General features: G+C 42.0%; 1 protein-coding gene across 13 annotated transcripts; it reads right to left on the bottom strand.

Moving 5' to 3' along the window:
* Nucleotides 1–49,375: 49,375 nt before the first annotated feature.
* Nucleotides 49,376–141,022, bottom strand: EMSY (EMSY transcriptional repressor, BRCA2 interacting). 13 transcript variants are annotated; one of them, XM_004589868.4, is made up of 22 exons: nucleotides 140,374–141,022; nucleotides 138,270–138,378; nucleotides 129,865–129,964; nucleotides 128,333–128,407; nucleotides 126,996–127,037; nucleotides 123,548–123,723; nucleotides 121,611–121,763; nucleotides 118,807–119,066; nucleotides 109,614–109,890; nucleotides 100,155–100,406; nucleotides 91,561–91,710; nucleotides 87,244–87,414; nucleotides 78,698–78,834; nucleotides 75,837–76,010; nucleotides 72,817–73,015; nucleotides 63,290–63,454; nucleotides 61,461–61,616; nucleotides 60,410–60,451; nucleotides 58,901–59,052; nucleotides 56,471–57,034; nucleotides 55,013–55,513; nucleotides 49,376–51,369 (listed from the first exon to the last, which is right to left on the bottom strand). In XM_004589868.4, the coding sequence occupies exons 2-22, from the start codon at nucleotides 138,337–138,339 to the stop codon at nucleotides 51,175–51,177; spliced, it is 4,011 nt and encodes a 1,336-aa protein (XP_004589925.2). In that variant the 5' UTR covers nucleotides 138,340–138,378; nucleotides 140,374–141,022; the 3' UTR covers nucleotides 49,376–51,174. The 13 variants fall into 13 exon arrangements, with proteins under 13 accessions (XP_004589925.2, XP_058519595.1, XP_058519599.1 ...); XM_058663612.1 differs by having other exon boundaries at nucleotides 121,611–121,760; XM_058663616.1 differs by lacking the exon at nucleotides 55,013–55,513.
* Nucleotides 141,023–144,179: the final 3,157 nt, after the last annotated feature.

Here is a 144,179-nt window from a genome sequence, read left to right as displayed (position 1 = left end):
GAATGGCCCAAAGCCTTAGAACCCTGCGCCCTCATGGGAGACCTAGAAGAAGCTCCTGGCTTTGGATTGGCTCAGCTCTGGTTATTGCAGCCACTGTGAGTGAACCAGCAGATGGGAGATTCTGTGTCTGTCCTTCTCTCTAACTCTGCCTTTTCAATAAAAACAAATAAATCTTTTTTTTTAAAAGATTTATTCAGTTTATTACAAAGTCAGATATACAGAGAGGAGGAGAGACAGAGAGGAGGAGAGACAGAGAGGAAGATCTTCCATCCGTTGTTTCACTCCCCAAGTGAGCCGCAACGGGCCGGTGCACGCCAATCCGAAGCCAGGAACCTGGAACCTCCTCCAGGTCTCCCACACGGGTGCAGGGTCCCAAGGCATTGGGCCGTCCTCGACTGCTTTCACAGGCCACAAGCGGGAGCTGGATGGGAAGTGGAGCTGCTGGGATTAGAACCAGTGCCCATATGGGATCCTGGGGCGTTCAAGGCGAGGACCTTAGCCGCCAGGCCACGCCACCAGGCCCAAAAACAAATAAATCTTAAAAAAAAAAAAAAAAAAAGATAAAAAAAAGATTGCCATGGGCTCTCCCAGCTGTGTGCACCCTTGAGTGGGGCAGGCAGGAGCCAGAACACCTATGGGAGCTAGTGTTTGCCCTGACCTGGCACCTTGCCTGGACCTTTCCCACACTGCTGGCCTCTGAGGCAGGTGGGGCTCCTTGGGGGTTCTCTGGCTGCCACCATGAGATGGGCACTGGGCAAGGCCAGCCTGCACAGCTGAGATGCCTCCCCATCTAGTGGCTAAGTTTCTGCTTGTTCTCTGTGGAGTTGCAACCCATGACCCTCTTCTGTCCTACCACCGTAACATCAGTTAAGCCCAGCACAGACTGTGCAGAGACCACCAACATGGCGGTGAGACTGGGGAAGACCCCCACAGAGTGGGGTCTCCTGGGGGTCTCTGGGACTCCTGAAGAATCTCAGGGGTGCCCGTCTCCACCTTTCAGGAGACACCTGAGGCCACATCCAGGGACTTCAGTGTCTAAAGAGAATGGAGAGAGGCTGGCTTTCCTGCGTTGTGTGTTTTGTTAGGGCTGGGGAATCTTTTTGTTTGCCAGTGACCAGCCACCTGGGTATTTATTCCGTCATTTATACCATTGCAGGCTGTACATAACTAGCAACTTAAAAGCTAGCTGCCAGGGAGTGGCATGATGGTTCAACTGACTAATCCTCTACCTGCCAGTGCCAGCATTCATTATGGGTACTGATTTGTGTTTCAGCTGCTCCACTTCCAACCCAGTTTCCTGCTGATATACCTGGGAAAGCAGCAGTAGATGTCCTAAGTGCTTGGACCCCTGCACTCACATGGGAAACCCAAGAAGAAGCTGCTAGCTTTGACCTGGTCTTTTGCGGCCACTTGGGAAGTAAACCAACATATGGAAGATCTCTCTCTCTCTTTTACAACTTCAACTGGCAACAAATAAATTGACCTTTAAAAAAATTTTTTGAGCTTTTGTGGAGTTACTGAGTTTTTTTTTTTTTTAAAGATTTATTTTATTGGAAAGGCAGATGTACAGAGAGGAGGAGAGACAGAGAGGAAGATCATCCGTCCGATGATTCACTCCCCAAGTGGCCACAATGGTTGGTGCTGCGCTGATCCGAAGCCAGGAGCCAGAAACTTCTTTCTGGGTCTCCCACGCGGTTGCGGGGTCCCAAAGCTTTGGGCCATCCTCTACTGCTTTCACAGGCCACAAGCAGGGAGCTGGATGGGAAGTGGAGCTGCTGGGATTAGTACCAGTGCCCATATGGGATCCTGGTGTGTTCAAGCCGAGGACCTTATCCATTACGCTATCGCACCGGGCTCCAAGTTACTGAGTTTCAATCCCACCTGCGGTTGCCTAGGCAGGGCCGGGTGTTGCCCACGCCTGGTCAGCAGACATCTATCTACCTCATGTGGAGCATGGCACTAGGCTCTGGGACATAGCACGGAGCCTGCAAGGGAAGCCACCCAGTCCCTGCTGCCACACAGCTGATGTTCCAGGGGGGTGGGGTAGGGGACAAGCGGGTAAATCAACAAACTCTGACTGTCCCAAGAAGTCACAGTACTGCAAAAGCAAATAGTGAAGTGGGGTCAGGAAGGAAGGGTGGGAGGGGCGAGTTGGGGGCTGTCTTAAACCCAGGGTCTGGAGAGGCTGACGCCTGCTCAGCAGGGCTCCTGGCCTCTGGGAGAGCTCACTTACCTGCAGCCAGGAATCCTCGCAACCACCTGGAGGGAGGTACAATGCTCTCTCTGACTGGCAGGTTAAGACACTGAGCCACCACTTAAGCCACTTTCCCCAGGCCACACAGTCAGAGGCCAGCAGAGCAGGGCAGGGAATGCGACTTGCTTTCACTACCACATTCAGACTTTGGGGCTACTCCCCAACCCCGGGGGCTCCAGAGAAGTTGCTGCTGCTTCCCGAGTAGTCTGGCCATGAGAGCAGGGCGGCTGCCTGTCCAAGGCCTTCCTTTGCTGTCCTGCCAAGGGACTCCGGACCCAGCCCCCGGGCTGCTCAGCTCTGGGGCAGGAACAGCCCACAGCTGCAGCTCCAGACACTCCTGCGTGGGCCCCAGATCAGCCGCAGGATTGTGGGTCTGTGTTCTGGGGCTGTCTCGGCCTTCCCCAGGAACCCTCATTCCCCCTTGCCCAAAGTGGTTAGTTTCTTGAGGAATCTGTCGCCATCTGGGCCCCATGTGTGGCCTGTGGGTCTGTCTGGGCCAGGAGGATTCCAACCCAACCCAGGGTAATTGTTAGCAGAGGTGGGCATGACAGGGCTTGGGGGAGGAGAGGGGCAGACCCAAGGGACTGGGGAATCTGGAAAGGAAGAGATGAGGTGAGAGAGAAGCAGGGACACTGAGACACAGCAGGTGTCCAGGTGGACAGGGACCAAGGCCAAGGTTATGGGTGGAGGAGGAGGAGTCAGGTGGGTGACAGCCACAGAGAGCAAGATAGGAACAGGGTCGACAGCCGGGGGGGCATGAAAAGACTCAGCAGAACAGCGAGAGGGGGCGCCCAGGAGAAGCAGAGATGGTGGGCAGCAGAGGAGATAAGAGAAGGCAGGGCAGCCGGAGCTGACGAGACCGGACAGTTGGAGCACCAGGGCCCAGCAGAGAAGAAGCAGGCCTGATGCAGACCCCATCCTGTGCACCCAGGCCTGGGACGCCCTCCCTGCTGGACCCCCCTCCAAACCCTGGGCCCCTCCCCTCCATGCAGCTCTAGGAAAGCACTTCCGAGCCTGTGTCCGTATCCTTGGCATTAGCCCAGCCTCATTCTCCCTACAACCTTGACCTCCTGAACGCTCCTTTCTCTGCTGGAGCCCCAGCCTAATCCTACATGTCTCCCTGCCAGGCCTGCTGTGGGCAGTTGTGCAGATCTGTAACTCACAGAGGTTAAGTGGGGCTATGACGCCCCTCACATTTCTGGTGTTGGAATCCTAGTCCCTAAGACAATGGCATGGGATGGGAGGAGGACGGGGCGGAGGCGGGGGAGGAGACTTAGGAGGTGATTCCACAGGGCAGTCATGGGCAATAGGCAGCCCATACCACCACAAGAGGACACTGTCCTGGAGAAAGTGACCTACTCTAGCTTGCACCACCACGTGGGACTTGGCAGGCACTATAGATGCAAGAAACCTGCTCTTTTGGGATCCTTCCGGAAAGCAGTCAGAATGGACTGAGACGACCCGGCAGCATCAATCATTTCCTGTCTGAAAGCCGGAGAACCCACAGCCAGGCAGGGACACAAGCAGAGTCACACAGCCAGTCACAGCCTGGCTCTCCCTCTGCTCTGCCTCCACCCACCTGGGGAGGCCGGGAAAACCCCACATCCGTGGACATGACAGCCTTGGCCAAGACCAGGGGGTCAGTCAGAGTGAGGTCACTGATGCAATCCATGTGTGTTCCCCTACCCCACCCACCCACCCACCCAGCCCTAGGGCAACCCGGTTGCCTGTGTCAGCCCAGCCTAGGCACCATGCCGGGAGGCTGTGGGAGAGCGCGGCCCCCACTCTTAGGCTGCTTACATCTACCAGCAAGGAGAGGGGCTCGAGAAGGAGGCGGCTGCGGTATGATATAGTGTGGCTGAGCAGATGCAGGTCATGTCTGCCTTTAGCAGCTAGGGGGAGGGGACAGAGTCAGCCCAGCTAATCCAGGTGCACCTGATCCAATCAGAGCCAGGGCTGAGGCTCCTACAAGGTAACAGAGATTCCACCTGCAGGCAGCATCTTCTTCCTGAATGGCTGAGGGCTCCTGGTCACCCTTCCCAATGCTCTGCATTAGATGCTGGCCTTGCCTGGACTACCCCCATTGCTGGGCAAACCCATGCCCAGTAATGCCAGCATGCCTTCCTGATGGAGCTCTGGCCAACACACCTTCCATAGGGGAGGCCCCATGTACCTGGCCGTTCTGTTCGGCTCTGCTTCCCAAGCACTTCTCCCAAGTGCTTCTCCTTGTGGCAACCGAGCCTTCGGTTTCGGCTGGTCTGTCTTGCAGAAGTGCCATATTTACTAACCCGGTCACCTCTGGCTGCACATGGAGTTAACTTCCAAATTGTTGCTCTTACAGTTGTGCCTTGACAGCCTGGGAAGGACACAGGGGTGCAGCTTGTGGAATCTCAGAGACAGGGGCTGAGACCTCCTGAGTGAGCCGCTGCCCTCACCTGCTTGGTTGGGCTCTGCCTTGGTGTTCTAGACCTGTGGTTATTTTTTCTCGTAGGTTCAGAGCCGCCCACGGGAAGGGCCGTTTGGAGGAGTTCTGGTTGCGTCTCAGGCTGCCCTGAGCCCCAGGATACTACTCCTGACGCTCTTCTGATACTGCAAGGCGGAGCAACGACTGGCCTCAAAAATGAACCCCAAGTGACAGCCCTGGCCGAGTCTATCTCTTAAGAGCCTCACTTTCCTCATCTGAAAATGGGTCTTCTGGGTTCCCCAGTGGGCCACACAGGGCCCTGAACCATACACACACAAACACACACACCCCGCCCTTCCCTGTACCTGCCTGCGTTCCCAGCTGGCTGGCAAGTGAGGCTGGTCCTTGCCAGTGCCAATGATAAGCCACAGCGGTGCAGAAGACATGGTCTTGGTGGCATCAGTCACCTCCAAACCCCAAGACTTCTGCCCGATTCACCCCTGACCACCATGTGGTAGGCTGGCGGGGATGCCCATCCCAGCCCCAGAGCAGTGTTGCGCAGATCCTGCACCCACCTACAGGCCTCTCCCAAAGCCATGACCTTGAGTGACTTGCCAAGCAGCCCAGGACCAGAAGACAGCATGAAAGAGGCCCAAGGGACCCCTGACACTACTTCTAGCTCTTTCATGTGGATCCATCCAGCCCTGCAATCCACTCCACTAGCCACTGCCCCCACCGCCCAGTTCAGCCCTCAGCCAGCCACTCTGAGCACACGGCTCATGGTACCACTCACATCCACGCACACAGCCAGAGCTCTCAGGCACAAGTGAGGAGATCAAGGCTTGGAAAAGGGTGAGGTTTCAGCCCATGGCCTCCTGCTAGTTGTCCCTGAGCCAGGCAGAGGAGGCCAGTGGGAAGGGTTTGGCATTTGCCTGGCATGGGAGAGGAGGCAGATTCGCAATGCTTAGGACCTGCTTACAGGCTCTGTAGTGAGAGCCACTGATGGTGGGGCACAGAATCCCTGTAAGTAGTCAGAAGTGATGCTGGTGGCACTTGCACTGAGGCCCTGTGACGCCCACTGGCACCCATCTGAACGTCAGTTCCAGTCCTGGCAGCTCCAATTCTAATCCAGCTCCCTGCTAATGAGCCTGAAGAGCAATCTTTGTTTTAATAGACAGATGCCGGAGGATGCATGGTTATCAGTAGTTGCTCCTCCCCCAGCTATGGCACTCTGTTCCCTAGAAAGAGACGATCCTCCCCCCACCCTCAGCCATTGCAGAGCAAGTGTGTCAGGCTCCCGGGGACACAGGGGACAAGAGCAAGACTCAGCTTGCTTAGGGTTTCCAGTGTAAGCAGCTGAGCGGCTCTAAAGTGACTCTCACTGAGATGTGTGTGGGTAGGTGGAACACACAGGGGTGAGGCTGAGTGAGGTTGGGCAGGCTCAACTCTGCAGGGAGCACAGCCTGGGAAGGACTGGTGCCTCCCTGGAGGTGGCTATAGGGTGGGAGCAGGCAGGGCCCCAAGAGGACCACCTGCCCAAACTCTGAACGCCACTCCTCTTGCCTCCCTTCCCATTCTCCTTGCTGGCCTTTCTTATGCCTGATGGAAACACACTGCAAACCTCTGTTCACTCACTTGGCCTACTGTCTCTGCTCTGTGTGGAAGGATCATATCATTTGTTTTTCTGTGGCAACGTGAGGCAGCAGCAAGGCGGGACACAGGGAATCAAGGTACATTCCTATCCTGGTGAACAAAGCCATCCTGCTGAGACAGCTACTGGGGCTGCATTTTGTCCAGTGGGGCAGACTGGCTCCAATGCTCAGGCCTCAGCCTCAGGGGTCCTGGCTGGGACTCTGGCACTGGCATTTCGCATAAGCTCAGCCCCCGCCCGGGGAGGCTGTGATGCAGGCTGTACTCAGAGCCGGTGTGCAAATTCTGCAGGTGCCCATGCTCCACTGCCTCCCCACCAGCAAACCTGGGCAAGGCTGGCGAATCTGCCCTGAGTCGGCCCCAAATCCCACGGTTCAGGGTGGGGCTGGACCTGGCAGACAACAAAACAAAGAGGCTTTGTCCCCAGTCACACACCCTGGGCGGCATCCTCCAGACTTACCTGAGCCAAGCTCAGGTGAGGAGGGACGGTCCCAGGCATGGCTATGGGTGTGTGGGGATAATCCAAGTCACCTGGGAAGTCCTGGCCTGCCAGTTTGTACAACGGTGGAGACTTCTCACCCCATGGCTTGCAGGTAAACTGTGGAAGAGGGCAGAGAATGGTCAGGTAAGGGACAGACAGGGATGCTTAGAAAGGTCAGAGGAGCAGGGGAGTAACAGGATAGGTAGGCTCTGAGGGGTTAAATCTCCACCCTGCCACCTCTCAGTTCTGAGCTCTGTGCTCCTGGGCAAGAAGTATCAGGTTTCTAAAACTCCTGCCTGTACATCTGTAAAATGAGTAGTGCAAATGGAAGACCTAGGGCCCAGAGTGATAACCTAGTGGCTAAATCCTCACCTTGAATCTGCCGGCATCCCACATGGGCACCAATTCACATCCCAGCTGCTCTACTTCCCATCCAGTTCCCTGCCTGTGGCCTTTGCCAGGGGTAAAGGATGGTACAAAGCCTTGGTACACTTCACCCATGCAGGAGACCTGGAGGAAGTTCCTGCTTTTGGTTCAGCTCAGCTCTGGCTGTTGTGGCCACTTGGGGAGTGAACCAATGAATAAAAGATCTTTCTCTCTGTCTCTCCTTCTCTCTGTAAATCTGCCTTTCCAATTAAAAAAAAAGAAGAAGACCTAAATTATGAGGGGTGGCAGGACAGTGGACCAGTCAGATGGTCTCTACTTTAGCTTCTCTCCTACTACCCATTCCCTCCACCCCCTTCCCCTGTCGAGGTCATTGTTTGGGGATACATGCCCCACCTCACACCTCACACCCCACGCAGAACCAGCAGCTTGCAGCTTCACCTCCTCCCCACAGGACAGGGGGACCTGGCCTTCTCTTCAGGGTCTCAGGTCCAGGTTTCTGCTCCCCCAGAAGCAGCTCCCTTCTGAGAACACAGCTGGTGAGGAGATAAGTATCTGCATGGGTTCTCAAACAACCTGGCGCAGAGCAGGGAGGCCGGGCCCGCACTGCGCCTCAGGACCTGCCCAGCACTCTGCTCCAGCAGGTGCTAGGGCCTGCTCAGCTGACAGAAGCACAGGCACCCAGACGTAGCACTTTCGCTGGTGGAGTCCTCAAACCCCAGCCCCGTGGCTTGCTCACCGTTAAGGTAGACATCCATCAGGCAACTGGACTCAACTCCTGGCTGACACTGTGAGTCTGTGGCTGTTTTGCAAATGGGGCTGGGACCAGAGGACTGCTTGCTACAGCTTCTGCACAAGGCATGGGCCTGGGGCTTTACCTGTCCACTGCAGGCCGGTGCCAGGCCACTGGGACCAAGAGCCCCTGGAAGGTAGCATTCATGAAGTACATGAGGGCATGGAGGGTGCATGAAGGAATAAATGAATGAGAGAAAGACCAGACTCCTGTTCTTTAGCTAGTGGATAGGAATAAGAGACTCCAAGAGCTGCCATGCCTTCCACACTCATAGGAACTGTACCTGTCCCCTCCCCTGCCAGGGGAGGCCAGGAGAAGGGCTGATAAGGGAAAGAAGAAAAGTGGCTCTGGGCACTGCCAGAGGACAACCTGCCTCAGGCTCCCTCTTTTGGAATAAAGTGGATGCCAGGAGCCAGGAGGAGCAGGAACTTGGCCAAGGCCTCATGGCTATGTAGCTACAGGCAGGTATAGGGCTAGATCTTGTGGCTTTCTGGCCTGCTGCTGGGGTTCTCAATGTCTACTCGGGGTTATGATTACACCACAGTTCTCATTATCATGCCACAATCTCGCCCTGGAGGATGTGCCCTGTGGGCCTGACCTATGCCAACATGGGAACAATAGAGCCACTCCTGGCAGTACCCCCCTTGACTTAGACGTGGAGTCCACACCCACCTCCTCTTCCTTTAGTCTTTCAGCACCCTGGAGGCAGAAGGCACCCCTTTCTGGCTTGGAAGTGAGATGCCACAGATGTGGCTTCTGCCACTTGGTGGCACTCTTCAGAGTTACTCAGTCACACACATACCCATACCCCACGGCCAAGGCAAGATCCTTACCTGGCACCACATGCCACATTCTTTGCCCTCCCCTGAAAGCTGGCACCCCAACCCATTCCTCCCTCAGCAAGCCTGTTCACAGTCCAGCTTAGAGCCACGATCTGGCTGCCTGCTGGAGACCCACGGGGGCCACAGGCCTAAACCCTGCCCTGCAGGAGCTGAGCCTAGAGGGTGTTGCAGCTGGCACTGGCTGCAGATCTGGAAGGAGGTGGTAGTCCTGGCTCAAGCCCACCCAGGACAAGAACAGGGACCAGAGCCCAGCAGGTCCTTAAGGCAATGTGGGGGTACCTCATTTCCTCATACGCTCCTTCTCCTGGGATCAGACAGCAGGGGGAGGAGTTCAACCCCACTTCTGACGCATAGCTCCAACTCTGCCTTCCTCTCCTGTCTCCACACTAAGTGCCTTTACCTGGGCTGCATCTTATCTATAAGAGTACTTGAGTGGAGAGAGGCCCCTGGGTTTTCAGTGGAGCCTACATTTGAGGGTTCCCAGTTTCACTGCCCTAGTGTGGGGAAGGGGAGGCCTCATTTCATCCTCTAGTCACAAGGTAGGAGTGGATTACTGACGTCAATTCCATGGAAGCTGAAGCTGAGGCTCAGAGTGCTCTTGGCTCAAGGTCACACGGTCAACAGTGTCAAGGTTAATGGACCCCAGTGCTCATGACCTTCCCGTGCTACCACTTGTTGGATAGTCTACAATGGCATAGGCACCAGGGCCACCTCCTACTGTTACTCTCCATCCCAGGGCCCAGGGCCCCAACCTTTCCCTGCGCAGATATCTCACGGGGCCCTCTTGGCTGTCACCGCATGGCCGTGCCTCACTATGCATGCACATCTGCAGGTGCCCCAGCCCACCTGATAACCCCTAGAGGTTTGGGAGACCACAGACCAAGTGAGCCCTGAGGTATTAGTGGCAGCTGTGGTCCAGTTGTCAATGCAGTCATGTGGTCAGGGCAGTAACCTCGTTGGGGTCTTCAGCCTGGCTCCTTGCAGGCAGGAGAATGTGAGAGCCTGGAGCTGGCTCAGCTTGGAGCAGGAGGTAGAAGGTTCTGGAAAACAGAGGCCATGCTGGGGGTGGCTGGGATGCAGGATGTTACCTTGGAGAAAACTCTTCAGAACCTCAGGTTCATTCATTCATTGATTCACTCAGCAAACTTCCCTGGGCGATCCTCCCAGGCCACACTGAGCTGGCTGTTAGAGCGTGGCAGGGAGATGACAGGTCGCTGTCCTGGAGAAGCTCCCAGTCAGGGGCGGGCAGTGTTGCTGCAGGCTAGGGATCAACTCACAAGGCCAGAAGTGGAAGCTATGGCAATTGTGGGGCCATCTTGAGGGGTGTAGCCAGAGCTCCAGAGCCTGTGTGTATGCAGCGGCTGGATGGAGAATCTGACGCCAGGGACTTGAGGAGGAACATGGGGCATGATGACATAGGATCCATGGAATTTGATCCCTCAGGGATCAGACCAGGAGTCTCTGGCTGGGCACCACGCCATGGAAAGTGCCACGGAGGAGATGGGGCAGGGAGTGGTTCTGAGCTGCCATAACAGCTCTCCTGGGCTAGCCCAGGGTTGGATCACATTGAAGGGAGCAGGTTGACAGCAAGGTCGCACAGGAAGCTCCTCCCCAGGCCACTTCCTCAGAGGCTGGAGCCGCGTGGTGGGGACCAGCCGGCCTGAGGCCTTGAGAGCGTGGGGCTTCCTGCACGGCCACACAGCAGTAGGGAGGAAATCGCTTTATTAGCTCAGGGATGAAAAACAGGAAATGTTCGCTGTGACTCGGGCACCGGCCGGGTTTCACTCATATCTAGTTTCTAGGAAACGGTTAGGCGGCCTCAGACTAGGTTAGCATTTTCTCAGCCCGTTTTTTCTGGAAAAGCCATGCTTTTCTCAGGAAAAAACCAGGTCCTGTAGGCCTGTCAGACTTGGGGAGGTGGGAGGTAGTCGTCACATATAGCCCGCCCGGAGAAGAGGCCTCAGTTTCCTTCCTGCCTACCCCACTACCACCCCAGTGGGGCCCAGGAGGCCGAGACTGACAATGGCTCAGCGCCTGAGCACCTGTTTCGTACCCTGGTAGAAGTAAATGAAAGCCAGCAATAATCCCACTGGCAAGGCTAGGATCATCCAGAAACAATCATGCCGAGGGGCTCAGGGAAGTTACAAAGCAGGAAAGATCACACCAGGCAGGAGCTGGCCTTGCAGCTCAGTGCATTCCACTGCCTCTGGAACGCACGCATCCCATATCGGAGCACTGGTTCAAGTCCTACCTCCGAGTGCTGGTGCACGTGTAAAGGCAGTGGAGGACAGCCCAAGTCCTTGGGTCCCTGCCATCCACGTGGAAGATCAGGAAGGAGTTCCTGGCTTCCAGTTTCAGGCTCGTCCAATCCCAATTGTTGCAGATGGAAGAGCTCCCTCTCCCCTCGTCTCTCTCTGTTGCTCTGCCTTTCAGATAAATAAATATTCTTTTTACAAACCAGGCAAATTTAAACTAACAGAAATATGGTGCAGCCATATTAATATCAGGCAAAACAGACTTGAAGACAGAAACATGACTATAAACGTTTATAAAATGTGGGCCGTTACAGAATGATTAAAGATTCCATCCTGTTAACCAAGAAGAAAACTGTTTAGTTCCTACATACATAATGGCATGACTTCAAAAAACACATACAAAGGGGTTGTTAAAAAGCTTGTGGGAAAGTGGAATTAAAAGATAAGCTCATTTTGGTACAAAACAATTAAAGTCCATGTATAGTTTTTTTCCTAATACTCATTTCCCAGGCTCTTTTTAATGAGCCCTGCCTGCATGGAAATGTGCCTTGTAAACACAACAGATAAATAGTGAGTGGTCTGTCAGGAACGCAGAGGTTGAGTAAACAGAAATCATCGCTAGGGCTGCAGCAGCCCTATTAGAAGCGAGCCAGCGCACGCATACAGAGGCCAGCCCAGGGACTGAGAACACTGCAGGACTGTTTTGTTTTTGTTTTTGTTTTGTCCCCCAAGACATATTTATTTTATTTAAAAGGTAGAGTTACAAAAAGAGAGAAAAAGAGAGAGAGGGAATGAGAGAGAGAGAGATCTTCTATTCACTGGCCCATTCCTTAAATGGCTCAATGGCCAAGACTGGGCCAGGTCAAAGCCAGGAGCCTGGAACTCCACCAGGATCTCTCATGTGAGTGATTGGAACACCAGCATGGAACAGCCACAGGAATCAAACTGTCTCTCTCATGGGATGCTAGTGTCACAGGCAGTGGCTTAACCCACTGTGTACAACATGGGCTGACAGCACTCAGTTTTAAAGGAACTGTGGCAGTCTTTGTATATCATGAAGGTTGAGCCAGAAAGCAAATTTCAACAAATTCCAGGCATCCCATGTGAGTGCCGGTTTGAGTCTAGGCTGCTCTGCTTCCAACAAAACTCCTTGGAATGTACCTGGGACAGTAGTGGGAGATGGTTCAAGTCCTTGTGTCCCTGCAACCCACATGGGAGACCCGGATGGAGCTCCAGGCTCCTGGCTTTGGCCCAGCCTTGGCTGTTGTAACCATTTGAGAAGTGAATCAGCAGATGGAAGAACTCTTTTTCTCTTTCTCTCTTTCCCCGTCTCTCTAGCTGCTTTTCAAATAAGTAATTTAATAAATCTTTTTTTTAAAAAAATGGCAAATGACAAGTATGTTGACATACAGAGGAATAATACACTCCCAATAATGCTGAAAAAAACTTTACTGGTCATTTTGGAGAAGGGATGTGTCATTATCATTTACCTTGAACTTGCTATTTAAATCACACCTCAGGGAAATGAACAAATGTAGCTGATCAAAGGGCATTGCTGTTTTTAATAAAGGGATTCTAGCTAACATATAAAGAATGATAGCGTTTCACCATGCTCAGAGGAACCCGGGCATTGCACAGGACAGATGAGCCTGGTTGGAGGGACTGCTGGGAGCCCAACTAGTGACTCAAAATAAAAAATAAGAGAAAGAGATTATAACTCAATGAATGACAGAAGGCCACAGATCAATGGTCACATAAGAATACTTTGGAAGACTGATAAATAGTGAGATTCACATTGTTTTTTTTTTTTTTAAAAGATTCATTTATTTATTTGAAAGAGTTACAGAAAAAGAGGAAGACACAGAGAAAAAGGGAGCAAGAGAGAGAGATCTTCTGTCTTCTGGTTCACTCTCGAGAAGCCACATTAGCCGAGGCTGGACTAGGCTAAAGCCAGGAGCCAGGAGCCTCCTCTGGGTCTCCCATCTTGGTGGCAGAGGCCCAAACAGAGGGCCATCTTCTGCTGCTTTCCCAAGTGCATTAGCGGGGAGCTGGATCAGAAGTAGAGCAGCTGGAGCTCAAATTGGCCACCCCATATGGGATGCTGGCATTGCAGGTGCCAGCTTTATCCTTCAGGCCACAGCACAGGGCCCACAGAGTTACAATCCACCTTGGTACAAAATCACCAAAGAGGAACAGCTTCCCAGCAGACAGCATCTTAACCAGCAGCAGGAGACCATTTGCCATGGGGTAAGATATGACTAGCACAATAAGTGAATACACTGTGCGTATCTAAACTGGATCCTTCCACGTGGAAGGACATGGCTGTGACAGCTGCCAGGTGTGGAATGAGCCCATGTTGCCCTGTTTCTAATGCTTGTGTTATAGCTGTAGGAAAGACAGCATTGCCGACTTGGGGAGGAGAAGGGAGTCTTGTGCAACAGTTAAGCTTCTGTTTAGGATATCCACATGCCATGTTAGCCTGGGTTTGAGTCCTAGCTCCATCCCTGCTAATGTGTACCCTGGGTGATGGTCAAGTACTTGGCTATCTACTACTCAAAGAGAGACCTGGATTGAGTTCCTAGCTCCTGGCTCTGCCTGTCCCAGCTCTGGCTGTCGCAGGCATTTAGGGAGTAAACTAGCAAATGGAAAATCTCTCTTTCAAATTGCCTTTCAAATAAGGAAAAATAAACAAATAAATCTGAAACTATACACCCAACTCAAACTTTTACTCTGCCTGCTATTCAAATCTTAAAGTAAAACCATTCAAATTAATAACAATAGTGACGCTTTAAAGGGAATTTTATGTAAGTGGACTGTTAAGAATTTTTGAAATGAACATTAAAAGATATGGGAAATACAGCACAGTCCTTCCCGAAAGTAGAAATTCTGCTATACTAGATATCAAAAGTTACTAAGGTCTGTACAAAAAGTAACTAACACTCCAGCAGTGAGCACCGTGAGTGGTAGTGAGGCAAGAACAGGACAGAGATGGTGCTGCTGAGCGCAAAGTGAGCATCAACCCTAGAGCCCTACCTCACACCTTACACAGAAAGCACCACCATAATGAATAGTGAATGTTGGTGAGTTGTAGTATTTTAAGCTTTGAGAAAACTACAGGAACTTCTCTTGTGACCTTGGGATAAAAGAGAATCTCTGAAGGTAGACACTAAAAGTATTAGAGCCTAAAGAAAACTGTGGTTGGGCCCGGCGGTGTGGCCTAGCGGCTAGAGTCCTCGCCTTGAAAGCCCCGGGATCCCATATGGGCACTGGTTCTAATCCCGGCAGCTCCACTTCCCATCCAGCTCCCTGCTTGTGGCCTGGGAAAGCAGTTGAGGACGGCCCAATGCATTGGGACACTGCACCCGCGTGGGAGACCCGGAGGAGGTTCCAGGTTCCCGGCTTCAGATCGGCGCGCATCGGCCCGTTGCGGCTCACTTGGGGAGTGAATCATCGGACGGAAGATCTTCCTCTCTGTCTCTCCTCTGTGTATATCTGGCTGTAATAAAATGAATAAATCTTTAAAAAAAAAAAAAAAGAAAACTGTGGTTGTCTCTGACATTAAAAGGAAGCACCTCTGTTTATCAAAGACCTCATAAAGAACAGGGAAGAACAAGGTAGACTGGCAACCACAGAACCTGGTAGCCACACTTTCTTTGCAAACATGTTTTTGAATTCCCAGAAATCTATAAAGATGGACAATCCACCCAACACTTATATCACATGCCCTCCCCCTGCGCCCTGCCCCACATGCACAGCCCACATGGGCCCTTACGCCCTCAGAAGCATACCCTCCTCTAGGAGAATTCTGCCCCTCCCAGAGTGGGGGATTGAGGGCACAGAGCCCTGCTCCCCCTGCCTCTCCTGGAGCTCCAGGCCTGTGGCCTGGGGGTGTCTGCGTGCTTCTCAGAGCTTCAGGAACAAAGTGCCACGAGCTGGGGGTTCCAACCGGTTTTCTTCCCTCCTTTAAAAAGTGTTTTTAAAATGACTCACTTAAAATTTTATTGGAGGGCTCGGCAGCGTGGCCTAGTGGCTAAAGTCCTCGCCTTGATCCCATATGGCCGCTGGTTCTAATCCCGGCAGCTCCACTTCCTCTCTATCTCTCCTCCTCTCAGTATATCTGACTTTGTAATAAAAATAAAATAAATCTTAAAAAAAAAAAAATTTTATTGGAAAGGATCTTCCATCCATTGGTTCCCTTCACAAAATGTTCACATGAGTCAGTGCAGGGTCAGACCAAACCTGGGAGCCTGGAGCTCGACTTCTGTGAGTGGCAGGGTTCTGAAGGGTTGCAGCGTCACCTGCTACCCCTCCAGATGTGCACTGGCAGGATGATGGACGGGAAAGTGGAGTAGCTGGAATCCCAACCCAGGCAACTCCAGCCCGGGCTTCAGGTGTGCAAACATCCTCACCACAGCCTCGCCACAGTCTCACCACGCCCACCTCCACTCCTACTTCCTCTAAGGACACCAGTCATAGTGGATGAGAGCCCACCCCAATGACTTCATTTTAACTGGTCACATTTACAAAATATCTGATTTCCAAATAAAGGCACATTCCAAAGGATTGGGAGTGAGGATTTGTAAATGTATCTTTTGGGGAAATGCAACGAAGCCCTCAGCATCAGCTTCCCTATTTTGCCTTTCTAACCAGCTCCTCTGTTGTCCAGACCTGGGGCTCCCCCCACCTGGGTTAAATGAATTCATGCATTTTTCTTTTATTTTAAAGGCAGGAAATCAGAGAGAGAGAGTCTTCCATCTGTTGGTTTAGTCCCCTGGTGCCCACACAGCCAGGGCTGCGCCAGAAGTGGGGCTCATGCACAGATGACCCTGGGGGTTGTTCTTGGACCCACCTGCCCCCAAGGCCAACACGAGTCCAAGCACAGCCTGGCAGCCAAGAATGGAAGATCGAGTCCTGGGTCTGCCATTCACAGGCCATGAAAACTTGGACAAGCTGTGCCCATTGTAAGCCTCAGTCTCTCCATCCATAAAATGGAAAATGCTTGCAAATCTCTCCAAGCTTTGTCCTAAAGCGCAGAAGGGGCGATGTGTGTGGTGTGGACCAAGCATGGGCTCGGCATTCAGCGAGTGCGTCTTCTCCCCACCGGCTTCTGTGCACGCCTCCGGGAGCGAGGCCCGCCAGGGCAGAGCTGTGTCATGTACTTCCTAATTCCTGCTTGCATGCGTGGTCTCTGCTGCTGTCCCATCAGCGTCACCGTGTCTGAGGCCAATGACCCGGGCAGGGGAGAGAGGCCTGCCTGAAACCAACAGCAAGTTAGTCACTCCTGGGAAAGCAGTGGGAGTCACCATCCCCATGTCAGGAAACAAAGTCTTGACCCCAAGAAAGGACCTAGAAGGACACAAACCGGGACCTCCCAGTGGGCAGCCGGCCACGTGCTTGATCCCTTTCCCCGTCTCTAGAGTCTGGGCCCACCGAGATTTGGGGATGTTTATTTTCTTTTTTGGTGGGAAAGCAGAGTGGGATCAAATCTTTCCCTGAGTCTGGAAAGCTATTTTGAGCGGGGCCAGCCTCGGGTGGGGTTGGGGGAGGCTCCTGGTGATGGAAGCTGGCTGCCCCAGGCTGGGCGCTGGCCTTCTGGTCCTTCTCCCTCCCAGGACCCAATGTTCTTGCAGCCACCAGGTGCGGGGAAGTCTGGACTTTAATCCCAGCCGTGAGACTCACCCCCCCACCCCCCCGGGGGGCTTAGGGAAGCCATTGGTGCTCCTTGGGCTTCAGGCACGGGTGGGGAGACTGGGGCCTCTGCTGCCCCCTCCTGGCAGGTAGCCTCGCTGCAGGCACCCTGAGGGTGTAGGCCAAGCACTGGCCTACCACACAGCTTGTCCAGCTCAGGACAAGCCCCTGCCAGCCACTCTCCCAGCCCCTTCTCTCCACTCCGTGGCCACCCTGCACTTCTGGTGGGCCAATGATTCGACTCCAAACTCTTTGGCACACCCCTTAGACTCCCATTGCCAATGGAAAGAAGTCAAATTCACTTATGGTCTACAGACTCACCTGTGGTGAATATATCGACCTGAAGTCAGTACACTTACCTGGTGTCTGTGTGCTCATCTGGCCATATGCTCACCTGTGTGCGGTCTATACACTCACCTGCAGTCTATTTGCTCACCTGTGTTCTGTAGGCCCCCCATGAGCTGCCCTCCTACCCCTGCCCCCACCCTAGGCTCCTCTCTCTTCCTTCTGAAGCCAGGCTGGCCTCCGTCCACTCCCCACACGTCGCCTTACTTCCCTTCCACCTGCAGTGATGCTTCAAGGCAAGCGTACGTTTCAGGGTCAAGGGATGACCGGAAGAGATGTTTGTGAATTTGCCTGCCATACAATAGGACTTTAATAAATGTTAGTTTCTTCCTTCCTTGTGGACACGCACCCTCTCCTCACAAAGCCCGGGTGCTATACACATAAATCCCACCCCCGAAGGTGCCAGTGGGAGGCCAGGAAGCGCTTGCTCATGCCAGCCAGCACAGCCAGGCCTCGGACCAGGCTCCTCAGTGGCTCTGCATGGGGCGGGGGAGCCAGGAGCTGGGTGCCAAACTCCCAACAGCCACAGGGATGGGCACTGGCTTCTTTCAAAGGCAAGCCCCAGGGGAGCTCTGAAGGCAGGCAGTAGCAAGTGGAGGGGGGAGACCCAGGAAAGGAGGAGGCAGCCCCTCCCTCTACCATCATGCACCTCAAGGAGTTCCTCAAACCCACAAGCCAATTCAGCAAGGGTCAGGATGGGAGAGGAGACGTGGGTCCCACAGTTCCAAGACCTGGAAGCTCCTGGAGCTCTTAAAATGTGCTTCTGTGGCGGCGGCGGCAGCAGGCCCTGGGTGCTAGCTGGAAATGCAGAGTCACAGGCCCAGCCCAGGCCTGGAACTAATTCAGCAATTGAAAGCCCACGGAAGTCGGAGCAGCATCGTTCTTGGTGATTCTCCCACTTAGAAGGAAGCTGCAACAGTGCCTCACCTGGAGGCCAGCCCTGCCCTTCCTCCCGCAAGCTGCCCAGGCAGGGAGCCACCTGCCCTCCCTAGGTGGCTTCAGCACAAAAACAAGGAAGAGACCCTGGTGTTCAGTCCTGGCCCTGTTACCAACTCAAGGGAGACCCAGTGCCCCTGAGGGAGCCTCAGCAACCCCTGGGGAATCCCTGAGCTGAGCCAGGCTGGGTTTGGCCATGTGGTCAGGTGGTACCATCAGTCACACTGATTATCTCACAGCCACCTGGTGAGGCAAGTAGCCAACAGACAGTACCCTAGCCTAGAGAGGAGGAAGCCAAGGTCCCACAGGTGGTACCTCCCTGGAGGTGGCCAGCTTCCTCTGCTCCGCACAGCGCAGGGGGGCTCTGCCATGGGCCCCCACCATAGCCTTCCTTTCCAATAGCTCCACTGGCTCCTATCAGATACCAGGGGCCCTGGCTTGGCTGACAGGTGAGGGGGCTTCGGTGCCCACCTCCCTGGGCTGGGGGTACCCAGTGGAAGTTCCACCTGGCTACGCAGGGTGAAGGGGACATCAGGATGTTTAGGGGACATCAGGAGGTCATGAACCTTCCCCTCCCCTCCCCTTCTCTCTGTTGGGGACACAGAGGGTATCTTCGAAAGCTGACAGCACAGGGCTGGCTCAGGCATTTACTCTGCCAGAGCCCGAGGCTCAGCTCACATGGCTGTGTTCTTGGGGAAAGGAAGACAGAGCAGGGCACCAGCCAGGGGCTGGCCAAGGGACAGCGTCTGTACCACACAACCCAAGAGCTCAGGTGAGCAGGAAGGATCTGCTGGCTCCCTACCACTGGACACAGCCCATTGTCCAGTGTGCGACCAGAGGCATTTCTGACCACAAAGTCCTGCAGAAAGTTTCAGCACATACAGAGGACACCTGTGTGCATGAAGCCAGGGCCGCTCACTGCAGTCGTAAGGTGTGCTCATGCACATCTTGCATATGAAGCTGCTGGAAGGACCCCCACCCTGCAAAGCAGCAGCACTGGCAGGCTCCTTATCTCAGCTCTCTCCTTCCTCTCCTGCCCTGAGCCTGCTTGGCTCCTGCCTCCTCAAACCCCTGCCCTGACTCACCAAGAAGACGCTGCTTTCTCCTTTCAGCTCTGCCCTTTACCAAGGGGCCTGCTCTGCCAGAGAGGACCTCTCATTGGGAGAGGGAGCAGGAAGGAGCCCAGTCTGAGGACGGAGCCCAGGAGGGAGACCTCACTGCCATCTCAGAGCACGGCCTCTGGCCTGTCAAGGAAAAGACTGGGCAGATGACCAATCACAATGTCCCTCAAGCCCATCAGAGGGCTGAGGTCAGAGCACAACCAAGTGTCCTGGACTCCAATGAGACATGGGCACCTCCAGGACAGATGAGGCCAGGGCTTGGCTCACCAGAGACAGGACATTGGAGGGAAAGAGGCACTGGTCACTGCACATGCAAACAAGGAAACAGCCAAAGGCTGAATGCACTCAGAAAGGCCAAGCGTTACCTGGTTGGCAGCCTGGAGTTCCAGCCTTAAGGAGACACGTACTGCAGAGCTCCTTGCCTTGGCCTCCACCAGGGCCTGGAGAGCACGCCTTAGGGAGTGCATTCCTGCAGGATGGGTTCAGCAACTACCTCAGGAAAGGTACACAGCCCAGACCCTCTCCTCATGGATAACTGAAGCTTTAAGCACCCTTGGACACAGGCAGACTATTACTACTATGGGGGCAGCACAGGGAGAAAGGAACTCACCCAGACCCAGTGTCCTAACACAACTATCACTGGAGATATTTCCTACTGGCTGGGGAGGGGAGGAAAGCTCAGTTGGTACAAGACTTGTCCAGGTGAAAGAGAGAAATTAGCTTCTGGGGAAGAAGGGCAGGAGTGCTGAGGCCCATGACCTGCCTGGGGCCCAAGCTGGAGTGTGTATCAGAGAGGACACCTCCTGCCCCTGACAATGAGCCCAGCAAGCTTAGGGGAACAAGCCTAACCAATGTCCTACAGGAGGAAGACCAAGGATGCAGGGAGAGACACTCTCTGTGCACCAGTGGGCAGGGAGGGGTGGCTGAAGGCTGAGGGGAGAGGCTCCTGAGAAAAACCCTCCAGCATCCCAGTTCCAGTCCTCACCATGAGGCAATTCTGGAGGAATCTGAAGGCCGCAGTGCATTGAAGATAACCATGATAACAAACCCCAAACCCAACTTGATTCCGCATGCTAATGCTCTGACAGGAGACATGCCTGATTTAGGTGTAATACCTACCCTACATTGCTGAATCCTCAGACAAAAATGAGACATACACAGCCCCTTGTCCAGAGACAAGGCCATTGATAAACCCAGACTCAGAAATGACCCAGAGGTAGGACCTAACAGCAGGGTGGCTTAAAGTAATTGAGGATGATGCAGTACAGAATCAATGACTCACACATGCAAAGGCGGAGAGAGGGCTTCAGCAAAGAGCTGTCAACTCTAAGCCCAACTTGAACAGAAACCCTCGAAACAAAGATCACAACACCAGAGATGAGGAATTTACTCCCATGGCTTATCAGAAGACTCAAAACGACTGAGAAATGAACATGGACTTCAAAGGGGGCTTCAGAAATGATCCAGACTGGACAAAAAGGAGGCAGAAATGCAAACCAAACAAACTCCAAAAACAAAACAGAGAATCCAAGAGCTGCAGGGCAACGCCAAGCAGACTTAACGAGTTGCGTTGGGAGCCTCAGAAGAAGGACAGAGAGAGGAGATGATGGCTAAAATTTTTGGCAAAAATAATAAAAAGTACAACTCACATAAAACCACAAAGAATCCCTAAAAGAATATTTTAAAAAGCAAATAAATAAAGCCTAGAGGCTTTCATTTGAAAGCAAAATATAAAAAAAAATCTCCAATGCCACTAGAGAATAAAAATGAAGATACAAATTGTAGCAGATTTCCACTAAGTAACTCTACAAGCCAGAAGACAAGTAAGATCCACAAATTACTGGAAGAAAAAGCAAGGACTATGAGCCAAAAATCAATTCCAAATTAAGAAAAAAAAATATTTCAAAAGTAAGTAAAATACCTTTTCCAGACAAACAAAAGCTGAGAGATATCACTGCCCAAAAAATCTGAGTTACTAGAAATGTTAGAAGTTCAGGCAGAAGGAACAGGACACAAGATGAAAAAAAAAAAATCATGATACACATGAAAGTTGAGCCACTCTGGAAATCATTTTAAAAGTTATTTATTTATTTGAAACTTAGAGTTATAGAGGAAGAGACAAGAGACAGAGATAATAGATAACTATGGCTGACGAGCTGTTACCTCACTCGGGCTTGCTGCCAGTACCTGCTGCTGTTCTCATGTACAGTGAAAATCTCAAGACCCTGAAACTTGGCAACAATAGTATCCAAGATGGCCGCGTCAAAGTCTTGTGCAAAGCCCTGAAACAGCCCAACTGCCACTTGCGGCGCCTTGGCCTGGAGATGTGTCAGCTCACCGGCGCCTGCGTGGAAGACCTGGCCGTGGTACTCGCAACCTGCAGGACCCTGCATAGCTTGAACCTCGTCGGGAACGCTCTGCAACGTGAGGAAGTGAGGGCGCTGTGTATGGCGTTGGCCCACCCCAAGTGTGTGCTGCGCGTGCTCGGGCTGGACAAAGATGCGTATGATGAGGAGTCGCAGGTGATGCTGTCGCAGGTACAGGCCAGAGTTCCCCGCCTGGCCATTGTCCATGAACCCTGGCTCGAAGAGGAACGCCAGATCCAGAGCGTGGTCCCCGCGGGGGCCTCACTGACATAGCGCATGCTCAAAGGCCCATCCAGAGCACGTGCCCTGTGGCAGTGTGTGGGGCTGATTCCAAGGGCTCCCGCGGCGTGGTCCGGGGCCAGGCTGCTGTGCCGGTGTTTGGGCACGCTGGCCTCTCCCCTTCCCTCCTGTGCTGGGAGAAGCTCACCCTACCTTGCAATGTCTGGAATAAATATGCTGAGTGAATGCTGAAAAAAAAAAAAAGACGACCATACTGGCCAGTACTGGGACAGGCTGAAACCAGGAGCCAGGAGCTTCACCCAAGACTCCCACATGGGTGCAGGAGCTCAAGCACGTGAGCCATCTTCCACTGTGTCCCCAGGCACATGAGCAAGGAGCTGGACCAGAAGTAAAGCAGCTGAGATGCTGGCATTGCAGACAATGGCTTCACCGGCTCCACTACAATGCCAGCCCCTTTGGAAATATATCTTTAATATTTTTATTTGCCTTTATTTTCAGATAAAAATAAATCTTTAAAACATTGCCTTTATGTTTAACTATTGTGAAAGATAGCTATTTAAAGCAAAACAGTAATAATGCAGTGTGGGTCTTCTATATGAAGGCAAAATGTGTGACAATAGTAACGTAACGGGCAGTCAGGAGGAACTGAATATAGATTGTAAACTTTTACCGTTTACATGCAGGTCAAATATAATATGATTTTACAGCAGATTATAACAAAGATACACTTAAATTTAAGATACACTTAAATTTCTAAACTAAATTTAAAAAGAAAAGATAAGGAAAGGGAGAAAGAGTAGGAGAGTAGGAGAGAATCTCTCATGCATTGGCTCACTCCTCAAATGATCACAATGGTCAGAGCTGCCAGATGGGCGGCAGGGACCTGACTACTGGAGTTGTCCCTGCTGCCTCCCAGGGTGCACGTCGGCAGGAAGCTGGACTCAGGAGCAGAACCAGGAGTGGTCAAAGGCAGGAGTGACCAAGTGGCTGCATCAGTACTTCAGGTTTAAGCAATAAACAGAAATACAAGCGCAGCAACCAGATCCCAAGCAGTCTAAGCCCTCATGCCAAATGCCTATAAGAAGAACACTTTAAAGCCTAAGGAAAACAATAGAGCAAATTTTTAAGTAGATATAACTAACATGCCAATAGGTAAGCTAAAATAGAAATTAAGACATTCCTGACCCAAAGGAAGGCAGAACAGGAAAAATAGAACAAAGAAACAAGACATTTAAGGGGGAAAATAGTCCATCAAGACAGTAGATGTAAATCCAATAACATCAGTCATTTAATTAACTGTAGATAGACTGAACAAACCAATTGAAAGTCAGAGCTTATCTCATTGGATTAAAAGGTATAACTTAACCATGTGTCGTTTCTAAGAAACACACTTCAGGCACATGTTGGAACACCTGCACATCACGTTGGATGTCTGGGTTTGAGTCCCATCACCATCCCTGACTCTAGGTTTCTGCTGATCACCATGGAAAGCAGCAGGTGACAGCTCAACCCTCATGAGCAACCTATATTGAGTTCCTGTCTCTTGGCTTCCTCCTGGTCCAGCCCCAACTGTTCCAGGCATTTGAGCAGTGAACCATCAGATAAAAGCTCTCTTTCTGTTCTTCATTTTTTGTCCCTGTGCTTTTCAAATAACCAAGTAAATAAAACCAGATTACATGCATATACATACATAGGTTGAAAGCACGGAAATGGAAAAGAATACACTGTGAGAACATTAATCGGAAGGAAACTCAAGTGGCTGCATCAGTACTTCAGGTGAAGGCAATAAGCAGAAACACAAGCACAGCAACCGGATGCACGCATCTCACAGACAATGCTGAGCAGAAGAAACCAGGGGAAGCGAGCACCCAGGGCCAGAGCCTTTTTTCACTGGTGCACAAGGACTGCAAGAGGACGCACAAGCCAGTTTACGCTGTTGGATGTCAGGCTGGCAGTGGTCCTCCAGCAGGTGACGGTCCTGACCGGGCAGGGACATTTCAGAGTGCTGCTGAAGTTCCCTTTCTTGATCTGAGACCTGGTGACAGGGATGTTTTCAGTCTGTGAAAATTCACTAAGTCAACATTTTTTGCTATATGTAGTTTTTCACACGCACATTATACTGCAAGACGAAGTTTCTTTTTTGAAGTATTTAACCGAGCAGTCAAAATGCCCACATCCCATGTCAGGGTGCCTGATTCAGTCCCCTCCTGCAGCTTCCTCCAAATGCAGAACCCGGGAGGCAGCAGTGATGGCACCAGTAACCAGATTAACCAGATTTCTGCCACTCACATTGGAGACCTAGACTGAGTTCCTGGTTCCCAGCTTCAGGCTGGCCCGTTCTTGACTGCAGACATTTGGGGACTGGTAGATGGAAGTTCTCTTTGTGTCTCTTTGCCTCCCAAAAAAATGTCAACCAAGATTTTAAGGTATTAACATTATTTTCCTTAACAAAAACATTTGAAGATGCATTACAACAATGGCATGGAGTTAACAGAGAAAGGTAAGTATGTTCTGAGGTTTGGGAGGAGGTAAAGACAATGACTGCATTGGATTTTGGATAAGTTCAGGAAGATCTAATAATTTATAAAAAAAACCCACTGAGAAGATTAAAATAGCTTATATCTCTTGGGCATGGCACAGTTACTTAGCAGCTAACGTCCCTGCCTTACAAATACCGGGATCCCATATGGGCACTGGTTCGTATCCCTGCTGCTCCACTTCCCATTCAGCTCCCTGCTTGAGGACCCTACACCCGCATGGGAGACCTGGAAGAAGCTCCTGGCTCCTGGCTCCTGGCTTCAGATCAGCTCAGCTCCAAAGAGAGCGAAACTCCAAGGGGAGTAAAACAGCAGAAGGAAGATCTTTGTCTGTCCTCTCTGTATATCTGCCTTTCCAATAAAAATAAATAAATAAATCTTTTTTTTTAAAAAAGCTTATGTCCCTACTAGTATAAGGAAGATCAATGAGACGAATAAGAATAAGCACAAGTGAATGACAGCTGTCAATCCAATGTATTTGTGCTTAAATGCAAATAGAGCAAATGCTTAAAAGACAGATTTTCTGTCCATCAAAAGGTATCAGAATGAAAAGCAAGTCAAGAAGTAAAAAAAGTTGACTCTGTGGCAGAGAGGGTAAAGCTACTGTGTGCAGTGCCAGCATCCCATATGGGAGATCTTTCTCTCGCTGGCTCACACCCCAAATGGCCACAATGGCCAGAGCTACACCAGGCTGTAGCCAGGAGCTTCGTCTGGGGCTGTCATGGGGGTGGCAGAGACTCGGACACTCAGGCCATATTCTGCTCCTTTTCTCAGGAGCATTAGCAGGGAGCTGGAGCGGAAGTGGTGCATCCAGCACATTTACTGGTGCTCCAAAGGGGTGTTGGCATTGCAGGGGGCAACTTTACTCACTACACCACAATGCTGACCTCCAAAATGAGCAAAACCTTATCAGGCACTCTAGTAAAATGAAAAATCAAATGACTGATAAATGCATGAAAATAATTCAACCTTAATCATGACCTCAAAAGTGAAAACTAAGAATACAGTGATATTCAAAAATCATTTGGCACCAATGGAGTGCAAATTCAAACAGCCATGAGGTTCTGCTTCCTGCTTATTAGAATGGCTAAAATCCTCAAGCCTCACAATAGCAAACACTGACTGGGCGAGGACAAACAGCAACTCTTACCTGTGGCTGGTAGGAAAGCAAAAAGCAGAGCAACTTTGGAAGCTAGTGTGGCAGTTTCTCATCAAGGCAAGTACAGCCATGCCATATGACCCAGCAATGATACTCAGCATGTACTTGTTCAAGTGAATCTATAACTCAAATAACACAAAATCTTGGATGGTTATGGTAGCTTCACTCATCAAAGCCCCAAGCAGGAAGCAAGCAAGGCATCCGCCTCCTTCACTAGGTTAAAGTATAGTGTGTGTGAGAATCAGGATTCTCCAGCAAAGGCTAGAGGGAGGGAGGGAGGAAGAAGAGGGAAAGAGAGAGAGAGAAAGAGAGAGAGAAAGAGAGAGAGAAAGAGAGAAAGAGAGAGAGAGAGAGAGAAACAAGAGGAAAGACAGGGAGGTGTAAGGGAACAAGCTCATGTATTTGTGGGGTTGGCAGATGTGCAGTGCACCGGCTCTGTTCTGAGGGGCTGACCCAGGGGCATGTAGGCTAATCCATCACCTGTGGTGCCAACATCCCACATGGGTGTTGGTTAATGTCCTAGCTGCTCCACTTCCCAATCCAGCTCCCTGCTAATGGCCTGGAAAAGCAGAAGAGGGTGGCTCAAGTCCTTGGGTCCCTGTGCCCACATGGAAGACTCGGGAAGAAGCTCCTGGCCTCTGACTTCAGATCATCCCAGCTCCAGTCGTTGCAGTCATTTGGGGAGTGAATCAGCATGGAAGATCTCTCTTTCAAGTTAAATAAATAAATAAACATCTTTAAAAATTGTTCCAGCTGATTGACTGAAGCCCCCCACCTCACCCAAACATTACCTCTTTCACAGATAACTGATAAGAGATGTTAACCACAGTTGCAAAGCACTTTTCCAGCAGCAACTAAATCATGACTGGGCCTCAAGCCTGGCCAACCTGACTCATAGAATTAACCAGTACTCCATAGCACAGTGGAATGCTAGTCTGTGATCAAAAGGAAAAAGCTATCAGTTTGTAGAGAAATTATGAATGGATGTGAAATGTGTTTTACTAAGTACAGGAAGCCAGACCCAAGAAGCTACACCTTATCTGAGCTAATGTATGTGACATTCTGGGAAAAGAAAAACCACCAAGAGGGCCAAAAGGTCAGTGTCTGCTAGGCTTTTGGAGAGGGAGTGTTGCCTGCAGGGGCTGAAACTGCGGGGATGTCGTGGGAGGATGGAATACTCACCCTGTGCAGTTCTGGCACTACACTGCTGTCTAAGCCCATAGAACTTCAGTGCCCAAAAACTGAACTTCAGTACATGCAAGTTTTTTTTTTTTTTTTTTAAATAAAAACCCATCAACCAGGAGATCAGGAGCTCCTTAGCTGGAATGTAGACCATGAAAAAGAATCTTAACTGCACTGCAGATGCATGGCGTGACATTTAAAGCGTTCTGGGAAAAAAACAGCTGACCTAAGTAACTGAAGAAACCAGTGTTTTGACTAGAGGCTAAAGACGAAGGGAATGCTACCCACTTTGTTGTACCTGGTCGAGATTTCTCACAGGCATCCACACGAACAATTTCAAAGCTATTACAAATGTATATGGAAGGCTGAATGCCCGGCTAACTGGTGGGTGGTGGATGGCGGGAGCTGTGAATCTCACTGCTAAGGAGGAAAACTGAGTATCAGCAAGGAGGAAAAGCTACAAAGCACACTGCAATGCTGGCTTAGAGTCAGAGCTTTCAGGATAGCTAACAACACAGATGCAGAGGTCAATCGGCCTGAGAGTATTCACGCACTAACATGTGTGCGCTGTTTCTGACCACTCTCCACTGAAAGGCTGGCAGAGCAAAGACACTCCAGCAGCCAGAAGCACACTCAGCACTTGGTCTTGTTTTTGTTTTTTGTTGTTGTTTTAAGATTTATTTTATCTTTATTGGAAAGTCAGATATACAGAGGAAGAGAGACAGAGATCTTCCATCCACTGATTCACTCCCCATGGGCCTCAACAGCCGGAACTGAGCCGATCCAAAGCCAGGAGCTTCTTTCCGGGTCTCCCACGCGGGTGCAGGGTCCCAAGGACTTGGGTTGTCTTCCACTGCTCTCCCAGGCCACAAGCAGCGAGCTGGATGGGAAGCAGAACTGCCGGAATTAGAATCTGTGCCCATGTGGGATCCCGGTGTGTTCAAGTCGAGGACTTTAGCCACTAGGCTACCATGCCGGGCCCTCAGTCATGGTTTTATGATCATTCTTTACTCAGAGAAACAAGGGCTGCTTGGACAAATGGCTGACTAGACTGAGACAGGGGCGGGAAAAACACCAAAAACCACCACAGGATATTGCAGTGCCAGAACATTAGAAGGTATTCTAAGAATAGATGGGCATGGCTAAGCCCGAGCGCAGAGCCAATGGTTAAAGCTGAAGCCATTTCAACAACAAAATAAATATTGTAATACTATAATAGGATCCAAAGTATCAAATAAATATTCATAAATCCCATTGAGATACATGAATGGGGAGAAAAAACAAGTCCCCCAGACAAAAGAATTCCAAATAATGCATGTCCAGCTTTCCCCTGGTCCTGAGGGGAGGCGCAGTGTTCTAGCACCTGAGGGTGAGCCGTGCTTAGTCATTTCCTTCTGCATGGTCGCGTGTGGGAGGGGTCGTCACCACTGATAACTCATACTGATAGTGTGTGCTCTTGATGTTATGTGATGAGAACTTCGCTTCTGTGGTATTCTTCCCCAAAACCCACAACCCAACTTCAACCAGTAGGAAAATACCAACCTGCAGTGTAACACCTTCTTCAGAAATATTTGATCGATACTCCCTCAAGTTGTTCAAAGTCATGAAAAACCAGGAAAGAGAGAGGAACTGAGACAGACAAGAGAAGAGCCTGGAGAAATCTGCACACATGGAAAAACACTTTTAGCCTCATTTTCATAGTAGCAAAAAGCTAGAAGCCACCCACCTACAGCAGACTGGAAAATAAAATGAGATGTACTCACTCAATAGCAGCCTAATCAATAACAAGCATGAACACAGACCCGTCTTGTGAACATAAGGTGGCACAAAAAGGTTAATCATGACAGGAATCATTCATTGTAACTATACTCGTATGAAGCTCAAAAACTGGGTAATATACTATTTAGGTATTTTTCTGCATCAATTCAAATTAGTCACATTTTTTAAAATTGGGAATGAATTAGTTAATTTCAAATGTTAAACTAACCTTGCATTTTTGGAATAAATTTCACTTGTTCATAATACACTATCCTTTTAAAGTTATATTTAGTGTTTTTAAAGTTATATTTAGTTTGCTGAAATTTGTATAGAATTTGTGTATCTATTTATAATCTTAAATTGCACTTCTCTTGTCTTTTTTGTTGTTGTTGTTGTTAGGTTTTGCAATCAAGGAAGGACTGTCTACACTAAATGTAGTTCCTTTTCTTCCACTTTCTGCAAGAGTTCATATAGAGTCTGCATTATGGGCTTAAAACAATGGCTCAGGATCCTATGTGGGTGCCTGTTCATGTCCCAGCTGCTCCACTTCCCATCCAGCTCCCTGCCTGTGGCCTGGGAAAGCAGTAAAGGACGGCCCAAAGCCTTTGGACTCTGCACCCTCATGAGAGACCCAGAAGAGGTTCCTGGCTCCTGGGTTCAAGTTGGGTCAGCTCTGGCTATTGTGGGCATTTGGAAAGTGAACCAGTGGATGAAAGATCTTTCTGTTTGTCTCTCCTTCTCTCTGTAAACCTGATCTGCTTTTTCAATGAAAATAAATAATTTTTTAAAAAAGAATTTGCATTATTTCTTTCCCAAATGTGTAATGGGGTTCACCAACAAATCCATCTGAACCTATAGTAATCTATGTGGGACAATTTGAAACTATAAATTTGTCTATTTCTCTTTGTAGTTCTATCCATTTATTTCCCCTGTATAATTTGAAATTCTGTTATTAAGTGTGTATGCTTTTATGTTTTCTTGATGATGGTCCTTTTCTCAATATGAAATCTTTCTCTCTCATAAAAATCCTTGCTCTGAAATCTACTTTATCCTACATTTATGAAGTCATTCCAACTTCCTTTGCATGAATGTTGACATGGTATATATTTTTGTATTTTAATATATTTATTTGGAAGCTATTTCCTTTTTTAAAAAGCAATCTGCTTTTTTTTTTAAGATTATTTATTTGAAAGGCACAATTTCAGACAGGAAGAGGCAATGAGAGAGAATTTCCATCCACTGGCTCACTCTTGCATCCTTTGCTTCAATCCCCAAATGGTCACAATGCCAGGGCTGGGCCAGGTTGAAGCCAGAAGCCAGGAGCATCAGCATAGTTTCCCATGTGGGTGCAGTGGCTCAAGCACTTAAGCCCTCTTCAGCTACCTTACCCAGCCATTAGCAGGGAGCTGGAATGAAAGTGGAACAGTTAGGACTTGAACCAGTGCCCATATGGGATGCCACCTCTGATGTTCAATTTTTAAAGTGCTTCTGTAGCTTGTTCTTGCTTTTAAACCTAACCTAATTGGACCTGGTGCAGTAGCCTAGCAGCTAAAGTCCTTACCTTGCATATACCAGAATCCTATGTGGGCTCTGGATCATGTCCCTGGAGACCTGCTTCCCATCCAGCTGCCTGGTTGTGGCCTGGAAAAACAATCAAGGATGACCGGGGCCTTGGGACCCTGCAACCACATGGGAAATCTGGAAGAATCTCCTGGCTCCTGGCTTCGGATCGGTTCAGCTCTGGCCGTTGTGGCCACTTGTAGTGGGAAGGAATCAGCGGATGCAAGATCTTCTTCTCTGTCTCTCCTCCTGCCTGTATACCTGACTTTCCAATCAATCAATCAGTAAGTGCTAAAATATCTAATCTAACCAAAAGTCTGTCTTTTTAGTTGGACCACTTACAGTTAGTGCAATCATTAAGTGTACAACTAATTAGGAAGGGGAGACACAGACATAGATGATGCACCACAGTGAGCAACCACTTCAGGAGCGTGGGCCCTAAGGTCAGCGCTCTGGATGGCCTGCCCAAGGGCCAAGAAGACATTCAGCAATGTGGTGCAGACCCACGGAGGGCAGTAGAAGCAGCAGGTGGGAGGAGCACCTTCATCTGTGCCCCAGCAGACCCTGAGGCAAGAAGCTGAGAGGTCAGTCCTTTGTTCAGAAAGATCCCAAGAAAGCCTTCACTGGAGTGGGAGAGCGAGACAGGGAAGAGAAAGCAGCATCTCATATTCCAGTGCTTCAGTCAATCTGCTAGTGCAGCAGAAATGACTCAGCTTGCTGGGTCCTTGCCACCCACGTGGGAGTCCTAGATTGAGTGCTGGCTCCCAACTGTGCTCGGCCCCGTCCTGATCATCCTGGCCATTTGGGAGCTTTCTTTCTCTTACTCTCTCTGTCTCTCAAATTAAACACGTTTTAAAATGCAGAACTCAGATCTGAGCCCAGAACTGAATTTGGATTTATTGGATTAGAATCTGCATTTCACTTTATTATTTTTTTCAAGATGTATTTATTTGAAAGGCAGAGTTACAGAGAGATTGAGATCTTCCATCCCTAAATGGCTACAATAGCAGGGGCTGGACCAGGCTGACACCAGCAGCTTCTTCCTTGTCTGTCACCTGGGTGTAGGAGCCTTGGGCCATCCTCTGTTGCTTTCTAGGTCATAGACAGGGAGCTGAATGGAAAGTGAACAGTAGGGACTGGACCCGGTACCCATTTGGGATGCTGATGCCAAACAGGTGGATTAGCCTGCTACACCACAGGTGGAGGATTCGCTTGCTACATCATCACAAGTGCAGGATTGAATTGATTGCCTGCCACACTGCAATGTTGGCCTCCAGAATTTGTATTTTAACAAGATCGCCTACTGCGATGCACTGTAAGGCCAGGGACTCACTGGTCCTGTGCTTGTAGTCAGGCCTGCCTCTTTCCCTCCAATTTCTGAAGCAGCTCATCTGCCTCCACTTTAGATCTGGGGCCACAGTCAGGATCTGTTTTGGGCAGAGATGGAGCCTGCCTCCCGGGTGCCAGCCTCTCTGCGTCCTCCTCTAGAGAGACTGTCATCTCGTGGCCGAGCTGGACAATGAATAGAAAACCATTTTCACTGCAACGATTCTGGAGAAATAAGAGATGACAGACTCACATGCTAAAAAGTATTTTACCATCTCGCATAGTTAAAGTGAGCAACAACAATAACAACAACAACGTCCTGTTGTTTATTTGAATTGTCACAATCCGGAAAAGTCGTCAATGCAAAATGACTCACTCACTGAAGGTTCCGAATAAGAGTCTAAAATCACCACCCATGGTTTTCCTGCACTTTGAAGTGACAGAACAAATGACAGCAGAGATGGGCACTGTCCTCTGGGTCCAGAGTGAGCGATACATAAACATCTCACAACAATAACATCCTTGTCTAAAAACAACCCAAAATGAGGATGTTATTTCTGGGCTTGCTTGTACATTTTAGGTAGTAAGCATCTGCACACCTGTGGCAGAGAATGGCTTGTGGGGTTTCTCTTTCTTTTCTTTTTTCTTCTCTCTTTCTTTTTTCATTCAGTTGATCACCATACTTGGTGCTGTCTCCAGGCAGGGCACTGTTCTAAGGGCATGAACCTGCCCCCAAGTCTCAGAGAAAAACCCATATGAAGCTAAAATTAGGAACTTGGTGAACAGAGCCACAAAAGAGACAGAGGGGAAAGTCAAAGCAGAGGGTGATCCAGGAGGTGATTCTGGAGACGAATGCTCAGCAGTCAGAAGGAAGTGCATTCCACATACAAGCTCCAGAGGGAGAGAGGCAGATGCCAGGAAAACAAGACACACAGCACTTTGGCCAAGCAACCAAGCCACTCTGGGTCTTCCACACACTGGGGTAGTGTTTTGCGGGCATCTTGGAGTGTCACAGCCTGCACATGGCTGCGTTAAGGCCAACCCACATTTGGGCCCAGTGTGCCACCATGCCTTTGGGAGATCTGACCGTTTCCTCCTTATACCCCATTTCTCACACAGTAAATGTCCATTAACCTTCTCAGCTTCATCCCAGGGCCAACCATTCCTCTCCACGGCACAAATGGGATGAGGTGGACAGGTACTAACCAAGAGAGAAGGAAAGGCCTTGGCATTGGCTTGGGACAACTTGATGCTGAAGAATGCACAGATATCAAAAATTCTCTTTGACACTAAGACAAACTTTTCATTTAATTTCATTTTCCAGGAACTTTTTGAAGCATCCATGTACATTCAAGGAATCCAGTTAGGTATAACCCGATGCAGTGGGTTTTTGAAAAAATCATTTCAGAGATGGGGAGACAGAGAAGACAGGAGAGAGGAAGAGAGCATTGCCATCCATTGGTTCATTCTCTGAGTGCTCACATCAGCTTGCACTGTAGTGGGGCCAGAGCTAAGAATATAATTCAGGGGTCACACACGGGTGGCAGAGACCCAATGACTTGAGCCATTGCAGTCACCTTCCTGGTTCTGCTTTAGCAGGAAGCCAGAAGTCATCCAACTCAAGCATGCTGATGTCTTTACCACAAGGCTAAATACCTGCTCCAGAAGTGATATTTTTTTCAAAAGATTTTCTATTAGTGTTATTATTATTATTATCATTTACTTGAAAAGCAGAATTACAGAGAGAAAGAGATCTATCTGCTAGTACGCTCCCCAAATACCCACAACAGCCAGAGCTGAACCAATCCAAAGCTAGGAGCCAGAAGCCTCCTCTGGGTCTCCCACCATGGATGCATGATCCCAGGGACTTGGGTCATCCTCCACTGCACTCCAAGGCCATACACAGGGAACTGGATGGATAGCGGAGCAGACAGGACTTGAACTGGTGCTCATGTGAGCAAAGCTTAGTCTACTACTCCACAGAGCCAACCTCCAGGAGTGTTTTGATTCAAGAAGACATGGTGATCATACGCACCCCCTACCTACCTGTTTTTGTTCCTGCACCTCTTCCTTTTGTTAACACGGATGGTCCCAGAGCCTCCACTAGACCCCATCCCCTCCTAATAGTTAAGGACAATGTACCAGCCAATCCTTCTCTTTGTTAAATCATAAACTTTCTCTTTTTCATTGGATCAATCCCATCAGGAACTCCAATTCCATGGACAGATGACAGATATAAGACAGATCTCTAATTGCTCTTCCAGCGATTTTTTCATTTCTCTGCTCTTCGTTAAAGATTCATTAAATCGTTCAGATTTTGTCTTCAGTTCTCCCTTCCCAGTTTCTTATTTTTGTCCCCAGTTCCACCAAAACTCCTTTTTCCAAGGTTGTCAAGGATTTCCACATAGCCAGTCTCATGAGTTCTCATCTCATTTGCCTTAGCAGCAGAAACACCTCACCTGCAGCTTTTCCTCCCAGCCTTGTCACCTCCCCTTGTTAGTCTCTTGGGTTCTTATTTGCTACATTACCCAGGGCTCAGTCCTCGGGCTTCTTTTCGCTCCTAATTGTCTACTTCTCTCCTGGATGGCTCCTGGGTATCCTAAATATACTCCACAGTAGCCCTGAGGTTCCGTTAAGATAGATTGTCTCATCACCTTTCCCATCTCAGCAAACTATGATACTCTTTCAAGTGTGCATATTAATGTTGAGAGTGATGTAAGAAAGTGACAGAGCAAGCAGCCTCAATCCCCCATCCGCAACCAAACAGGAGAAAACAAAGAGAAGCCATTAGAACCAACTGGGTCAGAACCCCCAGAAAATAACTAAACAAGTGACAATACCAAGTGAACATTGTGTTTAAAGAGAGAGAGACAAGCAACTTCAAGACTGCAGGGTAGTTAGCAGTGACTGGGGTGAAGAGGTGGGGACAGGAAAGAGAGTCATTGTTTAATGGGTGAGGAGTTTCAGTCTGGGTTGCTGGAAAAGTTTTGGAAATGAACAGCGGTGATGGTTGCACAACAATATGAATGAACTTAATGTTACTGCACTGCGTGCTTAAAAATAGCTAAGATGGAAAATTCTGTTATGTGTTTTACAATTAAAAAATAAGATTTAAAAAAAAAAACATAGGAAAGCTCTGTAGGATTTTTCCTAACCTGGCCCTACTTCCTGGCTTGGTAGCTATCTTGAAAATGCTAGTCCACTTTGTCCTGGTCTGGGTTCTGGAAGCAGACTTTATTTTGTTTGCAGGTGGTTGCGCAGGTTGATCCTAACCTGTCTCCAGGCTATTGGAAGGAGTGGAACTTGGCACTCATCTCTGTTTTGCCTGTGCTCAGAACTCAGTCTGCACCAGAACAGCAGCAGCCTTTATAAGGCTGACAAAACACCTGCCCATGTCCAAGGCAAAAGATGTGGACTGAGACAAATTGTAGACCACCTAGTGCCAGCAGAAGGCAGGGAGAGCTTCTTGAGCAAGTGAGGGCACATCCTTAGGGAAGGGGGATGTGGAGGAGACTGAAATTTTCCCTCAGGCTGGATGAGACTCAGAAGTCTGGATAAATGCTGAAGTGGGTCAGAGCAAACAGACTTTCTGCAAAGACTCAGAGCAGGACAGCATTCCACTTATTGAACTCCTTCCATTCAAACAAAGCCGTCAAACATCAGTTGAACACAAATTAACAGATAGGGACTGAGATGATTACATGTGAAAAGGAACACAAATGGAGTACAAGAGCCTTCAATAAGCAAACAAAGGGGGGGGTGCAGAAAAATTTAGAGAGTGGGAGATATTAAAAGACAGGATTTAGAGGAAATCAAGATGGTGGAATAGGGTAAGGACACGTTTAAACGGACATAGAAACATTTAATCAGGATGAAGCAGAGAGGACGCATTCCAGGAAACAGGAGAGGACAGAACAACAGCAGAGTGGTACCTGGAGACTGACAGACACAGGGAAGCAGTGGACACAACGGTGTGGTGTTGCAGTGACTGATACTCCAGTGGCATTCAGCTAATGGCGATCTGAACTCTACCAGCAGCCTGAACTCCACCAGCAACCAGGTAGGAAGGGACTTTCGCTGGGAGCTTGGGAGATGAACCCAAAGAACTGTCCGTCCTGCTGGTCCGTTTGCTTTGACCAGGAGCAGAGACAGAGCAGCAGATCACAGACGGGCAGTGCGAGAACAGGGGGATTTCACAGCCCAATCAGCCCCCTAGAGCCGAATTGGGCACCATTTTGCGTGAAGAGGCAAAGGCAAGGGAAAGGACTGAGCATATGCTGAGCTGGAAGTGAACTCATTTCTGACTCAGTGAACTGCATCAATGTGGCATTCTACAGGTTCCACCCAAGACAGGTCTGGGTAGCCCTCAGACCTGACGGCCAGCAGATCAAGAACTCTAGTAGTGGTACATTAGGTGCCATTTTGCACACTGTGGCAAAAAGGTTTAGGACTGCAGGGGACAACAGTGAACTGTGCATGTTCTGAGCTCACAACAACTCACTGAGTTCATTGGGCTGCACTGGTCCCATAGGAAAATAATACCGACTGTGGCATCGTACAGGTCAAAATAGGTCTGTGTGGCACCCAGACCTAACATCCAACAGGTTCTGACAAGATCAGCACCACCACCAAACTAGCTATATAGGACACCTGGTGTCTCCCTAATCCTGGGACCTACTCTGATTGGAAGTGGGAGAAAGGTTGTACAGACAACGGTGCATCCTCAGCATGGTATCACAGAAGGTGGAGATTGGTGAGCCAGAAATTAGGGCTACGGAGTTCTTTGTGGAAATCTAACAAGAACCCAGACCTGGAACTTGCTGGAGGGAGCAGCACAATTGGCTGCAAGCAGACTTGTGTACCAACTGCAATAAATAAAATCAACCTTGGGCCTGGGGGTTGAAACTTCCGGCAGCCTGCTGGCTACTGGTGGGTGCCAGGCCGGGGCGTCTCCATGACTCCAGCCACCACATGCACATGGTCAGCTGTTCCCGCGTAGCCAGCGCACCATTTGGCGCCAGGTCCGCCTGCTGGCAACCTGACCAGGAGCTCTGGGGTTTTGGTTCTTTGAATTGCTGTTTAGGTAGCTCCACATTGAACCCACTGTGCTTCTGGGATGCGAATCAGTTCTAAAGATTCCCAATGACAGAGTAACTTGTCCTTTGAAGAACTTGTAATCACTGAACAATGCTGACCACTGCATACCAGTCCATGCTCTGGGCTTGTCTAGCAGGATCATATCCTATTACCTGACATAATGATGAATCAGGAGACTGGTCACATTAGGCAGGGCCATGACATTAACTAGCACTCGAGAGAACCATATCCGGGGATAGATCCTGTGAGGGATGTGTGGGCCAAACCCTGTGGAAATTCTAGCCCAACTAGCTAGCTCAAGAGATGGGGTGGTGATGGACTAAGTTAGGTGTGACCAAGGAGCCTGCCATCAATCACAGGTAAAGGAACAGACAACCGTCTTGACTGGTCAAGGCAGCAGCACCTGAATGTTCATCCTGAATAGGGTGTGGCATGGGCCAGGCAGCAACATTCACCAGCTCATACAAGGCCAAATGGAAGGCCAGACTACACCGGAACCTGGCCTAAAACCCAACTCCATGTATGAGAACTGGGTCTGGGAGTGGATCAAGTGGAAGAACTTGGGAAACTCCCCTGGCAAGTCATACCTCCTGCTGGTGAAGACCTGGGGGTTGGACAAGCTGGGCAAAGTAGCTCCAACAGCTGGCTAATGTGTGAATTGGTAATGGAACGGAGTACACTGGGCAGGACTGAGCAAACCTTAGCCCACAAGCAAAATTAGAAACCAGATGGAGCACAGGTCATGCAGAGCTAGGCTCTTGCACCTACTGGTCTGTGTGAGCCAGGAACGCTAAGCCACGGTGTCTAAGGCAGGGTTTGGACAGGTGAGGGGCTGTGCCGAGCTGAGTCAGAGCAACCACTGGCATGTGCGTGATCTATGGCTGGGAACAGGCCCGGTTGGGGAGGTAAGGGGACAGCCTAGCTGGGTTGAGGTTCCCACCAAGGGGTGCACAAGCTGGAATGGGGGCTGCATTATGATCAGGATACGGTTGTAGTCTCCCTTGGCACAAGTGTGGACTGCGACTGGACACACCGAGCCGGGCCAGACTCCAACACTGTCTGGTGTTCTGGAGGACCAGAGTAGATGTGGGACGGACTAGGCTAGGTCTCAACCCCTACTGAGCCATGTGTGAGCTATATGTGGGTATGGACGAGCCATGGCTAGGCTGAAACATCCAACAGCAAGGACCAGTTTAGGTTGAAGACCAGTCAGGAAAAGTCACTGTTCCTGCTAGGACAGGAGGTGAACTGAGTAGGACTGGCTCATGGACCCACTGGTATGCGCAAAATCTGGCAGCACGAGAGGTTCTGATGGAGGAGCCTGGGCAACTCCTCCGGCAGGACACAGACGCGGCAGGTAAGCACAAGAAGCATGATAGGAAACAGCCCAGAACAGGCCATGGAAAGTTTCCCACTGGCATACATTTGGCATGGGTCGGTGGCAGACCAGGCTGAATCAGTTCACGTCATTCACTGGCAAATCCGATCACCAGAACAGAGTGTGGATCGAGCCAGGTTTGGTCATGACAAAAACCAGTGCACAATATGGAATGCCAAGGTGAAGTTACCTATACCGGATGTGACTGCAATGCCCAGCCAGCACACATGAGAACCAGGAAGGGAGGGGGCACAGCTGGCAGGGGGAATAAGGGGTGGTTCCCTTGCTGGACAGCTACTCCCACTGGAGAGCGTGGGCTGGGATGAGGGCAGACCAGACTAAGCAGGGCTATAACACCTGTGGGCCTCATGTGGACTAGTTCAGGGATAATTCAGGCTGGGCTGATTGTTCCTACTGGTGCAAACAAAATTGGAGAGGTTGAGGGTTGTTCGGGCTTAGCCACAGCATCAGCTGGCAGAAGCTGGCACTGGGGACTAATTCTGTCAAGTCAAACCACAGAACCACCTGGAGTGTGCATAATCCGGGAGTGGGAGAGGCCTGGGTGGAAAATAGTGGGCTCCTCCCTCTTGGGTTACCACTCCCACAGGAAGGGCACAAAAACTAGGACAGGGGCTGGGGTGGCAAGACAGAGAGGCACCCAACGACATCCATGAAGGCTGGATAGTTGAGCTGGTTAGAGGGAACAAAGCTTTAATACCACTGACATGTATGAGAGCCAAATAGGATGTGGGACAGACTGGACTAGTCTGCTGCACAAACTGGCAAACCAGAGTAGGGGGCGGACCTGGTGGTGATTACTGTGGGTTGCTCTGACTAGGCTGCAGCTCCCACTGGCTTATGTGAGGGCCGAGTATGTGCTGGGCAGAACCAGCCTGGACTGCAACACCCACTGGTTCCAGTGGAAGTCAGGGCTGAAAACAGAAACAACCCAGCAATTGCAACCACCAGCTGATCGTGGTGATGGACTGTGCTGGGCCCTGTACTTGCTAGTACATACAAGAATCTGGTCTGGGAACACCACAAAGTTTCTTTGGGGATCTCCCCTAATTGAACTGCTGGACTCAGAACCCTCACCATGAAAAGACAGAAGACAGAACAAGTCAATCAACCACCTCAGCTATATGTTGGCAGTGAAAAACTGGGCAAACGGAGACTCCATGATGGACTATGTCAATCAGTGGATTCTTCAACAACCTCATTATGCTTGGAGTGGTGAGATTGGCAACAATTCAGAACTGTTGAACTATCAAAACCACTTGAGCAAGACCCTCAGAGCATGCCCCGCATCAGGAACCTGGGGTGTGTGGGAGACTGGGTGGGGCTTCTATCCTAATATCCCCCTTTACCTCAGATACATGAAGGAAACAACAGGGAAATAAGAGTCTTACCCATTTTCCTGTAGCCCTTGAACCTTTTTACCCTAATAAACTATGTAAAAATTGTCAAAAATATAATAAAAAATGGAAAAAGTTTAAAAAAAAAAAAACAAGTAAAATCAAACTGTAGACCTGTGGGTGACACAGCTTAGAAATCTGCCCCAAGGAGAAGACTCTGCTTACCAGAAGTACAATGACCAAGAGCAAAAGAAGAGACAAAGGCACAATGAATATTACTGAAAACTCCCCTGCAAAGGAGCAAAACCCTATGCCAGCCTCAGAGTTAACTGAGGAAGACATCGAGAAAATGGGGGACACAGAATTCAGAAAACTCATTTTAAAGCTTCTAATGAACAATGAGAAGCACATATGAGTTCAAAGAATTTAAGGAATGTTTTGCACAAGCAGCAATAAAGCAAATCAAGGCTGATATATCAGAAATTAAGAACACAGTAGAACAAATTTAAAGTACAGTGGAGAGTCTCCAAAATAGAATGAAGCAAGCAGAAGAAAGAACCTCAGAAGTGGAAGGTATTTCCTGTCATCAGGGGGAAGCAAAGAAAAAGCTGGAAGCAGAACTGATCAGGCCAAAAAAAGTATTCAGGAATTGAAAGACACTATTAAAAAACCATTTTTTAAAAGTTATGGGAGTCCCAGTAGGTGCAGAAAGAGAAACTGGTTTTACAAATGTATTTAATGAAATAATAAAGGAAAATTTCCCTAATCTAGAGAAAGAATCGGGTAACAAGATCCAGGAGGGACACAGACCTCCCAACAGGCTTGATCAAAAGCGATCTTCACCAAAACTCATGATCATCAAGCTCTCTTCAATCGCACATAAGGAAAAGATCCTTAAATGTGCACGTGAAAAAAAATATCAAGTGACATATAAAGGAATGCCAATGAAACTCACAGATCTCTCACAGGAAACTCTACAGGCAAGAAGAGAATGGAGTGACATATTCCAGATTCTAAAAACCAAAAATTGTCGGCCTAAGATAACATATCCAGCAAAGCTTTCCTTTGTCTTTGAAAATGAAATAAAATTCTTCCACAGTAAGGAAAAGTGAAAAGAATTTGCCTCTTCCAAACCTGCCCTACAAATGATACTTCAAGATGTTCTCTTGACAGAGAAGAGGAATAGCACCAAACAAAACCAAAGGCAAATGCAAATAACACCCCAGAAAAATAACAAAAGACTACATCAATGAACAACCCATTCCTAAAATGACAGGAACAAAGTACCACCCATACATATTAACCCTGAAAATAAATGCCGTAAGCTCAATCAAACGTCATAGATTAGTAGACTGGGTTAAAAAAAAACAAAACCCATCTATTTGTTGTCTAGAAGAGACACATTTCACCAACAAAAATAAACGGAAACTGTATCACATGGGTTTTGATGTTTTCTGTTTGTTTCATCTCTTCAAAACACTTTCTTCTGATTAAATCTTTCAATGACTCGTAGATCATACAGCAGCATCATTTTCTGCAAGAAGGTTCTTGATTTTCATTTATTCAGCTTCACGTTAGTCATTCAGTAGCATGTTATTTAACTTCATGGTGTTGTTAATTTCTTTTTTCTTCCTGATATTGTTTTGTGGCTTCTCATTTAAGGCGATGTATAGTAGCTGTGTAATGGAGACTGTCATATCTAGTAACATGTTATTTAACTTCATGGCATTGTAAATTTCTACTTTTCTATTTTTGATTTTGTATTATGACTTTTCATTTGAGGGGATGTACAATAGCTGTGAAATAGAGACTAACATATCCAGATGTGAGGATGTAGTGTGGTATGCATTTCTGCTTTCAGACAAAGATGGACTTACAATGAAACTGTTCACTATATCTTGACAATAGGATGCTGGACTCTCTGCCATTGTCCATGCCCGCCATGATGGACATGTGACTGTGTATGAAGAATTATACTTTAGTAATGATATAGAGGAACTAGGTCGGGGGGATTGGGGCGGGGATAAGGGAAATACTAGAAGCCTATGGAACTGTATCACAAAATTATAACGATAATAATAATAAAAATAAAATATAAAATGTTTAAAAGTCAGGATTTAAATGAAAAGAGGGCAAATGTATAAAAATAATATAAACGTGTTATTTGGTATATAATATAGAAAGGTATAGATAATGACAACATAAAGAGGGAGAGGGACCAAGTTGTACGGGGCAGAGTAGTTGCCACTCAAATTGTTGGTATAAATTCAAATGGATGTATTTTGATTGCTATATTTTAGGATTATATTTTAGGATATAATCTCCATGGTAATCATAAAGGAAGCATATGTCTCAAAGATACACACAATAAACATTAGAAGTGTATTAAACATTTCACTACAAAAAAAATCAACTAAACACAAAAGGCAATAATGGAGGAAATTAAGGATAACACACGTGGGAAGGCAGAAGACATTTGGAAAACAAATAGCAAATTTTCAAAGTTAAGTCTTTCCTTATCAGTAATGTATTAAATATAAATGGGTTAAACTCTCCAAATCAGAAGCAGAGATTGGCAAAATGGATCTAAAAACCATGATTCAGGGTGGGCATTTGCTTCCTGCTAAAGCAGATAACAAGAGGTCACAGATGGTGGCTCAAGGAACTGGTTCTCTGGCCAACCACATGGGTGAGCCAACTCAGTTTCCAGCTCTCGCTTCACCCAGGTGTTGCAGACATCTGGGGGGAGAACCAGCAGAAGGGAGCTCTGTCTCTGTGTCTGCTGTCTCTGTCTCACAAACAAGTAAAGGCCATGATCCAATTTGCTCTATGCAAACGACTCACTTTAGAGTCAAAGATACAAATAAGGATGTAAACAAAAGGATGAAAGAAGATAGTCCACACAAATTATGTAAAAAAGAGAGTTAGCATGATTATACAATAGATAATATAGAATAAAAAACACACTTTCTTCTAAAAAATGGTTTTAAGAGACCAAAGAGAATACAGTAGGGGTTGGCATTGTGGTGTGGCAAGTAAATCAGCCACATGCAGTGCTGGCACCCCTCATGGACACCAGTTCACATCCTGGATGCTCCACTCCTGATGGTCCTTGCTCATATGCTGGGAAAGCAGTGGAGGATGATCCAAGTCCTTGGGTCCCTGCACCTATGTGGGAGACTCAAAAGCAGCTCCTGGCTGCTGGTTTGAATGGATCTAGCTCCACTGGTTGTGGATATTTGGGGAGTGAACCAGTGAATGGAAGACCTCTGTCTCTCCCTCTCTCTCACTGTAACTTTAACTTGCAAATATTTTGTGAAAGTACATCTGTTATAAATCCTACTTCAGACTTTCTAAACCAGCAATAATCTAAACAGAATTGTCTTGTGATACTGAGGAAGGGTGGTGAGCCAAAGCTGCCAGTCAGCTACCCAAGCATGAGGATAAACAACTGACACTCTACAGAGCGCTATGTTGCTGGGCCATGAGGTCTGGAAGCTCAGATATAATGACTGCATGTCCAATTTAAGATATTTCCTACACACGCTTGAGTTTCTCAGGAAGTAATTCCATCATAAGTTGAGGAGCATCTGCACATATATACTGAACAACCAAGTCCCAAAATGTATGGGGCAAGTGGTAATGGCATTAAAGGGAGAAATGGGTCTACGGTACTGGGGGATTGTGAAGATTTTTTTAAAATGCAATTGCTAGAGCTGAGCTGATCCAAAGCCAGGAGCCAGGAGCTTTTTATGGGTCTCCCACGCAGGTGAAGGGTCCCAAGGCTTTGGGCCGTCCTCGTCTGCTTTCCCAGATCACAAGCAGTGAGCTGGATGGGAAGTGGGGTTGCCGGGATATGTTTTGAATGTTATATGTTGTGTATAAACTAAATTGAAGTATAGGTGAGGTGGTCACAGAAGGTGGCTGGGAACTCGCATTTACTTTCAACATGTTGGTCACTCATTACTATGTCAATTAATTCCATAATGATGTAAATTTTTGCTGATGGTATGATGGAGCTTTCAATTGACTGGGATAATACTCTGCTAGCTCTGTCTTCAGACCAGAGAGGGTATACCTAAGAAGACGTTGAACTTGACTGGACAATAAGATGCTGGACTCTATGTTTGGTGTATGCTTGCAATGGGGGAATCTCAACTGAACTTGAGCTGTGGTTATGCAACAAGGTGGAGGAATCCACCATGGTGGGAGGGTTTGGGGAGGGGTGGGAGAACCCAAGTATCTATGTAACTGTGTCACATAATACAATGTAATTAATGAAGTTAAATAAAAAAAAAAAACAAACAAACAAACAAACAAAAAAAAAAAAAAAGAAAGAAAAAGAACTGGCACCCATATGGGATCCTGGCATGTCCAAGGCGAGGACTTTAGCTGCTAGGTTACCATGAAGGGCCCAGTTTGTGGAAACTTTAATACATTACTTTGGATAATGGACAGATCTAGATACATCAATATGGACAAAGAAGACTTGAACAACACCACATGTGAACCAGACTAGCAGACACTACAAAACACTTCACGATGATTAGAGTACATATTCTTCTCAAGTACACATGCAACATTCTCCAGCTAGACCCTATGACTCACCAGTCTCAATAACTTTGTGAAGTCATACAAAATATCTTCCCTGACCACAATGAACAGATGGAAATCAACAGAAGGAAAAGTGAAAAATTCACAGACATGGAAATTAAACACTCTTAAACAATGCATGCGTTAAGAAAAGCACGCATAAAGGAAGCTTCAATAGATCTGTAGATGGATTTTAAAAATACCCAAATTTGTGGGTTCAACAGTGCTCAGAGGGAAATTTATGGCCATAAATGTTGTTTAAAAAAGAAGAAAGACCAATCAGTAACAAAACTTTACAGCTTGAGAAACTGGAAAAAAGAAGAAAGTCTAAACCCCAGAGTCAGTGAGAGGCAGGAAATAGTAAGAGTGGCGTCAAATAAAAGAGAGGACAAACAGTAAAATTACAGGAATCAAAGGTTGATTCTTGTGAAAATGCCAGCAAAATTGAGAATGCTGTAGTTAGACTGACCACACATACTCACAAAGCACAAATAACTTAAATCTGAAATTAAAGTATGGGCATAATTACCAGCCTTACCAAAATAAGCGGGATTTTAAATAATTACACAACAAAAATTAATTTTTTTGGGTGATATGACATCCTTCTCTTTCAAATAAAATAAATCTAAAAAAAAAAAAAAGCCACCATGACAGTTTCATGATGGTTTCATTAGATTCCATCTAATCCAATAATTTCTCAAAGGCCTCAGCTTCAGATCCCATAATTGGATTAAGTTTCTTAGGAACATTAACTTAAGACTTTAGGGAACCAACCAACACAGACTTTTGTGGGACATAACAACATCCAAGCAAATGTCCAGACCACGGCCAAGTGTCTGAGACTCAAGAGATATACAACCAATGTACCACTTAGCAAAGGGATATGAGCTGAGAAATGTGTCATCAGGCAAATGTTACAAGTGTATTCACACAGACCTGGACAGTATAGGTCAATCACGTGGTCTCATCACTTGATAGAATCCAGTACCTGCTGGTCATCTTTGACCAAGAGTCATTATGTTCTATATTCAATGACTCAATTAATCCACATGTAGGTGAAGCTGATGTTTTGGCATTGATGAGGGACCCAGAAGGCTGCAGAGTTAGAAGGGACGTGGGTTGAGAGCAGCACTGTGTAAGGGAATAGAGGACTAAACAGGAATACTAATAGAAGAATGTGAAAGTGAATCTCATCAAGTTTGTTAGTGATCTCATTACACTTTGTGTTAATAATTGTAAATATTAAGCCTGAGATTCAATTCAATAACATAAGAGAACAAGAGCTGTGAAATCTAGGTACCTGGAGAGTGGTTTTTAGAATGATTTACCAGAATCCTAAATCTCAAGGAAGGCTGCAAAGGAACTCTCACACTGCGGCATGAGGCACAGCTGGAATTTCTGTTGGAGATCAGATGATAAAGCATGTGGTAACTTGAAAGCATACATGTAAATCCTTGCTCATTCTGAGGATCCTTGGGCACTGTAAGCAATGTACCAAAGGCGAACATTGTTTCCGCAAATGCAGGAGGAAGCCAGCAGTGGGTGGGATGACTCTTGATTAAAGAGATCTGGACAGTCTTAACGAAGGAGGGGGATTTCAAACCAAATTTTTGAGGACTGATGAGACTCTCAGAAGCAAGAACATGCAGTAGGTAGGGGCAAGGTCAGCAGTAGGTCAAAGTAGTGAGATGAAATACAAACCCAGCAATGTAGGCTGAGGCTCTGGCTAACAGCCTTCAATGCCAGATTCATACGTAAGGAAATGAGACCGATGTCAACAATGCTGTTACAATGAACCAACACAACTCCAAATACTTTAGATAGAATTCATCCATTTTGCCAGTTTCAGTGACTTACAACTTCTCAATGACTATTATCCTTAGAATATTCACACCTGCTTCAACCTGCAAATGTCATAGAGTTGGGTCTCCAATTTCTGCTTTGACCACACTTGCCCTTGCTCCCCAAATCACAGTCCAGGTTCTCTTCCCCCAGAGCTTTTGCACCTACTATTTTATGTTTGGGGTCAATTTCTCCTCTCTTCTTTGCATCCCTGAGGGAGACCCTCCCTCCTCTCCCATGTCACAGTTCTGCGCGTTTCTCTGTATGTTAACTCATAATTTAACGTTTCATTTTCTTTGATTAACGTGACCCCTTTACCAGGCTGGAAGGTCTGCTGAGTGCAGAGGCTTTGTTCCTTGATAACTGTACCTTCACTGAGTATGCACAGGAAGTGCCCAGTAACTACTGCAAGGAAGAGAAAGTAAAAGTTACAGCACCAGGCAGACTCATTTGAGTGGAAGCTTGTTTAGGTAACAGTCTTTTTTAAAGAATCAGATAACGTAGTACTCAAACTTCATCCTCTACTGTTTCAAGCCTTGCAAAGTTTATCCAAGCTCACAATCTTTCCGGTTTGTTTTGATTCTTAAGACAAGCATGTTTTAAGTGAGTGGATGTGGGAACAGGGAAGAAGACAGAGGGCAGCTTCTCACAACTACAAACCTGATCTGTTTCAATTCTTCTTTGTGAATATATAGGTCATTGAGTCTCGCCAACTTAAACTCGTGTAAGCCTGTCACTATCTTTTCTGGGAAAGACCTTGCTTATGCGGTGCCTTTTCACTCCACTTCCTCTTAAATGGCATTTGTGACACATAATTGAACTAAAAAAATTTTTTTAAAGACCTTATTTAAACACTTCTGTGTGACGGCAGCTAATGCTGATGAACACACAGGACAGTGGCCAGACCTGTGTGGTGGTACACACACCTCCTGTAACAGGTGTTGGCATCTAATCTGTGAATTGTGGTACATCATGAACCTTCTCTCAACCTTCAGCACACTGTGGTGACTACTGGACCAAAAAACACGGCACACCTGACTCTGGGTCTGGTATTTTATAGACACTGGATGCCTGCTTGCCACAATAGTTCTGTCAGGTTAGAAATACCATGTTACCATGGAAAAACTAAGTTGGACAGGGACTATTACTCTTAGCTCACATGCTCATAAGCAAAGGAGCCTGCGACTCATCTTACCACTATTTTCTTTGTACTGTCTCCCCAGGACGCTGTTACACTAAAAGGGAAGGACCAGAATCTAAGATGTAAAGGGAGAGGAATGCATTGCTGGAGAGAAGAGCAGGTTGCTTTTCTCTGACAGCAGTGGTATTTTCTGCACTTCAAAATTCTCAATCTAAATAAAAAGAAATCAGCTCAACTGAAAAATGGGTCTAACTAGATACTTCTTCACAACATTCACGGAAAATGGAACTAAAAGAAAAATGTTGAAATCCACACAAGTGTGTGTGTTTTTTGTGAGCTAGTTGAAGACCCCTCACAGGTATGGATTTCAATATTTTTTGCAACAAAATAAACTTAACTTTTAATTCCATTTCCAAAGTATGCTCATACCATTAGCCAAGATGGACATGAAAAGATTCTCATTACTGGTCACCAAGGACATGTAAATTATAACTATCTTAGGTACCACTTTACCTACAAGGGAGCTATAATTTAAAAGAACAAATAGGGTCCAGTGCAATAGCCGCTAAACCAGGATCCCATATGGGCACCAGTGCTAATCCTGGCAACCCCGCTTCCCATCCAGCTCGCTGCTTGTGGCCTGGGAAATCAGATGAGGTCGGCCCAAAGCCTTGGGACCCTGCACCCGGGTGGGAGATCCGAAGGAAGCTCCTGGCTCCTGGCTTTGGATCAGTTCAGCTCTAGCCATTACAACCATTTGGGAAGTGAATCAGCGGACGGAGGATTTTTCTCTCTGTGTATTTCACTTTCCAATAGAAATAAATCTTAAAACACACGCACAAATAATGGCAAATGTTGGCAAGGCTTTGGAGAAACTGTAGACCTCCTATATTTTTGGTAGAAATGTAAACCATTCCCTTGCTGTGGAAAACAGTCTAGCAGTCCCTGAGAAACTTGCCCACCATTACTGTGTGAACCAAGTGATGGCACTCCTAGCTAGGTATATGCCCTTGAGAATTCCAATCACACATAAAGCTTGGGTCCACGTATTCTTAGCACCATTATTCATAATAGCCAAAATGGAAATAATGCAAAAGCTCATTAGCTGATGAACAGATAGACAAAATGCGACCAAACTAAGTGATGGTATGGCCATAAAAAAAGGGGAGGGGAGGACAGGCTTTTGGCCTAGCAGTGAAGACTCAGGTAACTGGGTTCCTGCCTCCCACATAGAAGACCTGGCCTGAGTTCCCCATTCCTGGCTTTGGCCTTTGCCCATTCCCAGACACTGCAGGCACTTGGGAGTGAACCAGTGAATGCGAGTTCCCTCTCTACCTTCCAAAAAAATATTTTGTAAAGGAATGCAAACACTGAGTTTCTTCAGTGTGCTACACTGTGTGTGCAGATGTGTGCTACAACCTGGGTGAAGCTGGAAAACAGTATGCAAAGTAGATGAGGTCAGACACAAGAGACCATCTATTGAAAGATCCCATTAACATGAAATGTAGGAAGAGGCAAATCCACAGACATGGAAGTAAATTAATGGTTGCCTAGGGCTAGGGTGGTGGTGGGGTTTCAGGAGTACACAGTTCCTCTTTGGGTTGATGAAAATGTTCTAAAATTGACTGGTAATGGGTTGCCCTCCTTTGTGAATATACTAAAAACTGGATAACTGCACACTTTAAATAGGTGAGTTCTATAGCATGCATATTTATCAACAAAGTTGTTGAAATTTTTAAGTTCTTGAAGTTCGCCATAAATTGCATCTGCAATATCAGACACTTATTAACATTTACTGTAAAGCAAATGGATTTTTCTTATTACAGCCTAGCAGTGGTCATGACTAACAATAACTATGTATCATTTGCATTGTTACCTCTGAAAATCCCTCACAGTGATTACTCAAAATGACTTTTAATTAGTGGACTTAAACATTAAAAACACTAATACCTATAATGCTAAGACTTTCATTAAAGAGTGTTTGGAGATCCACATCACCATTTGTCCACATAGTTGAGAAACTTAATAACCATTCTTGTTTTCTTCCTTCCTTCATCCTTTAAATCCATCTTATCAGCAGGAAGTCCTGTTTACAAATTCCATAAAAGGAATCTTCCATTTGTTCACTACGGTGTCCCCAGTGCTTAAAATAGCAACTGGGAAATAGAGGATGCTTAACTAATATTTGTTGAATAAAAAAGGAAACTTGTATTTGAAATTAGCCTCTTAAAAAAACTGAGCATTTGGTCAGGTATGAGAGCTGGCTCTGTTCCGGATTCCAGCTCCCTACTAATGCCCCCTGGGAGGCAGCAGGTGATGGCTGACATGGTTGGGTCTCTGCCCCTCACACAGGAGGCACGGAATGAGATCTCAGGTCTTCAAATGACCCAGTCTAGCCCTTGTTGTGGGCATCTAGGGGATAAATCAGCAGATGGGGTACTAGCTTTCTCTCTCTTTCTCTTTCTCTGTCTTCTAAAAAAAGAAAGAAATTTTAAATGACTTATTTGATAACTTACCAATACACCATTTTTTTTTCTTAGAAATCAAGACTACAGCAGTTTCCTATGTCATTCCAGTGGCTGAGGCATGTTAAGACTAAATTTTCAGAGGGACACGGGTATAGGCTATGCTGTCAGTAATGCAGACCACAATTTTATTCAAATTTGCTCTCATTTCCTGATCCATGAATATTTAAAAGATACTTTATTTTTTATAAAAACTTACATATGTAAGTAACGGATTGACCATAAACAGAGGGCTTCACCTGGAATACATGAATAGGCTTAGGGGCTCACGAACCCGTAAAATTGTATGCAAAGTCTAACATGTATACTGGCATGTGTATCTTTTTGGTGAGAGAGTTCATAGTTAAATCAGAGTTTCAAAGAAGTCTATGACCCAAGAGAAGTTAAAAAAAAAAAGTGACCTAACTAGAAACAGTCACAAATTTTCTAAACATGAATTTTGTACAGTAAAATAATATCCAACAGCTCCATCTATGGGCAAGTCATTATCACCCAGCAGAAACATTAACGGCCACCAATGATGGGTGCATTTCATGAATCCTTATTTTTAAATCTTCAGTGTCACTCTAGTGGGAATTTATTAAGTATAGTATCACAGCTTTCTTTTCCAGATGTAGGTGCCAAAATTAGGAGGCTGTTGATGAATTATTTACAGTACTTCAGCACCAAAAAAGTGGGCAGTTACGCTGATACACATATATACAGTTCAACATTTGTCAGTCTTAAAACGCTTATTTATAGTGAAATCTATATAAAACCGTTAAAAACTTTTCTATTTACATTTTTTTTTTTAAAAATGGAAAGTATAGTTTCCTTTGTCACAACTTGCAAAACTGACTCTTACCTTCCCCACTCCTTTACCCTTTACTCTACTGGTGACAGATGGCGTTCACAAGACCAAAACATACTGCGGAAACAAACTGGATCCTAAACAGGTAGAATGCTGAAAAACATTACACTTAGAACTGTAAATGAACTTTTTATACATTTCAAAGGGGCTTAAACCAAAGTATGTAAAAGTTATTAGCAATGTCTCAGTCCAACATGAATGTGCAATATCAAGTTAAGAAAGCATCACATGAATGAATAAATGCTCTCCTTTAACATATCTGAACATTTCCTTTGGGACAGAAAATGCTTCTTTTCCTCTGCTTCATAATGAAACATTTTTCTACTAAGTTTTCTTAAAGGCGGAGAAAGACGGGAGGTGGAAAGGGCAGATGATCCTGGTTTACAAGAACTCTGCCAGAAGGCAATAGCCTGCTTTGAAAGGCTCACACTTAAATAAATAGAGGACCAGTGCGCTGCCTGGAGCACAAAGGCCGACAACACAATAAATTAGCACACAACTGAGGGAGAGTGCACAAGTCACCCACACAGCACTTCCCATTGGGTAGGGATTTCATGGCCGCCACCCAACAGGATCCTTTAATGCCAGTATTTCTCTAGCTATTTATAGGCTGAGCAAATGTAAAATCTGAGCCAATTCAATGCTTCCAGGGACTTGCAAAAAACATACAAGATTCTTAAAAAACTGCTCCTGACACATTATTTCAAAATTCAAACTATTCACATTTGCCTTTTTTTGATGGCATTCTGTTCAGTGGAAACCAGCTGAGGAACATTCACAGGAAAAGTCTCTTTCCACTGCCAAACAAAACGTTTCCATCAGCCGTGGTCCAACAAAGAAAATTGGGTTTTAAGTCACTGTAGATGTGCATCTTCTTTCTTTTTTTTTTCTTTTTCTATTTTATTTTTTTAAAAAAAGTACATTCCCCTCTGAGTTTTGTCTTGTTTTAAAATGCTGCTCCTGCAGCAATACCTTGTCGAAACACTATTGTTTCAGGGTCCACAGCCTAAGTATATGGGCAAAGTGCTTTTTTAGACATCAAAATACGAGAGATTCCCTGGACACTTGGTAACCAAGTAGGTTTTAAAGTGCACACTCCTGTGGCCACAACACTAGGACCGTTCAGCAGAACTCTGAGAGGGGCTGGGCTCAGTTCCATCCTCCGTGCTACTGTCTATGTCCTGCTCCATTGCTGTCTCGTCGTCATCTAGTTGCTGACTGGTGAAGTTGTTCAGCTCAAGAAGTCCGCTGGGCTCCACAACCACATTGGAGCTGGAGTGACAAGGAATAGCATACTGGGGAATGGCCTGGAAGAGAAGACACAGGAGACATCCTTTATGGTAACAAAAGGAAACACAAGGACCTCCCCAATAACACTAAAGAAGGGAAAAAGAAAACTGATACTTATTGGACCACTGTATGTCAGGCACTATTCCAGGTGCTTCCATATATGATATGCCATTTACAACCCATGACAACTATTACAAAATTGCTGCTCCTGATTTACAAATGAGGAACCTTAACCAAGGTTAGGGTTAAACCCAAGTCTATGCAACTAAAAGTGACTTTTCAACTAACCCTTTATGGCTTCTTACAACAGAGGACACTGTCTGCTACTCAACTCAGGAGGCAGATTCGTAATAGTACTTTTATTTGATTGTCCAGCAAGTCAATTTTGCTCAAATTTTCTCTCTTAACTGAGTAATTAATGTGCTGACACACCAATATGTTTCAAACCTCTCTGGTGGCCAAAGGAGAGTTGTTTGTTTGGGCACAGAGTAGTGATCCATAATGGAAAATTACAGTGGTGGAAGCATTCACATACAGCAGAGGCTAAAATGTGCCACTGAAGCCGTAAGAACACCAGCAGATAAGCACCTCCTGTGGGTCTCAGACAAAGTGATATCAGGGAAGATTGTTTCATCAAATTCTTTTCCTCATCCTCAGATCCCTTTGTAAAAGGTGTATTAGTTCATGTCCTGTCCCTACTTAAACACACTACAGCTGTTTCCTATGTACTTGCTATCCAATCAGGCTCTTTATAATGGTTCCACACTCATGCCAACACACTTGTGTTAAGGCATTTGTACTAGCTGATGCCCTCTTCCTGAACTAATTTTCCTACAAATCTTTGCAAGGCTGGCTCTGTCCTGTCATCCACAACTCAGCACAAATGCTTACAGAAGCTTCCTTCCATAACCAAAAGTAGTAGGTGGGCTTACCCCCACATCTATTACACACCCTTTTCTTTTTAAAATTGCATCTATCATCTGCTTGCTAAACTGTTTCTCACCCTTCAAATGTCAACTGCAGGAAGGCACTGTGAGTGTACTTTGACTACATTATTCACTTCCAGATGCCCAGAGTACCCAAGAGGGCTGTGACGCTTAATGAACAGTTGATAGCATGAATAATAGATTGTTAAAAACCCCAGAACAAAGTTGAATGTCGATACTTTATTCTGTATAAATACAACTGACCAAAATAATCTTTTACTAAGGAGATGAAAATTTAATTATACCACTGTCAAGAAAAACATAGGATGTCCAGGAATTAATTTTAGAGTGGTAGAATTTTGTCTGTTTCTCTCCAACTTCGACATAACTGAATATTATGAAAAAGTACTAGATGGGGTCAAAAGACCTGAACTTCCATTCAGCTCTAGCTCTGACTTGCTGTGAGCTTCTTAAATAAAAGTCATTCCACTTCCTTTAGCTTCAGATTAACCTTATATAACATCAAGTAGTAAAAGACATAGGTTCTAAAGATTTTTGCAGTTCCAAGAACATATAAATTCTACATATACAGACCCCCTCAGGATAGAAGAATATAACCATCTTACTTATTCCCCACACTCAGCACTTAGTATGATGCCTGGAACATGGTAGTTGGATGATATACATGGAATGAATGATGAATGAAATGCAGACAGTTTATTTACTAAGAACAATGATTTTCGTGTAAAGTACTTAATAATAAACACACTGAGTATTCTTCAAGGAATCCCAGCACTTCAGTCTTCCTCCACTCATTCCCACAGGTATTTTTACTGAACTAATCAGTACTTCAGATGGAAGTTAAACACAAATAAGATCTAAAATGTTCTAAAAGTAGATTCATGATGAGTGTAATAATGAGAGTCATCTTTATTTAGTACTGTTCTACATCAGACACTTGACCAGGTTCTTAGATAAGTTTCTTATTTCATCTTCAAAACTATCTTGTGAGATAGCTGTTACCATTTCCACTTCATAGGCAAAGAAACAAGTACAGAGGTAAATTCAGTTGTCCAAAGCCATAGTGCTGTTAGAATGTTTGTATGTGGAACTCAAAACCTAGGAATATACATATCCAAAAGCTTAGTTCTTAATCATTCTGCTATCCTTCCTCTGACATAGCAGACCTAGCACATGCAGCAAATTATCTGACAGTTCTGTGGATAATTTATTAGCTATCACCCTCAATGCAAAACAAATTACCTTTTCATTCCTGTTCATAAAATACAGAAAAATCATCTCCAAATAAGGCATCCAGCATTTCTAATTTACTGAATACTCCAATTTAAATCCTAGCAGCCACAGTAAATTTTAGTAAAATTTGTCCTCTATGAGACAATTCCTATGAGTCAGGTACTGTGCCAAGCGCTTAATTTCATATCATTTTATATCACCTCAGTCCTATAAAGTAAGCATTCCTTATTCCCATTACTGATGAGGAAACTAAGGCAGAGTGAGGTTAAACAGCCTTGCCCAAAGTCACATAGTTGATGGTATAGCCAGAAAACCGTTCCTTTTCCATCATACCCTACCTTTGCAGAGGAAAGTTTTAAAAATTGTAACCTATTTATTTGTCCAGAATGATTTAATTCACTAATACTTAATTTTGCAGAAGGAAACAAATCACTGGAGTAATCCAATGGCTACTTCTAATTGCTTTTCCACACTTCTCTATAATTAATTCTATCCTAGTTGGTTTCACGTTGGTTTACTACGAGAATGTTCAAGTCAGAAGATAGTGAATTTATGGTAAATCCTAGACTTTCCACATTTCAATAAATCCAGATTCTCAGCTAACTGAAATATGCTACCCTGATACCTTCCAAAGCAAGCATCAGTTTAGAAAAAAAAAAAAAAAAGACAAAATGTCCAGAAAACAACAAAATACCATGGTGGGAAGCAGGAAGGCAAGGGAGGGAGAGAGAAAGAGAGAGACAAACAGAAACACAATTCCCAAGGCCTGGCCTGACTCAGTAATTCTTCACCTTGTCTGATATGCATGATGACAGATGACGTGGAAAATGAAGGGAATGTACAGCACAGGCAGATCTACTGTCAATGAGTATTTCTATGATGTTAAACTAGCCTATACTTACCAAGTACTTAACAAGACTTTTAAAAACAGCAATTGAAACAAAAAGCAAAGTTTACGATTAATCCCAAATTGCATAATTAATTACTTAGAAATAGCCCCACGGAACATGTTCCTCCAGACATTCCGACTAATTGAGGTTTGAAAGACCTAAGAACCACAAGTTTAGATCAAGAACAGAACTGTTTCTCCAAGGAGAGTCCCTGTGCAATCTAGTTATATTCCAAGTCTTTGAGCAAAGACTGAGAAGCCCAAATTCTGAACCCAGGCAAGGGCTAACCTTCTGAGTCAGCACATTGGTAGCCGTGGCTTGTGTCTTAGAAAATCAAACCGACACATGGGCTTGATTGCCTCAACAGTGTGCTTTGTGACGATACCCACCCATTTTCTGATTCTCCTCCAGAAAATGAGTAAATCTGCTTGTTTGTAGTAAGTATTAAGTCAAATTTGTTATATGTTGTCTCAAAGAAAATCTCTGTCTCCTTGTCATCTTGGCTTAACTCTGCCTACGACATCCCCAAATACACCAAACCCACAACCCCCAAGATGCCCATGATTTCTCATTTTCCTTTCAGTTCTTACCTGGATGATAATTTCTGCTGGACTCTCTTCAGCTTTCTTTTGGCCTACATTCTGAATACGCATGAACTGGCCTGCCGGAGGCACTCCTGGTGCATCGCTTTTCCTTGTCGTTAGGGAAGGGCCAACAGCAGATGGACTTGAACAGGACTCTCTACATTTCTGTTGCTGGGGAGTGGAATTCGCCACCCCTGCCACCACCATGTGGGTGGAGGGTAATGATCCTGCTTCACCAGTGAGCATGCCAGTGGCAAGAACTTTCTTTGGGGGATCCACTACCATATGCTCTACATTTGTATCAATCTGAGCTTCCATCAAAGACATTTTCAAAATGTCTGACACTGCTGTCTTCTCAGAGACCTGAATGGGAGATATGCTTGTAACTGGTGATGTCAGTTTAGGCACAGAATTGCCACCAGCTATCTTTGTAACTGTGGGAGGCTGGCGCCCCTCAAAAGTTATCTTTGTAACAGAGGATCCTTGGGTTATAATTGGCTGCTCCACCTGAAAATAAATTGGGGTTGTGTGTGTTACAGCTACATCTCTTTGGAAAAAAAAAAAAAAAAAAAAAACTAATCAAACACCCCAGACAGCATGGCAAAAGAAACATTCGTGCAGTATACTAGGGCAGCAGACTAGGAAGACTTTGAAGCTCAGTGTTTTAGTAAGAGGGCTGGACGGGAAGGACCTGGTTACTTTTAAGGAACCTAGGGAAAGAGAAGGGGTTGAAAGAACCTTTGTTCAGCCAGCCAAAATTTATTGCAACAAAGGAAAAAAAAGTCACAGCAGCCTAGCTTTCCTTTGGGATCTACATCCCTAAACAGTATATCTTTAACCTGGTTCAAATCACTTCATATTATCTCCAATTTTTAAAACTAAAAATTAGCTTTAAAAAAACTTTTGCTGCAAAATACGTTTATACATTCTCTCTAAATATGCATTTATAGTATACACATATATACATGTCACTTGAGTCACTGATTTTTGCTGATACAATTTTCTTCCAATTATCTACATAATTTCTCAGCAATCTAGAACATAAATTTAGAAGATAAATGTATTAAATAGGTGGCGATGATGTAAACTACATCATTTAAAATTCCTTCACTGCAATTCATTAGCCTCATTACTACAGAAATAAAGAATTTTACAGGCATCAAAATAAATATTTTATATTTAAAAAATAACTCAGGGATATCGCTTCTATGCACTGTCAGTCAATGCTGAGGTGATTTCATTAGAAACTGTCTGGTAAATTGAGTTCTGAGCACTATACTTATGCATACATCTCTTCCCTAATGTCAACCTTCTGACGGAGCAAAGTAACTCCAGCATATTGAGGCTTTTGGGTTTTCTCTTGCCAGGAGAAAGCACTGCCACCATAATAGGGTCATGAAGGTCTCATTTTTTTTTTCTGTGAACAGAGAAGTTTAACTTTGCATGCTATCAATATTCCATTACCTGGCTTGCCGGCTGTTTCTCTGACGAGGCTGGGAGCGACATTTGGCTCTGGGGGGTTTGGGGTTGCACGTAGATTTTTGGTTGGTTCGGAGCCTGCTGCAGTTTAGGAAGCTGCTGCGTGGTTTTCACTGCAAGCACCTGTACTACAGTTTGCGGGGGCTGTGCCATTAAGGTAGGAAGCTGCCTGTCTTTGGCCACCATGGGAAGTTGTGTGTGCTGTACATCTGGCTTGGGCTGTGCTTGTTCTTGCTGGAGAGGGGTGAGTTTTTGATGCCTGATGGAAAGCTGGGGCATTTGCGGGAGTTTGTGCTGGAGCTGGTCTGCCTGCAGATGGATGGTCTGCTTCTGTTTAGTCTGGAAGCACTGCAGAGTTTTCACTTGCAGCTGAGTCTGTTCCAGCTGGGGCTGGCTAAGTTTCTGCTGTTTAGCTGACTGTGACTGAGTCAGGGCAGATCGGTAAAACAGACCTGTCTGAGGGTCTAAAGTGTCCATCTCTTCAACCTCGCCCTCCTCAGTTCCAAGTTCCTCGCTGTGTTTGGTAAAAGCAGTGTGACTGCTTAATGCCTAAGTGAAAAAGGCACAAAGTAAGAATGAAATAAGAAAAACACCTATATTGCTACATTTTCCTCAAATTGGAAAAGACTCATTCAAGACTCATTCAAAAGTTTTCAAAAGAACCTAAAAGATCAAGAAACCTCGAAGGAGCTTTTAAATAGAAACCTGTAATGTCAACTCTTAGACATTAACTACTTCAAACACTGGTCTATTCACTACTGTGGGAAAAGTCCTCAAGGGCCCAGACTGCACATTGGAGGAATGAAGTGGCCCTGCAAAAACAGCCCAGTGCAGAGAAAGAAGAGAAAGGTTCCCTGGTTCAGGAAGTAGCTGACCCAGCTCTGAAGTAGTCACACGAATCTCTCTAAAGCAACAAGGTCACTACCAAGGAGGGAGGTGTGTGGAAAAAACCGAAGGGCAGAGAAGCCCCCTGCGGCCCCATGCCTGTCCTGTGCTGGCTGCAACATCAGTGATGCTGTCACTGAGACACGCCTATCCCAGACCCCACAAAGTGCCTCCCTGGAGGGTGGAGTTTGCTCCTCAGAATTCACCAATGTCTGTGGGAACCACCTCTCTCAACTGCTCCCCTCTACTCTGCCCTGCTGCTGAGATTCCAGCACCTTCCCTACTCCAGCTTTCTAGGGAAGGAGAGTGGGGAGGTGACAAGAGCACTCCTGTACACGGAAAGGGCGACTGCCCGGTGTCAGTTGTAATAGTGGTGGGAGGAGGCTTCAATAGGTGGCTGAAGGCCAGTCTGACCTCTGAGTTGTTATGAAAAAGGTCAAAGTTAGGACTTGCCAGGTGAGGGCCAGACTCTAGCCTGAGACCTCTCACCCAACATAACATCTGACTAGCTGACTTCCCTCAGTGACACAGTAAGATCTGCCCTATCCCCATCCTTCCCACTGCCTCTATTCTAGACTTTCAATTTCTGAGATTTAGTTGGAACCTTCCCCTATATGATTATTTTACACATAAAGGTTTTTAAATCAACTTTTTTTCATAGCAGTTCGTAGTGTGTATACAATTAGGGCCAAACACTCTATTAGTTAAGTAATGGTCATTGATGTGACTAGTAAAGATGAAGTCATCCTTAAATTTTTAATCCAGAATATAGCTATATAACAGAGGCAGTTCACTCTGGGCTTAGCTCCTGCTCTGTCACCTGGGACAAGTTAATTAACTTCATAAGCATGAGTTTCCTCACTTGCAAAATGGGAATAATATACCCACCCTGCAGGATCAGGGTGAGAATCAAATAAATTAATGGACTTAAAGCTCAAAGCACAGTACCTGACACAAAATCAAATTATTAACATATTATTTCTCCTCATTTCCCTTGACATCAGATACTTTCTGTTCAGTATTCATTCATTCTCCCTCCTGCTAAATCTCCTTCCTTCCTAATTGGTTAAATGAAGTTACAGAAGTCAAACGTTTATTTTCCTATTTACTCATAATATTTCATTGAGGTTTCATTACAAAAGCAAAAAAAAAAAAAAAAAAAAAAAAAAGTCTAGTAGCAAATAGCTAAGCAACTCAAATGCTATTTCCTTTGAACATGTATTTACCTTGGTGACAAATCCTTCCAGAACAACAAAATACTTAGAAATGCTGACCAATTCTGATGTCATTATATTCATCTTAACGGTCCCACCTCTTGAAATGTTAGAAATTCACAAAAGATTAAATAATACAGTTTCTTAATTATTTTCTGGTGTTAAGAACCTCATTTCACTTCCTCTACTCAAATACAAAAGATTTAAAGATTCAACAGTTCACTTGTTTCTCCTCTTATAATAAATGAAACTGAACCTTATTTCAGAACTGAGGCTACTGAAGAAAACAGGAAGAAAAAAAAAAGAAGAGACACACCTGCTGCATGATGTGGGTGATGGTGCCAGGAGAAGCTGCTGGGATGGACTTGACCACCACGGATGTCTGGGTTGCCGTCTGGGACTGAGCCACATGCTGGAGCAGTGTCCGCTGGGGCTGAGAGGGCTGTTGGGGCTGGGAGCGATGGCTGACTGAAAACAGAACAGGTGATAATATTTCTCTGGAAGTTGCTACAACAACTATAACCAGCAGTTACTTTCAATAAATGTGAGCTTGCATCATAAAACGTAGTATCATGAGTAAAAGGACAGAGAACAAAGTCTGCTCACTTCTTCTCTAAGGCCGTTATCTCATCGGCAAAAAGGGAATAACAGAACTTTCGTAAAGATGGGATGAGAAGCAGTGCCCAAATACTGTGAAAACTCTTGTTATAATGGAGGAAACAAAGCCCTTCAAGTTACATCCTCCACCACTTGTACACACTTTCTCAGATGACTTTTATCCTGTAACAAAGTAATCCTGAAATTACAGACTAACATCTTTGAATAAAGTAAAACACAAATTCCTTAAGCTCTTGATCCCTATATAGTTGCAATACAGACATTAGAAGCAGTCAGTAGCTCTGCCTCACAGCCTTACAGCTCAGTCAGGTGACACAGCACAAAGAAAATTCACAAGCATCATATTTTTACTGATGTTCTGCAGATGCCTTCATGGGAAACAAGATTACAGGCAGCATCACCAGTACTCTTTTATAATTAGCACCATACTAGACGTCTCAGTATGCTTTATATGTACATTTTAAATTATATCAGCTAATAAAATGTTCAACCAAGCCAGGGAAAAATAAGAGTCAGGGTTTATATTAAAATATCTATAGAAATTATTTATAATATGACTAAGTGGGAGAAAACAAATTATAGTAATATTAAAACAAAGAATGCAAATTATGACATTCTAAAAGTAGACATAATCAGAAATGAAAGACACTTAAATACATTTTGGAAAATTTATCATACTATATGGAACATTTCTGCTACCCAAACTCTAAGCATCATAATTATCATTACATTAAGCAGTTTTATTAAAAAACAGAATAGACTTAATAGAAGATCAATTCAGATTATTCAATAATCATTCTCCCTCAAGACATTATGGATTTTTTTTGTAATAATTCTCCAGAGTTAAAGAAAGTTAGAGAAACTAACACCCACTACAAAATGATACAAAACAGCTGACTTAAAAAAACCTGCAATAAGACTGCAGGCATGATGGGTGGACAGCATGGAGGTCATAGTGAACATATGGAGAAGAGCTGATGTGACCTTAACTTGTCATAGCAATACCATAAACCAGACATTTACTATTTTAAATAGCTCATTTTCCCCCAACATCCGCTAGTTCATTTCTAAGTTTCTCTTTCTTTTACCTAAGTGGAGCTTACCTTTCCTCTACCAGATCAGAGTAGAGCGCATCCATTTAAAGTGGCTCCCCCAAACAATCATCCTTTACCTTCAATGACACTACAAATGGATGCACACCACTTACCTAGAAGGGGAAAAGCAACCTCTGTCCCCTCATCAGTGCGTTCTGAAAAGGATAAGTAAGGGAAGAAATCACAGGTCGTTTCATCTAATTACCATGCTACAGTCTAGCTTCAAAGGATTAAAAAAGAGTTTCCCCAATATATTGACCTCTACTTGAATTAGTTGTTAGCTAAGTATCTCCAGAGAAAGATTCTTCGTTGCTTTCCATAATCTTAAACCATTACCCTCCACTCTGGGTAATTTTAGTTTCTCAAGTCTTTTTTTTTGTTGTTTGTTTGTTTCCAAATGGTCATTTTTTTCAGATTGTTTGAACATTAATTTATCCTTGTTTGAAATCCAAAATCATCACCTGAAGTTTCCTGTTGTGTGTGTTTACTCTTACTAGTTTCTCAAGTCTTAATAGTATCTCATAAAATGATGCCAAATAATTCCTTTTCCTCTATGGTATTTATAGCCTTCAAATATTAACCATTTTATACTCTCTTTTAATCACTGCTTGATAAAACTAAAGGCAGGAGTTCTCTACATGGTGCTTCCTAAGTCATCTCTCCTAACTCCTTAATGATACAATCACTGCTCTTTGAATCATTCTAAACCTCATGGTACTGAAGTTGTCCAAAGCAGCAAGCAGCATCCCAGAAATGGTTTCATCAGAAAAAGAGTGAAATAATCTATTTATCTCATTTTACTTCTCCACCTATGCCATCCAAAAATCTCACCAGCATTTTGCTGTCAGATCACATTTTAAGCAAATACATAATCTACTTTTAACCACAACCCCTTAGTATCTTCTTCAAAACTAAAATTTACAGACACATAAAAACACTTATTTGTAGATAAAAGGCATTTTTACTACCACCTTATATTCACAGACGTTATTTACCTGCCAACTTTATAACATTTTATTGATTTTTTTCTCTATGATATTAAAAAAAGGATAAATTCCAAGAATGATACGAATTTTCTCTGAAAACAAACATAAAAACACAACTATCCCATGAAATCCACAGGGGTATCTTTCCCACCTTAACACCACATTTTAGGATACCTACCGGTAGTGATGTATTCAGCAACTAATTCTGACTCCACCACGGCAATTGATGGACTCTCAGGAGAATGTCTCTTTTCCTGGGTCATCTGAATAGGCACTGCCATTTGACTCAAGTCAATAGTAGGTTGTCTTGGTTTAGATTCCAATTTTTCCTTTACTGAATAAAAAAGTCAAAGAAAACATTAACCTTTACTACAAACAAGTATCTAAACCAGAGCTGTCCATGGGAATAATGAACCAGACCTCTGTGGTGTTACACTGGCCATGACTAAGGAGGCAATGAGTTGTAAAGGAAAAAGCACGCCACCATGCATGGATGTCATACACAACCTGCACAGCCATTCCCAGCCAACTAGCAAGAAGGACTCATAGACAATCACACTAAAATCTTCTCTTCTGCCTGTTATCTCTAGGCCAAACAACTGGGTACTTCCTTTACCCTTCTAAGGTAGTTCCTGATAGTCTTTAGCTCACCAACTTAAAACAAAGGGTGAATAAGCAGTATATACTATGATTTGCAAGGGCTAGCTAGCTACCCAGAATAGCACAACAGAGTGACTGGTTTAATTTCACCTATCAAAAATTGAAGATTATTTCCAAAGAAATATTACAATGTCTTCAAGGCCTTAAAGAATAAAAAAAAATTTTTTTTCTGTGAATAAAATATTGTTCCTTTTTTTTCCACAAAAATGTATGACAGAATGTCTGGAATCAAGAATGGTATTCATGAATAAATTTTCCCTTTCTATTTTATTATCACTTTTCCTATAAAATGTATTTAGTTCATGTTTTCACCTCTGAGGCATTAATGAAAATAACAGTGTTTGTCAACCACATGGACCTCAGGAAATGCCCAAAGAGAAAAATAATACCAATAAAAGAAATTAACCAAAGAATTTTATTAAAATGACATTAATTCTTTGGATAGTATAGATGGATGCCACAACATGTAGTGAACTACTAACTAAGCCCACTGAATGATCTTTCTCACCAAACAGATAATGGGACAAAATTACAGCAATCATTTAGACAAAGAAAGCAAAACAAAACAAGATAAATATAAAAGTCACCCCATCAGTAAAAAGGACATTGAACTAGGAATCAAAAGGTATGGAGTCTCACTCTGGATAAACTTTCTAGATCTCAGTTTGCTTATTCATAAAATGAAAGGGTTGGAAGAGATCATCACCAAGGTTCATTAAATACTCTGACAATCCTTAACCTAAAGTAACAGAACAACCACTATAATTTACATGGGCTTGCTCTAGAGTTTATCGAAGATATTTAATAATTAGAAATAATGATATGTTTGTAGTAAATGAGAAAAGCTTTGTGTAGAAGCTCAAGCGGCTAGTCTATAGAAAGAATTAAAACTGAAAATAAAACAAATGAGAACGCTAGCAAGGGCCCTTACATCTTTATGACCACAAAACTACTTTACTGATATCAAAGAGGATGGCAGGGGCCCTTCAATCTGCCTCCTGTTTAGTCTTGGATGCACATGGGAAATACTGCACTTAGAAGTAACAGACTACAGCCTTTCTGGCTGTAAGAGGCAACAGAACTGTCCATCTTAAGCAGGAGACAGAGAGGACAAACACTACCATTTGTTTCTTTCTTCTACTGACTATACAGTCTGTCAGTGTTTCAGTGTTCAGGGACATAGATTAATGATCTTACAAGTAAACAAACTGCATCAATGACTATAAACAAGTCCAGAGGGGGGAAATGTGCTCAAATAATAGCAAAAATATATAACAGTGGAGTATTTTAGCACAACCCATCTCTAGAGAAAACATGCTTCATTCCATTGAGCATGTGAATTCATACCTGTTGTCTGTTGGAGTTCTAACAGAGCTTTGATTGTTGAAGTAGCTGATTGTGATTCACTGGATACATCCTGATAAATTATGGTGGGGCTAGTCTCCATTGCAATCTCATGTTCTGACCAATCCTGACGCCGGGAAGCAATTACATGAACTACAGGCTGGGAATCTGTTTTATATTAGTTAAGAAAAAACAAACCCTATAAACAAAGTTTCTCTTTAAAGAAAACAATTTGTCTTTTTTTTTCTGTTTTATTTCTGTATTTATTGTAAACTTCATGAATTATCTCCCCAAGAATACTGTAAGCCCCCAGAGGGCTTAATGTCTTTCACTTCTGAATCCAATTAATCTATTCACTATTTCCACAAACGGGACACCTATGTATTAGAATTTACACTTGTCATTAAAAATAAAAAGGTGCTCACAGAAAAACCACAGGATGCTCAAGAAGCACACAGTCCAGTTGGGGAGACAAACATGTTAAAAGACAAATTACAATTCAATGGGACAATTGTTATATAAATAGGTGTGCATTGGTATAGGTGAGTGCTTTGTGCATAATAAGAACAAAATACTATGGGATTTGTATTTTCCCCAATAGAAAATGTGATCTGTAATACAGTCTCAGCATACTGAGAAGAAATCCTGTCCACAGACAGCAAGAAAAGAAGTTCCAGAAGCAGAGTTCTGTAACAGACAAGTGTAACACTTAAAGCTCTAAGTCTTGGGTTATAATCCCAATTTTATGAATTATTAGCAAGCTGACTCTTTGAGTCTTAGCTTCCTGTTTCTAAAATGGAACAATAAAATCACCTCTATTTCATGGGATTTCTGAGGATATAGAGAAATAATAAATGTAACCAAGCTATATAAACTATGAAGGAAAATATGAGCACTACTGTTGTGACTTCAAAGTCCTAGTCTAGGACTCTGTTAGTTTGAAAGCAAATTACAGCTCTAATTCAAGGCACAGAATATTGATGCAAGTCAATACAAACAGGCATGAAATCAAGCAATAAATTATTTAATATATTTTCTAGCTATAAAATAAGTAGTTGGGACTTAAGTACTGCTAAATTCCTAAGATGCTTTAGCCAAGACACCACATGAAAATCTTGGAATAAACAAAGGCATGACTCCTACTCTCAAATTTAAATTATAATGGGGAAACAAAAAGATACATGATTCTGTATCTTAGCGTAAGTATAAAGTGAGTAAGACAAACAAATCAAACAATTAGAAAACAAGAGACGGCTTTGAATTGGGTTGTTCAGTAAAAGCATCACAAAAAAATGAAAGTAATTCAAGTATCTCCAAACCAGATTAAATATTACAAAAGTTCAATCTTTCATGAACTATATGTTTTTGAAAACCACAGAATTATCTCAGGTATTGGAAGTGGAAAGCAACTCTTCTAACAAGATAGTCTTCCTAAAGGAACAACAACAACAATAAAAACCCCAACAATATATTATATTATATACTACACTTAACAATAATTTGATACTTATATTGCTGCCAAAATATTGAGTAAAATACCACATTAGGGATATATAACTCCCATTAAAGACACAAACAACTAGAGATTTAAAGGACCCTATATTGCATTACCAAATGTCCACTAAAGCAAGTAATATTTTTTGTTGATCTTAGGTAGATAGGTAAAACTGAAATTTAACAGAAATTTACTTTTATGTAACCTAAGATCTCAAATTTAAGAAATTCTCATGATAATAAAGATAAAAAAATGACGTCACAACTTAACTCACTGAGATATATTGAGTGTTGAGAAGGCAGAGATTGTGTTTGTAGAGACAAAGTTATAAAGAGATGGAAAAAGGGAAAACAAACTTCCACATGACAGCACCTATCAGAGGCTTGTCCCCCAAATAACATCATCCATTAGGGACTAGGGAGATTTTTCTGTTTCTTTCTATCCATATTCAAGAAAAGAAAACCAAACTACAGCAACCTCAACAGCTGTGACACAAAAATGAGTGTGAATCTAAGTGAAAACCACACCTTGACTAATTCCTCTCACTATTTTTGGGGTATCCTGAGACCTAGATAAATTTACTGCCTATCAAATCTGCCACTGGAGCAAACAGCGCAATGACTGGGACAGCAGGACTCCGAGTTCACTAGAGCCCCCTGCTTAAGGGAGGTAGTTCCATTTAATCAGTACTTATTGAACATACATTGCACGTTAGGTACTAGAGACACACTTTAGCATTTTAGCCAAAGGCAGATTCAGGCATCTCTATAAGAGCATCTCTAAATTTTTTTAAAAACCAAAGATCTATTTCACATGTTCATAGTATCTTAAAACTTCTTTGACTGAAAAAAACAAAAAACTTAAAGTTGGCTTAATGCTGTCATCAGTCCTATACTAAAATCCTCACAATAATATCCAGCCAGTCAGAGAACTCGAGCACTAAAGAACTATTTGCTAGCTCACTAATTTCCTTCCATCTCTATACAACTATGACAGTAAGAAAAATACCCCTAAGAATTCTACACAGTGGCACTAGTGTGCATCTAGATATCCACAAAACCCAACTGTTTCCCTGTTCTACACCTCAGTCTCAAGATAACTAACAGCTAATCCCATGTCCTCCATCAACCCAACTCACTCCATCTTCTCTTCTTTATGAATATCCTGTCTCCTCTAACCATACCTCACACAAAAATGACTCCAAGATACGTTGCTCAAGGAAAACGTCTCTTCTAAACTAAACCTAAAATGGAAAATGTATCTTTCTGTTAAGCACTGTCATAAAGCTCAAGCCCTTCACAGTATTTAATTGCCTAGACAACATCATCCAAAATCTTCCGAGAACATTAGTTCCTCTAGGTGTTCTGCAAAAGAAGGCTCCATGGTCAAAAAACTTGGGGGGCATTGCACATTACATATTTCACTCTTCATCTTCCACAATACATCCAGTTGTGCAAAGTTCAGCAAACAGCATGGTTTGCTTAATCTGGATTTACATCTCACCCTAACTCTGATTTACTGAAATTACGGGTCTTCATGGAAAAAACATCCTAGAAACTGAGTTGGGATCTACTCAAAGCAATGTCTCTACAAAATACACTTTTGCATTTGTCTCATGTCTTGTTCCATTTGAAAATCCCAGCCTTTGGCTTTGTCTCCTTGTTTTCTTTCCTTTTGCTTAATACAACCTTTTATATAATCTACTTTGTTTATTTACTTATTCATTTTTGAAGATTTTTTTTTTTATTGGAAAGTCAGATTTACAGAGAGAAGAAGAGACAGAGAAGAGAGAGATTCCATCCACCAATTCATTCCCCAAATGACTTAACAGCTGGAACTGAGGCAATCCAAAGCCAGGAGCCAGCCAGGAGACTCTTTCAGATCTCCCACACTGGTGCAGGGTCCCAAGGCATTGGGCTGTCTTCAACTGTTTTCCCAGGCCACAGGCAAGGAGCCAGATAGGAAGTGGAGCAGCAGGGATTAGAACTGGTGCCCATCCGGGATCCTGGCACATGCAAGGCAAAGACTTTAGTCACTAGGCTACCATGCCAGGCCTATGTAATCTACTTTAAAACATTTTTAAATGAGGCAGCACATACTGTTTTTAATTGTTCATATATTTTCCACATAAATCTAGAACCCATTAAGGTCTGCCCATTCCCTGTGACAAAGTGCAGGGGGCAGGAGAAACCCATTTAAGAAGAAAAACCCAAGAGCTATAGAAAGCCAATAGTCCAATTTTCAGTAAGTAACCTAGACAAGTACGACCTTGAACCACTAGGCTTGGTTGCCTAGCTTTCTAGTAATATCTATAGCAGTCCATTAGTATACTACTTGAAAGACAATGTTGGGAGAAACCCCAAAGAAGAAACACTTTAGAGCCAGGCAACACAACTGAGATTGTAAGGCTGATGCTTAACCCTATGCCACAGTTATTATGGTTGCTGCTCGGCAGGTTTTTCATTCACTGAACGTTTTAATAAATACCTAGTCAGATACATACAGATGAGTAAGATGCTGACCCTTGAGAAGTCAATACTAGAGAAGAAACAATTGTAACACATGAATAAAAACTGTAAAATGAAGCAATCAATAGTAGTACAATGCAGTATTGGAAGCATGACAGAGAAGGAGGGATGAACCCTCCCAGGCAGATTAAGAAATTCTCTTCACACGCTAATGGTAAAGACTTCTATTATAGCCTGTGAAGAGACAGTTGAGGAGTTAAAAATGAGGCCTACACTTCTCCTTGGAGATGGGAGATAGCAGAGAAAAGTCTAAACATATCAAGTAAAATTAAGGCAGTATCTTGACATTAGACACACTTATTCCAGAACTTGTATAGGGAAAGCTACCAGAAAAATCTGAAGCCAAGAAAAAGCTGATTCTTTCTTAGGAAAATATCAACTATTAAACGTATAAAGAAAAATGGACTTCAGAAACACATCTATGGATGTTAAAACTCAGAGATGAGAGTCTGATGATAAACATAACTTATATAGTCTCCAGCTACATTCTGATAAATTACTATTAATCTCAAAATATGTTTCCATTATGAAAACAACTGGAAGACATCATCTCAACCGAGTGACCAGTGTTAACAATATCCATCTTAGGACAAACTAACACCCTATATTTTTTCATAACACAACATACAACTGACACAACATCATGTGTGGAATTCAAGCTGAATCTAATCATGAGGCAACATCAGGCAAAATCAAATTAAACAATATTCTACAAAGCAACTGACCAATACTATTCAAATACATTAAAGCCAAGAAATTCAAAGAAAGGTTGAGGGACTATTCTAGACTAAAGGAGAATAAACAACCACAACTGTTGGGGTGGCAGAGGTTTAGCAGGCTAATCTGCCTGCAATGCTTGTATTCCATATGGGTGCTGCTTGAAGTTCCAGCTACTGGAAAGTAGTAGAAGATGGCTTTCCACTCGTTGAGTCCCTACACACACGTGGGAAACATGGAAGAAGCTCCAGGCTATAGATCAACTCAGTTCCAACTGTTGCAGCCATTTGGGAGGTGAACCAACAGATGGGAGATGTGTCTCTCTGTCTCTGCTTGTCTCTCTGTGTAAATCTGCTTCTCAAAAATAAAAGAAATAAATATTTAAAAAATAATAATCATAACTGCCACATGTTGCTAAGTGCAACATATTATCTGAACTGGAATGTGGACTGGGAGGTAGTAAAAATAAAGAACACAGACAATTGATGATATTTGAATATGTAAATTATATAATAGTATCATAACTGCATTGAAATTCTTTATTTCAACAATTGCAATACTGAGGAGAAAAATTCTGGGATAGGTGCCATAGTATAATCAGTTAAGCCTCCACCTGTGGTGCCAGCATCCCATATGGCTGCTGGTTCAAATCCTGGCCACTTTACTTCTTTTTCAGCGCTTCGCTAATGCTCCTGGGAAAGCAGAAGATGGCCCAATTCTTGAGCCCATGCACCTACATGAGAAACCCAGAAGAAGCTCCTGCATTCTGGCTTTGGAACACCCCAGCTCTGGCTACTGTGGCCATTTTGGGAAATGAACCAGCAGATGGAAAATCTCCTTCTCTCCTCTCTAAATCTGCCTTTCAAATAAAAATAAAAAGATCTTTTGAAAAAATAACATAAAAAGGCAGTAAAAGAGCAAATGCTCTAAAAAAAAAAGAAAGAAAAATGTTAAGAAATAAAGACATATAAATACTTATGTATTTAGGATAAAGGAACATAATACCTATAACTTATTCAACCGGCTAAGATGTTAAAAAACTATGTACACACAGCAGAGTCAATAACAAACCAAGCAGGACAAAACATAAACAAGTAGTGAATTTAAGTAGAGTAAGCACAGGAGTTTTTTACATGCTTGCAACTTTTCTGTTAGAATTCACATCAAGAGAAAACAGTGACAATAAAAGGGAAAAGTGGCTGAAAGCTATGGAAGCAGCAATGTAATGAAAAAAGATTGCTATATAGCACCCACATTCCTGTTAGGTATGGCCCTCATATACTTTCAAAATCATTATGTCATTCTGACCAAAACTTTTATTCATTTCTCTTCAGAAATACAGCAATATATATATCCATAGCTCTTGTCTTTGTGAGAATATATTAAAAGGACATACAGAAATTGGGGGGTAGGAAAAATGTAAATCATAAAAAAATTTCCTATATTGTCAGTGTTAGGTATGTCTAAACTGAATTGTGAAAAAATTTCTGGTACAGAAATAATACACAATAAATAAAAATATATGAAGTCTAGGTGGCTAAAGTCCTTGCCTTGGCTGCTCCACCTCCCATCTAGTTTCCTGCCTGTGGCCTGGGAAAACAGTCGAGGACAGCCCAAGGCCTTGTGACCCTGCACCTGTGTGGGAGACCCAGAAGAGGATCCTGGCTCCTGGCTTTGGACTGGCTCAGCTCTGGCCACTGTGGCCACTTGTGGAGTGAACCAGCAGACAGAAGATCTTTCTCTCTGAATCTCCTCTTTGTAAATCTGCCTTTCCAATAGATAAATAAATATATATGAAGTCCAGTATCTATTCCATTTTCACAATAAAAACTAAAGATTTAACTGATGAAGTAGCACGTTTAGGAAGTACTAATTGATTTATACCTCCCTTGCAAAAGGAATAACAATTTCAAAAAATGAACTGAGATAATGAATCTATAGATATCTATTGCTCCTGTCCAATCCTGTTTCAACACTAATTCAAAAACTAAACATTTTACCTGTACTCTGATAGTATGTCTTCATTCATGATGACCTATGATGACCTACATATTCTATATCAAAACGTAAGGTTTTGAGTTTTGTTTCCAAGCTTTCAATCTAGCTTACTACAATGCGTACCCTGGAAGAGAGCAACAATGGCTCAAATACTTGGGGCCCTTCCACCAAAGTGGGGGGCCTGGATTGAGTTCTGGGCTTCTGACTAGAGCTTGACCCAGTCCTGGATATTATATGGAAGATAGAAGATCTTCTTTCATCTATTTCTTTCTCTCTTTCAAAAATATATTTAAAAAGTTAAAACAAACATCAGCTGAATTTAGAATACCATTTGTATATAATGAAATGGTAAATTTCTATATAATAAAATGATAATTCCAAAGAAATGACTATGGAATAAATCATTATTCCTTTATACATAGTATATAGACTAACAAATAGTCTATATAGAATTACTTAGTAGATTGATTTATACAATATTACTATCATTCATAATTTTCTAAAGGAAATAATCCACTTTCTGAAACAAGTGTCATAGTGCTTGTCTTTTAAAGTCAACATTTTCCTGTTTCCATCAATGAATCTTCTACAACTATTTTAAATGCTACCATCTATTTCATGAAGCATTTTCACTAGAGGGTGAACATTCATCTTTTGCCATTTTGTTTTGGTGGTTGTTTTTTTTTTTTCCTAAAAGAATTCTAACAGTAGAATTCCATGTATAAGTTAAAATTGCCTATTATAAGATATTAAACTCCTGGGGGGGGGGAGAAGTATATTTTATTCAACCACTACAGGAAACAGTACAATGCTTAGTATAAACTAATAAATAATTGTCAAACTCAATGCAATAATCAGCAATGTAAACCATGCAACACTAATCTGATAAGAACTCTATTGAAGAGTTAAAATAATAAATATAAAAACAAGAAATAAATACTCATGCCACATGACAATCAGCAATAGAAAACTTAAGGATGGAAGAAATCACTCCAATAGCTGATGTTGTGCAATGGGTTAAACCACCATCTGCAATGCCAGTATTCCATGTATGTGCTGGCTGGAGCTTGGGCTGCTTCACTCAGGAGCCAGCTCTCTGATAATACACCTGAGGAATCAGCAAAAGACAGCCCAATTGCTTGAGCTCCTGCCACCCACCTAGAACACCCATATGGAGTTCCAGGCTCCTGGTTTGGTCCTGGCCCAGCCCTGACCATTGCAGTCATTTGGGGAATCAACCAAGCAGATTGAAAATCAATCTCTCTCTCTCTCTCTCCCTTCATTCCTCCCTCCTCATTCTTTGTTTACACTTTTTCTGTAACTCTGTCTTTAAAATAAATAAAATAAATCTTTATAAAAATCATTCCACACAAATGAGAAAAGCATCGAGTGAATGGGGTATGGTATCCCTCCAGGTCTGAAGGCAGGCGCGAGGCAGCTAGATGGAGGCCCAGAAAGGGTATACCTCGAAGCTCTCCAGGGGTGTCTGGCGGGCCTTTTGGGGGGCAGTGCTAATTCTGGGGTTCCCTGCTGCTGCTGTCGCCTCGGGAATTCACTGGGAATTGAATCTCTGGGTTTGTCCCGGGACTTACTGTCTGATGGGAGGAATTTCAATCCTAAAATAAAGCTTACTCTAATGCAAAAAAAAAAAAAAAAAATCATTCCAGTGAGGCTAGAGGGGAGGCAGGGAGAAGAAATGAAGTGAGTGAAGAAAGAAGAGAAGATAGTTTTGCTTACATGCACATGAGCACGTAAGCACAGGCACAAATATACAGGTTGAACATTCCTAATTCAAAAATCTGATATTTGAAATTCTCTAAAATCTGAATCTTTTTGAGCACCAATAAGGTTTCCCAAGTAGAAAATTCCACTCCTGAATCATGTGATGAAAGATCACGGTCAAAATAGAGGCATACTAAAAATATAAGTTATATTTAGCCTTGGTAAATAAGGAGTGTATGATGAAAGTCAATTTTGTGTTCAAAGTTGAGTCCGATTCCCAAAACATATGTGTGTGTGTGTATGTGTATTCCAAGATCTGAAAAAATACCAAGTCTGAAACACTTGTAGTCTTAAATATTTTTTCAAAAGAGATCTACTTAATCCATACTCTGATAAAAGGATTGTTAAGGTAACTGAGACATGAATCCCAGATTTACAGAAGATTTCAAACCTATGATCTTAAGTTTATTTCAAGCACCTTCTTAGAAGAATGCTAAAAAACACCAAGGACAAGCATTTCTCATCTAAGGAACCTTCCTTATAATTAGGATAATCATACAACTATCATCTGGGAACTTCAGAAAATGAAAGGAGGCACATATTAACCTACGGCATGTCAGTGGGCATGACTACATCCTGCCCCACAATGAACAGTCTATCATACTGCCCACTTCTGGCCCCCTGGCTTCTTTCTTGGAGCTCAGCAATAACCATTTCAAAAGGTGTACTTACTTTTGTGCATACTGCTTCCCCTCCCTACCAAAACCAAGCAGGAAGAACAGGAAAATCAGAAATTGGCAGAGTTCTATTCAATTTATTATTACCTACATGATGAAATTATCATCTAAGGCTTACCAGTCATCTGACGAACACATGCGACACAGAAAAGAACGGTAAATTTTACCAAAATTGAAATCTTAGTTCACTGATTAAACATCAGACAAATAAGCTAAAAAGAACTGGCCCATAGGATAAAAGCAATACAAGAATGTTTTGAAATCCTTAGAGCAAATTCTGTTTGAAAATATGTCAGCTATGTTTATATAAATCAGAAGAAAAACGCATCTTACCTTGGGAACTCTGAGAAGACTCTGTAGAAGAGGAACTACTATCTGTATAACTTTGTGGTTCTTCCTTTGCTTCTTGAATAGATGAATTACCAGCCTCTGCTACCCTGGATGCTTGCTGTAATGTTTCTGTTACCAACTGCCTTGTTTGTTCACTAACAACTGTGGCTTGAAATGTTACTGGTTTGGGTTTAATAAGAACCTAAAAAGAAAGGCAGAAATATATCCAGATAAAATTCTAGAGCACATTTAAACTACTCAACTTTCAAGGCCATGTATCAGTATTTTTCTGATATGAAAAATAGGATTCTATACACTTACTGTGCTTTGGGCAAACCATTGCTCATCAAAGACTAACTCAATTTACAAATAAATTGTAGTTACATTGGGGGACTGCACTGTTTTGGAATGAGTTAAGCCACCACCTGTAACACCAGCATCTCAGGCTGGCACTCATTAGTATCCTGTCTGCTCCACTTCTGACCCAGCTGCTGCTAATGTGCCTGGAAAAGCAACGGAAGATGGCTCAAGCATTTGGACTGCTATTACCTATATGGGAGACCTGTATGAAGTTTCAGATTCCTGACTCTGCTATTTGGCGAATGAACAACCACATGGAAGATATCACTCTCTCTAATTCTTTCAAATAAATAAATACATTTTTCTTAAATAACTGCTACTTAAAATGCTTTGAAAACTACATGCAAGTTTATAATGGCCATGATTCTAATATGAGTCTCTGCATGTGTTTTCTTGCCTACACAATATGTATACTCTAGTAGAGTAACAGCCACAAGCAAAGGATGGCCAAACAAAAAAAGACAAGAAACCTAGATTGCCATGGAAATTTGTGGATTTAAAACAGCAACAACCACAACAACGCAATCTTTGCAGCAAAACTAGTAACACAGAAGCATTTGGTTGTTTTTATTTCTTTTCTTTTTTTTTTTTTTTTAATTTTAGGTCCCATATAAAAGAGTGAACATGGGCTATTTGTATTTCCGTGTCCCAATGGAATTTTCAAACCATAGAATCAGTCAAGGTCTCCCTCCTTCTGAACTTTTATCAAACTAATAAAAATAAAACCCTATTTTACTTAACCCACTGTTCTTCAAGTTTGTTTGCATTAATTCACCTCCTCAAGACATGTGCAAAGCTTGCTTGAAATATACACATTCTATAAAGAACTTGTTGGAGAATGAACACCAATTTAGGCACTATCATAAGTAACAATGGAATGTTTTGTGGCAAAAAGCACAACCACAGACACTGGAATAAGTGTAATAAGAAAAGTTCAAACCATACCATTCCACCTTAAAACTTAGAACCTAGAAGTTGATTTCAATTGGATCGATGAAATGAAAATGTCATTTTATCACAATTATTTTTATTTCTACCCTATATAAGATTCTAAACATTTTCAGACACATGAACTCACTTATTTCCAAGTGCAAGAATGAAATCAGTTTTTATTATGGCATAAATGAAATTGTCATGGGAGAACGCAACAGGCAATTTGGACTTAACTATAAAACTTACGTTTTACAGCTAAATACTAAAATGAAAATAGATGCGAGACAGCTGAATAGTACCTCATAGCCGTTTTAAGGGGTATAACAGCCGGCTCTCTATATAAACTAAAATTGAAATATCAACAAGCTAATCACAGGATGTGGCTAAGAACTTGCATTTTTTTTTCTTTTAACATATTGGTTACTCAAAACCATGTCAATTCCATAATGATGTAAATCGTTGTTGATGTTATGTCGGGATTCTTAATTGACTGGGACGATATTCTACCAGCTCTAGCTTCAGACCAGAAATGGTCTCACCAAGAAACTGTTCAACTTATCTAGACAATAAGATGCTGGACTCTATACTTGGCATAAGTTTGCAAGGAAAGAATCTTGATTGAATTTAAACTGTAATATTGCAACAAGGTGGAGGAATCCACCATGGGGGAAGGGTATGGGGAGGGTATGGGGGAAACCCAGAGCCTATGTAACTGTCACATAATGCAATAATAAAAAAAAAAAAAACTACAATAAAAAGAATATAAAAAAGACTTATGTTTTAAATAATATAAATTATTTGTTTACCATTCTGACAGAACAGGTTCTAATGACAAATTATTATAATTTGCCAATAAACCTAAGTCTATGGGTAAATTAATATCCTTACCAAAATTTTAGGATATTATCTCAGATAAGTCTCAGAGAAGCAATTCAAGGTACTGACAAATCAATCAATAGCCTAAACACCACAAAATTAGATCCTGAACCTTAAATTCCTAGGTAAACTTTCCGAAAAGTTGACTTCTCTTTTCTTGACTGAAGAATTAACGGATCACTGACTTCACTATTAGACAGGGTTCAAGTGAATAAAGTGCTTTAGATGGCCATGTTAGTATACAAAAATATGCTTTCACAGGTTCTATAAAACTACCATCTTCTGCCAACAACCTACTCCTCAAGTTACAATGCACACCATCAGCAAGTTTCACTCCAAGGGGATTCTTCCCCTAATCTTTGCTTATAACGTGGCGGAAATACATACATAATACATACATACATATATACACACATATGTGCATATATATAATATACTCATGCATGTATATACTTATATATTATGGATCATATATAACATAGTGTATGATTATATATCATATATATAATATAGTGTATATAAGTGTATGTTGTGTATAATTTATAAGTGTATATGATATGCTTATGTATGGTGTGTATTATAGGAATATATTATATATAATATGCAATATAAGCATATAAGCATAAATACATGATATATAAAATATAAGCATAAATACATAAGCACACACATATAGAAGAGAAAAACAGATTTTTTTAGAACAGATGATTAATAAGTCTTAAATTCAAATAATCAGATTTTCTTAAGATTATTAAGTTTTTAAAAGATTATCTTTTCCTTTAAATCTCTACCTGGGAATTTTAGAAACTTAAAAACAAAAGCCAAGAAAAAAATTGCCATATTTTATTGCATACCTGTGTTTTCCCTTGCTGCCCATAAACAATTTTTGTTGGGATGATTTTAGCTGCTGGCTGAACAGTGGAACCTATTCCTTTTGGCTGAGTCACAATCATTTTGGTGATCGGCCTTGTAGCAGTAATGATGGCCGGCTTGGCTCCTGTGGGTACTGTCTGAAGAGTTTTTTCCCCCTAAATTTAAGTCAATGATTATGTAAGAGAATTATACACATTTAAATGAAAATAACAGTCTTACTGAAAAATCACAAAATGTTTTTACAGAGATAATGGAAAAAGAAAATATACTGTCCATAGGTGATTAAAAATCTTAGACTTAGTTGAAATGATCTGATCAACTTCTATTCCCAAAAAAGAAATCAATCAGTACATTTTAAAAAATGATGTAAGAAGATTTATCATACCATCCTACTGATAGAACACAAATCAGAAAATCTTGGAATATATATAGATCCTAAAATATTCACAATGGTATCTCTAACAGTTGGAATTACAAACCTTATCCTCGACAGCACCTTATCTTTCCATATTATTCTTTATGTTCTAATTCCTCTGAATTAAATACTTAAGCAATTTAACATTTCTGTGTAATATACTAGTATTTAAATGGTTCATACAAAATAAACTTAAGTTCCACATACATGAAATCTTTTTTTAAAATTTATTTATTTTTATTGGAAAGGCAGATTTACAGAGAGGAGAGACACCTGCTGATTCACTCCTCAAATGGCTGCAACAGCTGGAGCTGAGCCAAACCAAAGTCAGGAGCCAGAAGCTTCTTTCAGGTCTCTCACGCAGATGCAGGGTCCTAAGGCTTTGGCCCATCCCTCTATTGCTTTCCCAGGCCACAAACAGAGAGCTGGATGGGAACTGGAGCAACTGGAACACAAACCAGTGCCCTTTTGGTAGACCAGCGCATACAAGACAAGGACTTAGCCAATAGGGTATTGTGCCAGGTCCATCAAATAACAGTAATATACAGTATAGGGTGGGTGTTGTAACACAGAAAGTTAAGTCACCATTTAGGTTGCCCATGTCCCATAGCAAAAGTAACTGGGATCAAGTCCTGCCTCTGTTTTTTATCCAGCTTCCTGTCAATGTACCTGGGAGGCAGCAGATGATGATACAAGTGCCTAGGTTTCTGTTACTCACATGGCAGACCCAGACAGAGTTCTTGGTACCTGAACTTGGACTGGTATATTCCTGGCTGTTGCAAGCATTTAGGGAGTGAAACAGGGGCTAGAAAATCTGTCACTCTGTCTTTCATATAAATAAACAAACAGAACTTATACAAAATACATAGTAGAATGTCTGAAAAAGTATGGACAAAAGATAAAAACAGTAACTAGACTGATGTTAGTTCTAAGATTACATAGCAATATGGAAAGAAAAATTTAGGTTATTCTCCACATTTCATTATCATTATGTTACTAATATTACTTCAGTTGATTAGCTAGGTAGCTTAAACACATTTTCTATATTTTCATTTTCATTTTAAAGTGTCATTTCTAGCCATTCATGAGTTCAATGTCTTTTTACTGAACTTAATTATATTAAAATACAATTTTACTAAATCATTTAAAATCAAAAAATTAAAAAGGAAATTAAAAAGCCTGAGATTTTTTGCCTGTTATTTTTTTCTTACTGTTTAACTGCTATCATAAAAATGTGCAGCCATTTAAACTTGGCAGCCAGTAAAAACAAAGCACCCAGGTGACCTGGTTCAAAATTATTTCCTCTGAAATCAGAACTAAATATGATTACAAACATCATAAGTGCAAATACCTGCTCTAAATTATTTAAGAGAAACATGAAGTGACTGCCAATCATCTGATTACTTATTTCAACACACACATATCCTTCATATTTGTATCTCTGGAAATAGTTTCGGTTTATTTGCCAGGAACTGTTAGCTTGCAAGTGGGCATGCACACCTATGAAATAGCTTAATAAAACTCTGTCCCAAGAATGATGACCCATTCCAAATGAAACATTACAATCACCAGGTTATTTTCTGAAAAAGCTCTTCTGATGAGTGCTGTAAGCTTGTACACATGAGCAAAAAACAAGAACAGACACTCATGTCTGTGTGTGAAGAAGAGGTTTCATATCATCTTGTGTTGATTTGCTTCATTTACTAAGATGCTGCTCAGATCCATCGGACAGCTGTGATACACATGACTCTGAGATCTCTGTGAACGTTTGGCATTCATTCCTAACCTCAAAACATTTACAGAAAATAGAACTAAAAGATAAGTGCACTTAATGCCAAAAAATTTTTAAATCCATGCATACAAGTTTTATACAAACACATATTATGGAAAAGTTTGCATAGATTTCCTTTTTTTTTTTTTGCAACAAAATATACTTATCTTTTCATTCTACTTTTCTGTGAATTTTTTGAAGTCCCTTCATATACCAAATGCTATTAAGCTGCAAAACACTGAAAAGGGTTCCAAAAATCTGAATCTCAATCCTGGCTTTTGTTTGGATTACTATGTAAATACTTCTCTCTGTTCAACTTAGACCAAGTAGTAGATAAAATGAAATTTTTTTCCAACATAAGCCTCTTGCAGTTAACTACAATGGAATTTCCCATCAGGACCCAAGCTAAATATCTAAATATGGTCACAAGCTAAATATCTAAATTTAGCAATGAGGAATTATGAACAATGTATTTTAGAAATTACTGTGAAAAACAGCATCAGTTGGTGGTGTGTTAGTAGTCATGATATCACAGTAGCAGTATATGCAGCTATTCTGGCTATTGTGGAGTGCTAAAGTTCTTCGGCAATATTTATATAGCTGGTGTTTAAAATCCTCAATTGATTGCTGAATGTGAGGTTCAAACTCTTACTTACTCCAGCATTTAGCAATGTTGTGACAACATTTTTGCCTGGGAGGCCTTGAATGGTCGTTCCTTTTCCTGTAGTCTTTTGTACAACAATCACATTGGGCTTGGAAGTCATTGGGATTGTAGTGATTTTGGTAGTCGTTCCTTAGAGAAGGAGGAAGAAAAGGAGGCCTGAGTTAAAGACTAGTGACATTTGAATATATTTTTCTGCTTATGTTGTACACAATTAATGCATATAAATCAAGGTCATCCCCAGATGATACTAAGGCTATGATAAGGATGGAATGAAGGCTTGGAATAATAAATATGCTACTCTAAAAATGAAATTATTACAGACTGGCTCTTCAAGTAGTCAGTCATCTTTTGACATTTGGGAAGCTACCCAACAAACTCCGAATTCAAAAATATCACTGTCAATATTCCTTTACCTGACCAGTTAAATGAACAAATCATACTCTATTCCATTACATCTTTCTCTCCTAATTCAATATTTTATTTATGTGGCTGGTATTCTTCTTTCAGAGAACTGTATCGTAAGTTAAATGACTAAGCACAGAATATGACCTGCGGTCAGGGCCACAGTTAGGCCTCAGCCTATGAGGCCAGCACCCTATATAGGTGCCAGTTTGAGTCCTGGCAGCTCCACTTCCAATCCATCTTCATATTAATGGCCTGGGAAGGCAGAGGAGGAGGGCCCAAATCCTTGGGTGCATGCACCTGTATGGGATACCTGGAAAAAGATCCTGGCTCCTGGCTTTGGACTGGTTCAGTTACAGCCACCATTGCCATTTGGGGAGTGAATCAGAGGGTAGAAGATCTTCCTGTCTCCTTTTCTCGGTAACTCTGCCTTTCCAATAAAAATCAGTAAAATATTTTTTCCCCAAAGATTGATTTATTTTTATTGGAAAGGCACAGTTACAGAGGAGACACACTGATTCACTTCCCTAATGGGCATAATGGCCAGAGCTGACCCGATGCAAGAAGCCAAGAGTCAGGAGTTTCTTCTGGGTCTCCCACAGGGGTACAGGGGCCTAGGCTTCAGGCCATCCTCCACTTCTTTCCCAGGTCAGAAGCAGAGAGCTTACTGGAAGTGGAGCAGCTGGGACATGGGATCCCAGCACTTGCAAGGGGAGGATTAAACAATTGAGCCATCAAACTGGGCCCAGAAAAATACATTCTCAGAAAGAAAAAATGCTTAATTTCTTCAACAGGAAAATCTTGTCATTCTTTCCTAGAGTTTTAGAAATAATTCTGTGCTAAGAGTAAGAATGTTCGAGGTACCAGAGCAAGTGTCTGGCCTAGGAATTAAGACGCCAGTTATGATGCGAATATCCCATGCTGGATGGCCTATGTTCTACACCTGCCTCAAGCTCCTGACTCCAGCTTCCTGCTAATGCAGACTCACAAGGTATGTAGGTGATCCCTACTCCCCATCTAAGACCTAGATTGAGTTTGCAGCTCCTGTGTTTGGCCTCACTTATTCTGGGCATTTGGAAAATGAACTTGTAATTGACATTTTTCTCTTTCTCTGTCTTTCTGTTTCTCAAAAAAGTATAAAATAAAACTCTAATTACATGTTACTTTTGAAAAATCTTGTTACAAAAATATCATTATAATTTATTTTCCATTATCCAACATCTTACCAGTCCAAGATCACACTGAGAGGCTAAATAATAACAGTTTTATCTATGGACTAGTTTTATAACTTTTTATCCCTTTATTTCCTTTGTGAAGAGTCACAAAAACCAAGTTACCCATTATACACATATCAACTTTTAACTTTTAATTAGCTCCAATCCCTCTGTGACTGACTGTGTAGACCTAGTTTCACAAAATATTTGTTTAATGAGAAGTATTTTTAGAGTACCTAAATGAAATGTTAAGCCATGATGATAGCTCTACACCAAAGCAAAGGGCCTTTACTGAAAACACTTGTTTAAAAGGAAAATTACATTTATATCTACTAAAATGTCTACTAAAATTCTGGAACCAGCATTATGGCACAGTGAGTGAAGCCAGTTCCCTGCTGCACCAGCAGCCTGTAAGAGGGCAGTGTGAGTTTCAGTTGTTCCACTGCCAATGAAGCTTCCTGTCAACGTATGTCAAAAGGCAAGGTAGACAGCAAAGTGCTTGGTACCCAGCCACACATGAGGAAGACTCGGATGGAGTTCCAGACGCTTCAGTTTGGCCTGAGGAGAGTCAGCTACTGCTCATGGTGAGCTGGGCCCGGGCGGCCAGTGAGCCATTTGGCGCTAGGCTGTGCCTGCTGGCCACCTGGCAGGGGAGCTCTGGGGTATTGGTTGTCCGAATAGCTGCTTTGGTAGCTCCAGGCTGACCCCACTGTTTTTGGGATCTGAGACAATCCTAAAGATTCCCAATGCCAGTAACTCTTCCTTTGAAGAACTTCTAATCACTTAACAATGCTGAGCTGTGAACACCTATCATGCAAAAGATAAGCTCAGGCTTGTCTAGCAGGATATTGTCTTGCCTGACATGATGATGGTTCAGGAGACTGGTCACATTAGGCAGGGCCATAATATCAACTAGCACTCTAGAACCTTATCCTGGGGTGGATTCTGTGCAGGATGTGTGGGCCACACCCTGTAGAAAGTTTAGCCCCACTGGTAAACCTAAAAGTTATGGTTATGGACTAAGTTAGGTGTGACCAAGGAGCCTGCCATCAATCACAGGTAAAGGGACCCACGACAGACTGGACTGGGCAAGGCAGCAGCACCCAAATCTGCATCCTAAATAGGGTGTGGGGGGGGGCTGCAACATTCACCACCTCATACAAGGCCAAATGGGAGGCCAGAGTACACCGGGCACTGGCCTAAAACCCATTGGCATGTATGAGAACTGGGTCTGGGAGTGGATCAAGTGGAGGAACTTGGGAAACTCCCCTGGTGAGTCATAGCTCTCGCTGGTGAACACGTGGTCCAGATCTGGGGGTCAGACAAGCAGGGCATAATAGCTCCAAGATGTGTAAATTGGTAATGGAGCGGAATGTACTGGGCAGGACTGAGCAAACCTTAGCCTACAAGCAAAACTAGAAACCAGCATGGAGCACAGGTCATGCAGAGCTAGGCTCTTGCACCTACTGGTCCTCAGAGCAACCACGGGCAGGTGCGTGATTTACGGCTAGGAAGAGGCCCAATTGGGAATGTAAGGGGACACCCTAACTGGGTTGAGGTTCCCACCAAGGGGCGTGTATGCTGGAATGGGGGCTGCATTCTATCTAGGAAACAGTTGTAGTCACCCAAGGCACTAGTGTGGGCTGGGATTGGATGCACCAGGCCAGTTCAGACCCCAACACCATCTGGTGTCTTGGAGGACCAGGGTAGATGTGGGACTGACTAGGCTAGGTCTCAACCCCCTACTGAGCCATGTGTGAGCTATATGTGGGTATGGATGAGCCATGGCTGGGCTGAAACATCCAACAACAAGAACCAGAATGGGGTGAAAGCCAGCCAGGAAAAGCCACTGTTCCTGCTAGGACAGGAGGTGAACTGAGTAGGGTTGGCTCAAGGACCCCCTGGTATGCGCAAAATCTGGCATTGGAAGGGGTTCTGATGGAGGAGCCTGGGCAACTTCTCTGGCAGGACACAGTCCCTGCAGGTAAGCGCAAGAAGCATGATAGGAAACAGCCCAGAAGAGGCCATGGAAAGTTTCCCACTGGCACACATTCGGCATGGGTCAGGGGCAGACCAGGCTGAATCAGTTCACGTCATCCACTGGCAAATTCGATCACCAGAACAGAGTGTGGGTTGAGCCGGGTTTGGTCGTGACAAAACCAGTACACATTATGGAATGCCAGGGCGTGGTTGCCTGTACTGGATTTGACTGCAGCACCCAACCAGCACACGTGAGATCCAGCAAGGGAGGGGGCACAGCTGGCAGGGGGATTAAGGGGCTGGTCTCCTCGCTGGACAGCTACTCCCACTGGAGAGCGTGGGCTGGGATGGGGACAGACCAGACTAAGCAGGGCTACAACACATGTGCGCCGCATGTGGACTAGATCAGGGAAAAGCCAGGCTGGGCTGATCGTTCCTACTGGTGCAAGCATAAATTAGAGTGGGTGAGGGTTGTTAGGGCTTAGCCACAGCATCAGATGGCAGAAGCTGGCACTGGGGGCTAATTCTGTCAAGTCAAACCACAGAACCACCCGAAGAGTGCATCAACTGGGATTGAGAGAGACCTGGGAGGGAAACAGTGGGTTCCCCCCTCTTGGGTTACCACTCCCACGGGAGGGCATGAAAACTAGGATGGGGGCTGGGATGGCTAGACAGAGAGGCACTCAACAACATCCGTGAGGGCTGGATGGTTGAGCTGGTTAGAGGGAACAAAGCTTTAATACCCATTGACAAGTACAAGAGCCAAATAGGATGGGGGACAGACTGGTCTACTGCTACACATACTGGCAAGCCAGGGTAGGGGGCGGGCCTGGTGGGGGTTATTGTGGGTCGCCCCGACTAGGCTGCAGCTCCCACTGGTTGAAGGGCTGAGTATGTGCTGGGCAGAACCAGACTGGACTGCAACACCCATTGGTTCCAGTGCAACTCGGGACTGAAAACCGAAACAACCCAACAATTGAAACCACCAGCTGATCGGGGTCAGGGACTGTGCCAGGCCCTGTGCTTGCTAGAACATACAAGAATCTAGTCTGGGAATACCTCAAAGTTTCTTTGGAGATCTCCCCAATTGAACTGCTGGACTCAGAACTCTAACCAAGAAAAGACAGAAGACAGAATAGGTCAATCATTCATATCAGCTATATGTTGGCAGTGAAAAACTGGGCAAGTGGAGACTTTATGATGGACCATATCAATCAGTGGACGACCTCATTGAACGAAAATGGCAGCGATTCATAACTGGAGAACTATTAAAACCACTTGAGCAAATATCTCAGAGCATGCCCCACATCCGGGACTTGGGGTGGGCAGGAAACCGGGTGGGGCTTCTCCCTCAATATCCCCCTTTACCTCAGTTACACAATGGAAACAATATGGACATAATAGTATTACCCACTTCCCTATACCCCCGAACCTTTTTTTTTTGTAAACCATAATTAACTATGTAAAGATTGTCAACAACTATACAATAAAATAAAATAAATTAAAAATAAATAAATAAATCTTAAAAAAAAAGAAAAAAGCGAATGCAACACCACACTAAAATAGAATATAATTTGTGTCTAGACTACGCAGTTATAAATCTCTGAAAGTCCAATGATCATGTTTCTACGTCTCAAGGAATATCTAACTTATAGTGAAGAAGTATTATTAATTACAAAAGAAGAGGTCATCTTCTGCTTTCTCAGTAGTTGATCTATACCTGTCATGGCAGAACAGAATGTATACAAGCTCATCTGTTTGGCATCCTTTAGGATGGAGAATGAAATTCATGTACATCCCTATGTGTCATGACACCTTACACAATATCTGACTAGATCTAACTATATAGCTTTATTTAAAAGAATCAAGAAACAATAGGTACAAATAACTGTCATTCACATTTATACCACAATGGGCTGTGATTTGAATGCATTCCAGGAACTCATGGTTTCTAAAAAGATGCCTATGAAACTTTGAGCAGTATGGTGGATGTACTTAATGATCACAAATTTATGGGCTAGCTTTTACAAATCACAGATTCTGAAATTATCTTAACAATTTTGCCTTGTAGGTAATGTTTTACATTACTTTGCCCAGAGAAATGTGGCTATGAGTAATTGAAAAACTGCATAAGCACGGGCCACTGTGGTGGGATGAGCAGCTGCCTGCAATATCTACAAGCCTAGTAGAGAACCACTTTGAGTACTAGTTATTCTGCTTCCAATCCAGTCCCTTGTTAGTGCACCGGGAAGGCAGTGGATGATGGCCCACGTGCTTGGGTCCTTGCCACCCACAAGAAAGATCCATGTGAAGTTTCTGGCTCCGGTTTTCACCTGGCCAAACCCCTGCCATTCTGACTATTTAGGGAGAGAACCAATGAATGGAAGATCTATGCCTCTCCCTTTTTCTCTGTCACTGTCTTTCAAATAAGTAAAAATAAATCTCTCTTATAAAGTACACAAACAGCTCAAAGTTGAATTAAATCAAGTGTTGCCATTGTATTTACAATTTGGCATTACAAGTGGATCTAATCTGTGTAAAATGGGTATGATTTTTGAATTCTCAACAAAGTTCACCAAAAAACTTAAAAATCTCAGTTATTTCAGACATACACATTTAAATAAGTATTTGACAAGATATAATTACCTGTCAAGACTGTCAAGTCAATTAAGATTATTTTAATAACAATTTAAAAAAACTTGACCTTTCTTGAAAATACTTTGGAAACATTAACTTCCATTCTATGATTTTATTTTAAAAATTAAAAGTTATATAAAATTATTTATGCATAATAATATTTACCAAAGGGTTATTTATAATAACAAAAACAATAAAAACAACAAAAACATTTAACCATTAAGAAAATGAAAGAATATTATGTAGATATTAAAGAGAGGGATGACGGGCTGGCATGACTTGCTAGAGCCAGCATCCCAAATGGGTGCAGGTTCCTGTCCCAGCTGTTTTATTTACCGATTCAATCCCTTGATTATGGCCTAGGAAAGCAGAAGATGAAGGCCCAAATCCTTGGGACCCTGGATTCACATGGAAGACCCAGAAGAAGCTCCTGGCTCCTACCTTTGCACCTGCCCAGCTCTGGTCAATGCAGCTATTTGGGTAGTGAACCAGCGGATGAAAGGTCCTTCTCTGTCTCTCCCTCTCTTATTTGTTAACTCAGACTTCCCAAGTAAAATAAATAAATCTTCAAACAAAAGAAAGCAGATAGAAGAACTATGTCTCTCCCTTTCTCTACACAGCTCTCCTTTACAATTATATAAAATAACCTTTTTAAAAAAAGAACACCATAAAATAACAGAACTGTGTTTATGAAGAATAGTAATAAGTAACACAAAGATCAGGGTAGAAGTTTTTAGTGGGAGAAACTGTGTGGAATTAATATGTCAAACCATGAAAGAGGGGATACAGACATCATGCGAAAGGAATAAAAATATTTCAACTATTTATCAAATACATCCTAGAGCCAGAAAAGGTTAGGAACTCCTTTCATGAACACCCATGCTCTTGAAATAGTAACTAACCATCGAATGGCTTTATACTTAAATCCAAACGTGGATAATATGCAAACAAGTACAGGCTATATAGTTCTCAGATAATGTCTCTTCTATGATCACATGGCCTACTTGTATTGCTCTATAAAGCAGCTGCACCATAAATAATGTCTGAAAACACAAGTCTCGTGACAACTAGACATTCTTTGAAGTTATATAGTACTATAAATGCATATGTAAGTAAAGAAAAACCCCTCCGGTCATAAAAAGCTACCTACCAATGAAAAAAGTTTTGAAAAAATGTTTGATTAAGTGTTCTATACTATTTAAAAATATTGTCAAGTAATAAATTATAATTTGAGTTTTAACTATGTTATTTAAAACACCCTCTTAAAACTTGGAGTATGATGATTTCTTCCTGACTCGTTTCACCCTCCTCAGTTTGGCAAACATTGGATTTTCTCACTTACACTTAAAAGTAAAGCCAAAATTAACAGCTTTAAATATAGTGCATTATGCCAATACCATGCCCTGTTTTGCTTTTCTCACTCCCTGAGTTATCAGCAACATGGAATTACTGCCAAGAACTTCAATCCCCCAATGTAAAAATGTCAGAACAACTCATCTGGGACAAACAAAATATGACTAGCCTGGAAAAATGGTGACAGTTAAAAATCCACAAGGCTTGTTTAATCATAATTATTTACTTCATTTTAATTAAAAAATAATAATCAATGAAAACAGATGTTAACATTCTCACTTCGGGGTCCATAATCCAAATACTTCTGTGGGGATTAATGAGCCAATAAAAACGAAGCAAGGCTCCAATAGGCAAATGGTTAGCTTCACCATCTGAGTAAAATATTTTTAAGAAGCAGTTATGTTAAACAGTGAAAAGAGCAAGTAAAGATATTCATTTTCTTTTTTTATTTTCAATAAGCCTAAGTAACACTAGTATCCAAAATCATGAGGTGATATAGAATCTCATGAACAAATATTAGTTCTGTACTATCTTTCTTGTATGACCATGGGCAAGTCAATGTGACCACCTTCAACTCAAATTTGCCTTCATCTATAAATTGGGCATGGTACATACTACCTCAGAACTGTTAAGAGGCTTGACTAGGTTTAACTGGTTTGTAAATGAAAACTTTCCATGTCAATATAACCTACAATCTTGCTATGATAATTAAAAACCACTAAACATTCTTTTTATTTAAGATGATCAAAAATTGCACTTTGAATGCAAATATTCGATGGAAAAATCCATACTTAATAACTAAATATAAAGAATGAAAACAAAATTTTAGACTTGTAAGCAGAAAACGAAAAAACAAAAAAGAAAAATTAAACAGAATCTTTTGATAGTGAAATAGATTTTTTCCTTTCATGGAAGGTCATTTATATCTTTAACATATTTTAGTTATACCTACCAGAAACTATATTACTGCTAATTATCTTGCCCCCCAAAGTAGCTAATGACTTGGGTACGACTGTTATGATGCTCCCACTGGTAGTTTTCACATATGTTGCAGCGCCAGGGGTTGCAGCCATCCGACCTATGGATGGACTCACTGTTGGCCGGGTATAAGTCGCCTGTGTGCCTATAAAAAGGAAAAAGCCACAAGAAAACCTTGTCATTACATATAGAAGAATGATAACCTACACCATTTAACTACACTTCAATCTAATGTACATGGCTTCCAGTTTGAAAATGGAACTTCAATGTGTAAAGACATTATAATTTTACACTCAGTTTTCAATGCACATAGGAAGAAGTGAAACCAGGCCAATTTGAATTAATTTTACACATAAAACTTTGTGATGTGTTGCATCAAATTACGAACCCAAAAATAATTACTAACCCTGTTCCCTCTTCCATTAGACTTCTTCCACTAGCTTAATGCCAAAATAAACTTACATTTAATCATCTTTCCTGCCACAGCATTTTAGATATGTTATAGATTTTAAGCTCTCTGCATCTGTTTTACACTGTTTCAATATCAAACTCAATGCCAGCTTTCAACAAATAAGGCTACTTGTTGGCCTAAAATTTTTATAAACTTTTTCTGTTTTGTACTCTTATCCACTCTACATATTAATTCCATCTTTAAAAGGGTTAGTCCATCATTTTACTAGAGATTAAAATTAAAGCTGCCAAGAATTGCTAGGAATAATTCTCTTTAACTTTTTCTCTACATATTTCCCTAACTTTTGACCTGTTGAAATATTTTTCTTCATAACTTTCAAAGGATTTTACACACTACACCACTATTTCTAGGACTTCACTATATTCTCAAACAGGAATGAAAAACTAGCCAGATAAGCCCATTTTAGTTTCTTACAAATTAAGCAACAGAAAGATTATTGTAAAACAAAGAAGTTTTAGTCTTGGGAAGAACGAAGAAATAAACAAAAGATAAGTTAACACCTTCAACTGAAAAAAACTTTTCCTCCATAATTGGATTCAAAAGCTACCATGATACCCATTTTCAATAAACCCCTTCCCTCAAAAAGAGGGGTGGGAGGAGTGTGGTCTCAGTAAGTTATTTTACTTTTTTTTTTTTAAGATTTATTTATTTTTATTGGAAAGACAGATATACAGAGAAAAGGAAAGACAGAGAGGAAGATCTTCCGTCTAATGATTCATGCCCCAAGTGACCTCAATGGCCGGTGCTGCGCTGATCCGAAGCCAGGAGCCAGGAACTTCCTCTAGGTCTCCCACATGGGTATAGGGTCCCAAGGCTTTGGGCCATCTTCGACTGCTTTCCCAGGCCACAAGCAGGGAGCTGGATGGGCAATAGAGCTGCCGGGGTTAGAACCGGCGCCCATATGGGATCCTGGCGTGTTCAAGGCGAGGACTTTAGCTGCTAGGCCATGGCGCCAGGCCCAGTTATTCTATTTTTAAAAAGCACAGTCACTAGTCAAAAAGAAAAGAGAGGGCTTTGTGATGTAGTGTGTTAAGCTACCGCCTGCAACACCAGTGTCCCAAATGAACACTGGTTCAACTCTTGGCTGCTCCACTTCAGATTCAGCTCACCACTAAAGCACCTGGTAAAGCAGCAGAATATGGCCCAAGAGCTTGGGACCACATACCCTCTTGGAAGACCCAGAAACTCTAGGCTCCTAGCTTCAGTCTGGCACAGACCCAACCATTGTAGCCATTTGGAGAGTAAAGCAAGAAGATACCTTTTTCTGTCTCTTTCTATAACTCTGCCCTTCAAATAAATAAATTTTTAAAGAAAAAAAAAGAGAGATGTAGGATCAAAATATAAGTAGTTTGAATTGGGTATAATCATATTTTTGAATCAGAAGCAAATCTAGTACAAAGTAAAGTTTGCATCATTAGAATTATAGTTAAAAATATTTTCACTAAAAGGAAGCACATATTCTAATTCAGACACATAAGCATAGGCACAGTATTATTTTGCCACCTCTCTCTAACATGAGGAGTCATACATACATACCGCTATTAACCTTGTGCTAAATGAAAAGAAATTCAGGGTGATTGCAATAAACTTAATTCAAAAGGAATAGTGTTTAAAAGCATAGGCTTTACACAGAGAAAGAAAATAAAACCAGTTGTTAAGAACTGGAGGAAAGTGGGGAATGGCAAATTATTATCCAAGGGGCAGAGTTTCAGTATGGGAAGAGGAAACAGTCAAGAGATACATAGTACTAACGGTTATATCAATGTGAACATACTTCGTACCAAAAACCGCACACTTAAAAATGGTAATTGTGTTGGCACAATGGTAGAGTCAAGTCGTCATCTGTGATGGTGGTATCCCATATCGAAGTGCCGATTTAAGTCCCAGCTGTTCTGTTTCTGATCCAGCTTACTGCTAAGCCTGGGAAGGCACTTAAAGATAGCTTAAGTACTTGAGCTCTGCCATCCATGTAACAGTCCAGCATGGTAAGAGCTGCTGACTACTGGCTTCAGCCCAGCTCATTCTCCATTTCCCTCCCTCCCTCCATTCCATGCTATCACTCTACCTCTTAAATAATTAAATACTTTTAAATGGTAAATCTAATGATGTGTGTGTATGTGTAGTCACCACAATTTTTAAAATTATTTACTTGAAAGTCAGAGTTACAAAGAGAGGTAAAGGCAGAGGGGATAGGAGAGAGACCTTTCATCCACTGGTTTGCTTCCCAAGCAGCCACAACAGCCAGGACTAGACCAGGCTGAAGTCAAGAGTCAGGTGCTTCTTCCAGGTTTCCCACATGAGTGCAGGGGCCTAAGAACTTTGGACATGATGCATTGCTTTCCCAGGTAATTTAGCAGACACTGGATCGGGAAGTGGAGCATTCAGGACATGAAACAGTGTCCATATGGGATGCCAGTACCACAGGTGGCAGTTCTGCCTACAATCCCACAATGCCAGAAATTACTACTATTTTTAAAACAAGAAAACATAGGTTTTGTTTGGGCTCAAACAGATTTGGATTTAAATTCCTCAAATTGACTGCATGACCTTAGACAAATTTTTTTAATGTAAGGGGCTGTAAATGAAGGTAATGGAATCTAATGGAGACTAAATGCAATGTTTGTACAGACTGGCCAATAAATCAGTTTATAAAACTGAAACAGTATCATCTTATACAATTAAATGCTGTCACCTAATATAGGCCCTCAAAAAGATGGTTAGGAGCTCCACATTTAACATAATAGTAAATGGTAACTCTAATATTAGCAGCTATTGAGCACTATACTGGGGACTTCTTGTATATTTAATGTATGTAACACAATAAGTTCAGTGTGTATTATTATTTCATTTAAATAAATGAAGGAAAAGTTTTAGAAATATTAAGCAAACTGCTCAAGGTTACAAAGGGTGGCTTTTATGGGTATAGTATGACCTGCTTTCCCAAAACTTGTAAAAGATGCTTAAATTCTGACATCTTATTGTTGATTGCTGATGGATTAAAGGTGTAGATTTGATCCTATGGTTGTGACTTGGAGACAGAGCCGATAAGTCTTTGGCTCATTGCAGCAAGAGGCCAGAGAGGGGTGTTTTTAGGGGGTGGTTTTCCAAAGACAGGATTTTGAGTTTTCAGATTCAGTCTATGTACTGGTTCACTGTGTGACTGCCTCGCCTCCACAGATGCTGCATTAGGGGGCTGCCCATCCTTGAAGAACTGTAATCTCCAAAGGGTAAGCTACAATAAACCTTCTTCTTCCCCCAAAGCTGGTCCTCTCAGCTACTTCAGCTAAAGTAACATTAGCCAAAATAATCTGCACTGTTCTCCTCCTCAGGCACATGGCTGCTCCCCTACCTGGACATGGTGGCATATTATGCCACCATCTCAGTAACACTAACCATATAGTAGGACCATGTTTCAGAATGAGGTCTAGGTTTCATTTTCACCCACTCAATAAATCCTGACTGAGCATCTACTGACAGGTCTGCTCTAAATATATGTATATGATGAGTAAAAAATACATGGCTCCTTATATACACAGAGTTTATGGTTTAATAAGAACAATATTAAACAAATAAAAAAATAACTAGCTAAATAATTAGAAATTATGATAAGTGCTATGAAAAAAATGGGGGATCACAAAAAAGAGTAACAAGAAATGACTAATTTTAGCCTTTTGGGGTAAAAGTCAAGAATGACCTCTTTGAAGGACTGTCTCATTAATCTTTCCATCCCCTTTGTTACTTAGGCATATTGCTGGTAGGGCAAAGAAACAGTTCATGAACATCCGATGAATGAATGGACTAATGCTTTAGAGAACTTACCAGTAGGAGTGGTTACCAATTTAGTTGTCATAATTGCACCATTACTGCTAACCACCATAATAGGGGAATTGCTACTGGTAGGTAGGGTTGCCGTCACTGGTTTTGGTAAGATTTTACTTGGTTGAACCTGTTGTGTGATGATTTTAACACCTTTGAAAGAAGAAAAATAAATCTCAGCACAAATTTTAAAAAAACATGCCCCTTATACTATCCCCAAAGGGCAGCTACTCACACAAATTTATGTCACCTCTCCTAGAGAGAACCTTTTTTTATTATTAATACTATTGAAATTCTTCAAACTTCCATTTCTCAGATTCCCATATTTCCCAATTTCTCTCATGCAACTAGACTACTATGTATTAGCTAAGCTCTTTACCTTTTAAGATTTATTTTTTTATTTGAAAGGCAGAGTTACAGCAAGAAGGAGAGACAGAGAACTCTTCCATCCACTTCCCAGATGGCCACAAATGGTGAGAAGCCTGGAGCCTGGAGCTTCCCACGTGGATGTAGAGGCCCAAGGGCCTGGACCATCCTCTGATGCTTTCCCAGGTCATTATCAGGGAGCTAGATGGAAAGTGCAGCGGCTAGGCCTCCAAACAGGTGCCCATATGGGATACCACAAGCAGAGGCATAACCTGTTAGGCCATGGCGCAGGCTGCTAGCTAAATTCTTAAAGAAAATGAAACCTTTTCGTTTGTTTATAGTTCCGCCATACATGCATTTTCAAATCAATGTCTGCCATTGGCCTTAACCTTTTAGAGGCAAATAAACCATCTGTTTCATGGAAATACTTGCAATAAAGGGACTAACATAAGAAGTCAAAAACAGAAGTTAATGCAGCATTTACATATTCCCAACTCCACCAAGATTTCCCCTAACTCTTTAAACTTACATAAAACCTGCTGAAAACTATGCAGCAATAACAATTTTGGTTACATTTTTAAACTATTTGCTATTGAAGCTCTTAAAATTTCTTTTACTTATTTAAGGGGCCAATAAATATTAGGTATAGCAGGTAAAACCTGCTATGATACAGCAGGTAAAATCACCAACTGCAGCCCCAGAATCCCATATGAGCATTACTTTGGCGCCTTGCTATTCCACTTATGATCCAGCTTCCCACTAATGCTCCTGAGAAAGCAGGGGAAAACGGCTCAAGTCCTTGGGACTCTGCACCCACGCTGGAGACCTAGAGGAAGCTTCTGGCCCCTGGCTTCAGTCTGACCCAGCTCTGATTGTTGTGGTCATTTGAGAAGCGAAGCAGCAGATTAAAGAGTCTCTCTTCGTAACTCTGCCTTTTAAATAAATACATAAATCGTTATAAAAATGTAATAATAATAATTCCAATGTACAATGTGCTTAAAACCATTCCAGAGGTCAATCTTAAAGCAAGATAAGAAAAGAAAGATTTGTGATATATAAACCCAGATCATTTTCTCCTTCCCCCTGTAAAAGCGTAGTAAAGGGAGACTCCACTCGACTGCTGCATTCAGGGGCACAGGCTTCCTTCTTCTCCTGGCTCCCAGCTGAAGGACTTCAATCTCAGCAAGAGCAGAACCTTGGCTTACCCTGTTCTGCCCTAGCCTGCCTAGTGCTAAGGCTAAGCTGCAGTGAGGGCAGTTCAGAGGGATGCTCCCCTCTGCTCTGCAAATTCATGAAGTAAAGCTCATCCTTGGGCACAACAGCCCCGAGAAAACTGGAGACCTATTTGCCTTATCCTAATTTGTAAGACAGCAGCTCCACCACCTGGAGAGGCAAGATAAGAGGACCTCAGACTGCCACCGAACCCTGCATGCCTACTTTCCCTATTCCATGCCTGCAGCAGGGCTGTAACTCAGAAAATGCTGGCCAAATGATTCCATCCAAGCTAAGGCTCAGGGATTTACCTAATAAAGCTGAACACTCTCAATCTCTTCCCAAAGGAACTGATTTTACTTAGCACAAGGAGGAATCAAGCATAAGCGCACCCTCAAGAATAGTAGAAAATAGTAAAAGGCAGGAGATTCACCAACTTAATGAAAACAGTCTAACTTACAGGTTAGAATAGTTTGGAAGAGAGAACTGAGGAATAAGAAAGATGGGAGAAATCCTCCTGGAGTCAGAATTAAGTATCAAAAACAAATCTCCCAAATTATTTCCTGAACAGAGTTGAAATATGGATTTATTTATGGAATAATATATGTTTCACGGTGCTTCTGAAAACAATAAGAGAAATCAGCTAGCAGTTAGTGGAACTTAACAGATGGGTATGGTCAGAGAAATCACGTAAGACAGCAGTAACAATACCACAATCACCCCAAAGTGAATGGGTATTCCCAGACCTGTGCATCCCTAAGGAGTAATACCAGAAGCTCAATGCTGTGAGGAGTCAGGATGAGAGGGAGGGAACAAACAGAATTCATTGCAGTAATTGCTCTGTCTCTTAAGAAATATTCAAATAAATCACAGTAACAAATTTGGAGGAGAGACCAGTAATCAACCGCAAAATCTTCCAAAATGTCCAATTTCTAACCCAAGTATTTGGAGATATTCAAAGAAATAGCAAAATATGATTCACTCACAGAAGAAAAAAGCAGATATAACATGTTTTTTACAGTGTCCTGATATCACATCTAATAAAAAAAAACTGCAAAGCAGTCATAATATAGTCACAGAACTAAGGCAAGCATGATGATAAAAGTAGAAGAGAGTGTGGTGGGAATATTATATTTAATAAGATATACATGAAATTTTAAATTTTAAAAAAGAACAAATGGGAAAATAGACCAATAAAGATTATGTGATTTAAGAACAGAATGAATTAAGAATAATGAACAAAATTCAGAGAAGCAGGGGACATAACTAATCATACCAACATACATGTAATGGAATACCAAGAAGAGGAAAGGAGGGAAAAAAGATTCAAAGAAATAACTGAAAACTTTCCAAATTTATTGAAAAGCAAGAACTATACATCCACGAACCTCATTTAAGACAAACACAAAAACAGCCATATATTTCAGTAAAAATGCAGAAATTCAAATACCAGAAGAAAATACTGAAACAACATCACCTAAAACAAACACAATTTCAAGAGGAGTTAACAGCTGACTTCTCAGCAGAAATAAAATGAAAGTAAAATAAAATCTTTATCAGATACACAAAACCTGAGTGTATTCCTAGCTCCCAGGAAACACTCCTAACAAAGGACAATAAAGAAAAGTTGTACAAATAAAATAAACATGGAACAAGTCTGCTCTTACCATTTCTATTCAATATTATACTAAATGTTCTAGTAAGGAAAGGAAAGAAAAAAAATTACTCAATTGAAGCAAAAAACTTTATTTGCAGATGACATGAGTTTTTCCTAAAAAAAAAAAAAAAAAAAAAAAGAAACCAAGGAATCCACTAAATCCACTAAAAAAACTATTAAGAATAACTGAGATCATAAAGTTGCAGAATGCAATACTACCACAAAAACACCCCTTACATATTAGGAGTGCACGATTTACAAAAGCAAATTAACAGGTACACTTACAATAGTGTCAAAAAAATAAAACTTAGGAATAAATTACACAAAAGAACTCCAAAACATATACTCAGGAAGAGTCATACTCTTCATTTTAAAAGTTAATAGAAACAATGATGATCAACCAAGATGGTATTTACAAAAAGATCAACATATGGATGAATAGAACCAAACTCAGAATCCAGATTTCAACTAATATCTGATAAGGTTGCCAAGATTGTTCAATGGGAGTGAAGAATACTTCTTTAAACAAATTAATCTGGTCCACCAGGATAGGTATACTCATAGAATGAAGAGATACCCTTACCTGACACCATACACTAAATTAACTAAAAATGGACTGGAACAAATTGATCAACTACTCCAGCAAAAATTGGCAGTGAATTCCTTGGCAAACGGAGACTCTAAAGTGGACTACGTCAGCCAATGGAGTCTGGAGAGATTTCATCGCGATTGGAGTGGCAAGATCAACAGCAATACAGAACTGATGAACTATCAAAACCACTTGAGCAGGACCCTCGGAGCATGCTCCACCTCGGGAATCCTCGGAAGGCTGGAAGGCTGGGCGTGGCTTCTCCGCATATCTCTCCCCTCCCCCCAGATACAGGAAGGAAAAAAGAATGTTTAAACAATGGTCTCACCCACTTTCCTCTTAGCCCTTGACCCTTTGCTCCCTAATCAATTATGTAAAAACTATCAAAAATAAAATTTATACAATTAAAAAATAAGTAAATTAAAAAGCTAAATAAAAATGGACTAAATGTTTGCATAGAAGAATGCAAAATTACCAAATATTAAAGAAAAAAGGGAACAAAATTCGGATTCTTATATATATAAGTATGAGCAATAAAAGGAAAAAATAGATAACTGGATGCCATTAAAACTAAAATCTTGTATATTTCAAAGGACATCATCACAAAAAAGTCAGAATAGAAGAAAATTTTTCCAAGTTATATATTATTTGCAATTTACATATTTTGTAAATTACATATTACATATATTACATTTTTGTAAATTACATATTATATATATTACATATGCACTATATTAATGTTTACAACTCAACTGTAACAGATACTTCTTCAAAAAGGATATATGAGAATTTTGAAAGGCACATGAAAATTCCATTAAGGTCATCACGTACATGAAATCAAAAGCACAATGAAATAAGATTTCACAGAAACTAGGATGGCTAGGATCAAGAGAAGTATTAGCAGTGATGGAAATTGGAACCTTCACGTATCACTCAAGAGAAGATAAACGGTGCATTTGTTTTGGAAAACAGACTGATAGCTTCTCACACAATAAAACAGTTCCTGAGATTCCATTCCTAGGTATACACATAAGAAAATTCCATACTCGAAACTTGCACATAAATATCTTCACAGCATTATTTATACTGACCAATAATCCTGGATTTGGCTTGGCTCAGACCTGGCTGCTACAGGCATTTGGGGAGTAAACCAGCAGGTGGAAGGTCTGTCTCTCTGACTTTCAAATAATTTTTTTAAAAAAGAAAATCTAGCAAGATCTATCAAAATTTTAAATTCTTTTATTGTTTGACAAAGAAATTACAGTTCTGGGACTTTATACTGCAGATATAATTATGGACATACAAACTAGTGAGGCACAGACTTGGTTACTATTGTTTTGTTTGAAAAAAAAAGGGAAGATTAAAAACAATTTTAGGGAATTCATAGATTTTTTTAAACATTTGGAAATTAAACAATTCTGACTAATTTATGAGTCAAAAGGAGGATGCAAAAGAAATTTTAAAACAAACACCACTAAATGAAATTGAGAATATATCAAACCATATGGGATGCAGCTAATGAAATACTAAGAAATATTCAGAAATATTTAAATAAATGTGGATACAAATTCTAAAGGTTTAGAAGAGAAAATTTACTCAAAAGAAAAATATAAATTCCATTCTCAGAATCTAAAAGAGCACAATAAAACTAAGAAAGCAGAAGGAAGGAAATAAAAAGATGAAGAAACCGACAACAGGAAAATGATGTAGGAAAAAAAAAATCATTAAAAACAAAAATCAATCAATCTTAAAAAAAACAAATAAACTCCATAAAACTGACAAGCCTCCAGAAGTTTACCAAAGAAAATGACACAGAAGACACAAAACAACATTAGAAATGAAGCAGGTATCGAGGCACACTTAAGTAAGAGACTGATAGAATTATGATTCCTTATGAAGGACTACATCATTGTAGTAAAATGGGGAAAATCTGTCGGGGGTGGGAGTTTGGGGGTCAGTCCCAGCCTATACAAAATTGTACCACATAATTCCAAATTCCAGAGAAAAATATATGAAAGAAAGAAAGAAAGAAAGAAAGAGAGAGAGAGAGAGAGAGAGAGAGAGAGAGAGAGAGAGAGAGAGAAAGAAAGAAAGAAAGAAAGAAAGAAAGAAAGAAAGAAAGAAAGAAAGAAAGAAAGAAAGAAAGAAAGAAATGAATGAAGCAGGCAGGCAGGCCCGGCACAGTAGCCTAGTGGTTAAATTCTCGCCTTGCATGCACCAGGATCCCATATGGGTATGCCAGTTAGTAACCCAGCTGCTCCTGAACCTGCATGGGACATCAGGGAAAAGTCCCTAGCTCCCGGTTTCAGATCGGCTCAGCTCCAGCCATTGCGGCCACTTGGGGAGTAAACCAGCAGATGGAAGATCTTTCTCTCTATAACTCTTTCTCTCTGTAAATCTGAGTTTCCAATAAAAAATGATCTTAAAAAATTTTTTTAATGAAAAAAAGATTTGGGGAGTGGTGGTGGGCAGTGCTTTGATGTAGTCGGTCATACATGGGCTTGAGTTCTAGTCCCAGCTGCTCTACTTGTGATCCAACTCCCTGCTAACAGGCCTGGAAAAGCAGAAGATGACCCAAGCTCTTGGGTCCTTGCACCCACATGGAAACTTGGATGAAGCTCCTAGCCTAGCCTAGCCCAGCCCTGTCCAAGATGGCCAATTAGCAACAAACCAGTAAATGTGAGCTCTGTCTGCCTCTCCACTTCTCTGTAACTCTGCCTTTCAAATAAGTAAGTAAATCGTTTAAAAAAAATAGAAGAAGAAAAAATGAAGCTGATGAAACGTATAGGATTAGTGTTTGGCACAGTGGTTAGAATTCTACTAGGGATATGTGCAACCCTTATCATAGTACCCAGGTTTAAGTGTCAATTCCATTTTCAATTCTAGCTTCCTGCTAAGGCACATGTTGGGAAGCAGTAGGTGATGGCTCAGTTACTGGGATCCTGCCACCCATACTGGAAACCCAGATTGAGTTCCAGGTTCCTGGTCCAGTTTGACTATTGCAGGCATTTGGAGAGTGAAGCAGAGGAGGGAGACTTGCTTTCATCTGTCTCTGTCTGACTCTGTGTCTTTCAAGTAAACGGAAATCGATTTTAAAATTAAAAATTAAAGAAATGAAGTGGGATAATAATATAGATCCTGTATTGAAGGGATAATTAGTAATCCTACAAAAAATTAAAATAAACTCATAACTTTGGCAACCTAGAAGAAATGGACTAACTCCACACAAGCCACAGATAATCTAAATGTCTCTATAACTAGTAAAGCTGAATTCCTAACTTAAAAGTTCCCCACTCCCTAAAAAATTTCTAAGCCCAGATGACTCTATAATCCTGTAAAAGTCTATTAGGTAGTTGAATGATGAATACCAGAAGCAGCATTTGAGATGCTGTTTGGGATATCTACATCCAGTATCACAGCACCTTGGTTTGACCCCAACTCTGCTCATGATGGCTGCTTCCTGCTAGCGTACATTCTGGGGCGCAGCAGATGATGGCTCAAACAAGGGGTCCGTGCCACCCACACGTGGGACCTCAATTAAGTTCCATGCTCCTAGCTTCAGCCTGGTCCAGCCTTTGCTGTTGTGGGCACTTGGGCAATGATCCAGCGCATGGAAGTTTGTTTCCTTTTTTCTCTGCCTATCAAAACTAACTAAACAAACATGCTTTAACAACAACAACAACAACAACAACAAAAACTGTGCAGAAAACCTAATAGAAAAATATATTTTAGAACAAAAAGTTTTGAAAATCTTGCACAGGTTTTTCATTAAACATATTTTTCACCAACTTTTGGAAGCATCATCATATAAGAGGAATGAGCAAATGGGACTCATTTCAGATACACAAAGCTAGTGCCACTGAAAAATCAATGTAAGCATATTAACAGGTTAAACAATCATTAACAATTGACAGAAAAGTGTTTAACAAAATTCAATATCCATTCACAACCAAAATTCCCAGAAAACTGATAACTAGATAGAACTTCCTTAACCTGGATAAAAAGAAAAGAAAACAAAAACAACAAAGGCTAAGATGTTGGTTAAGATAATAATTTTCCACATCAGAGTATCTGGGTTCAATAACTAGTTCCAGCTCCTGATTCCAGCTTCCTACTAATGCAGATCTTGGGAGGCAGCAGTGACAACTCAAGGAACCAGGCTGCTGCTACCCAATGGAAAACTGGCTTGAGTTCCCAGCGTCAACTCAGGCTCATCCCAGCCATGAAGGGCACTGGGAGGTTGAAGTGGCAGATGGGAGTCCTCTATTTTTCTGACTCAAGTAAATAAACAGATAATCCTACAATGGCATCACACTTCAAGATTGAAAACAAGGCAAGCATGTCTGCTCTCCCCACACTTACTCATTCAACACAATATTGAAGTTATAGTCAGTGAAATAAGATAACAAAAAGAAATAAAAGATTCACTAATTGGTAACTGTCACTGCTTATAGATGATACAAACAGAAACTCCTAAGCAATCTATGCATCAATGAATTCAATAAAGTCAAAGACCGATAACATTTTTTATACTGATAGACTCATAGAAATTAAAATCACAATGCCATTTATAGTAACTGCAAAATAAAAATTTTGGCATAAGTGTAACAAAACATGCAATGGATCTATATGCTGATAATTTTAAAACACTGATGAAAAAAATCAAGTAAATCCTAAATAAACTGACAGATATAAAATGTTCATGGACTGCAAGACTCAGAGAACTGGTGACTGGACAAGAGTTATGGCATCTTATAAATGTTTTCTACTTACCTGATTCCTGTTTGATCTGGATGGTAGGTTTGATGCCAGGTGGTAAAGTAGATTGCTGAGGTTGTTGATGAGATACCGGAGAAGGCTGGGCCACTTGCTGCTGTGTCTGTTGCTGTACTGGATGTAATTGCTGCTTAGGGGACTGTTGGTGCTGCTTAGGAAACTGTGCAAGAATCTGAGTTGGGGCACCCACTAAGCTCTTAGGGGAAGGAAGTCTTGTTGATGCCATTTTGATTGCTGATGTAGATACACCTATAGACAAGCAAGGGAAAATAAATTTTGAGAACATAATTAAAATAACTCCTGGTTACTACAGTATATAATAAAGATAAGCAGACCAGTATAATGGCACAGAAGGTTGTTATCACTTGCCATGTTAGCTTCTCATATTAGAGTACTGGTTCAAGTCCCAGGTACTCCATTTCTGATCCAGCTTCCTGTTAATGCACCTTAGAAAACAATGGAAGATGGTGTAAATACTTGGGCTCCTGCCAGCAATGTGGAAGATCAGGAAGGGATTCCTGGCATATGGATTTGGCCAGGCCCAGATTGGCTATTGAGCCTTCTTATTTATTAGATTGATTTATTTATTTGAAAGGCAAAGCACAGATAGAGGAGAGACTTCTATGCTGCTTCACTCCCCAGAATGTCAAAGCAGAGCAGCCAGGACATGAACCAGGGTCTTTATAAGATACTGCTGTCACAAGCAGCAGTTTAAGCCGCTACACCACATAACTGACCCTGTGGCCATTTCTTGAGTGAACCAGTAAACGGAAGATCTCACTCTTTTTCTCTGTTGTTCAGTGTTTCAAATAAACAAACAAACAAAAAAAATCTTGAAAAAAGATGAGGTAAATCAATACAAAGTATGATATATTAAGCACTGGTGTCAAATACAATAATGAGGCTTTAAATAACTGACATTGAACCTAAGAACAGATTCTATATATTCCAGCCTCCCCTGGTTTTAAAGCCTCCTTCCCATAGTTTTAAGTTTCCTTTGCCCTGTTGTAGCTAAAATGAACTCACTGAATTGAGGGACTGCAACAAGGTCCCTAAACACTGACTTATAAAATCATTTATTTATCCTAAAGATAACATCTTGATGTTTGGTACTTTTATTCTTACAGTTTGTTTCCCATAAATCCTATGCCCCAAGTAAAAAGTAATGATTATATGTGGACCCAAGATTGATGCCCATTTTGCCATCTTTAAAACTCCCTGAGACACAGGTGATAACTGACCAATCAAAGGAGGCTATGAGTGCTACGAACTGATGAGGAACTTGGACACAAGTTGAACATGCACCATTCAGTCCCAATATGCCCACTCAGTTCTGGAGTGGGCACTGTGATACAACTAGTTAAGCCAACACTTGGGATACCTACAACCTATATTCTTTCTTTCTTTCTTTTAAAATTTATTTATTTTTATTGGAAAGGCAGATATACAGAGTGAAGGAGACACAGAGAAAGAACTTTCAGACGCTGGTTCACTCCCCAAGTAGCCACAATGACTGGAGCTGAGCTGATCCAAAACCAGGAGCTTCTTCCAGGTCTCCCACACAACTTTAGGGTCCCAAGGCTTTGGACTGTTCTCAACTGTTTCCCCAGGACACAGGCAGGGAGCAGATGGGAAGTGGATCAGCAGGGATTGGAACCGGCACCCATTTGAGATCCCGGAGCATGCAAAGTGAGGACTTTAGCTACTAGGTACCACGCCAGGCCCCATACAATCTATTTTCAAGTAGCTGGTTTGAGTTCCAGCTGCTCTACTTCCAATTTAGCTTCCTCCCAACATCCCTGGGAAGGCAGGAGATGATGGCCAAGCACTGGAGTCCCTATCATGCACATGGAAGACCTGAATCTGGTTTCAACCTGACCTAGCAGCCTCAGTTGCAGATATTTGTAACACAAGCTAGTGAATAGAAGATCTTTCCCTCTCACTGATTCTCCCTGTCTCTGTGTCACTCTTTCAAATAAATAATTAAGTAAATCTTTAAAATTTGAAATTTTTTTTTGTGCTATAGCACTCTGCAAACATGCTGAATGTTCCAAAACTGCATCAGATCTTCTGCAAGATATGCAGCAAGCACCAATCCCACAAAGTTACACAGTAAAAGAAGGGCAAAGACTCTCTAAGCCCAAGGAAATGGCATTGTGGTAAGAAGCAGAATCACCACGCAGGACAATCAAACCGATTTTCTGGAAAAGGTTAAAACTACGAAGAAGGTTGTTACTGAGTATTGAGTGTACAGAGTCCAACCGCAGATCCAAGAGAACGTTGGCTATTATAAGAGTAAACATTTCAAACGGAGGAGATGAGAAAACAGTCAACTAAGCCAGTTCTAATCTTCATCCTCTGCTTTTGCTCTGAAAACAATAAAATCTTAATGGGTCTATAGCAATGGCTCAATGGTTAAATCCTCACCTTGTATCTGCTAGGATCCCACATGAGTGCCCAACTCTTCTACTTCCCATCCAGCTCCCTGTTTGTGGCCTGGGAAAGCATTAGAGGATGGTCCAAGGCCTTGGAATCCTGCACCTACATGAGAGACCTGGAAGAAGCTCCTGGCTCCTGGCTTAGGATCAGTTCAGCTCCAGCCACAGTGTCCATTTGGGGAGTGAAACAGATGAAAGATGTTTTTCTCCGTCTTTCCTCTCTGCAAATCTGATCTGCCTTTCCAATAAATAAATCTTTTCTTTAAAAAAAAAATGCTTAAGGTTATTGTTCACTTCATTTGTTTTTTGGGGATGGAATAAACTGGAGCCATCAATAAAATTCCTCTTGTGGGGAAATTTTAAGCTTTCTGGTTCTGATGAGCAATGAGATCACTGAATCTGGTTCAGCTCACATCAAACGTTGAGATTAAATGTGGCACCTGAATCTGAAAAAGATGTAAGTTCCTGATGCAAATAATGTAGAAAATAAATCAATTTTCAATATTATTTATTGGTAATACATTTCTCAAGTATTACTCTTAAAAAAAGATTTTTTTAAAACTTTTTTATTGGAAAGGCACATATACGGAGAGGAGGAGATACAGAGAGGAAGATCCACCATCTGCTGGTTCACCCAGCAAGTGGCTGCAATGGCCAGAGCTGAGCCAATCAGAAGCCAGAGACCAGGAGTCAGGAGCTTCTTTTGAACCTCCCACGTAGGTATAGTGCCCCAAGGCCCTGGGCCATCATTCACTGCTTTCCCAGGCCACAAGCAGAGAGCTAAATGGAAAGTAGCATAGCCAGGACACAAACCAGAGCCCATAGGGGATCCCAGTGCATGCAAGGTGAGGATTTAGCCACCAGGCTATCACCCTGGGACCATAAGTATTATTCTTTAGGTTCTAATCAGTCAATTTAAACATGGCATCATACAAATAGCTCAGACTTTTGAATTACTTAACTTGGAAAAGTAACTTTTCTTTAGTTCATTCCAAAAGGCTGAGTCATTAAATAATTGTGTGAGAAGAAATTCCAAGCATGCACATACAACATTTGTACAGTGAACATAACATGATGATGAAAGGTTCTTTTCAGTGCAGTACTAACACAGCAAGTATTCATGCGTATGAGGTACTAGTAAAGGTGTACGAGGAGCTCAAGAAAATTTTCCAGATATCTCATTTGCAATTTTGTTGTAATTAATTAACTCCTTAACAAAATTATTATGTCCATCCTTACTCAGTGGCTGAATCCTGGCCCTACAACTGCTGGATACCATCTAGGTGCTGATTTGTACCCCGGCTATTCCACTTCCAACCCAGCTCCCTGCTTTATAGCCTGGGAAATAGAGAAAGATGGCCCAAAGACTTGGGACCCTGGACCTGCACCTGCATGGAAGACCCAGAAGAATCTTCTGGCTCCTGCCTTTGGATCAGGTCAGCTCTGGCCATTGCAGCCACTTGAGAAACAGACCAGTGGACAGAAAATCTTTCTCTCTGTATCTTCTTCCATCTGTAAATCTGATATGCCTGTCCAATAAAAATAAGTAAATCTTAAAAGAAATTATGTGAGTTAAAAATTCCTAATAGAATATTACAAAAGTAACTCAACACATTAACTTTTTTTTTAATTACCAAAAATATTTATTTATTTGAAAGGCAGGGTAAAGGAGAGAGAGGAATCCTCCACCTCCTGGTTCACTCCCCAAATGGCCCCCAAATAGCTAGGATTGGGCTAAATCAGGGCCAGGAACTGCATCCAGGTCTTCCAAATGCTCAGGCCATCTTCTGCTGCCTTTCCAGGGGTGGGAGCTGGGAGCCACGTGGGGGAAAGGGGGTATTCAACCTGAAATGCTAGGGCTTCTACAGTGAGCAGCTCCAGCCCAGTTCCAGTCAGCCGTCCCAGTCCTGGGAACAACACATTAACTTTTTAAACACTGTTGAAACAATGAAAAGAAATTAATAGCTTATTTACAAGTACTTGGAATGTTATTTCACATCTACCCCATCATGACATTCTGGATTATAAAACAAATTGTAAAATAATAATATCAATCTTAGGTAACATTCTCCCTAGAGAAAGATAAAGATGGAGAAGGATAAACCTTGAGAAGTTACTCTTACTTTCCAGGTTTCAGCTTCCTCCTCTGCTGGATTTTTTCCCTTACTCTACAAGTCTTTCAAGAGTTAAGGTCAGATTGAGTAACAATATGAAGAAAGAAATGGTGTAGTCAAAATCACCTGGGAGGCTGACTCATGTTTTTGATACATTCCTCCATATCCCCCACTCCCATCACTACCTCAATACTAGTACAACAGGGAGCCATATTAGTGACATGTGTGTTCTGAATTTGAAACTGATACCCTACCATAGGTGGGTAATGTCCAGTCTGAGAGCCATGTAAGGATTGAGAAATCACTTGGTCTGACTCTGCCAAGGCAACCGCAGGCAGACTGGAAGCTCAATATAAATCTACAGCAGGCTGATTTTTAAGTTGATAATTCTGTATGGTGATTATTATAAATATCCAAATGGCCCTTGGCAAGATTCACCACTCATGCTACAGTTCTTTTAGTCTGTTCTTTAAAATTTCCTGGGACTGGCACAGTAGCCTAGTGGCTAAAGTCCTTCCCTTGCATGTGCCAGGATCCCATATGGGTGCCAGTTCATGTTCCAGCAGCCCCGCTTCCCATCCAGCTCCCTGCTTATGGCCTGGGAAAGCAGCGAAGGACAGCCCAAAGCCCTAGGACACTGCATCTACATGTGAGAAACCTGGAAGAAGCTCCTGTCTCCTGGCTTCAGATCAGCTCAGTTCCGGCCATTGTGACCACTTGGGAAATGAATCAGTGGACAGATCTTCCTGTCTCTCCTCCTCTCTGTATATCTGACTTTCCAATTAAATAAATAAATAAATAAAGTTTCCTAGTCCAGCTTTCATGATCACAAATGAACTACTTGTTAGACTTAACTCACTGAATTGAGGGAATAGTGCAGCTTACCCTACAAAGTCCCTAATCATATTCCCGAACTCAGGAGATCATTTGTGTCTCCAGTAGATAACATCTTGATGTTCTGTCTTGTCTGGAAGGACTTCTTTATTAGGAACTCCAAGTCCATGCAATCCTCAGACTGAATGCAGCCCTCTTTGGCATCATCAAAATTTCACAAGGGGCATGATATTGCCAATCAATCAAAGCAGGGTCATGAGCACCTCAGACCAGACAAGAACCTGCACACATACTCAACACATTCTTCTCAGAACCAACTTTATAAAAACCTCTACCACAAACCCCTCCAGGAGTCCAGGAATTGAGCAATAGTTGCTGAGCTCTTGTTCTATGGTTTGCACTAAACACTCCTTCCTTCTACCATCTCCACATACGGCAAGAGAAGCCAGCTTGGGGGATTCTACAGCAACTCCTCCAACAAGTTGTGGGAGTTATTCTGTTACAAACTGGGCCTTCTCTGTCATTCTCTGTTGGAGGTGGGAGTTTGGGGGGGAATCCCAGTCTATACGAAGTTGTAACATAATTCAAAAATTCAAAATAAAAAAATATATGTATATCTAAAAAAACAAAAGAAAACAAACTGGGCCTTCTCTGGAGTTCCTTTTTGCACCAACATTTGATGATTCAACACATAAAAAGCACTATCTAAGTGACAAAAAGCTTAAATTTTGTATTGGTTAAATTAACTGGCGCTAACTGTATACATGGGTAATTTCCTAACAAAACCATGATCTCCATGTATTTTTTATTTAGGAAAAGTATTAAGGGTGACTTCAGAATCAAAGAATTGTATTGAAATCAGATGTTCAGAACAGACATCTAAGAGCAGTGTGACTTTATTAAGCACTAAATCTCTGATACTTACCCATTTAATAAAACTCATAATTTGGGGACAGTGCGGTAGAGTATTAGACTAAACCAACACCTGTTGTGCCAGCATCCCATATGGGTAGCAGTTTGTGTCCTGGCTGCTTCAATTCTGATCCAGCTCCCTCCTCCCTGCTTATAACCTGGGAAAACAGCAGAGGCTGGCTCAAGTCCTTGGGTGCTTGAACCTACAAGGACCCCAAGAAGATACTCTTGGCTCCAGGCTCCTGGTTTGGGATCGGCTCAGCTGTGGCCATTGCAATCACCTGGAGAGTAAACCAGCGACCAGAAGATTGCTGTATCTCTTTCTCCTCTTCCTTTCAAATAAAAACTAATAAATCTTTTTTTAAAAAAGATACTGTTAAGGTATTTTAAGGTATATAGAACATGGTTGAATATAAACCAAAATTGAAATGTCTATGAGGAAGTCACAAGTTGTGGTTGAGAACCTGCATTTCCCTAGTAACATATTGGTTAATCAATACCATGTCAATTAATGCCATAATGTTGTAAATGGTTGTAAATATTATGTTGGGTTTTTTACTTGATTGGGATGATACTCTGCTGGTTCTACCTTCAGACCAGAGATGGTCTCACCAAGAAGCCATTGAACTTACCAGGACAATAAGATGCTGGACTTTATGATTGGTCAAAACCTCCAATGAAAGAATGTCAACTGAATTTGAACTATGGAAATGCAACAAGGTGGAGCAATCCACCGTGGGGGGGCGGGGGGGAGGGTTTGGGGAGGGGCGGGGAGAATCTCAGTGCATAAAAAAATGTGTCACACAATGCAATGAAATTAATAAAAAAAATTTAAATATTTTAAAAATAAATAATAAATAAATAAATAAAAGGAAACAGTCCATGGCAGGGCAGGATTGGGGTTGGAGCAGAACAGGGCAGAACTCAGACTTTAGCCTAGATACCAAACTATTTTATAGCCATGAAATAGTCTATGCCTTCAAAGTTAAAGTTTACAGGAAAAGACAGGAAAATGATCATACCAATCTGTCTTTACAGCCTAAAAATATGCTACTTTGGTGTTAATAAGCAAAAGGTCCTCTTTCTCAATCCTCTTCCTTGCTCCTGGTGTCCCCAAAAAAACTCAATGCTAAAGACATGAGGGGCACAAAGCAAGACCAATAGTTATTCAGCTAAGAAATACAGGCCAAGATGGGGTGTTAGAGCATGGTACAGACGGCCCCCAATGTAAATCAGAGTAGAAACTTGAGGACTTCCACACTGGGAGTTCAGATTATAGCTCAGCAGGTAGTGCCCAGGTGGGATGAAGAAGGCTTCTGAGAGTGAGAGCTACCTAGCTGAGGGCCTCAAAGCTTAAGCTGGATGTCAATAGGAAGAGAAGGCTAAAGATAAGAATGCCAACTATGGAAGGCTTTCTGGGTAGGAAGAGTTCCCTGGCAGGGATGTCACTGCTGCCCAGCATCCCCTGTGGGCCACATTCCCATCCAGCTTCCTGCTCGAGGCCTGGGAAAGCAGCAGAGAATGACTCAAGTCCTTGGGACCCTGTACCCACAAGGGAGACCTGGAACAACCTCTTGACTCCTGGCTTCAGATTGGCTCAGCTTAACTAATGCTGCCATCTGGGGAGTGAACCAGCAGACGTAAGATCTTTCTCTCTGTCTCTCCTTCTCTCTGTAAAAAGAAAAATCTGCCTTTCCAATAAAAATAACTATTATAAATGAATGACAACTACAACATAGACAGGAGAAAATGGAAGTATACATAAAATTCTAACATAATACTTTGTTATATTATTATAAAGGTAGCTCATCATCAATTATAAATGCATGCCTTAAGTACTAAATTTGGGCTCTGAACCAACAGTAATTTTGCAAAAACTACCAACTCTACTCTCCTTCCACCTCTGGGATCTCAGGCATTCATCAAAGATGTTTCTGATTATCGCAACAGAGGGTACGCTACTGGCATCTAGTGAGTAAAGCAAAGGATGATGTTAAACATCCCGCACCCCACAGGTCAGCCTCTGGACCTTTTCTAGTCTAAAATGTCAATAATGTAGAGGTTGAAAACCCTGTTCCAGGGACTATTCAAAAGCAAAGCAAGAGAGCAAGCACTGTGGTACAGTCAGTTAAGTCACTTCTTGAGTCATCCACATGCCAGGTGACTTAAGTGCCTGAGACAGAGTTGTACCTCCGCTTCCATCTAGCTTCTTGATAATGCCTGGGAGGCAAGTGGTGTCTCAAGCATGTGAGTCCCTGCTGCTAACATGGAACACCCGGATAGGGTTTGGGGCTCCTGGCTTCAACCTAGCTCAGCCCTAACTATTACAGCAGTTGAGAACCTATCTCTTTCTCTTTCTGCCTTTCAAATAGATAATAAGGCAACAGAAGAGACACAAAGTAATCTTAAAAGATAGAAACAAACAAACAAACAAGACCAGGTGTGGTAGTCTAGCAGCTAAAGTCTTTGTCTTGCATCTGCCGGGATCCCATATGGGCACTGATTCAAACCCCAGTGGCCCCACTTCCCATCCAGCTCCCTGCTTGGGGCCTGGGAAGGCAGTCAAGGATGGTCCAATGCTTTGGGACCCTGCATCCACATGGGAGACGCAGAGAGGGCTCCTGGCTTTGGATCAGCTGAGTTCTGACCTGTTGCAGCCACTTGGGGAGTGAACCAGCAGACAGAAGATCTTCCTCAGTCTCCCCTCCTCTCTGTATATCTGACTTTCAGATAAAAATATATTTTTAAAATTTTTTTTTAAATCAACTGTTCCAAAACTGTTACATAATCTAACACGGCATATACCCTTGACTGCTAGTCAAATTTCATTTCTCCTCTTTCCTTCTTAACACAATCTCATTTTTTTCTTTTCTTTTTTTTTTTTAAAGTTTATTTCAAAGTCAGATATACAGAAAGCAGGAGAGACTGAGAGGAAGATCTTCCATCTGATGATTCACTCCCCAAGCAGCTGCAATGACTGGAGCTGAGCCAATCCAAAGCCAAGAGTCAGGAACTACTTATGGGGCTCCCATGCAGATGCAGGGTCCCAAGGTTTTTGGCCGTCCTCAGCTGCTTTCCCAGGCCACAAAGCAGAGACCTGGATGGGTAGTGGAGCAGCCCACAGGGTAGGTAGAAGTAAATGGTGAATTACCACTGACCTTGTGCTACTGTTGACATGACCACAGATGGTGTGGAGGACACCACAGCTGTCACTGCAACTGTGTTAGGTACAGGCGATGGGGTGGAACTGCTGCTGCCATTGCTGCTACTACTGACCAGAGAGGACTGGGAAGCAGTGAGAACCACCGGCGACTTCTGGGTTGTGGAGGCAATGACTGATGTTGGTACAAGCTTAGTGACTGCAGCATAGTTATGGGATTTGGAGAGAATGTTGGGCACGAAGGTTGAGCTTGGTGATGTGGTCACTATAATAACCTAAGGAAGGGAAAACAAGTTATTTTCATGTACCCACTATATTATGATTGTATTTACATTCACGATTAGTTACATTCAATTCAAAAATAGCTTGTGAAACAAGAAACAATTCAACAAAAAGGAATACACAACTAAAGATCTATGAAAGCTTTCCTTTAGTCCTGATCATCAAAATGCACTTAGAGGCAACAATAATGACCAAGCAACTATTTTTTAAAACATAGCTAATTGCTGTATAAGACACAGCAAAGTAAACATTTGAATATACTATTTAGGGGAGTATAAATTGGTGCAGTTGTTCTAGAAAGTAATTTGGACGTTGACTCATTTATATTAACTGAGCATCTACTATGTGCCAGGCATGGTTCTAGATGCTAAGAAAGAAAAGAGAACAAAGCGAAGTTCCTACCTTCATAGAGTTTATATTCTACTAGGGAGAAACAAATGATGAATAAAAAAGTAAATGTCATATTAAAATGGAAGACAATAAAGAGAAGTAAGTGAATAAAGGAAGATGGGAGTGCTCTAAAATTTTTTAATAAAGCACTCGATGACGGTCTCTCTGTAAGATAGTGTTTGGGCAGACAGATACCAGCAGCAAGGTGTCAATCACATCCCTACCGAGAAGAGCAACCAGTGGGACAGGGAGCAGCAAACACAAACACCTGGAAGCAAAAGCAAGTTTGATTTGCCCAAGAAACTTCAAGGACCCAATGAACAGGATTAAAAGCTCTAAGGCAGAGAACAGTAGGAGACACCTGCAGAGAAATAATAATGGTTTATACCGTTGATACAATATGATGAAAATGGTACTTTCTACTGTCTTTCTCCCAAAAACTGGAACCCAGTATAACTATGAGAAAAATATCAAATTCTAACAGTGGGCATCCTACAAAATACTTATTTACTACTCCTTAACACTGTCCAGGTCATCAAAAACAAGAAAAGTCTAAGAAACTTTCAACGTCGAGAGGAGTTTAATAAGTAAATATAATACCACATCCCAAATAGTATCCTGGAACAGAAAAAAATAGTCAATAAGAACCAAGGAAATCTTAATAAGCCATGGGCAATAGTAAATATTAATACAATAATACTATTCAATGGTAACCAGTGTCTAATGCTAACGTAGAATGTTAATAATGGGAAATTGTGGGGGGGGGAGGAGGGAAGAATGAGAAATTGTGTATACAGGGTATATAATAACTCTGTTCTATCTTATTGATTTTTCCGTAAATTTAGAACTCTTACAAAAACAGTATGTTTTTTAAGAGCATTATGCTATCATCTTGGTAAAAAGCACAATAGGGCAATGAAGGCAGAAACAAAGAAAACAATTAGGAAGTTCCTAAAATATGTCAAGCAAAGATGACAGAAACCAACATGTTTACAACGGAAGTGGCAAAAGTGAAGAGATTTTGAATATATGACAAAACCTATAGAATATTTGTTAATACAAGAAATGAAGAAAAAGAAAGTAGAAAGGATATGTCAACGTTTAGACAGCATGGCTAGAAAACTGTAGAACATTTGAGACAAATCACTTCTGAGAAAAAAATTAGAGTAACAAACCTAGTTAGCCTAACATATTGGAAAACGGAAAGTAAGCTAGAGTAGCAAAAACATATAGAAAAGTGAGGAGACGGAAGAGTAGATGAGCCATGTCAAACTTGCAAGCCAGAGTAAAAGAATTCAGAACGTATATTAAGCATAATAGGAAGCCACAGGAAAACTTACGCAGGGGATAAGATTCAGACTATTGTGAGTAGAGGAAATAACACTTGTTGATTAATGGAATGTTAGCATTAAGAAAAAGAACAAAATCAAGAATAGCTCCAAGAACTAATATTATTGCTTACTATATCTCCCAACAATCCTATTACAGAGATACTATTATCCCCATTTTATAGCTGAGAACATAAAAATCATTAGTCATTCTGTAGCTACCCAGTTTTAACCTGAGCTAACCTAGACAGAGTATGGGATCTTTGTCTTATACTAAAATCATCTGTACCTAGGACAGAAAAATTGTTTTGAAAAATCCAAAGAATTCAAAGGACAAATTCTGTTTCAGTTTTGTGTCAGTCCTAAAAAAGACCTGAAGCTAAATCAGTCATGATTTACTGAATATACCTGGGCTCAGTATCTACACCCCAAGGAAGTTTTGACTACAATATCTTCATGTATTAATATAAACATATATTTATTTTCAGTGTTCTAGAAAATTATAAGACAAGTGTTTTTGTCTGTTACCTGAAGGAGTTTATTAATGATCTGAAGAGTCAAGATAGATACATTTATCTTGACCAGCAAACACCTATGTAAGATGGATCAGCATACTTACAGACAAACTCGACCAATAAACACCTTTCTAGGATTATTAGAAAACAACTAGCCATCATTTAAACAGAGAGGTTGATCGATATGGTGAAAGCATAAGCCAAAGAGTCAAATAAGTCTACACTTAGAATCTTCATCTGCCTCTTACAAATGATAGTTTCCACAGCATGTGGAACTCTGGGATCCAGTCTTCATTTATAAAATGGGGATAATAATACCTACCTTCCAAAATCATTACTAGAATTAATTTAAGTGAAGCATCTAATATAGTGCTAGGCACATAGCAGATGGTCAATATCTGGCTGTCAACAACTGAAACATATTAGCAGCTTACTAGTATTACTACTTAATATATGCCAAAAGGATAGCAGTAAAAGCACTTTAGACCAAATCAATCTGGAAACAGGTTTCTACGTACTTCATTTTTCTCTCATTAAAAGCATTTTCTGTATCTTTTCCCAAAATTCTGATGCATACTGATGAGAATGCAAAGAACTCATAGCTACCACCACAGCCAAACCAATTAGAGTAGCAATGGCATTAGGGTTCATGTTTACCAAATCAGAGATAACACTTGTAGCTTACTGGTGTACAATGCTTATAAAGACTCTGTGGCACAAACAAGGATTCCCCGAGCCTCAGCAGCCAAGTATGCCACAGTTAATTAGCAACATCTGTCATTGGCAAGGAAAGTGGGGCAGTGCTCACATTATCATCAAATTCTCAATTTCAGAACTAGAGTACCCATGCATGTAATGATTTCCAACATTAAGACAATAAAAATTGTCAGCAAAATATATCTAGAGTCTTTAAGAGTATGTTCTATGTTATAGATAAAAAGGACATAACATATTTTCAGATTTCAGACTGAAAGATGATTTCTAACCTGAAAGGGGGTTGGTTGTCTAAAATTAGAGATTCACCTTTGCAGGGAATCTGGCACTTTATAGTTACTTGTTACACAGGGGAAATAAAAGAATTTTTAAACCAAGTGAACCAAACAGTGTTTATTCAGGCCATAATTCAAATTACTGACCTTCTAGCACTCACAAAAACTCCTTAAGAGTGCTGGGACTTGCACCCTAAGGACAAAATGAAAAATATCAATCAAGCACATGAAAGCATAAGGCTATATTCTGTTGCTTTGTTTATATAAGTGCTGTACCAATGTTATGTTTAAAATAAAGGCACCACAGTAACAGAGGTGAATATTTGTATACCCTAAAAAAATATATAACCTACTTCAAATTTTAAATACTGATTTATTTATTTGAAAGGCAGAGTAACAGAGAAAGAGAACAGAAAGAGATCTTCCATCTGCTGGCTCACTCTGCAAATGGCTGGAACAACCAAGGCAAAGCCAGGCTGAAGGCAGGAGCCAGGAATTTCATCCAATTTCCTACTCAAGTGGCATCATTCACCCAAGTACATTAGAAAGGAGCTGGATAAAAAGCAGAGAAGCAGTGTCTCACTGGCACTCTGATATACAATGCCTGTGTCACCAGTAGTTGCTTAACCCACTATACCACCCAGCTGGCCCCACAACCTAGTCCAACTTGTATGAGATTCTTAATTTCATAAACAATCAGTTAATATAAAACTCATTTTGCCTACAATAACTCCTAAGAAGCTCTTTCTACAGATTTGTGACAAATCTAAAATGAATGCAGTAATTTCCACAGCCTTCTCAAGAAATCCAACTGTCCAACAAAAATGTAAAAAAAAAAAAATTAGTCCTTCTCATATTTACCTTGTCCATGAAATAATGAAATTGTTATTATCAAGTACAAGAACACAAAGTGTTACTTTGGAACAAAGTACATGTTCAGTAAATATTTGTAATCTAAACTCTAATGGCATAATTTATATATGACTTTGGAGAGAAATATACCCTCTTATTAGCACTTCTTCCATCCATTCTCAATATAAAGCTCAGAAAAGAAAAACAAAAGTAAAGATACTGGAGAAAAAGAATTGAAAACAAATCCATAGATGCCAGTTATATGTGAATCTCGACCTTGTACAACTATTTTTACACAAGTATACCAACAAAGATTGGAAAATTAATAATTTTATGTGGTATTTACTGAATGTTCACTAAATGTACAATATTAAATATTTTCCATAAATCTCTCATTTAACTCTCCCAATAACTCTTGAAAGTAATATCATTGTCTTGTTTTATAAATAAACTTAGGCTCAAGAGAAGTGGCAAATCCATCTTTGCAGTATTAATTAATTTAATGACTCATTCAACAAACACTAATTAGTACCAACTATATGCCAAACACTGTTTTAACAATGGGAATACAGTGATGAATAAGATGAAATCAATTCTCTCAGAAGCACATGGTCTATGGTAGAAATAGACAATAGACAGCTTTATAATAAAATATCAACTAGTGAGAAGTATAATGAATAAAAATAAAACACAGGAAGAGAATAGCAAGATATGGGGAGAGGTAGGTGTTCCTCTGGCTATAGCATTGCCATGCTATTTGGTAAATGCCAAATTCAAAGAGCAGATGAGAAGGCAGAAAAAGTAAACAATCACTGATAAAATAGAATAACAAAGGCATGTTGACAATAAAAGCACTATGGTAAGTAAACAACTGGCAGTACAGAATGTTGATGCCACGTAATATTGCACCAACCCAGAAAGTAATAATCATAACACCATAAAAAATCTAACAAGTTATCACAGTATCATCAAATAGATTGCAAAACTTATATTCAGTATAACACATAGGAAGCCATCAAAAATAAGTAGTTTCTATACACTAAGTAATAATAGGCTTAGGGCTGGCAAGTTAAGCCGTCACCTGAAACACCAATATTACATATGGGTGCTGGAATCCCAGCTCACTTTTGACTCAGCACTGCTAATGTGCCAGGAAAAGCAATGGTGATATTAGAGAGTTGGAGCCCTGTCACCCACATGGGAGAATCAGATGGAGGTCTAGGCTTCTGGCTTTGGCTGGAACTATCCCTTAGCCATGGTGGTCATCTGGGGAGTGATCCAGCAGATAGACAGATGATCTCTTTGTCTCCTTTCTCTCTGGCTTCCTCTCACCCCTTTATAACTCTGACTTTCAAATAAATAATTTTGCAAAAACAGAACTAAGTTTTAGAGAACCAAAGAATCTATTTATTTGGAACAGTTCATTATCAACAATGTAAATAAAGACAACACAGTGTTCTATAAAATATCTACAGGGAAAGGAAGTTAACATTTTTGAGTACATACCTTATGTCGCTCTTTGCCTAACCCATTTAATCCTAACAATAACCTTCTAAGACCAGCATTTTCATCTCAGAGATGAATAAGATTAATTTTTCTCAGATTACAGTAAAAGAACTGGGGTCCCAGTCTAGGCCTCTATGACTAAAAATCCTTGCTTGTTTTTAATACTACACCGTAATCCCTCATCCTCAGATTAAAAATGTAATTATACTCTACAGATCAACTCATTTTCATGTCTAATTATTAAGAAAGTAATGATAATTTTTAATATATTATATAATGATATCTTTCTAAGAAACTCAAGGAAGTTATTTAAATGAAAGTCAGGACTTGACTCAAGAGTCAAAGCTGAAAAGATCACACATCAGACGCAGAATTTATCTCAGCTCCTTCCCCAAAATTCCTCTAAAATAGTATGAAGGAATTTTCCTTTTTGAAAGGAAAAAGACACAAAAAGCTACAAGGTCAAAACAAAAAGAGCAACAGCTATAAAGCTTTGGGAACTGGAAAACAGCCAAGCTAAAATGAATTAAGTATACCCAACAAAGCAGAAACCTAAGGTAGCAAAACAGAAGAACGAAACACACAAGACAATTTGCACTATCCCAGAAAGACTCGACTGTAGGCCACCAGATGTGGGTAAATAAGGGGTTTAGAGAGAAATTAGTTGAAACTCCACGAAGCTTTGGGATCCTCAGCCATTCTCACCTAAAAGACTATGAACTAATCTTCTTGAGGGAGAGACTGACTCTGAAGGAACCTAACGACACCAAAGCACAGCTGAGAAGGGCAATATTATTCTGAAGACAAGCGATGTTTATGTAATGAACAGTGAGGCTGCTCAGCCATCATCCCCCATGTATTACAGGAAGCCAGATACACACTACTGAAGGAAAGAGGCTGGATGACTCTTTTTTCTGAATAATCTGACCAGTGCCCCCAAAAAACCCTAAAGATAGTGACAGAGGTAAAGGGGTAGGTAGTGCTTCTTAACAACACAGCCATACTAGGTCGATTTACAACGAAATCCTCATTGTTAACATGTCCAACCCATACACACAGAACTTTATCACCTTCTTAGCACCAATTTTATAAATTATTTATAAAGACAATCAATCAAGGAAATTATGAAATGAAACAGATCAATATACATACATATATACAGAGAGAATTCACAGGGGACGGCACTGTGGCATAGTGGATAAGGTCACAATCTGTAGCGCCACCATCCCATATGGACACAGACTTGAGTCCTGGCTGCTCCACTTTTGATCCAGCACCCTGCTAATGTGCCCAGCAAAGCAGCAAAGAATATAGCCTAAGTGCTTCAGTCCCTGCACCCACATGGGAGATCTAGAAAACGCTCCTGGCTCCAGCCTGACCCAGGCTCTGGTCCTTCTGGCCTTTTCAAGAATGAGCCAATGGACGGAAAATCTCTTTGTGGTTCTCCCAATCTTTCTGTGTAACTATGCATTTCAAATAAATAAAGAATTTTTTTTCTTTAAGAAACTTAGAGGTGAGAAGAGGAAGGAAAATTAAACAAAAATTATCACGAGAAGCTGGCATTGTGGCATATGCATTCCCACAGGAATGCTGATTCAAGTGCAAGCTGCTCCACTTCCCTTCCAGCTCCCTGCTAATGTGCTTAGAACAGTGGCTCATGTATTTGCACCCCTGCCACCTATGGGGGTATCTTAGATGGAGTTTCTGACTCCCAGCTTCAAGTGGGCCCCACTATGGCCACTGCAGCCACCTGGCGAGTGCTCCACAACTAGTGCAGGATCAAGTTAAAAGATAAAGAAAATAATAACAATATTTACAGAGCATTTACAATGTGCTAGCAGTTTTACAGTTTTACATACATTATCTCATCTTATTTACTTACATTCTTCAATCATACAGGAAAAGCCCTTCATTACAGATGAGAAAACTTAGATGTACAGATTAGTTTCCCCAGTCTCCCCACTGCTAAATGGCAAAAGCTGGGATGCAAATCCAGGAGATCCAGTTCCAAAACCCAAATGGAAAATGGGAATAAGGGGAAAAAATTAAAGGACCAATCCAAGTTGTTCAATTTTCCTTTTTTGTTTTTTACGCTTATTTTTATTGGAAACGCAGAGTTACAGAGAAAAGGAGAGACAAAGATCTTTTATCTACTGGTTCACTCCCCAAGTGGCCACAATGAAACCAGGAGCCAGGAGCTTCTTCTGGGTCTCCCACGTGGATGCAGGATCCCAAAGCTTGGGCTGTCCTCTACTGCTTTCTCAGGCAACAATCAGGGAGATGGAAGGAAACTGGAGCAGCCGGAACATAAACCAGAACCCAAATGGGATCCCAGCACATGCAAAGTGAAGAATTTAGCCACCACGCTACCACGCCAGGCCCCTCAACTTTCTAAATAATAGAATAACCAAAGAAGTATCTCAAAAAGAGTACACTGAGCATAAAATCAAAAGAAATTTCTTTGAAATTTCAGAACTTCAAAATTACTAAAGGTTTTCAAAGAAAAACCATTTAAAATTAGAATGGAATTGAGCCGCCCAAAAACAATACTGAAAATCAGAAGCCAATGGCACAATATATCTAAAATTCACAGGAAAGATGATCTAACCCAGAATACTTTGCACAGCTAAGCCACTAAGTAAGTGGGAGAGTAAAAAGCACAGAAAATTACAATCTACCACACAAAAGGCCTCAAGAAAACTTACTTTTTATTTAGTCATATACCAGAGATGCTACTGGAGTATGTAGTTTACCAAAACAACAAAGAAGGAGACAAGAATGATGGCAATGGGAGATTCCAGAAGCACAGGTATGCAACAAGCCTACAAAGCCATCAGGATCCAGGCTAGTTTGAGAAGAAGGACTGTCCCAATAATATGAAATTGATGAGATATTCTAATGACTTGAACATACTTAAAGAAGGGTTTGGAAATGAATTAATGATATCATATGAAGAACAACAGAAAAATTCACTTAATTACATCTTTCTCGCTTCTAACAAAGATTGTGTTTCTAAAAGAAAGGTCATATGAATATTCATCAAGGTTTCAAAAAAGCTTTTCCATTTTTTTTTCCAAATGGCATAATAATTACAAAATGCCACACAAGTCTCAGAAGCAGATCTGATAGATGGGTCAACTGAGGCAAGTCATTGCCAAAAGTGAACTAGTTACAGTTACCCCAAAGCTTTATATGCAAAATTAAAAACAGAAATGGTAAGCATCTTCCATCAACCACACAGCAAGCACTGAAGGCACATTTGTTCTGAGTAATACAAAGTGTTAGACATGAAAACGATAAGTAGTAGGGAGAATATCCCCCTTACATACCTTCTGTGTCGTCGTATTTGTTGTCTGTGTTGATGGTTTGGTGAAGGTTATTTTCACGGGAGACATGTGGGGCGGTAGGGAGTTGGCAATACTCTGCATGATGTTGCTCATCTTGGGGCTGCCACTCACAGGGACAGTGATTGTCTTTGAGACAGGAACAACAGCCTTTGGAACTTCCTTTAGGACAACGGGAGAGGAGCTAGAAGAGTTGGTTCGCCTTCGTTTCCTGGGTTTTTCATCTTCATCCGAACAGCTAACACCTGAAAGGCAATGACAAACCAGCCATAGTGATACCAACCTAATCCTGCATTTTTATACAATACTTTGAAAATCTTTGTGTCATCAAGTCAAATTTGACCTCTTCCTTTGCCTCACAACAAATCAGAAAGCAAGTCTCACCAAACTTTCCTCAGAGTTGTCCCTGAATGCCTTACATCTTTAAAAAAGAAAAAACTATTTATGCATTTATCTGGAAGAAACACGAGCACTCCCATCTGCTGATTCAATCCCCAAACGCCCACAACAACCCAGTGACCAAAGCTAGCAAACAGGAAGTCAATCCAGTTTTCCCACATGGGGTGGCAGGAACTCAACTACCTGAGCCATCAAAGCTGCCTTCCAGGGTCTACCTTTACAGGAAGCTGGAATCAGGAAATAGAGCTAGGAGACAAATCCAGGCACTCCATTATGAGATAGGAGCATCACATTTGAAAGCTATGCTACTGCTCCACACCAGGCTCTATCTCCTGCCTGCAGGAGACATCCTGCAGACAACCTCCTAGGAGACATCAAGTATCCAGACTCTCCAACACTGTTCCATCTTCAATCTTAATACAAGTTAGAAAATTTCACATCTAATCATGCCAATGTACTGATTAAAAGCCTCCAACAGTTTTATCTCCTCATAAGATGAGGCACAAAATCATTATCATTTCATTCAAGGACCCGTATCATTCCAATGCAGTAATACCCAGCTGGATGTAATTCTGAACATTCCTACAACCTTGACAAGCTGAACTGTTCATCATTCCCCAAAACCACCTTACCACACTCTATTTATTCTGCGTCTCAACATACTTGAATGTTCTTTGGGAAATACCAGTCAACATCAACAACTTCATCATCACGCATTCATCATCCCATAACCTACCTCTTCGGTGAAGCTTTCCCTTACTCCTCTAAGCAAAGATAATTCATTTTGCTCTGAGTTTACAGCGTACTTGACATTCTCTTCTGTAGCACTTGCCACATCACAATGTAACTGTAAGTGCATTTTACACTATTAAGAGGTAACCAGAGGGGCATGACTAAGTCTTACTGGTCTGCTGCTGTGGGACAGTGCCAGCACAGGTATTTGATGCAGCAGTGAAGATACTGCTTGGAATGTCCACATCTCATACTGCAGTTCCTGCTTCATACATTATAAGTGAATGATTATATCCCAAACTAATGCAATCATCATGGTTTCTGAGTATAAAGTAATGAACTCCCTGTTAGCTAAAACTACATATAATATGACATGGTTTCTTCACTTTTGGAATTCACTTTGTGTTTAAAATAAAAATAGGTCTTCGGTTATTTTAAAGGCCCACCTTTGCTAAATCCACACTAACCAGAAATAAGCTGAAGTAACAGTTTACGATGTTTAGTTTTCTCTTTACACATTAAAGCCTCAATTTTTTCCATAGATTTGTTAAAAACTGAAAAACATACATAGCAACCTATACAGGCTATCACTATGAACAGACATAAGAAATTACACAACATAACTATGGAATTGTTAATAAAATGTAACTCCTTAAGTTTTCCATTTTTTAGACTCTAATTTAAACAGGATAATGACCTAGAATCACTCCTTCCAAACCTCTACCACTGAAAGTGACAAAGAAAGCAAATTTATAACTATACTGGGAAAAATAAAAATTACACTATAGCCGGTATCAAACAAAAAGCAAAACACAAACAGAAAATAAAAGAAGCATTGATACAACAGAAAATATAAACAAAAAATGAGGAGGACATCAAACTGCTTCATAAGGTAAAATCAGAGTTAAAAACTACAGGTAAATTTTCTAAAAAATTACTATTAACTAGAAATATAAGAGACAGATGTCTTATAGTGTTTCATTGAAATCGTAACTTTTAGATGATATGTTCTATGAGAAAACAATACAGGGTCAGGTGCTGTGGCAATGCAGGTAAAGTTCTTCCCTGTAGTACAGGCAGCCCATTTGGACTCTAGTTCCAATCCCAGCTGTTCTACGTCTGTTCCACCTCCCAGGTAATGTATGTGGGAGCTGGGTTTCCCAGCCAACTGGATCTCTTACAAGGCGCAGGGTCCCAAGTATTTGAGCCATCATCTATTGCTTTGTAAGAACATTAGCAAGGAGCTGGACTGGAAGCAGAACAGCCAACACTGGAATCAGTACTCAGACATGTGGAGCAGTCCCTGCAACTTCACATGCTATGCCACAAGACCCAGCCCTAATCACAGCATTTCTAGTCTATGACACTCAAAACAAGTAAATACTTGAAGGACAGCACTATTCAAGGGAAATTCCCCAAAGAGCAAAAAAAAAAAAAAAGAAAAGAAAAAAAAAAGCAGTCATTTCTCCAGCCCCAGAACTGATTAAAAAGCAATGTACATCTAGTCACATGTAAAGGAATTCTTTAAAACCTTCAAAAATTAACTGCTGCCAACAGCTAGTGGCCATGTGATTTATGCCAGGAAAGCAGATCTAATCAGATCCTTTCCTGCCACATTTAGCCAAGATGGCCCTGATAACACTGGGAGTATCACTTACTTTTGACATAAACAGTACTTCCACTTGGCAAGACAACTACATTGGAGGCAGGGCTGGCAGGTCGTGGAGATTTAACCGTTGCTATGCTGCCACTTGGAACGGGGGTAGAGGTTGGGGTTGACGTAGTACTTGTGTAGGAATAGCAAACCACTACTGAAGGAACGATAAAAAAGTCTGCTGTTAACTTTCACCAAAACTGTCCAGGCATACAGAAAAAATATTTTTATTGCAGCCCAATCTGAATGTTTTCGTATGATCAAAAGGCCAGAACTAGGTATTAGATCCAGAGGTTGAAAGGTGTTGATAACCTTTCCTGAAAAATCATTACTTCCATGGATTTTCCCCAAGTATTTAATAGCTTATCTACAGGTGATGCCAACAACGGAGAAGCACAATTATAAAGAAATCAAGTTTAAAACTATATTAATAAAAATACAATTTACTTTTCATTCATATCAGGAGTTGGACAACAGAAACTTTTTTTGAAAGATTTATTTATTTGAAAGGCAGAGTTATAGTGAGAGAGAGATGGCTTCCATCTGCTGGTTCACTTTCCCAAATGGCCACCATGAGGGGGCAGGCCAGGTTGAAGTCAAAAGCCAGAACTTCCTGAGTCTCCCATGTGGGTCCAATGGCACAAGTGCTTGAGTCATTCTCAGCTGCTCTACCAGGCAAGTCAACAGGGAGCTGAACCGGAAGTAGTGAAGCTGGGTCTTGAACTAAATGCCTCCATGAGCTGCTAGCACTGAAGGCAGAGGATTAACCTGCTGTGTCACAGTGCCAGTCTCAATGGGCACACTCTTATTCTTCCTTTTCATATTATTGGCGGGATCAGTGATGGAGTAACAGATAATTTTCCCCAACCATAGAAATTTCCAATGAGGCTACCAAAGGAAAAACAAGATAAGATTCTTTTTCATAAACCAATTCTCTAGTCTTCTATCACCCAATCACAATAATGACATATTTCAACCCCTTTATCATTCAATGACAGGACTTAACTCCACAAGAAAAACTCATAAGCAATAGTTACTAGGTGCCAAGACTATGAGAAATCCTTTCCATATATTATCACTAAATTCTCATAATACCATATCCTCCTTATGAAGAAAAGAAACTCAAGGCTTACAAACACTAAAACTTGCTGAAAATTCAAACACAGATTCTGCTAATGGAAATTCTACACTTTTTCCACACTGCCGGAGAGTTGGCAAAGGTAAAAATCAGAAGAAAGGAAAGATACCTTTCTGACAACAATGAAAACAGGGACTTAGGGAGTCAAATTTCAACACTGGTAACTAATCTGTCTCAAATATCAACTCCTTTGGCCTAAAGTTAAGCCTGGCCTTCACGAAAAAAGTGTCTCAGTCTTGTCTACAGCCCATTAGTGTACAAAAATAGACAACTCCTCAGAGGCATCTGACAAACAGTATTTTCAAGCTTCTTGTCAGGTAAAATTAACCTATGCCACCGGAGTCAATACAAATATGCTTTTTCACATTTAATATTAATTCTCAGGAGATTTCCAGGATTTTTTTTAAATCAAATGTCAATCACTAGATTAAATAACACTAAATCTTTCTTCCAGGTAATCGATTTAGCACACTGACAAGGACAGAAAAAAAAAAAGAAAGAAAAAAAAAAAACCCATACTCCATTGAATACTCCATTGATACCAGAAAATAAAAATAGAGTTTTATTTTCTAAAGCTATCAATTCAGCATCTTTTCCCAGCAGCTAAATGACTTCTGTCATTCTAGTCTCTAATGTCATCCACTAAGCCCTTGTACTCATTTGCTAAGATATACTGATAGCAAACTTCAGGTTTCTAGTTTCAGAACCAGAATTGTCCACCCTATCTCATTACTTTTAAATACCGGGATAACAGTAGATAAAAAACAAGCCCATTTCTCTAACACAAATATTTGTCTACTCACCTTCCTTGCTTCCTGTTTCTGCAGGTGCTGGCAGAGACGCATTGTGCTGGACAGCTGCATTGGCAACAGCATTAGCTGTTACAGTGAAGGCAGTTTGGGGAACCAGCCGAGGCATCAGTGGGACCAGGCGACGACCTTCAATGGACCACTCTGAAGAGCTATTAGGTCCAGACATACTAAACAAAAAAGAAAATGCTGCTACAAGCGTTCTCACCACTAAAAACAAACCAAACAATATAACTTCTTACATCAGAACAACATCCTGAGAGAAGAGGAGAGGCTTTATTTTCAGCAAGATCATATTACAAATAATCAGAATTCAAAGAATGATGCACATTTAAGCCCTCACACATTTTTATCCCATAAACTAAATTTTATAATGAACACAATTGAAACTATCAAAATTTTTCCTATACATGTTAAGTAAATATCAATATCAATTTCATTAATTTAAGTCTGGCATGAAAATGAAAATTTCCACTAGCCGCAGAACTTAATTTTGTAGTTTATCCTAAAAAGGAGAATCACTCATAATTTCTAAAAATCAGACATTTCTTAACAACACAGGATAGAATTTATTGACTCTTTGTAAAATTATCTAACTGCCTGCATGGCTAGAGGTTCTAAAGGCTTTTAAATAAGGGAAACTGAGGCAGTAAACGAGGGGGGTATTAGAAAACAGGTATGAAGACAAAAGAAGACTAGACAACAGCATGTGTTGCTGACAATGTATTATATTACCCTTCCTGTTAAAGACAGACTAGATCTGAGAACATAAAACCTAACACTGCTTTATTTTATTTACTTGTACTACCCTTCACTCTAAGGATTCCAAGCAACTGGACTATTTCTAAGTGATACTTCTATACCCTAAATTTTTTTTAACACAATTTATCCCAGGAATACATCCAGAGGTTGAAATATCACAAATATCTCTTGACTTGGTTCCATGAAAGACCTTAACTAATGACTTGTGATAAAGTAAAAATTTCAGTCAAAAGCAATCAATCTTTGCTAAATCAGAATTTTCTGCATTTTTCTAAAACCACAGATTTCTTAACCAGAGCTAGAAGTTAAAACTCCATAAATCTGCTAATTCTTCAGATTTAGATACAATAGACAAAAGCCCTTGTTAACGGAAAATAGAATAAAGATAATGATGATAATGGTGATGACAGTTAACATCAATTAAGGATTTATAAAATGGCAAGCACTGTCCCAAAACATTTTTCCTGTAATAATTTATACAATTCTCTAAACAATTTTATGATGTTGTTAGTACTATCATTGTAATTTTAAATATGAGAAAACTGAGCACAGATTGGCTAAATAACTTGCCCAAGATCACACAACTAATAATTACTTCCTTCAACAAATACATATCATGATACTGAAATCGTTTGCCACTTTACAAACAGAAGATATAAAATTTTTCAAATAGGTTTATGTCTAATTTTTGTCTTTGGTTAACACAAATTGGATACTGTTGTGTAATTACTACCAACTTTCACTGAATGGAATAAATAACAACTTAAGGAGGATTTAATCTGTTAAGAAAGGACTTTCTAGGAGCTGATGGATCCAATTGGGCTACTGTGGGAAAACTTACAAATTCTTTCACAGCTTAACATAGCACAAACTAAAACAAGAAAAATAGGGGCTCCTAAAATCCCAATGACCCTCACAAATTTGTTATTATGTAATCTTCAAGTCAAGGCTTGTTCTAAAATAAATAATGATAAAATCAGAAACTATAGAAAAGAGCTATCGCTAAATACGGGGAAAAAATTTTTTTGAAGTTACTCAACTTTCTTGGCTTCTTCTTTGCTATCATTTGGTCAGAATATCACTGTTACACTAGCTTGGTCAGAGCTTACTGTAAAAAATTAAGTAACATCTACACTTACCTGGTACATTGTTTAAGCGGCAGCAGAAATTATGGAAGATTAATAATCTGCAGCACATCAACATGTGCTAGTGAAAAGACAAAGCCTGCAGTGCAAAGGACACAACTGCAATTCTTCAAAGAGCCTAAGAATCTTCCAAATTTCTACTCATGCAAACATGATCAAACTTTTTTAAGAGAGTGAAAATTAAATATTAGACAAAAAAAAAATCCTAGTCGCTTAGTAATGACAGTGTAAATATGCATTAATTGCACAAGCCATTTACATTGCATTTTAGACTTTAACACATCTTCCTGCAGGGCTCCCTTGGATATGTAGTCCCAAGGTTAAGAATACCTCTTTATTTACACTAAGTATGACAAGAAAGGGTGGAAATCTTGCTCCAGTCCCTTCTGAGAAATCTAAAGATGATACTAATAAAATTTTCTTGGACCTCACATCCTCACAAACACACAGGGCATTCCGTGTAACAGACTCACGGTAAAAGGATTAAAAAGAGCAGAAATTCCAGAAAGCCAATTTCTTCTAACACTACAATGAAAGCAAGAACGGGCCAATTAAAAAAATACTGAAAGTTTTCCTACTCCTAACATATTTCAAAACTGAACTTGAGTATCAAATGTGATAAGTGGCTTGGTGCCAACAATAAACCCATTGCTTTGCTTCAAGCCACAGCTAAGCCTCGCTTTGATCCCAGACACTCCACTCCTTTTGTTCCCCCTTCTTTGTACTCAATCTTCTCTGCTTTCTCTTTACCTTTCAACTACATTCCTTCTGGCCTAAACTGCTGCTTGAGTGGGGGAGGGCAGGGAAAGGAGAGAGGGCACACAGTCAGTTAGGACACATTCCTCTATCTGTTTTCTCAGGCTGGGAGTAGGAGGCCCTCCTACAGATAATCTTTGGAACCAGGATGGGTCACTACTTCCCAAAGGAAGAGAGCAGTCAGCCATCCCCCTACTCACTGACCCTGGGCTCCACAAGTAAGAACATCTCAGCAAACCAAAACCATAACATAAAATATTAAAACAGGAGTAGAGAAAGACCTAAGAAGCTTAAAATTACACACTGAAATTCTTTTCAAAAAACGAAATTCATGTATAAAAGAAATCAGAAAGGAGAGGCGTGGAAAAGGAAACACAGGCAAATAAAAGCCAACTCTCAATTATCCATGCTAATGGAGAGAGGAGGGAAAGGGAGAGGTCAAGCAGATTAAACGAACCTATACATTATCAAAAGACATTTTGGCAAATACTAGCAAGCAAATTCTTCAACCAAATCTTTTCCAGGACAACTAACAAGCAACAAAATGACTAATTAAAAATGGCACCTCCTCTCCCTTCCCACCCTCTGACTAGGTCTCCCAAGCAGCAAAATGACTAAAAGGTGGGCAGTATTAGGAAAGGGCAGAAGGGAAGAAAAGGAAAAAGCAAGGGGCATGGTTAATTTATAAATGGAAATGATGTGCCCCTGAATAATTGAGAGCTTCAATCTGGAAATAAATACAAGAAAAAGCCTGAAATAATAATAACCTAGTTGCATACCTGTAACTTGGTCTTTCACCCAAATATAAGGATAAATTCATTCTTTAAAGGGGAAAAAAGGAAAAGGAGACTAAATAAATGTTATTAAGTATGAAACTGACACATCATCTTACAACTAGTTGTCCCACAATATTGCTCCAAGGCTTCTTAGGTACTCATCTGGTTTCTAAATGCCTCTGAATGCAAGCTATAGTTTATGTATTATTTAGCACATATATTTCCTATTGCCAATTCTAAAGTTAGCATGTAGGCTCAAGTTATTATTTTGGAAGCATCCCAATTCAAAAGTGTAGAACAAATTAAAGAAGAAAACTATTAATATCTGAATGTGTCAGTGACGTTACCCTGACAACTAAATACTAAATGTCTCTACAGAAAAATTTCCACATTTTTGTAGTACACACCCACCACTAAATTCTAGAAGAGCTAAACTTTCAACAATGCTATCAAAAAGGTAACACCCCATTTTATGTGTTAGGTAAAATGAGGGACACAGAAGCACAACATGAAGCTAATGAATCTTTGAGGTCAATTCCACTACTCCAGCATTGTCAACTGGCTCACATATACTGTTCAAGTTATTACACTACAAAACTGCACTGAATCTCTTCCTGTAGTTAGTTTTATCTCACATTGAAGCATAAAAATCAAATGAATGAATAACGCTAAAGTACATTTTATAAAATGTCTCAATATCTTGTATTAACAGCTGCAGGAGACTAGGTTCCATTCTAAGAGGCACTATCTCTACACCATCAGTGCTAGTTCCTGCCCTCAATTCTCCACCACCCTCACCCCATCTGTCATTAGCTGTAAGGCTCTGAAAACAACTTGATAAGAATACTTTATCATTTTATTTTCTATTTTGAAAGTGAATTAAGATATATTCACAATTCTTAAAAGCATATTCTTTCTTCTGAATTGAGAAATATGACATAATCAGATATCAAAAAAATTATAAAACCTATTTAAAAATCAACACACATATCAAATACCATTACAAACAATCTGAGGAGCGTCAGTTTGAGGGGGAACACTGCTTTATTACTGAGCTTGGCTTCAAGTGAGTTATCTGCTACACTGTGGTGGCCTTTAGTTATACAGAGATTATGCTGTAGCAGCATTTGACCTGAGAATTTATAAAACTTGCCTAACCAAATGCAAAAGACAAAAACAACTGAATAAAACAATTAATACCACTTTTACTGCTATGGTCAGGATCTCTGAGTACACATATCATGTTATTAGACTCAGGAACCTGCTACGAAATAGGAAGATTTCAAAACTATGTTATACTATGTCATAAAATATCAGGGGTGGTACAACTAATGGCTTACTTATGTGCAATTGTTGTTAACCGTTCATCGTTTACTGCTCTCCGAACTTCAGCACGGTGGCGTTCTGTTGAGATGCTATGAAAAAAAATAGCCATTATAGAACTCTGCCAAGCAGGCAGCTCTTTTCTATATTTTTACTAATTGTCTAAGTCAACATTTTGTTTGGGAGAGGACAAGACTGCTTTGTGAAAAGATATAACTAGAAGACTAAAAATACATCTTCAGATGCTTTTAAATCTTAGAAAAGTATTCATACCAATTATGTGTAACTGCAGAAAAGAATTAATTACAAATTAGAAGTCACTAAGAGACAAACTCAACCTGATAACAAGGCATTACCGGCAAATCTCAGAAGGAACCCTCAGATCATGGACAAGATTGGCAGAGCTTCCAGTTACCTAAACATGCAAACAGCTGCTGAATGCCTCCCAGTCATGACTGCTGAGAAGAGGATTTGGGCAAATCTTTCCTCAAGTGCATCAGACTATAATTTTATGTTCAGTGAATATACTAACTGAGAGTGGCTAGACCATCTCTTTCTGTGGCTATATGCTATGAAACTTGAACCAGGATAATATTGCTTTATTACTTAACACATAGATGTGTATGTTCTACATTGTATTACCAATGGTTAAAAAAAAAACACACAGATTATATTACTCCCGATTAAACAGATGTACAGGTAGTAGTACCAAACACCTTATAAAAAAAAAAAGCTTAACCTATTCCATTCATAAGTACTTAATAAAATCCAAACAACTCTTCCAATTGCATTGTTTTTTTACTACTTAAACTACATGTAGACAATGAGCCAAAATATTTAAGAGGTTGAAAGGCAAAATTTGACAAAACAAACAACAAGTACAAAATATAAACTGTTAACTATGAAAAGAAGACTGATAATCTGACAATAACATGTCTATGTTAACATTATTTTGATAATAAGAAAAGGTTCTCCCATATTTTCACTTAAAAATGAATGCAACAGAATTGTTTTAAATGCAGAAAAGAAACCAGCTAACACAGAACAACTTCAAAAAAGGTCCATTTATTAGAAAGAATCAAGGCAATACCACAAGAAACCTCTGTATTAGAATTTTTTATTGGATGCAAGTGCTATTACTCTAAGTGGGAAGCTGAATGGACAATACTTAACTGCTATGACTACATAATCAGCACCCACATCTATAAATGACAACATCCTCCTTGTCTTTCCCTTTTCCCTCCAACAAATGCCATTCTAGATCTCCATATCCAGTTGCTGCCAATTCTTCTTTCCTTCATTTATGTCAAAAGGTCCTCCCTTTCCCAAGTGGCCCAAAATTAAAATAACCAGTCATAAATATCTTCTGACTGGGTTACAGAATGTTAAGGTACGCAATTTTCAGTGACAGAATATACAATTAAAATGTAAGCATCAACAATTTGAACACTACTGTTCTTCAGCTTGAGCTAACTGGGAGGGAAAAATAATGAAACCCCTCAAAATAAAAATCTTAGAATCACATCTCCCAAATTTGATAGTAATTTACCTAAGAACTTTTGAGAGTTCTCCAAGAAGATCTTTCTTTTCCTTGGTGAGATCCCCCTGTGCCCGAAGTGCACTGATAACTCCAGCATATGCCTCCAATTCTAGAAAAAGAAAATTATTTTATCAAGATAAGCTTTCAATATTTTACTACTATGGGTATGTATAGTGAAACTTAAAGGCAAAAAATCTGAAAATCAAGCAAATGTAAGTATTACACTCCTTCCAAAAATGCTACCTAATTCTCATATTACAATGGGATTTTTATAATATATATCAAGCTGTTCTCATTGACTCTTAAGTCACGTACATAAAATGTTTGGGCAGAAAAATCTAACAGCAGATGGTTTGCTTCATAAATTATCACAGAAGAACATTTAATTCAGCCACTACCAACAATGTAAATAGGTTCTAAGTTATAGAATAAGGCTGGTAAGAGAAATGTTAAATATTATTAAAAGGTACCTTCACTAATCAACCCTTGAAATAATTCCTTAGGCCTGCCTAAAAATTCAAATTATATTCCATCTCCCTCTGTGGTACTTGACAGTGCTGTTCAGTACAGTGCAACCAAATAAATAAATAAATTTAAAATAATAAATGATAAATTTTTTAAAACTTGAATAAAATCAAGAAATACAGCATTAAAATTAAATTAAAACAAAAGATCCTGGCTCCAGCACTGACATTTGATGATTGTGTGGCCATGGGCAAGTCCTTTCTCATTTGCTTCCTTGTTAGAAGTGATGTTGTAGGTTTCTTCCAGAACAAAATTTCTCTGCATCTAGGGAAACTACTATCAAAATGACCAATTCAGAAACAAAATGTTACAGCAACCTAGACATAAAATATTAAATCCTAATATAGATAGCTTCATTCAGTACCTTCCAAAGAAACTATCCTTTAAAAACAAAACTGTTCATCACTAGTACTGGTTAAAACATAAAACCTAAGTCCTTAGGCCAGTGTGTGGTTCCCCACCCCCCAACCTATGTGGACTACCATTGTTTAGGCTCCTCCCACACTGTTCCGAGACTTGACTGCCCACTGAATTGCCTGCAAACAAACTGCAAACAGAAGGTCTCTACGCACTTACATACATGACCTTGAGCTCTTAGAATCTCAAGATCAACAAGCAGTGAAGAAGCCCAGAACAAAAAGCCACATAAAAAGAGGGACTTGGTCATCTTAGCTGAGCATGACCTAGCCAAGCTGCCAACTAAATACTGCTGCATGGTGATAACTCAGACAAAGCCACCAACCAACAGAAGGAAAAGAAATAATAGTTGCTTCAAACCATTTAAACAAGTGTATCTGAACAAAACAGAATGGAGGGAAATAAACAGTTCAAACTAGAATCATTTTCATACTTGACTTGCTATGTGTATGTGTTATTTGCCAATACCTGACACACAATAGGCAGTAAATGTGAGTCAAATAAAGAATGTAGACTATGTACTAAACCAATAAGAAGTTAGCAGTCTCCTGAATAATGGCCTGGGAAAGTAGCAGAAAATGGCCCAAGAGCTTAGGCCCCTGCACCCACCTGGGAGACCTGGAAGAAACTCCTGGCTTCCATCCTCAGTCTGGCCAGCCCCAGCTACTGTGGCCATCTGAGGAGTCAAACAGTGGGTGGAAGATCTCTTTCTAGCTTTCTCTTTCTCTATATATATCTCTGCCTTTCAAATAAATAAAATAAATCTTTTTTTAAAAAAGTTAGTAGTCTCATTCAGTTTAATGATTCAGTTCTGACCATGGAAAAGAAACTTTATATCAAGAGTAGTTTAACTATTCCAAACAACAATGTCCGGTCCAGTTGAATTCCCTAAGTGTAACCGCCCTGTTCGTTTAATCTGTGCTGGATACTCTAGAAGACAAACCTCTGCTGCTTAGGAGCAATGAAGAAAACACTTCATTCCAAGAAACACATTTTCAGCTGTATCAAACTCAGACTAGACTTCAGGAAGACACGGGATAACCAAATCAAAATGTACTGTATTATAAATACTTATACCCTATTTGTGGGATATTTTATTCAACAAATCAGTATTCACTCCTATTGTATACATACCAGATAGTACGTATATAAGTCCTACCCTCAAGGAATAACTCTAAATTATAGCTACAATGAAACAAGTCACCAGATAATCACAATACAGTTTATTCACAGTGGACACAGTTCATATACAGCGAAGGAAGAAGGAGGCACGGACAGGCAATACACCCTCAATCAACCGGGCTCCAGGCAAGCAGACAGAAAATGCAAACATGCATAAGGAAGAAAGAAAGAGAGTAATGTTTCATATTGTTTCAGTAATTTTTGCTGTGTCATACATTTGAGGGTTTTACAATAAGATGGAAAAAATCTGGATGTGCACAGTCACTAATTTAGACAAAACTACTAATTAAGCATTGGTACTATAAGGTTCCATGGAGAATATTCACTGGAACAAAACAAAGTCTTTATCTTTAAGGTGATTAAAATACAACAAAGGACATTAAAAAACACACAAAAAATAAACAGTTTAGGGGCCAGCACTCTGTGTCAACTGGCTAATCCTCCACTCTACCTGCAAGCATCAGCATCTCATATGGGCACCAGTTCATATCCCGACTGCTCCACTTCCCTTACAGCTCCCTGCTTGTGGTCTAGGAAAGCAGTTGTGGACGGTGCAAAGCCTTGGAACCCAGCACCTGCCTGGGAGACCCAAAAGAAGCTCCTGGTTCCTGGCTTCAGATCAGCTCAGCTCCAGCCACTGCAGTCATTTGGGGAGTAAACTGGCAGATGGAAGATCTTATCTCTCCTCTCTTGAAATCTACCTTTCCAATGAAAATAATATATAAATCTTTAAAAACTAAAGATTTTAGTTAATTTATGTAAGGTGAGACCATCCAGGTCTTCTGAGGTCTTGGCCACACCTTCAGGTGGGCAGTACCAGCATTGCCCACCCATTTTCTAATTAATTAAGAGACCACCAATGGGGAATATCTTACCTGCAGGTCCCCGCCCAACAAGGAGGGGTCAAGGAAGGCTTAAAATCCTGAGACACTTCCAAAGACCCCTTTGGTGTCTCTCCCTCCCCTTTCGAGAGGCACCCCACCTCCCAGCTTTTCGGAGGTGCTTCCCCTCCCCTCCCTTCCCTGCTCACCTGGTCCCTTCGCAAATAAACTTTTCTGTCTGCAACAGATTCCCGGCTTTTTATTTCTATACTAAGCTGAGGAAAGAACCCACCGGGCATTTCTGGTAACATAAGGGAATAGAGAAAAAAAAGTAGTTTTATGGAAAAGATGAAAATAATTTGTAGCAAAATGGAGCAACGCTTCCAGTTACAGCCTAAATAGATCAGGTAGAGGATATGGTTTGAGGGAAAAAGTTCACTTTGGGCCTCTAGAATTAATGGCAATCAAGACATTTCTTAAGAGAAAATTAAGTTTACAAAAGAAATGACAAATATTTCTGATACTTCCACTCTCATTTCAAACCCAACTAAAAAGCCATGGAAAAAATTAGGAGAAAGCAACCAGACACATGCAGCACTAGAACTCAGAACAGTTCTCAAAGTCAGAAGTTAACAAAATCCAATTTCTTCTCTTCTAGAAATTCACTCATTATAAGAACCTTAAGGGGCCTGCACCAGCATAAGTCTGCCAGCACGCTGGCATACCACGTGGATGCCATTTGAGTCCCAGATATTCCACTTACAATCCAGCTCCCTGCTAATGTGCCTGATGAAGCAGCAGTGAATGGCCTTAGTCCTTGAGCCCCTTCGCCTATGAGGGAGACCCAGAAAAAATTCTGGACTCCTGGCTTTGGACTGGCTCAGCTCCAGCCATTGCAGCCTTCTGGAGAGTATACTGGCACATAACTTTGTCTCTCCTCTCTCTGTAAATCTGCCTTTCAAATAAAAACAAATAAATCTTAAAAATAAAAAGAAGGTGGGGGAAGAAACTTAAAGAGTTCTCCAACCTCCTACACATTTATTAACATCAATTTTTGCAGATACATTCAGGTACTGACTTATCTCAAATTTAGTTAAAATTCTAGCTTTTTTTTTTTTGTAGTGTTAGTTCACATATAAGGTATAATGAAATAAACGCACGTAACGTGTTAGGCAGAAAACAAAAAAAATTGCGAGCCATTTTTATAAAGTCTTTGACCGATTCCATTTAAATAATTAGTCATTCAATTATACTATAGTTCACAAAGCCCCAGGTTAGAGTTACAGCTCATAATTGGTCAGGATTAGCCAGGGAAGGGAGACTGAAGCAAAGAAGCAGTGATCTATTATCATCATTCTCTATTTCCGATTCTTTACACTTGAGTAAAGTCTAAGAATTTAGCATCTCACATTAAAAAACCCCAATTATTTTTAAAGAACAAAGGCAATTCTTAAAATATTTTAAGCCAATTCTTAAATACAGTACCTAGTCTAAACTTCGGACCTGGAACTGGTGCTTGAAGGCAATTCAAAGGTTTCATTGTTATGTTAATGATCCAGTGGGTGGCAGGAAGTCTTTGGGCAAATCACTGACAAAGCTCACCCCCCAAGGGAGCTCCGGTCACTGAAGGTGACCTTGTCACGTAGGTAGGCTGTTTTCTTTTGCAGACAATCAGCATGGCCCTAACCAGCTCTAACTAAAACTACAAATCTATTACGATTTACTTTCCAAGTTTTCTTTGCATTCATTTATTTCCTGGACCACAAGGTTTAAATGGTTTTTTTTTAGTTTGTTCTGGCATATTTTTTTTTTCTTCTCTGCAATGTCCTTGCCTGTTTTAAGAACAATTTGCTCTTTTTCAGTAAGAATCATCTCTACGTGCCTGGTGTGGTAGCCTGGAGGCTAAAGTCCTCATCTTGCATGCACCAGGATCTTAGGTGGGCACCGGTTCTGGTCCCGGCGGTCCTGCTTCCCATTCAGCTCCCTGCTTCTGGCCTGGGAAAGCAGTTGAAAACAGCCCAAGGTCTTGGGACCCTGGACCCACATAGGAGACCTGAGGGAGGCTCCTGGCTCCTGCCTTCAGATCAGCTCAGCTCTGGCCATTGTGACTGCTTGGGGGGTGGGTGAATCAACGGAGGAGGATCTTCCTCTCTGTGTGTCTGGCTTTCCAATGATAATAAAAAGGCATTCTTTAAGAAAAAAAAAAAAAGGTCATCTCTATTTGGAAAAGGGAGCTCATGTGTGGGTTAACTTAACTAGCAGGTCTGTATGTACAGTGGAGCACCTTTAAAAAAATATATTTGAAAATCAAAGCAACAGGGAGTCAGAGGGAGAGACAAAAAAAAAGATTTTCCATCTGCTGATTCACTCTGGACCAGACGAAAGCCAGGAGCAAAAACTCCACTTGTATTTCCCATATGGGTGGCAGGGGAACAACAGCTTGGGCCATCATTTTGCTGCCTTCCCAAACACAGCAGCTGGGAGCTGAAGCAGAAGAGCAGTGGAACTCCAATGAACATGCCAGAATGTAGGATGCCGGAATCACAAGTCAACAACAACTAACCTGCTGGGCCACACTGGTTGGTGCTTCTTTCACTTGATATGCTTGCTCCACAGCTAGAGCATCTACATCCAAGCCCTCAAATTCAGCACTATTCTCTGCATGTTTAAGCATGTGCAGGCCATGGACCCAGTGTCTAACTCCATTGGCTGGCCTGGGAGCCCCTTCAACTTTACCACTGAAACAGAACGATACATACTGCATCTGTATAGGGACATCTTTCAGACACTTGATGACTTTCTGGGTATGCACCCCTCATGGCTCGGGCAGTTTCCCAAAAGTTCATGCACTACACAAGAAGATTTGAAACTCTTGATTTACATGATTTTATGGGGCTCTCTGTGTCCAGTGAATAGTGAACCATTTCCATAGATGATCTCAGATAGTTTACAGTAAGAGCCAGAAAATAAGAGGTTATCATTTTTATATTTAAATAATTTACTCTCTTGAGTTGAAGCCACCAAAAACCAAAGATCTTAATTCAATCTATAGTCTTTGTGATGTTTCTCTAAATTATTTCAGGTGTGAAATAAATATTAACACAACTTTGTAATCGATAGTTAATAAGTTATACTGATAACAGGAAACTAACTTAAAATTACCACTGAACGTTTGGATGCAAAGCAAAAAGTTGTAAAAACAAAATCAAAAGAATGATTAATTTTCTGCCCTAAACCCAGCCCCTAAGAAAAATTCAAGTCTTTTTGAATTTGCTAAAATAAAACTCTAAAAAATGGTCTGAAATGTGACCTGAGGGAAAACAAAAATAGGGAAAAACTAGTAGTAAGCAGGGTTATTGTAGCTATGATTCTATCTGGTTTACAAGCAGGAATCCCCAACAAAGATTTCCTCAGGGAAAAAAAAAGTTGCAAATTATTAAGCAAACATCTGAAAGCAGCTGCTTTACACACAAAACACTCAGGTCTGGGCACTGTGACAAACCCTCACGTACACCAGGTAGGTCTGAGGCACTGGGGCAGACCCTCACATACACCACGTAGGTCTGAGGCACTGTGGCAGACCCTCACGTACACCACGTAGGTCTGAGGCACTGGGGCAGACCCTCACATACACCACGCAGGTCTGGGCACTGTGGCAGACCCTCACGTACACCAGGTAGGTCTGAGGCACTGTGGCAGACCCTCACGTATACCACGTAGGTCTGAGGCACTGGGGCAGACCCTCACGTACACCAGGTAGGTCTGAGGCACTGGGGCAGACCCTCACATACACCACGTAGGTCTGAGGCACTGTGGCAGACCCTCACGTACACCACGCAGGTCTGGGCACTGTGGCAGATCCTCACGTACATCACGTAGGTCTGGGCATTGTCACAGACCCTCACGTACACCACGCAGGTCTGGGCACTGTGGCAGACCCTCACGTACACCACGCAGGTCTGGGCACTGTGGCAGACCCTCACGTACACCACGCAGGTCTGAGCATTGTCACAGACCCTCACATACATCACATGGGTCTGGGCACTGTGACAGACCCTCACATACTGTGCCCTACGGGCCTGGGCACAGTGACAGACCCTCACATTCACCGCCTCTGTTGTCTGTGTAATAAAGAGAACTAATGAAGCAAATACTACTATCCTTCTTTTACAAAAGTGTCAACAGAAAATAGTTTGTCCTTAATCATATGGATCATTATTTAGAGGATCAAGACCTTACTCTAAATTTAAGACACACTTTCCCATTCAAGATCAAAGGTATCTAAATAATTAATAATTAATTACTAATTCATGGCAGCATATTTAATGTGTTTTGTGAAAGTATTTTTTTATCTACTGTGCTAGCCTGAGGCTGAAGTGGGAAATAAAACAGGGTCCTTACAGGTTAAGGGTTTATGGCAGCCTTTTGCAACCAAAAGTCCTCACTGGAACCAAAGAGCACAGAAAATGCAGAAAATGATTTGAGTAGTCATTTTCTCAATTTTCTCAATAACGGTGCATGACTCATATCATTCTAGGGATCTGGGGAGAAGTTAGTTCATTACACAGTGCACAATGCCTTGGCATTACGACTTCATTCTCTCCCTCAAATGCTAGTCAAGAAAGGCTACAATAAGCAACAGGAAGAGGTAAATAATTTGTAAAGTATAAAGCTTGCCTTATTACCAACTGTAAAAATATGATTTGGGAAAATAGGCAAAGGTTGCACTAACTTAGAATTCATAAACAGGGGGCTGGCACGTGGGCACACAAGCTAATCCTCTGCCCTGTCCTGGCTGCCCCACTTCCCATCCACATCTCTGCTTGTGGCCTGGGAAAGCAGCCAAGAACCGCCCAAAGCCTTGGGAACCTGCACCTGTATGGGAGATTCAGAAGAAACTCCTGGCTCCTCGTTTCACATTAGCTCAGTTCTGGCTGTTGTGGCCACTTGGGGAGTGAATCTGCAGATGGAAAACCTCATCATCTGTCTCTCCTTCTCTCCATAAAATCTGCCTTTAAATAAAAATAAACAGATCTTTTAAAAAAAATTTAAAGGAATAAACAGTATGTGATTCACAAATTCATGGAGATTCATAGCATCCTAAACTGAGACTGCAGTCATAGTATCTGGGACTTACTATCAAACATTCTGATCTTGGGTTCCAAGCTTCAACTGTGAAATGGGGACAACAAACTATTTTTACGTTTTGATCCCTGATTAAATAAGATATTAAGGTGAAGGGATCAGAATGACCGACCAGCTTCCAGTAAGTCTTAGCTACTGCTGCTGTTGCTGCTGCTACTGTAGATATACTTACTATGTCAAAGCACTCTGCTGGGCACAACAAAGACAGAGACTACCCTCCAAAGAACACCGAAGGTAGCGTCAGACATCAATGCAAACAGCCAGGACCCCAACAGAAAGGGAAGAATATACTAGAAAGAAAATCTAAGCAATGAAAAACCATACCCAATTTTCGAAGAATCCTTTTGCATTCATCCCTGCTGAGATCCAAAAGGGTTGGCCACACAACAGGCATTGCTGCTTCTGTCTGGTAGCCCCAAAGAGCTTGTTCTCCCTATCAGCAGAGAAAAACAAGAAATCAAATTACCAAAATGCATTCACGGTCATTCACCTGGAGATCCAGCCAGCAGCTAAGAAGAAACTTGTTTAGATACCTCACAATTGTTTTCACCATTATACTTTCCAACTTCTGACAAATGAAGAATGAAACAACCATTTGAGAGCCTCTGATTCCAAACTACAACAAATTAAAGAACACAAGTTTTCAAGGCACTGGCACCTCTAGGTTCTTGTGCCAGCTTTTCCACTTGCTGACTGCTCCTTAGATTAACTGGCCTATCCGGGCCTAAGTTTCATAAATCTGTTCAGACAGTGTCATTTTTATGGATAAAGCAGTGGTTGGGGACAAAGACATTCCACAGAGGCTGGTTAATGTACCAACTGCTCTAGTAAAGATACAACTCTCTGTTGTTGGACCTAGAAAAAGCGACAGAACATGAACCAAGAGCTCGGACCTCTGTCATCCACGTGGGATGAAGCTCCTGGTTCCCACCTAGCTCAGCCCTGGCACATGAGGCCACTAGGCAAGTGAACTAGGGATGAAGCTTGCTCGCTCTCTCTGTTGCACTGTTCTCTGTAACTGACTTTAATAAATCAAACCTCTAAAAAAAAAGAGGTCACGCCACCCAGTGTGCTAAGAGTATTAAAGAACGATATTCATGAAGTTGTTACCTAGTGGCTACCACTGCTTTAATAAATATGCACTGCTACTCGGGCAACCTTGGGCTTCCTCACAAGTTCCATGAGACAGTATGGAAGCTGCTAGCATGTTCCTGGAGTTGATGGAATTCATAAAAAATTCTCTCCTCAAATCTTAAACAAAGAAATAAGAACAGAGATCCTGTGGTAATGAAACAACTGCTTACCAAAAGTTTAGATGCCAAGAACTCACTGCGTAATGGGAATTCCCTAGAGGGCGGAAAGCGCGCGGCGGGGAGGGTGGGTGGTGGGAAGAGGCTTACACAACACCTGCTTATAACACAGTAAGCAGCCCCGCTGTAAAACTCTGCCGAAACGAATGAATGAACGAGGGAATAAATGAGCCCAGGTTCCAGCCTAGAAGTAAGACAGCGAACGGAAATAACTGCTCTATCCCATCCCAGGCGCTTGCTGGGGCTGCTAACTCCAACTCCACGCCCCGAGCCGGACCCCCCTCCCCCTACCTCCCACAGTCCTCTCAGCTCCGAAACAGCCCACAGCGGGCGGAACGGGACTGCGCGCCCGGACCGGCAGGATGACATAAAGGAAAGGGGTGGGGAGGAGGAGGAAGGGGCCGAGCCAAAGGAATCCGCTCCCTCCACAAGCCAGTCCCCGCCTCCCGACAGGATCCTGGAGGCGGCCGGCGACCGCCCGGATCCAGCACCACGTCACGGCATCCCAACGCGTCCCCCGCCAGCGGACCCCACCGCGGGGCCGCATCGCCTGGGAAAGCTGGGCCAGGAGCCGCCGGAGCCCGCCCGGGGAGCCGGGAGGTCGCAGAATCCTTCCCCCCAAAAACACACACCCCAACTCAAGTGTCAAGGAGGCAAGCCCGCCCCGCCCCCTCTCCAAACACGCACTCTTCGCAGCACCACAACAAGAGCAGCCCGCCCAAGCTCCTCGCCCGCGCCTCTCGGCGCCCATCCCAGTGTCAAGCCTGCGATCCGAACCTCCCCGCGGCCAGCAGCGGGGGTACACAGGACCCAGCCGGCATCCGCGCCTCGCTCCCTCCTCCGACCAGAGGACAACGGAGACGCTGCAGGCGCGCGGACAGCCGAGCCGGACGCCCGGGACTCACCGGGAAGCTCTCCGAGCTGCAGCCCAGGGACCCCAGCACCCGGCCTGCCGCAGCCCACCTCGGTCCACCTCGGGGAGCCCCCACGATCCCGTTAGGAAACAACGGAGGATGGGGCTGGGCGCCCCGAGTCGGGCTCTGAAAGCTTGGCCCGGCGCTCCTACACCCTGGCTACCCTGCCAGTTTTTCCCAGGACCCTGCCTGAGAGTCACCCACCTGCCCGGTCTTTCGGGGCTCATCTAAAAGGCTCCTCCGCCAAGACTAGGGGACACCAGGAATTGGGTTTGTTTGCGGTGCCTCAGAAGGGGCAAGATGGCGACAAGTTCCAGGGCGCAAGCGCAGCCGCGCGCTGCTAGTCGGGAGGTGTAGTTCGTCTTTCCCGCCTTTCGGAAAAGCCGACACCGAGAGGCCTCCATTCATACTGTCCTTCTTTTCCTCCTCGTTTTGAAAGGAAAGGACGGACGTCGCGAGGGGCACTGGGAGTTGTGGTCCGAACTCAAGCTGCATCCTCTTTGGCTCCTGGGCAGCCGTCGCAGCGCAAGGAGGGCTGGGATTGTAGTTCCCGTCGCTTCGCCTACAGACCCCGGTCTCTGGCTTCGCGCGCCTCTCCTCCGGCTGGCGTCACGCAGCCAATGGGCTGCGCTCGTGACGCCACCCGCAGCGGCCAAAATGGCGTTGGTGGCTTCTCTGAGGCTCCGTGCTTGGGTTAGAGACATGGAAACGCAGCTTTGTCCTTGAGACGGCGCTGAGGAGGAAGCGGAGGAGGCTCGGATTCCTCCAGAGACTTAGGGTGCAAGTGACCAGCGGCCTCCGGTACGCCTTATCCCCAGGCGGGCAACTCCCGGAGAAATAACCCGGGCTGCGGAAACCTTCTCAGTGGAGGTCGCAGATGCCGCCCGGGCTCTTGGGGGTGGGGGGCGGATTGCGGAGTAGAGAAGAGGGCCCCTCACGTTGTCGACCGCAGGCGGGTTCCCGTGCACGTGAAGCGAGAGCAGCAGAGCTTAATTGTCCGGGGCCAAAAGGAGAAGGAACTGACTTGAGGGCTACGACGTGATAGGCTCTCCCTGAGCCCTTTGTTCCAGCTTAATCTCACAGCACTTTAGTGGGAGATGATTTCGTTTTCTCGGCCGACGTAGGAAAAGGGGGACCCAAGGATTCGTGACCTTAAGACCGAAGCCAGTGCCTGGTGGTGCTGAAGAGGCCATCAGCTTTTTCTTTTTTTGTGGAGGATTCTCCCTCTAGATTTCTATGCTTTCCGCAACATCAGATGAGGCAGAAATACCCGAAGACCAAAGGACTTCATTGTGTGTGTCATGCTGTAACTGTTTCCTTCTGGGAGACTGGGGCTACTGTTACTCTGTGGCGATGTTGTGCTACACTATGCACAGAAAAGTTAACTTGTAAACCACTAGGTAAACAGAGACTACATGTTCCCGGATGGGGCCTTACCTCAAGCATAGAAAACAACAGCATGTAAATGCCCTACTCCTATTTGCCCATTAGCTAAAAATGCATTACTGTTACTGCTGGAACCTAAATTTGAACCTTGAGAAGAAGGTGAAATAGGACAGATTAGTGTCCTAAGCCTACCCCAACACCACCACTGCCTCCTTAATCTTACTGTTTTAAGGCTAGTTGCTGAAGAACTCTTTGTAAAATTGTAGCGAAAATTTAATAAGACTGGAATTTAATGCCCGCTCTTTGACCCTTGCAACATCTCAGTGAAGCAAGTGTAATAAAAGTCCCTCTACTGTGAATAAATAAACATGGATATGCAGGAACTTCCTCAATTTCAGAAAGCTAGGAATAGAAGTGAGCTGGGTTTTATAATCCCAAGTTTTCTGATCTCCAAGTGTTCCTTACTCTAAGATGAATGTCAATGATTTAAAAAAAAAAAAAAAGAGGGGCTGGTGTTGGCTTAGCAAGTTAAACCTCTGCCCAAGAAACTGGCATCCCCTATGGATGCTGCTCTGAAACCAGGCTGCTCCACTTTGGATCCAACTCCCTGCTAATGTGCCTTTGAAAGCAGCCAAGAATAGCCTGTATGCATATAGAGAAGACCCAGAAGAAATTTCTGTGTCCTGGCTTTGGCCTGGGCTAGCCCCAGCCTTTGCAGCCGTTTAGGCAGTGAACAGTGGATGATTCCCTCTTTTTCTCACCTTCTTCATAACTCTTCCTTTCAATAAATAAAAGACATATCCTTTTAGAAGAAGAAAAAAAAATGAGTTGAGGCAGGAATAGAAAGATAAAAGAGGTTTATGAAATTGGCCTTAACTGGAAGAAATAGCATTATGAGTGATAAGGTGTTATGGCCACTTTTTGTGTTTACTAAGGACCAAGGACTGTTCTGGCCATTTTACATAATAACTTAGTCCTTACAATAATTTTATGAGGTAGAAACACCCCTAATTATAAAAAAGGCAACCGAGGCATAGGAAGAGATCAGATAGCTTGCTTACTGTCTGTCACATGTAAGTAAATGGTCAAACAAGCATTTAAACCTAAGCAGTTGAACTATGCATTTGCCTTCAAGGCTCATGTTCCATGGAAAGCCCCTGAAGATCCTATTTAAATGCACACTCTGGTGGTGTGGGTCTGGATGAGGTCCTGCACACGCCGCTGTTGCTGCTGGCTGCTGTTACTGCCACACATCTCCCCAGCCCTCCCCTGCCTCCCCCCTTGCTGCTTCTGACTGCTTCCTGGACCCACCTTTCTCCTCCCTAAGAACCACACTCACACTTGACCCTCATGAAGCTCGTCTTGCCCCTTTCTTCTGCAGGGTGAAGCAGGTTTTTCCATCTCTGCTCCCACACCACCCACTACACTCCTTGTAAAAATGTAGAGTTAGGGCCATTTGTTAGAACATCTCCCTGGCTAGACACCTAGATCTGTTCCCTCCAGTGCTTCTTATTACTAAACAACTCATCAGAACAACAGCTGATACTCAGCCAGGACTTTATGGGTGCAGGATGCTGTTAATACATTAACTTGTTAATCCCTCCAACAACTTTGTATATGTGATACTATCCCTACTTTATATTTGAGGGTAAAAAGGCACAGATAGGTTAGGTAGGTTTGCCCAAGATAACAAGCTAGCAAGTAGCAGAGCCATGATTTGAATCAAAAAGCATTAAGGCTTCAGGAAATGTGTGGAATATATAATTGGAGCCACCCTATACTTCACCTTCCAAATAAGAAAAACTTACCCTACCCTACTTCAGAGGAATAGCACTGCTTATGATCAGGGAACACGTACAGCACTGGTCTCACACTTTATTCCTTCAAATACTTTATTCTTTAAATCATAGGGCTTACAGCAGAAACTTCTGAGAGCATGGCATGATGCTTGAGACATCTATGTCACATGGAGTGCCAGCTCCACTTTATTCCAGCTTCCTGCTGGTATATACCCTGGGAGGTAGTAAGGTGATGATTCGCACACTTGGGTCCCTGCCACTCAGGTGGGAAACCTAGACTGAGTTTCAGGTTCCTGGCTTCAGTCTAGCCATACCCTCTTTGTTGTTTCTTTGGGAAGTAAACCAGCGGCCTGGAGATGGATATCTCTGTGGTGCTATAATGGAGACAGGAGGTCTCAGACTATCATAAACATATCTGTTAAACTCTTACAGTATTATGTGAGAATACTTCAAAAAATTGATGGAATGAAAAGATAAGTTTCAGTGTGGGAAAAAAATTTTTAAACCCATTGAGGCTGGCATTGTGTCATAGCAGCCAAAAGCTGTTACCAACAGTACCAGCATCCCATATGGGTGCCAGTTCATGTTCTAGCTGCTTCACTTCTATTCAGCACCCTGCTGTTGACTTGGGAAAAGCCGCAGAAAGTGTCCCACGTGTGTGGGTGCCTGCCATACTTGTAGAAGAAGCTTCTGCTCTAAGCCTGGCCCTCCCCTGACTATCTGGAGAGTGAACTAACAGATAGATAGATCGCTCTCTAAGTCCACCCATAGTTTTTTCAAAATATGCATTTTCCATGAACTTTTTGAAAACTGTATAACTGAAAT

This window comes from Ochotona princeps, chromosome 4 (genome assembly GCF_030435755.1).
Source record: "Ochotona princeps isolate mOchPri1 chromosome 4, mOchPri1.hap1, whole genome shotgun sequence".
NCBI classification, from domain to species: Eukaryota; Metazoa; Chordata; class Mammalia; order Lagomorpha; family Ochotonidae; genus Ochotona; species Ochotona princeps.
The sequence above is the reverse complement of the archived record's forward strand: the minus strand, read 5'-3'. Positions and strand labels throughout refer to the sequence as shown.

Bases quoted from the DNA above. Each gene is read 5' to 3' on its own strand.
- EMSY (XM_004589868.4), bottom strand. From the start codon at position 138,339: ATGCCTGTTGTGTGGCCAACCCTTTTGGATCTCAGCAGGGATGAATGC. The intron at 76,011-78,697 runs GTAAGTAAGAGT...ACTTAAATTTAG, and splicing joins CAACATTGCTAAATGCTGGA to GGGGAAAAAACTCTTCAGAC. The intron at 55,514-56,470 runs GTAATGGAATAT...ATTTATTTTCAG, and splicing joins AGAAACAGCCGGCAAGCCAG to GTGGAGCAGCCAATTATAAC.